Source organism: Neopelma chrysocephalum, unplaced genomic scaffold, assembly GCF_003984885.1.
Source record: "Neopelma chrysocephalum unplaced genomic scaffold, ASM398488v2 Primary Assembly neopelma1_24, whole genome shotgun sequence".
Taxonomy (NCBI): Eukaryota; Metazoa; Chordata; class Aves; order Passeriformes; family Pipridae; genus Neopelma; species Neopelma chrysocephalum.
The window spans coordinates 48,869,434-49,007,817 of NW_020897693.1; the positions used below are offsets into that span (position 1 = coordinate 48,869,434).

At 43.9% G+C, this 138,384-nt stretch overlaps 3 protein-coding genes across 9 annotated transcripts; all 3 read left to right on the forward strand.

The window, feature by feature from the left end:
• Positions 1–8: 8 nt before the first annotated feature.
• Positions 9–3,457, forward strand: LOC113963187 (maestro heat-like repeat family member 5). Its single transcript, XM_027674092.1, has 10 exons — positions 9–190; positions 279–416; positions 696–810; positions 982–1,119; positions 1,361–1,537; positions 1,662–1,817; positions 1,908–2,009; positions 2,414–2,516; positions 2,792–2,836; positions 3,146–3,457. Exons 1-10 carry the CDS (start codon positions 57–59, stop codon positions 3,235–3,237), a joined length of 1,200 nt encoding a protein of 399 aa, XP_027529893.1. The 5' UTR covers positions 9–56; the 3' UTR covers positions 3,238–3,457.
• Positions 3,458–29,015: 25,558 nt separating this feature from the next.
• On the forward strand, positions 29,016–71,313 carry INF2 (inverted formin, FH2 and WH2 domain containing). Of its 7 annotated transcripts, none has more exons than XM_027674099.1 (24): positions 29,888–30,182; positions 48,644–49,052; positions 50,375–50,490; positions 51,018–51,177; positions 51,979–52,012; positions 53,051–53,192; positions 53,296–53,437; positions 53,958–54,547; positions 54,626–54,848; positions 56,005–56,150; positions 56,237–56,298; positions 56,914–57,016; positions 57,106–57,191; positions 57,743–57,843; positions 59,177–59,247; positions 59,358–59,465; positions 60,400–60,470; positions 61,110–61,230; positions 61,800–61,964; positions 62,659–62,761; positions 63,542–63,700; positions 64,691–65,464; positions 66,950–67,009; positions 70,060–71,313. In XM_027674099.1, the coding sequence occupies exons 2-23, from the start codon at positions 48,659–48,661 to the stop codon at positions 67,006–67,008; spliced, it is 3,930 nt and encodes a 1,309-aa protein (XP_027529900.1). In that variant the 5' UTR covers positions 29,888–30,182; positions 48,644–48,658; the 3' UTR covers position 67,009; positions 70,060–71,313. The 7 variants fall into 7 exon arrangements, with proteins under 7 accessions (XP_027529901.1, XP_027529900.1, XP_027529899.1 ...); XM_027674098.1 differs by having other exon boundaries at positions 53,958–54,415; positions 54,455–54,848; XM_027674100.1 differs by lacking the exon at positions 29,888–30,182 and adding an exon at positions 29,016–29,113 and having other exon boundaries at positions 53,958–54,848.
• Positions 71,314–106,883: 35,570 nt separating this feature from the next.
• Positions 106,884–135,657, forward strand: ADSSL1 (adenylosuccinate synthase like 1). Its single transcript, XM_027674102.1, has 13 exons — positions 106,884–107,114; positions 122,056–122,158; positions 123,566–123,628; positions 124,379–124,429; positions 124,766–124,832; positions 125,232–125,339; positions 125,705–125,786; positions 126,703–126,829; positions 127,773–127,927; positions 129,062–129,186; positions 131,115–131,212; positions 132,361–132,510; positions 133,890–135,657. The coding sequence occupies exons 1-13, from the start codon at positions 106,926–106,928 to the stop codon at positions 133,940–133,942; spliced, it is 1,371 nt and encodes a 456-aa protein (XP_027529903.1). The 5' UTR covers positions 106,884–106,925; the 3' UTR covers positions 133,943–135,657.
• Positions 135,658–138,384: the final 2,727 nt, after the last annotated feature.

Genomic DNA, 138,384 nt, shown 5'->3' on the forward strand with positions numbered 1-138,384 from the left:
AGGCAACCCTGGCACTGCGGCTCATCATCCAGGAGCCCGAGTGCCAAGATGCACTGATGATTTATGCCCCCCACCTCCTCGTGGCTCTGCTTTTCCAAGTCTACATGAGCACAGAGCAGATGCCAGAGGAGGTCAAGATCTTCTGGAGGCAATGCCAGGAGCAACATGAGCTTCCCAACGACCCCAACAGGTGCTCCATCCCAGTCCTCTCCCCCTCCCATGCCCTCGGGGCTGGGCCCAGGGCTCCCAGCATGACCTGGCCTTTGCTCTGCACACAGGTTTGCAGTACAGACCATCAAGGCCCTGCTCTGCTGTCTACACTGGGAGGATGCGGTGGTGGCAATAGAACGTAAACGTGGCTGGGACACCCTCCTCCATCCTGACACCCACCATTATGCAGTTGGGCTGCTGGCCAGGTGAGACATCCTTCTCCCCACTGCCACCATCATCTCTCCCCTGGGCATGGGGCACTCCACACAGTCCCTGTGGCCATGAGCCAGAGGGCCTTGGCACCAAGGGATTGAGGAGCAGTTCAGAAAAAGAAGCGAGAGGAGGGTGCACAGGAGAAGCCACATCTGAAATTGCTTGCGTCCCATCCAGGGCTACTGGGGAATGACCAGGCCTCTGGGCATCACTCCTGGAAGAACTTTGCCCACCCTGCTCAGGGTCGATGGCTCCTGTTTTTTTCTTGACAGGGAGATGCGCAGCGTTTTAGTCCCCTTCTATTCCCTGATCGCAACCCACCTGCTCAGGCTGCTCAGCAGGGAGGAGCCCCGCTGGGAGCTGCCTGCCTTGGCCATCCTTGTTGAGGTGAGCCTGATGGCGAGCGCTGCCTTGCCCACCTGCCTCCCCCTCTCTGCCCTCTCACAGCCGCAGCTGCCCAGGATGGTGCCTACACCCTGTGCTGCTGCCTGGGCACAGCCCTCTGCGTCTCTGGGCTCCTGCAGCCCAGGCACCTCATCACTGCTCTCTGCCTTCCAGCTCCTGGACTATCTGGAGGGGAGAAAGTGTCATGAGAGTGTCCTGCCAATCCTATCAAGGCACCTGCGCAGCCAGTGCCCTGAGAGCCGTCGCCTGGCGCTCAGAGGACTCCTTGTGCTCAGTGTGGATCCCTCCATGGTGAGAAGGGGACACCCGGCTGAAGCCATACTGGCAGTCTGGGGCTGGGGAGCTCAGGGTCTTGGGCTTGGCTGGGCTTTGGCAGCTCTGGCAGCTGCTCCTGGCTCTCCTGCCTCCCTCTTCAGCTGCCTTGGCCCTGAGGGAAAGGCCTTTGGGGCAGCAGGGTGGGGTTGCACCACCAGAGAGCTGTTGGTGGTGCAGCTGTTCAGGGCTTCACAGCACAGCACTGTCTTCCACACAGGCCGAAAGCATCTCCAGCCTGGCTGAGCACCTGGTGGAGCTGCTTCATGATGGAGACGGAGATGTGGTCAGCATGACCCTCTCTGTCTTCCTGAACATGCTCCAGGACAAGGACATCGAAGCATTCAGCTCCACTGCCCCGAAGCTGGCCGAGGCGCTCCAACCACTCTTTGATAACGTAAGGCTCTGGGTGCCTGGCACTGCCTCAAAACTTTGTGCCTTGTGGGTTTTCAGGCCTGTGCCTGTGCCTGCTGGGCCTGGAGCACCCAGTGCTGAGGTCTTTTTCTCTTCTTTTGGACCAGGACAACACCCACGTGCAGCTGCTCTCCATACGCCTCTTCCAAGAGGTGATGGAGTTGCTTGCGGAAGAGGGAAGAAAGACCTTGAATACGCAGGTGCACCAGAGCCTGGTCCCCCTGTTCTTCCATCTGCACGATGAGAACCAGCGCGTGGCAGAGGTGAGCACTTGTGGGCTCTGGTGTCCCTGTGGCAGGGGGCTCAGCCGTCTCCTGCCCTGGTGCCATGTCCTGGTCTCTGCTGCCCTGCAGGCCTCTCGGGAAACACTGCTTTCTGCTGCAAGTTTCCTCAAGAGGAGGGATCTCGAGCAGGTGCTGAGGAGAGAGCAGCCCATCAAGTTCTGCGATTGCCTGGTAAGGATGACCCTGAAGGCCCAGCCCCAGGCTGGACAAGCCCCCAGCCCCCAATGCCCTGGGTTTGGGGTTGGCCCTGTGCCCCTGCCCACTGCTGCACCCACCTGTGGGACACCAGCCTGCACCCCACACGCTGCTGCCTTCCCTCGGCCCTGCAGGCTCTTCTCCAGGCTCCTCTGCTCCCAAGCCAGAGGGCCGCTGGAGCCCTGGCCCAGCTGGGCTGTGGGGCAGGGCAGCTCCGTGGCTCCTCAGGAGCACCCATTCCTCTGCTCCCTCCAAAGCCCAGCACCACCAGGCCACAGGGCCGTGCGGGCAGGGGAGGCCAGTGCTGGGTGAAGGCAGCACCCAGACAAGGGGCAGAACCTCACCCAACCCTTCCCTCCATGCCCTGCTGCTCTCTCCAGATGGACAAGGACGTCAGCCAAAGGGATGAGCACCTCCACCAAGCCCTGCCATACCTGCAGAGCCCACAGCAGCCCCTGCGAGAGGTGGCCGTCAGGTTCATGGGTGAGCCACAAGCCCGCGGTCCCTCCCCGCCCCGCTACAGCTCGACCCCAGCCCTGGCTGCTCCAGCGGCAGCAGGATGCGGCCCAGGGATGTGCTGTGGAGCCCCGAGTGCCCTGGCAGCTGCTGCCACCCTCTGCCAGCCACGCCTTTGGGTGTCCTGATGTGGGAAGGCCCTGGGCTCAGGCTGCCCAGGCCAGGAGGCCGTGTGGCTTGGCTGGCAGCAGCTCTTGGGGGAAGCTGTGCCACTGGGGCCCTGACACGCTCTCTGTTTCCAGGGATCGCTGCCTGGCACATGAAAGACCTGCAGCCCGTCATGAATGGTGAGTGAGGACAGCAGGGTGTCCCTGCAGGTTGGTGGGGAGGAGTACAGATTCTGGGCAAGGAGCTGCAATCCCTGTCCCGCCTGCACTGGGCTCTGCTCCCTGCACGGATGAGGGGTGCTGTGGGCAGAGCAGACACATTTCAGGGGCATGGGGGCGATTGGGGGCCAGCACCTGCCGGCTCATCCTGGTGGCCCCTGCTCCCTCCTGCCCATGGCAAGAGCTGGCTGGGATGGCCCTGGTAGGAGGGGCTCCTCGGCTCCCCACACATCCGGGCTCTGACCGTGGCTCCCTTCCTCTCTCTTCCAGCCCTGGAAGTCATGACCGAAGACAACTGCCCCTCCTACTCCACCATGCGCACTGCAGTCTTGTCTGCTTTTCGACGGGCAGTATCTAAGTAATCTTCTCCACCAAGACAACCAATGTGCCAGGAACAGCACCAGACAACAGCAAAAACACCAATTCTCAGCGGTCCTGGGCTGGACCCAACTGAGCCTGACGGCAAGGCCAGCCAGCTCCTGGCCTCTCCATCCCTATGTACAGCTCCCTCCCTCCCTGCTTATTCCCTTCTCCTGCCCACAGTTCATCCCTCCCCTTCCCCTTAGGTTAAGAAGATTCATTCCTCCCCCTTCCCCTTAGGTTAAGAAGGTTCATCCCTCCCCTTCCCCTTAGCTTAATAAACATTTGCTTTCTCCCCCTTGGCTGCATCTTTGTGGAACTCAATCAGAACAAACCCTGAGCCCCAAAGCACACAGGCTCGCTCCTGCCTTTCTTTTGCCCCTTGCGCAGTGGGCACAGACACAGAGGTACGAGGGCAGTTCAGGCTGCAAAGTTCCCTGTCCTGAAGGTCCAGTTCCACAACATTAAGTGAAGTTAAAGATCTTGCTGGACACACTCAAGGCTGCTGAATTAGAGGGCCTTTACCCACACCCTTAGCACATCTTCTCTATCTGGGCTTTTTCATTCATGGCAACATCAGTTTAGATCAGTCTATTTAAAAAACTCACTCATTTCCCACCACTTCTCTGGGACAGAAGTTTATAAAACACATGTCTAGCCAGCAAGGGTTAGAAACTTTTCCCTCGCCAAAGACCAGATGACTATTTCAGGCCACAGACTGCATCAGCCCTAAAAATCAGCACTGCAGGAAGGATGAAATGAAAGAAACAGTGAATGAAATGAAAGAAACATCCATGCATTTGCACTGGAGCATTATTATGACTGATATTTTAGTCATGTAAATAAGGCCACCACTTCTGCAACAGAGCAGTCCAATCCCACATGTAGCCAGTCTGGGGCAAAGAAAAGCTTGATACTTCAGCATCTACTAGGTGACAGCAGCAATACTTGTCATGAGTTTGCCTGCCTCTGTCCAGGGCAGTGAATTGGGAGTTTCTGCCTAATTTCTCTTCCTGCCCACAGGACATTGAATTAAAAATTTACCCACAACAGGTCCTGGCTCAAAGTAGTTAGCTCAGCCACGTCACTGGAAGATGGATACTCATCTGCGTACTTACTAAGTCATAATGAGGCCAGGTTGTCCTCTCTCAGCATCTTGTTTGCTATATGGAAGTAGCCAATCTGTTGAGCTGGTGCTCTAGCACCTCTGAGCACCTATAATTTATATATCTACCCTGGAAATGTTGAATAATATGCCAGAACTCATGTCCTACATTCTTTGTTTTGCCTATCTGCATTTCCATGGCATCAGCCAGTTCTGCTGTACCCTCCTGGACCCCACAGGAGTCAGGGGCTCAGCACCACTCACCCATGCTCATTTGGATTTTTGAGTATTTTCTTCAGCTACATCTTTCCTGGTCTCAGATATGCACTGTATGGCATTTGGAATAAATACCTGCAGCTGCCTTTTTGATTTTTTTCTCTCTTCTCTTCTTCCTGGTAACATTATGTTCTCCCAGGGAGGAAAAACATTAGCTTGTTGCTTGGGATGATTCAATTACTCAGCAGTAGGTCAGAGAAAAAAACAAACATTGGATTCTGCTTCTTGCATCCTCTAAGCAAAGTCCTTGTTGGAGCACAGATGAACTGGAATTTCAGAGAGCATCTTAGGACCAGCAGTCCAAAACTACTGAAATAGTTTCTTTAAAATGCTTTGTTAAAAAATGATTTATCTACAACCAGTAGCTAAACATTCATCTTCTTAAAAATATCTGGATTCATTACTTATTATCAGGCCTAAATATTTTTCCCTATTACTTGGAAAGAGGTGTGAAATTCAGCTAACACATACAAACCCTGAGTTTCATTAATAATGATGTCTGCTTTTGGAGAGTCCCATTCTCCTATCAGATGTTTGGATAAACTAGAGCCAGATATAGACATCTCCCACAATCTTCTTCAAGAATTTGTTCAAAGGAAGACTATGTGTCAGCATTTGCTACCCCAGCTCTGCACTTTCCCTGGATGTTGGCACACATGAAGCGTTCACACAAGCATTCATGCAAGGAGTACTCATGCTGTCATCCCAGTGATAGGAGATGACAAAGGGGAGGTCCCAAACAAGGGACAAAATAATGCCCAGGCAATCAGTCAGACTAGATAAATAATGAAGAAATGCACTTCTGAGAAGCTTGAAAACATTAGTGTATAGCAAGGACAGGAAGCTGCACCGTGAGCAAGAATGAGGAATTGATGCAACAAAGAATTCAAGCTAAATTTTGGTGCAAAGGGCACAGCTCAAGAAAGCCTTCATTCAGCTATTACCTGACCACAGAAACACCCAGACATTCCTCTTCGGCACTTCTAAGGCACCGGCACTCAACCTCAGTGCCTGGGCTTGCCAGGATTGGGCAACCCAGTGCCTCCTTCAGCTCTGCCAGAGGAGACTGAGCAGCAGAGCTCGTGTACGCAGCCAGGCAGAGCACCTGCCTTCCCAGCCTGTGGGCACAGCTGCCTGAGAGTGGCCACAAATAAAGCTGGGGCATTTTCAACAGCCCAGCACTCACAGTGTGCAGCCAAAGGTGTGAAGGGAACCTCCTCTTCACATCTTAGTGCCAGCATGACCCAGCCATTGTGCTGGTCAACTCCAGCTCCCTGCCCTGAAACACTTCTTCTCTGCTGCAGAAGCCAAGAGGGAGGTCCACTCAGCAAGGCACAGCTGGTGGAGACACAAAAGCAGGGCATCCCCCTGCCATGTTTCTCTGACTGTCTCTGTCATCCTTGGATGAGCTCCTTGGGATGGGGGATCCTGAAGGCTTCGATACAGCCAGGCCTGGGTCTTGGCTGAGGCATGAGAAGGTCACAGGGTGACCTCCAAAATGCACTCTGAGAATAGTCTGAGCAAAATCCCACCTGCCTGAAGTTCCCTCAGAGAAGGTGACTTAGTTGTTCTTATAAGCTCCTGGACCGTTACAGGTAACATCACCTCAAAATATCTCTCACTATTGTCTGAGCTGTAGTAGGTCTTTCCCAAAGTGCTCTTTTCCTGGTTTATGGAGCCCAAGTGATGATGAAACTGTCACAGCTCCAAGTTAAGATCTTCTCCTGTTTTGGCAGGAACAACCCATCCCTTTCCAGTCCAAGGTGGGTTCCTGGTTGAGTTCTCTGCTTGCTTTCTCTTGGTTTTAAGGTGTGCAAATCAGAAAGGCTGTGTTGTAGGGTGTGCAATCAACATGGCTCTGTCAGCTTACGTCCAGGGCAGGAGCAACAGTGCAGTCCCTAAACTGACTTGCCTGTTTACTTTTGTGATAAACCTAATCTACGTTATCTGGGAGGTCCCAGATGGCAGACACTTCCCAGTTTCTTATCAGAGCTGGATGTGGGCATGTGCCAGCCCTTCCCTCCCTTTACCAACACACTCTGCGTCCACAGAAAAATATCACAGAGATAATATATTTTATGAAGATTCTAATTTCTACTTCCTTAGTTTTAGTTTTTGAAGAGTGCTTTCTTAGGAACATACCCATCTGTCATGGTTTGAAAAGGTCCAAAATCCAATTCTGATTCCTAGCCCCCCCTCCCACATCTCAACCCCATGTGAGATGGGTTTTCCAGACAAAAACACTAGACTCAATATGGGGGAAAGGAATATATTACAGGACTATACAGCAAATAAATACTATAATACACTGCATACAATCTTAACTCTATATCTATCTCTACCATGACAATAATATTTACAATGGGCCAAATCTCTTCTCCCTCCAAATAAAAGTCCAGGAGAGAAGAAGAAGAAAAGACCCCTTCCAGTCCCTGAGCAGCAGGTCTCCCTCTCTAGGCAGCAGGCTCTCTTCTTCTCTTCCATCAGAAACAGTTGCTGGCTCTCTGCCAGCACACACGAGGGAGGTTTCCAAGTCTCTCTCGGCCCCCGTCTCCAAACAAGGGGTCTTTCCATGGGCTGCGTAACCCCAGACACGGCCGCTACACCATGGTCATATCACGAAGCACCGGGGTCTTCGTGACGGTCTGGTATCCTCAGGGGAATCCAAGCCCCTTCTCAGAGCTCCCATGCTCTGACTCAAAGATGGCTGCCAGCTTCTCTGAAGCTGCAGCAAGGGGGGGGGGGAAGCCCAAGCTCACCCCCTCCACACACATTCCTTTGGCCGTCCTGGCTTTAGCTCTCAGGACAGTCTGAGCTTCTTGCTCCTCTCTGTAGTGCATACTGCACTCCAAGACTCTTCCAAGTGAGTCCAATCATCCTCCTCTCTCTCAGAGGAATCTCCAGTGAGTTTGGGGGTTTGGGTTATCCAGTTCTTACCCCGAAACTCTGTTCCTGCTGCTGGCTCAGTCCTCTTTCAGGTGCTGCCTTTCTGCTTTCCTTTCTCCTCAGACATCTCTGTGTCTTCCATGCAGCATACCGGCTTCTGCTGCTCCTTTGGTCCTTATCAGTTGGCTCTTTGCCACTGCTCTTCGGACGCTGCTGTGTCTACTGCTGCTCCGTCTGCTCCCAGCGTCTCCCAAGGCTGCCTATCGGGAGAAATTCTCCCAGCTCTTAGCCACAGGCACTCAGCCCAGTTCTGAGTCCCTGCAGCCCCCCAACCGGGGGCTGGGGGGACAGAGCCCCCTAAGGGGCCGGAGCCCCAGCTCCTCGTGGCTCACCACAACATGGCCACCTCTTCTTCTAACAACAAGTACCACTGCTTCTCTTCCAGTGGAGAGATATGTTTATATTTTGCAGGAGCACTGATTGGGTCAAACCCCAAGGGTCACCACCCCCTGGGGGTTACCACTTTTAGCTTCAGGGGGAAAAACCTGGCTCAAACCACTACACCATCTTTTCATGTTTCCTCTCCTCAAGAATCACAGCAGAGAAATGACACATTTAAATTTGACAACTCTGGTGGCTTATTTTCCTGTTGTCACATCTTAAATCAAAGGGGAGAAGAACGCAAAGAACAAGATTGCCTGAGAACTGAGATAAACCTCCTCCTCTGGTTCACTGTGTGCTTGGTAGGATTTGCAGATACAGACTATCTAATCACATAACTGGAGTGGTGTTTACCCACAAGAACACCAAGGAGAACAACACTGAGCAACCCTTTGCTATGGACTTATCAGTTTAGTAGGATTAGTTCAAAAAAAGTTTGGTATATTTTGGGTTTCTAGCCTACAGCTTTTCAAATATCTGTTGTTTGGGCTGAAGTTTTATTCACTGTGTACCCATTTTAGGCTGAATATCTGATTTTAGAAATTTCAGTCTGGACTTCAGAAATCTGTCAGAAATGAATTTATCTCTTTCCAACAAAAAGACTAAAGGGGAGGACACCTTGTTTTGCCCATGCAAAACCCCAAATTTCCTTTCTCTTGTCATTTAGGAACAAAATGTGGAACTAAGAAGTGAAGTAAATTCTAGGTCATGAACATGGGTTTTCCCAAGCCCATGAACACTTGTCCAGATTAGTTGGCTCACAAGTTATCTCCTGACTTTGCTGCTGCTTGAAGAGGGACAAAGACCCTACAGGAGGAAAGGGAATTTCAGCCTAAATTAAGCTCTTAGATTCACAAATTAACCACAGAGTAGCCTGGGTTATTAAGGGAAAGTCATCAATAATAACGATGCTAGGATGACCTTGCAGTGTAATGCCAGTGAAATCTTGTCCTGCCTCTTAGTGGGTTTCTTGCTTCCCTGGAGAAAACCTCAAGGTCATTGGCCTTTTCCCAGTACTGCTCTTTGCTTACTCTAATTGCTTCCTAATCCCTAATTGAAGCTGCAGACATGCTGGTTGGATGAAACCTAAGTTCCTGGGAAAAAAAAAAAAAGACACAAATTGGCAGGAGGTTCTATGGGCATCTGGAAGAAATGAAGGACATTAAAGACTTGAAACTTCTGCGATCTCAATACATTAGGGAGCTATTTCTGTTCAAAATGAGACATGGCAGAGAGCTGGGGAAATGTTATTACAGTGGGCAGAGGGGAGAATCTGAATGAGTTGTTAAGCACTCATGATGAGCTGTTGCCCTCACCTAAAGCAGCTCTGGGAGGTTTGGGGTGCCCAAGAAGCAAAGACACAGGGAGATCTACTAAGTGAGGGTCTGGTCAGAGTGACCAGAGTTTTTTCGTGTCTCCTCTCAGCAAAAAGGCATTTATTTACCCAAATAATCCACATTTCTGAATAGAAAAGTAGAAAATAGCTCTCCAAGCAACTGAAAGCTTAGTTTTCCCAAGCTGGACACCCAAGCCAATGTTTTATTAGGAATCAAAACTAAAAGCTGGGCACACACCCTGTTGCTGCCAAACAAGTCCTGATAGAAAGGATAGAAATGTAAGAAGATCTACACATGTAAAATACTTAAGTATATATATTTGTTGCATTAAGGGTACATGCACCTAAATTGGGGAGAGCACTTCATTTCTGTGCCTGACTCACCAGCAGTACCCATGGCAAGCAGCATATGTCAAGGTGCCAGAAGTCTGGAGGATGTGTGTGGGTAGGACTGGGAGGTCTGATCCATCTCTGATGGTTTTACTTCTTCTTTCTGAGTTCACAGCAGTGCAGAGCAGATTTGAGTCTTGTCTGTTTCAAGTCACTACCCAATGCCTCCAGTGTTGCCTGCACAGGAATAGCAGGTATCACTTCTCTAAAACCATAAAAGGACTAGATACATGATTGTCGGGAAAAAAAACCCAAAACACAAAAACCAAAAACAAACAAACAAACAAAACCCAAAACAAAACAAAAAAGGCAACAAACAAACAAAAATCAGGAACAAAACAAAACACACCAAAAAAAAAAAAAAAAGAAAAAAAACACTAACACCACCAAACCAAACAAAAAACACAAACAAAACCACAAAAACAACCCTTAAAAATCTAAACCCATGGAACCAGAGTTGCAATAGGAAGGTGGCACATTGTCACCAGGCTGATTTACAGCAAAGGCTGGTCACTAGACCACACAGGTCCCAGAGCAGAACCCAGCACAAATCTACTGCCTTCTCTTTCACCTTGGTCTGGTGAAATCCAGCAACAGGATAAAGTGCAAAAAAGGTAGACACAGACAGCAGTGGTCAAACCAAGCAGAGTGATGGAGCACTGCACTGGTCATTATAAGGAGTTTAGAAGGTCTTTCATGGTTGTGTTGAATTCACTGGCACCCAAATGACCTGAGAAGAGGCAGAATAAGAGCTCAAGCCTTGCTCAAAACAAATTTCACTCTCAGTGAGGGATGCAGGCACCAAGTCTGGCACACCACCTAAAGGAAAGCAACATAGGCAGGCAAAGCTTGTCCAACACTAATAAATCAGACCCTGCAAGCCAGGCTAACAATGGTTAGAACCTCATTGCTGCATCTCCTTGGGATTCAAATGAAGCCACAAAGAGGTGGTCAGAGCAGGACAATGCAGTCTCCCAACAGGGTTGTTCCACAGACAGGGTGATCTGGGACAGAGCTGTGCCCACATAGCTCCATTGCATCCTTTCCCTGTAAAATGCAAAGAGCATATGGCAGGCAAAAAGGAAACGCAAGCCAATTATAAACCACAAAATCAAATAGCAGTGCCATCTGGAGTGATCAGTGTTAGTCACTCCCCATTTGCAATCCCAGTGCAAAGGATAGAGATGGTAAAGAGATGTTACAAGATCATCCCATTTGGAAACTGTCACGTTCAGATTTAAGAAGGGAAGAAGTCACACTCATATCCCTTCCAGTACTCTAGGAAAGAGAGAGGATTTGGAGGTGGGGGACACGCTTGGTTCTGTTTTCATCTGAAGTGGTTTGAATGCTCAGCCTATTCAACCTAGGAAGCCCCAAAACCTAAGCAAACACCCTGTGGTCTGAAATTAGCACTATTCCCATCGTAAGAGCAGCCTGCATAACTATCCAGACCCCCATTCATCACTTTAAAAGAGCTGGTTTTAATGCAGCTGTGCCAATTCTGAGGGGCTACACCCTTCCACTGAGCAAACTCGTTGCAAGCAAAACCTGAATGAACCTCTATCTGTTTGACAGATCAGGCACTTACTGTTTAATTATACAGATGAGTAACACCAACGAACGGGTGCTTTTTCTTCGGAGTTTGTTACAGGGGAATGAATACGAATTAGGCTGTAAAACAAAACAACTGTGGTGTAAATAGTGTAATTGCTGCCTTCTCATCTGTGGCAATCAATGATCTGTTAAGGCATTTTACATGGCTGCCACAAGCCACTTCACCATCTTGCAGTCAGTGGCAATAAATAACTCCTTTACAAATGAGAGAAAGGGAGATGTACTCCAGTGTGGTACCCAGAGAGCTGCACTACATCAATGGGCACAAAGGCAGCGTGGAAAATGATGTTGACACTCACTTCTTAACCCCAAGGAGGGGTGGACAAGTTGAGCACTTCATATGGGCAGATCCTCATTTGACAGCTTTACCTAGGAAAGTCTCTGGAAGGGATGTTTATTTGAGGTCAAAATGTGTACCCCAGCTTCCTCATGGAGCCTGTATGTGCCCTAAATAGCAAGTGGGGGGATTTAGGCAGTGATTTCATCATGCCTCTAGTACAGCAGTCATTCTGAGCACTACTGCAAGGCCATCCTCTCCCTCGGTGCAGGCAGCTCAGTGGTGAGTGGGGCCAGGGCTCTCATCCCTCTGGGCACTGCCTGGGTCTCCTCGTGCCTGCACTGCCACATCGTTACAGACATTAGGGAAGAGAGTCAAACCAAAACCCTGCCATGGAGAGAACTGCCCCAGCAGGCCAGAGGCAGAGAAAAGAAGGGCTTCTTCAATTGTTGCCCCAGGGTCAGGAACCTCACTCGGCCCTTTCTCAGATAATGGAGAAATGAAATAGGGCTGTGGCTGGTTTGTCCAATTTTGCCCCAGCATGACAGTGCTGACTCAGACCACAGAGCAGCAACAAGGGCCCCAAGGGCAAGGCTTTCTTCTTCTTTCAGTTGAATGTCTGAGCCTCTCCCTCTCTGTGCAGATAATTCATAGCAAGGAAATATTTTCTCTCAAAAATTTGACACTCGTCATTTTCCTCCTGATAAGAAAGGTTTCACAGAATCACAGAATGATTTGGGTTGGAAGGGACCTTAAAGACCATCCAGTTCTAACCCCCTGCCATGGGCAGGGACACTTTCCACTCCACCAGATTGCTCAAAGTCCCATCCAACCTGGCCTTGAACACCTCCAGGGATGGGGCATCCACAGGTTCTCTGGGCAACCTGTACCAGTGTCTCACCACCCTCACAGTCAAGAATTTCTTCCTAATATCTACTTTAAATCTCTCCTCTTTCAATTTAAAGCCATTAACCCTTGTTCTATCACCATATGCCCTCACAAAAAGTCCATCTCCAGCACTCTTGTAGCCACTTTAGGTACTGGAATGTCCTATAAGGTCTCCCCAAAGCCTTATCTCCTCCAGACTGAACACCTCCAGCTCTCTCAGTCCTTCTTCACAGGAGAGGTGCTCCAGCCCTCTGATCATTCTCATGGTCCTCCCCTGGACTCGTTCCAACAGGTCTATGTGCTTATGTTGCCCCATGCAACATAATTTTTATGAGAAAGCCAAGGCACTTTTCTACCCAGGCCACAAAGAAAGGGCTGTCATGCTGGCAGCATCAAAGGCAAGTGCTCAATCATTCCTGTTCAGGCCTAAGATGCCCCATCCTTCATTCCCATCCTCCGGGAGGAAGAGCTTTCACACAAGAGTGAGAGCCAGGGCTCAAAACCCTTCTCACCAACTGCATAAGCACAGCCTCCTCCTGCAGCTCTGGCTCCAGGTGCCCTTCCTAAACAGCAGCTGGAGCTTGTTAGAGCAGCCATAACCTGCGGCAAGGTCAGCTCTGCATGAGAAATCAAACCAGAGTTGCGAAAATGGGAAGTAGAAAGAAAGCGCTCAGTGTGTGGTCACTGAGAGCAGATGGGTATGAGAGTGAGGAATGAGCACCTGCACGTCTCTGCCTGGAGGTTTCCGAACCTGGAACCAGGTTTATCTGCGCTGAACAAGAGCCCTGAGTGTGCCATGCCAACCTACACCCACACTGCAGGGACTTCACCTTCAGCTCAGTCCCATTCACTCTGAACCCAGCCTCAGGAAAGGCATAACCCTGAGCATCCCCAAGACAGGCACAGTTTGGTGTGAACCACTCAGCCATGGTTCCTTCCAGCAAAGCACCCAAGACTGTGAATGAATTGTGTGCTTCAAAGGAAAGCTGCTCTGCCTTTGCCATCACTGGGCACGTGCACACACACACACACACACACACACACACACACACACACAGGGTAGGTGTGTGCAGGAGCTACTTGGCTTCACAGCATCAGTCAGTAGCTGAGGCAGGTTACCTCAAATCTCTCCTTTAGTCTCTTTGCTCTGGCACAGCAGTGTCCTGCATTCGGATGTTTTGGTCACATTTGATCACATCATGTGGATGTTTGATCACACCTGTTCCTTGCACACTTGGACATAGTCATTGCAGACCAGGTCTCACCACTTCAGCATCCATTTGCAACATGACTGGCCCCTGCAGCACAATCAAAATGAGAAGGAAAGAAGCTGGCAGCCAGTCATGCCACTCTCCCAACAAGCCTGACACAAGCTGGTGCCTCCTAATTTCAGTGCCATTGATTCTCCTCCTGCCTGTCTCTCCTGCAGGCATGGCCCCTGGGGCTGCCCTGCAGATCCCCTGCCTCCCCAGCTGCCCATAGTACTCACAGGACTTCTCAGAGCAGCATCAAGACCTGGAAACAGAGAAGACACGGCTGCCTGTTCACATCCCACCCCACGAAAGAACTAAATCAGCTGGCAAGGCATGTTTTTGTTGTGTTCGTTGAGGACAGCTAGAAGAGGGGCTTTTTTCCTCTAAATCAGTGTGAATTCAAGAAGGGAGTTCACATCCAGTTACAGGCACAATAAATAAGTACATGTGCTTGTGTCTTGGCTAGAAATTACGGCCTAGCTCTTCCCAAGCTCACTTTTCCATTTGTGGCAAGAAATTCCCACCTGGCCTGTGGCAGCATAGCTGGAGTTACTGCTGCTCTTAGATTGATCCTCAGAAGGGAATTTAGTGGAGTCTCTGCTGATCCCACCAACCTCATATCTGACCCGCACAGAGCAGAGACTGAAGGCGTTGCTTAAGTTCTCCCTAGCTAGTATTTACTAAATGTGAGCAAAACCAAAAAAAGACAAATAAATTGTGCAGGCATCCTCTCAGGCCCCCTGATACCACAACTCATAGCTGTTCATTTTGTAACCACCAGCAGCCCTTTTTTTATCTTCCTTCAAGCAATAGTCAGTCATTTGTCCAGACAAAGTGCATCTCCCTCTCTGATCCTTACATTGGTGCCTGGGGCCTGGCTTGGCAGGTATGGATGCCCAGATCCTCCCAGGGCCAGTGATGGCTTGAGCAGAGTGATCACAGTCTGTGAACAGGACCCTTGCACATCCCACAGGGACACTGGCAGGAATCGTAACTCAGAGCTTAACAACTCAGCAGATCTCAAAGCACTTAACACAGGCAAATAGGATGTATCTTTTCAAGGGAAGGGCATAGGGACAAAGATGAACATCTCCAAAGGCCTTCAGGCACCTAAAGGGCTCTGAAACTAGAGTCACACCACTGTCCACAAGTATGGCCAGATGTTGGCCCTCCTGGTTGCCCCCATCATTTCCCCAGTGGGTGCACCGCACCAACACCTACTACATGAAGGAAGTGTGGCAGCACTTCCATCAAACAAGATGAAAACTTTGAACAACCTTCTAAGACTTCTCTGCTTTTGATCACTATCAGCATCTTCCTGCATCCTCTTGGAGAGCACCACAGCTTGCTGGCAGTGGTCCAATTTCAAGAGCATCCTGTCAGACCCATATTTCTGGGTCACCACTGCATTGTGCACCTTTGCATGAGTCCTTGCCTACAGATACTCTATGATTCTCTGTTTTAAATCAGATCCCAAATTTCTTTACCCCTGTAATGATTTGTGGTTCTAAAAATGGCCAAGATTCACAGCTTCCTTTTGACTTCTTGGGAGTGTAGTCTCATCCATTGGAGAGAAATCTAATAAACTTCATTCACCTCACTGCCTTCAGCCAGTTGCAACTCCAAATAGCAACCGGCCACTCATTTCACACCATATTTCAGACACTTCAGTGTACATATTTGCTTCAGCTTCCTTTTTTTTCATAAGACACAAGCTATTTTTCCTATGTCCTGTTCACATCAAAGTCTGAATTTCAGAAAAAAACAAAAAAACAAACAAAACCCAAAACAAACAAACAAACAAACAAAAAAAGTTAACAGAAACTTTTTTTTGGCCTGAAGAAGGCAAGAGGGATAGAGGTTCTCAATCCCACCTCTAAGCTGAAAACTGGAGTCCTCTACAGTTCCCCTGCCCCTGACATGGCAGTGAAGCCTCCCACACTCCCTCCTGCTCCTCCCGGGCAGTCCTGCGGGCTTTATCTGCCCCCTCCCATTCCAAGTGCCTGACTCCTCTGGCATTTCTGCTCACCTCCCACATTACAGGCAACCCAGACCTTTCCATGTTGTCCTCATTTGCTCCCCCCAGTCCCAAGGCTTTGCAAATGTCCAAGCTGTGGAGCTCCAGGGCACACATAACACTGACTGGTTAAAGCCCGTTGACCCTGTACTGGACACTTGGAGCATCCAGAGCACACAGAGCCCTGCTGAGCATCTCTAATTGAAAAGCATTTGCCTTATATCCCTTCTCCCCTATCTGACCATCTGAAGATAAAAAAAAACAACCAAAACCACTCCAAGACCAAACAAGGGTACCTAACTGGAGATCATCCTTGTAAAAGAGAAGTGAGACATCAGCCCAGAGACCTGTGCCAGTTTTAATCCAGCTGTCTGAGGAAGCAGCTCACCCACCAAACCACAGGCTTCATGCAGCCTGTGCTCTGTGGTCCGCACCCCACTGTGTCTTCTCACAGACCAGACACAACACACTAGACCACTGCCAGGTGATAAGAGGTGGCCAGTGTGAACAGGCACATTTGCACACTGCCACACTGGTCTAGGATGGCTCTCCATGGGCCCAAGACAGCCCCCTTGCTGGGGGAAGGCTCCAGCTGCCTGACTTGAGCAGGGGGTCAGGCCACGTCCCCAGTGAACTGCGAACCTGCTGCCTGCAAAAGGCTTCTCTGCACTCAAATACAGATGTTTGTGTATGGAGCATCTTCATAAACCTTCAAAACAGAAGCCAGTGTGGCACTAATAAGCTCTGCGTGGGTATCTCCAGCAGCAGCAGCTATCTGGGAAATATCAGCTATTCCCAGCTAGAGGGCTGGAGGCAGCTATCACTGTCCTGCTTGTTATCAAGCTCCTTCGGTGCAAAGAGGCTGGAGTAGTTGCATGTTGCTGAGCACAGTGCAGCAGCAGATTATGCTTCCTATGAGTAATGCAAGTTTGAACCCAGTTCTCAAAATACGTGTCTCATCAGCCAGGAACTGCTAGACTCTAGTTATTCTTAGCCCCCAAGTCACTGTGATAAGAAACTAAATGAAAATGATTCCCAACAAAAATCACACTGAAATGAAAATATTTATCATGCTGCTTCTGGAAATGAGAAAAGGCTCTTCAGTTTTAGGGCAAACAACATGCTGTTTCTATGAGAAACCACTTCATGAATGATATCTACTCCTCTGGACTTTCTGAAGTGAAAATGAGTGCAAGGTGTTTGTAGGGACCCTGCCTCCATCCTCCCATCCGGGATTGCCTCTACATATTTGATGAGGAATTCACAGACCAAGTGAAGCAGCTGTATTAGACACGTGGGATCCCATTGCAGAGAAGCCACCACAGTGTAATACTGCCCATGAATACACTGCCTCCATAGGGACAGAATGGAAAGATGAAGTCAAATGAGTAAACCCCATGCCCAGCATGTGAGATCACACAAATCTGCTGTTCTGTTTTGGTAGTGTCTTACAACAGCCTAATTATCTCTAGTAGGGTGAGCTCAGTGGAGAAACAGACCCTTTCCTTGCAGAGGTGTTGATACAGGGAGGAGACACGAGCTACCCATTCCCCATTCATTTACAGCTTCATTCATGGAGTTGGAAAACAGAGCTCAGCACCCACACACCTCCCCAGCTTTTATTTCACAAGTTTCTCAGATAATAGTAAGTTGGAGCTTTGGGGCTTGTCTTTCAAAAGCTGATGACAGATTTAAAGACCGGTTTTCCTAAGCCCTGTGCAGATTTCTTAATAAATAAAAGAAAGCTGAAGACAGTATAACAAAAGATCTCTCTCCCTGCATGTCTCACACAGATTACATCCTCAGCTACAGTAATAATTGACAACATGAATATTTAAGGTTCACAACAACTTTCAGCAGCCCTGACAGTATCTGGTCTGACTTCCTTACAGTATGGCCTTTGGGATTCAGGTCTTCCTCTGCTCTGGAGAAGAGTTACAGGTCTGCAGCCAAGAACAGGCACCAGTGCTGTAGTTTGCAGGATCTGTGCTGTGCAACTGGGAGACACGGCATGGACTGCTCATCCTTCAGATTTGCCAGCCTGACATGAGCCACCTTTAGTGTTTGCTCCAGCCACACAAGAAGTCCTGTTGGTGAAAGCAGGCTGCAGTGCTGTCAACCCACCTACAATCCCTCGGCAGGTGTGATTCCTCTGAAACCTGTGTGAATCCCAAGTGCAGAAAGACGACTCTGGAAATGCTTTTCCAGCTTTCCCACTCAGGCCTGCTTCTGCTGCTGGCAAGGCAAGGGCCAAACTCTGCAGCCACACTTCTCCCTCCTGTTTTCACCAGCTTAAGTGCCCTCTGGTCTCTGTCTACCAGACATGCAGGAGACGGGGAGATTTAAAATTTGACAAAGAAGAGATCAAGGGGGCCAGACACATAGGTCTTCCTTGTTCAGTGATGAGTTTCTCAGGGCTTTGGCTTTGCAGCTGCTGACAAAAGCCCCCTGCAATGACCCATCCTTCATTCTGAGCCTGGCCTTGGGAGAGAGAACAGATTTGTCCAGCCTGAACCAATTCACTGCACAACACCAAGGGCATGAAAATGATTTTCACTCTTTATCAAAACAGTCAGGCGAAGGGCAAGGCAATATAGTGCAAATTAAACAAGCACGAGGCAGCACAGCTGATTATAGCAGGGAAACGAGCTAGACAGTGACTTAAAGGCTTTCCATCAAGCAAGGAGTAGGGTTTGTCCTGCCCTACCCTAACATAACCCTCTCAACTCTTTATGACTCATAGGTTCACCGTGAATCACCACTCCCTTTCTGGTTTCCTCCTGCAACTGAAAGAAGCATTTTCTGTTGGCCCATGGCAATGTTAAATAACAGCCTTTCTCATGCTGGCTCAGCTGCCTGGTCCCAAAGACACAGGGTGGGGATGTGGCATGCAGCTCACCTGGCTGCAGGAGGGGTCACATCAGCACATACGCATCCAAGAACACAAGCAGGCAGGTCCCTTGAGCAGGCTACAGGACTAAACACACTGCTTTCTGAGATTAACCCAAATCCCTGGGGCTCAGTGCAGCTCTTGTGTCTCTGGAAGAAGGAAGGGTTTGTTATGGAAGCAGAAGCTTGTACCAGTGAAGTGCACAAAGCTGTTGGTCCTCCTTACCCCATCCTATCGCTAACCCCAGTTCTGAGCCTCTGCCCCTGCTCCACTGTTTGGATATTAATCAAATTCAGCTCAAAATTAGTCTTTTCCTAAAGTAGGTTTCTGATGAGTAACCAAGTCACATCAGTGGCTGAGTCATAGGAAGCAAACCTTTGAGCAGCAAGAGCAAGCTATGGAAACTCCCTGTCAAATCAGCTTTGTGACTGCCTTCAGATGTTTCTGAAAAAGCAGCTTCTCTGTACCACAGCTATCTCAAAATCTGTCATTGGCATGGGATAAATGTTTTGAAAATGCTAGCAAATGATTAAATGGTGCCTTAATTGCAAAGAACAGAAGCAGAAGTGCACAAGGGGAGGTGGGTCGGTTTGCCTTGTTCTATGGTACGTGATCCCGTGAAGACACAGGAGATCTAAGTGCTCTTGCAGACTCTGTTGCCATCTTTGTAACCTTGAAAAAGTCAGAATTTCGAGGTCTAGCACCAGTCTGAAGGCCAGTTTTTAAATGACATTTGGCACCAAATTTACTGAGCTCTTTACAGCTCTGGGGGAAAAGGCAAGGACATTTACTGTGGGACCACACTTGGCCCATGGGTGAGGTATGGGACCATATCCTGCCTTTGGCAGCAGTGAACACTTGGGCAATAAGGACATGACATTTTAATCCAAATATTTTCTAATCCATGAGCATCTTTTGGACTTGCTGATCCACACTAGATCCTTTACAATTAACAGTCTCAATGGACTTTTTCCCTTGAATTTCTCTAACCACTTTTTGAAGCCCTTTATTCTTGAACCTCTACAGTGAATTCTACAGTTTAATGCTAGACTGTGTAAAGAACTGGGTTTTGTTTAAAAATTCTGTTACTGAAAACAAAAAGAGTTAATTTTAGGACCCCAAGTTCTCATTTGGGGAGGAAAAAGGTAGATAATTTTGTTCACTATTCACCTCCTCTATTGCACTTATGACATTGTAGCTTCAAACACAGACCCTTTCAATCAGTCCCCTTCCTAGTCAGTAAAAAGTCTTCTCATGAGAAGAGGTCCTATTCCTGTTATCATTCCTGTTGCCTTTCTCCACATCCTTTCTATTTCAGCTTGGGGTTTTTTTTCAGCAAGGGAGTTAAGAACTGCTCTGGGTATGCAGCCTCCCAACTGTGAGTGCAAAACATTTCTAGAGTAGCTTGTTATGTTTTCTCTTTTTTGTGCACTTTTCCTGTTTGAACAATACTTAATATCTGATTTGCCATTTTCTCTCTGCTGAGCATTGAATTGACATTTTCATAGGGTTATACAGGATGAGTTGAAGCTCTTCTTTCTGAGTGGCAATAGCTAATTTTAGACCTTACCGCTGTGCCTGGTTAGGATTGTTTTGTTTTCCTTAAGTACATGAATTGCATCTGATATTCTACCATTCTGCCAATAACTTTTGTGAGATCCTTCCGTTAATCTTTACTGTCAGTTTTAATTTTTATTATTCTCAGTCAACTCTGCATCAGCAGGAACTGCTGTCACTTTATTTACTTGTGGTATATGGATACTTCCTTAGTTTTGACCTGGTTGCCAGGAAAGAGGCCTAAACCACTACATCACTCCTCTTCCAGATCACTTATGAATTTGCAGAAAAGCAACCCAAGATAAACCACTATAGCAGTCTGTTAGAATTATAGAATATCCTGATTTGGAAAGGACTCAAAAGGATCATCAAGTCCTACTCCTGGTCCTGCACAGGACAACCTGAAGGATCCCACCATGTGCCCGAGAGTATTGTCCAAATGCTTCTTGAGCTCTGTGAGGCTTGGTGCTGTGACCACTGCTCTGGGGAGCCTGTTCAGTGCCCAACCACCCTCTGGGTGGGGAACTTTTTCCGAACTAAACCTCCTCTGACACAGCTTCAGGCCATCCCCTCGAGTTCTGTCACTGGTCACCAGAGAGAAGAGATCAGTGCCTACCCCTACACTTCCCCTCATGAGGAAGTTGTAGACTGCAGGTAGCTGTAGACTGAGGTCTCCCCTTAGTCTCCTCTCCTCAAGGCTGAACCAGCTGTTTGTCCATTCCTTATCAGTTGTGAAAACTTTTCACTTCATCTGCTTTAACCAGGCTTAATCCATGGAAGTGGTTTCACATTTACCCCCCCTACTAACTTAGTACTCTGTCATTCTTTTCTACCAATTTTCCACAGTCTGAAGTTTCCCCATGTAGTTTTCCGGTACTTTTCTGCCCCTTCATCACTATGTGTCTTCACAATATTTGAGGAATGCAAATAGTAAATACTAAAAAAAAAAAAAAAAAAAGGTCAATTTATAGGAATGCCACAAATTCTCAGAGTAAATGCTGATGATAGTCAAGTGCTTATGTATTAGAGGCAACTCCATGTACTGAGTCATACATGTTATCAGCTCTTCTTCTGGAACAGATCTCTGTGTTCTTGGCCTGAATATTAAAACATGTGCAAAGACTTTGACGATATTAGAAAATGTTTATGTGCTGTTATGCCATGTGACATTATGTCATAGGAGACAAATCATTCATGCCAGGCTCTGACAACTATGGCTGCAAAAACTCTTGCCTAATGCCAATCAGTGAACTGAATGGGATCAAAATGTCCAAGCAAAAATTGTTTCATCCAGTAAAACAACTGATGACTATTCAAGAGTCTCACCCTGCTTGTTTTGTTCTCCAGTTACAGACAATTATATTAACAAAAGCTCAAATGTTTACATTGTAAATGCACTGTGGTTTGCTATGTTTCCAGTGCAGCAACCAAAATTTTCCTTGCATTATGAGCATAACCACAAAATGCTCTGAGCAAATATGTTCCATTCCCATAAAACTTTGTGGACAACTTATAAGAACCATCACTAATCTGCATACTACCACTGCTTTACATGCTTGAGCAAGAGACACTCTTCTATTGTTGGACTATCTCAGGCACTTAAGGATAGGCTTTGGCAGTTGTATCTTCCTCCTTTTTACACACAAGGAACAACAGAAGTGGAGAGTTAGTCTGTATATTTACCTCGTGGGCCTCAAGTTGCCTGTAAGACAAAAGTTCTTATTGGGCTACTTATTGGTTGGCCATTAATTCAGCCAAGAAAAGGTCATTAATAAAAAAGAAGTTATAGGAATAGGAGAGAGAAGTAATGAACCAGTTTAGCATCAGTAAAGAAGTTTCCTCTAAAATGGTGGCAAAACTTTTTGTCTTTGTTATTGGGCTTGGAACTGAGACCCTTTGGCCTTGGTGGCAAGATGGACATACCTTGGCCAAGAGAATGTAGAGACACAAAATAAGCATTTCCTTGAAACCAGAATGGTGATGGGGAACAGGCTGACTTTATCCTCAAAGTGGATCCAACCATGGCCCTATTTATTTACGGCCAGGCATGATGTATGCATGTACAATAGCCAAATTATCAAATATTCCAAGCTATTGTGGGGTCAGCCTTTGTTCTGCTGCATGCACCAGCTTTGAAAGAGAGCCTTTGTAGAGGAAAATGGCCTGCTGTTCGTATCAGTTTCCCTCCCCAAAACGAATTCTGCATTTCTCCCAAAGACACACACTAGGTCTAAGTCTGGCTTTCACAAAGGGGCTTTGTCTGGGTGCCTTTGCTTAGAACACAGATTTTATTTATCAAAACTGCGCATGAAATTTGGTGCCATGTTGATACTTAACATGCAGAACATGCTGCTTCTCGGTAAGCTAGGAGAGTGGAAGTAGATCCTAGAGGAGAAGGAGCCATGCCCTGTCCTGCCACAGTACTTCCATCTTTCCACCAGCTCAGGCAACCTGGCTAAGTCAGTGCTAGCTTAGGACCAAGCTGTCTCTGGAAACAAAAAACCCCATGTGTTGCTCAAACCAGAACAAAGACCTTCTGGGGAATCAGTGACAGCTTTTTGTAGATATCATATATTTTTCAATTAAGTTACTTAGCTAAAAGTTTTGCAGGCATTGTTTCAAAGAATGGGTAGTGAACTAGGCTCTACAGGGGGTAGAGGACTATCTCCACCTATGAAGGGCAGGCTAGAAGAAAGCCCAAAATATAAGACAAGCTGTACTAGGCCACACCAAAGTCTCCATCCAACTAGACCTACATTTATTATCTGTAAGTGACCAAACCGGATGCCTCATAATTGTTAGTTCTGTCTAATAATTGATAATACCAAGCTAATAATAAACAATTATGCCATAATTAATTATAGCATATAGTCATACCCATCCGTAACACCTCCTCAGTCTCCAACATTTTGCACCTTAGGGACTTCCAGAGCCAGAATTATTATCTCAGTAGCCCTCAGACTATTTTTCTTTCATTAATTGGTCTTCCCTGATTTTTACTGTCACAACATCCTGCAGAAGGCAGTTTCACAACTTGTGTCATCTAATGTGAGGAATAAGCTCTTGTGGTTTACCTTGAACATGTCTTCTAGTTGGTTGGGGTTTTTGGTTTTTTCTGAAGTTCTAAATCTTTGCTGGAGAAGACACTTAAGAGCTGGATTGTGCTTTGCTGGATCCAGTCCCAGTGCCTAACATATTGTAGGGCCCAAGCATTTGTAAAAATCCTTTCCCAGAAGTGTAACATTGTTTTTGCCATATCTGCACCTCCAATATTCTGGTAAGGGCAAAGAGTAATTTGGCTATGACTTGTAACACACGTCTTGAGCTGGTTGGTGTTTCTTCCTGTGGCTGTGGATTGCCCATCCAAAAGCTGATGGAGGAAGTTTCCATTACACAAGACAGGCAAACCTACAGAGCCCATAACCCTTCACCTTCTGTCTCAAAGCATATGAAACACTCCAGGCATGCAGGATGTGAAGGGAAAAACCTTGTGATGTGAACCACAACCAAGGCAGGAGATGTAGGCTAAGCCTGACATGAGAGGAACAAGGAGGGAGCCAAAGGAGGGGTGACTTACCCAAAAGCACCCTTCATGTTGTGAGAGTGGCTGTCCTTGATCACTACCCAAAATGGGAGGGCAAACTGTATATCACAGCCTTTCTTCATTCCTTCAGGCTATAGACAGATATTTAAGTAAAAGGAAAGGAGAATTTAGGACCAAACCCTTTTGTGGTCACTGAAACCAGCATCTGCAGTTGCAGGCAAACCCCTCTTCAATCACTTTTCATGAAGAAATTAAAGTCCCTTTTAACTCAGCCTAGAATTTTGGCCTTTCATCTCCTAACAGACACATCACTTTTCTGACCGTTAAAACCCTTGTTCTCCTCTCCAGTGTAAATGTGTTTATTTCTTATTAATACCCATTTGTTCTCGTGCCAGTATAATTCACACACTTTAATAGCTGGGGATATTTTGCTCCTGCGTGGCACTGACACCTTTCCTGACATACTCAGAGATGATCACATCTCCTCTCAACCCTCATTTTGTTACGCTTTGTCAGCCAAAGTCTTTTAATCTCACGCTGTAAACCACCACTAGCACCCCCCTTCTCAGCATCTGTTCCACTTTAAATTCACCATTCTGGGAATTATCTAGAATTACACACAGCATTTCAAAGGATGCTCCTAGCTGAGTTATTAGCAATGGGGACCTGAACTCCAGCAAGCCGGACATAAAAGCAGGCGGCTTTCCTGCCAGAACTGGAAACATTTCCAAGCTCTAGAAGACTTAAAGATTTTTACATCATCTGGATAAGAGATAGGAGCGGGGAGGCACACATCACCTGTACCCCCAGTCTAGCTGACAGATGTGCATCCCACCAGTGAATGGGATACCTGCATAAATATTCTCTCCTGATTTTGTAACCAGTGCCCTTATCCATAGCAAGTGACAGCAAGTATGGCTTTGCTGTGCACCTGGAAGAATACCAGGAAGACAAGGAGTAAGAGATTTACAGGAAAGCCAGAGCACTGAATCAATAAAAAATTATGTCCCATTAGTCTGTGCTTTGAGTGAATAATCAGTTCCAGAACTACAGTGCTTTAAAACTCCATAACAGGGGAAACACAATCATTAATCCTAAACTGTGATTAGGTAGAAATCTGGGGGTGAAGGGGACTTCAGCCTCTGTTTTTTAACTGCTGTGGACACTTGTTCTGGAAGCTTTTCATTTCTATGAAATCATGTATGAGATGTAGTCACTGTTGCTGGGGAAATAAACATGAGGCACATGAAGAAAAAAGTGCTCTCAAGTGGGGAGTAGGCAAGAGGAGCAGATGAGCTCTTATGAAACAAAGGACTCTCTCGCTCTCCAAGTGTCGTCTCTAACAAAACAAAATAAGTGGTAAAGTGACTGAAAACATCTTAGAAAAATTGACTGTGCTTAGTTACAATATATAATAGGACATCAGTGAGTCTTTATCTAAATTACACAATCTGAGGCATTTCACCCATTGAGCGTCTCTAGGCTTCTTAAATGGTGGGGGTTTTCTTATCTTCCTCCCATTACAACTGAAAATGTGTGTCTAAATCCTTGTGTATCTATGCTCCATTATTGACTTACAAATACTACATTGCTTCCCAGTGTTCTTTCTTAATCTCCTGTGGTTAGGGAACACTAAAACACAAAGATTATTGTGCGCTTGATATTACAGATAATATCTTTGTCTTTGAGGCTCTCGACTCTCCTGGGACCTCCCCCTCAGGAAAATTCAACTGCTGCCACTGCTCTGCAACTCAAAACCAAAAAGCACTTTTCTTCTGTGCTCTGACCTTCACTGCAAACATTGTGAAGTGCTGAAGGGAAGAAACAAAAGATCAGGAATCCTTCTGTGCAGTACATGTTCTTAACCTCCACTGCTGGAAACGAGGCCCACTTTAATCTGAGCGGGGACAAACACAAAACCAGCTCTCATCATCATACCTTGGGACAACAATTCCTGCAGATGTGCAGTAATGACATTCTCAGCATGGCAGATCTCTATCTAAAACTCAGCCACTTAGTAGGAAAAAGAATGTCTGCACAAACATTCATGTCTTTACATTCCTGAGCTCTACTGCAGCCTTGCCTTAATGTCATAGGTCCCCAAAAAAATGTTTCATCTCCCCTGAGGGGCAAGGCACAACTGCAGGTAAAATATAAGGAACCTGTCATAGAACTCTGGACAGCAAGAAAAAGAGATCAGAAGAAAAAAAACTTTGATCCATTTGGACTAGATGGTTATTGTAGGTCCCTTCCAACTGAAATTATTCCTATTCTATTCTGTTCTATTCTATTCTATTCTATTCTATTCTATATTAGTGCAGGTAGTGAGAACACAGAGCAATACAAGCTAAGAACTATTTGGAAGTAGCTTGTTCCACCGAAAAAGTTGCTTTTTAAGAGCTCAATTCACCCAGGGCAATAATCCCCCTGAACCTCAAAGCCCCATCTTACAGCTGCAGTGATGTTTCTTTCCATCCCTTTCACTGTGGGACCAAACAACCAAGCACAAGGATGTTGTTGAACAAAACTGGATTTGCTATCAGCTCTTTTGCATGCACCAAAGAAAAAAAGTGACCAGCTGGAGGTCACAAGAGAAAAAAGCGGCTTGTGTTGTAACTAAAGAAGAATTTGGACCATGTGGTGGAGTTCTATTTACACATTTCTGACATAACTGACAATGATAGTATCAAATAGAAATGGCAATTCAGACATTCAACAGCACCTTCAGTGATCACAGCCCCTCCGGGCAGGCAGATGGAGAGCCCAGGGAGAGTTCAGCCTCCTTTTCAAGAGTGCAAGGTTTCAAGGTGCAAAGCACGCTGCAGATACAGGTCTGGGGAAGCAAACCAGCTACTGCATCCCCTTGGCCACACCACATACTCTGGACATACATGCACAATGTGGCTTTATCCCAACAAAGGAGCATTTGTGTGTTCACTGTTCACCCCCGCATCATATCTGCTTCGGTCAAAGGGGGTTTTGGCAAAAATGAGGGGGTTTTACACATAGTTTCGTTTTTTCTCCTTGCCCTGTCTTTTCTGAGTTTTGCTCCTCACTCTTACATGATGGTGAGAGCCTTTATAGTACAGCAGTTATAATTTGTCTTCCATGAGCAATTTTTAGGGGCATGTGTACTGTCCTTCTTGTGTCCATGTCAGAAAGCAGGACTGACACATATCAAGCATTTGGGTAAGAATGAGTAAAGCAGTGACAAACAGAGGAAGGAGAAGAGCTCCCTTGCTGTCTCTTATCTGCCCCAAGTACGAGGTCACTGTGAACTGTAGATCTCCTGCATGTAACCCAGCTCCATGGCCCCCTTGCTACCCCATGGTCCTACAAACACTGCTGATAAGTGGCTTAAAGGATCCGCTGGCCAACTGCCCCAGCACACACCATGTGGGACAGAGGCCACAAACCTGATGCTGAAAATACCTGAAATGGGCTTATGACTGAGGCAGCATGAGGGGAAGACCCGGGGGGCACATCACAGCCAAGAGCAAGGTGTTCTGCCTAACTGCCTTCTGCATGGACAGCCCTGACAGGGGTGCCCCAGAATGCAAAGGGAGCAGACAAAAGCAAAGAAGAAGAAAAATGCACTCAGGCAGGAAACATTTGAGTTCCCTGTTATTCTTCACACACCAAAGCAGAAAAACTTGCCGAGAATGGAAAAAAGGCTAAAGCAAGAACAGCAGCAGCAGGCAAAAGCAATTACTATTTCCTAAACAACAAACAGCTCTTTCAAAATCGGGTTTATACCCTTCAGAGAAAGATTGCAGGGGACACATCCATTTTGCCTATTATGTAGATTTGTAAAGCTAAGTACGTACCCACCTGAGTATTGCATAAGATACCAATTAGGAACATTTATTTTGGGTAAAAGAAAAACCGATGAGCCACTCTGGTTAACTGCCATCTCTCAGAGAGGCAGTCTTTTTCCATTTGTCTCCTCTTCCACTAAAAACAGAGGAGTATTTTACGCCAAACAGTAAAACCTCAGGTCCCATTTTCCAATTTGGAGTCTCAGAGATGCACAGCCCTATGTTCTTACCCTGTAACTATCCTCCAGTCTCCTGTAATCACACTCAGTGGTCTAAGCTCAGCTCTCACCAGCTTGCAGCAGCCCTTTTGCAAAACACTTCATCATGATTTTTACATCCCCTTCTCCCTGCTCCTTAATTTTCCCTGCCAGATTTTCTCTGGATGGTGAAGCTGAGTGGCTCTGCCCGAAATCAAAACTGACTCTGGCCCCTCCTGCCTGTAGGAGACAGCACTTCTGACCCACAAAGGGAAACAAACTTTTCCACCAAATTCTCCCCCTTGGCTGATAATATTTCATTTAACTCCACTGTGTCAGTGCTCATCTCTAGACCTGATGTGTTTCACTAAGGGAAAAGGAATCCTTCCCCTCTGGGGGCCTGGTTGGGTGTGCCCATTGATCTGAACTACTATAAGATATTGAACTTGTACTGACTTCAGCTTTAGGCTGTATCTCTCTAGATGTTTACATGATGACACACTCAAAATCTGTGGAAAACCGCTCAAATATCACCTTTACTAACCTGGTGCCAAGTACAAGATTCAAGCATTGGACCAGGCTTCCCAGGGAAGTGGTTGAAGCACCATCCCTGGAGCTATTTAAAAGGTGTGTAGACGTGGCACTTGGAGACATGGTTTAGTGGTGGACCTGGCAGTGCTGGGTTAATGGTTGGACTTTATTGACTTAGAGGTCTTTTCCAACCTAACAGATGCCATGTTTCTACAATTCCATGTCAAAACTGAGGCGCTTAAATTGCAGAGACAAGGGTGCTGGGGTCCCTAGAGGAAGATGCAAGGTCCCTTGGCTCTCTGACCGCCTGGATAGCCTGTCCCCAGCTTTCGTGATTCCCCTCTCACCTCCCAGCCCCCGTGGCTGGACAGAGAGGGTCCCCCCACCGGGGACGGGGCGCACCCGCACACACCGCGGCACAGCACGGCTGTCAGACGGCTCTGGCTGGGGCGGGGGGGCAGCGCTCGCCTCCAGGGCGCCCACGGGCCACAGGAGGAAGGGGCACATTGCGGGGGGCTCAGGACCTCTCTGCGGCGAGGGGAGCGGCGAGGGGGATGTTGGCTCCGGGGAGGGCTCTTCCTCCGGGGATGCTCTGCCAGGGCGATACCAGGAGAGAGGACCGGCGCTGCCGCGGTGACATCCCCGGCAAGACGCGGGGTGGGGGCAGCGCAGCGGGACCCCCCGGCCGGGTGGGAAGAAACTTCCCCAGCGGGGCCGATCCGGACCCCCCGCTCCGCCCGCGCCCCGCCCCGGAACGGGGCGAGGCTGCTGCGGGCGGGCAGAGCCCGAAGGCTGCGGGCGCCGGCGGAGGGTCCGTGCCCGCTGCAGGGTCGGTGCCCGCCGCAGGAAAGCGCCGCGGTAAGGCCGAGCTCCGCGATCGTGGGGTCCTCTCAGCGGGGGGAAGTTGGGCTGAACCCCCCTCCCGGAGCTGCAGCCCGGCTGAGCATCTCCCCCTCCCTCCGCTGGCGTCCCCCCGGTCCCAGCCCCGGTGACCGGGTAGGAAGGAGCTCGGCGGGCCGGAGCTCGGCGGGCGGCTCGGAGCTGCAGGGAGGGATGGCTGAGCGCAGGGGGGATGAAGGCGCGACAGGAGCAGAGAGGTGTAGGTGGGACCCGGTCTGGGCTGCAGGTGTGGCCGCAGGGCGCATCGCTGGGACGTGGTCCCCGCCACCCGTTTGACGGGACGTGGGAGAGGTAGGAGCCGGTCCGGGTTGCAGATGCAACAGAGAGGTGGATAGGTGGGACCTGGACCAGATTGCAGGTGCGACGGTGGAGCATACAGGTGGGAGCTGGTCCGGATTGCAGCTGCAAACATACCGTGTACGGGCTGGATGTGGTTTGGATCGCAGGTGCAGCTACATATGACGTGGTCCAGATTGCACGTGTAGATGCAACGTGGTGCGGGTTGCAGGTGTGATGTGCAGGTGGGATGTGGTCCTGCTGTGCCGGGGGGTGACTGAGCATCTCCTAGCATAGAGTGTATGGCTGCTGTGCCTGTGTCCGGGCTGGGCAACTTTCAGGCTTTTATTTTGAAATATTCTCTTATCCAGCGGTTTTCGGACGTCTCCCAAGTCCTGCCCAGTTTTCCCACATACTTCTCTCCAGCCTCATCCTCCCTTTTGCTCAATAACCCTGCAATGATGAAATGGCTTCTTGCAACATCAGCACGCAGAGCTGAATTCCAGAGCTCGGGGGCGGGGAAGGAGTGCTCAGACGCGCTGATCTTAGGAGGAATACCCCAAAACGGTGTTCGTGGTCATCCCTCCCAGTACCAGATCGACACTGTGAAATGTACATTGCTTTTCTCGGATTTCTGAAGAATTTCTCGGGGTAAACACAGTGGGAAACTACCTGAGGCTCCCTGGTAGATTGCGAGGAAACTTCTGGCCTAAGTCAGTTGAAAAGAAAAGTTGGAGTCAGCAGAGTTACGGTAAGGTTGCCATCGTCCTACTGAACTTGCTCAGAATTTGGGCTGTCTGGCCACTAATCTCATTTCTCTGCCATCCACTTAAACTTGTTTTTCTGCTACACAGAGGCTGCCAAAACTAGGGGGGGGGGGGCAGAGGGGATCATAGAAACCTATGAGAATATGTGATTTTTTTTTTTGTCCTATTATAAGTTAATAATCCCATTTCTAGGCTGTCATCCAAGAATATTGCTCAAAAAATGCAAGCAGTGTACAAGACCCATTGTATAAAAGATAATCTAAATGTAGGACAGGAAGGGACCTGGCAGGTCAGCAAATCTAAACACAGAATGATATTATGCCTTATTGCACACCACTGTAATTCATTTGTTCCTGGTCTCCTGGGAAGGGGAAGTTTCACAACTTTACTGAACTGACACCATAATTTTTTCTCCAATATATGGTTTTCTCTTACTTTGTATTTGCACTGTGACTGCTTAGTTCTCCCAGTATAGATGCTTTTCTCTCTTATCAGTATAGAAATTGGAGTTGCATGCTTTTCATGGTGTCATGCCAGGCAAGATAGAACTTGCTGTCTGCTTTCATGAAGCAGGCTCCAGCTTATGCTGGTCCCTGGCAGTCATGAGCTGGCCTTCTTATTCGCCGACTTCCCTGTGGATGAGCAGAGCTGCCAGGCTCAGAGGTCTGTCCTCTGCCTCTCGTATTTGACATCTCACCTGGAAATAAATCTCTCACCTGGTAGGTACTGCAATTAACCTCCTCCTCAGGTTCCTCCTGTCCTGAGATTGGAGGTGGGAAACTGGGATTTTCTTCCTCAGGTGTCCATCTGACTTGTTTTCTGCTGCCAGCTCTCATCTTACTCCAGGCCTCTTATTAATCCTTTTTTTATTGCATATCCCCATGTTCTGTGCTGGTACAGTATTCCCCCAGCTTTCTCCCACTTGCTCCGTCATGAAGGGAGAGCTTAAGTTTGTAGTGACCCCTGCCAAATTCAGACTGAGCCCTTCCATTTGATTGTCTGTCCAATCCTTTTAGGTCTGTATCCTATTTATTACATTTTTTTATCTTTTGTTTGTTAACTCCTGATTTCACTGAGCTGCACAGCAAGTGGCTGTATGTACTTCAGATATGTTTGAAGCTGAATTTTGCCCCTGTCTTGTGTGCCAGGTATGCTGGGTAGGTTTCCCAAAGTAGCTGAATAGAAAATTTTTCTTACCAAAGCAAGCTAAGTTGCATTTTGTCCTCCTTTCCCCCTGTTTACTTCCATGGCATCAATTATTAGGGTGGTTTTTTTCTGCAACAATTATTCTGTTGATGAGGGATGTTTAATCCCACCATTGTGCTGTAGCCAGCCGTGAGTAGAAGACGGGTGTAATTCAGCAGTGGGTATCAACACAGTGCTGTAGACTGGGCAGTGAACAATATTCATAGAGCTGAAACAGCTGGGGGAACTTCAGACAAACTCAGTGCTCATATCTGAGCTCAGATTTAGCTCCCAGTCGAATATCCTTGCTCTTAATATTTGCAATAAGGTCTATCAATAGTGATTCAGAGGAAATACCACCCACTGAATCAACAAAGTCAGCTCACAAGGCACTGAACAAATCCAGCTCTGCTTGGTCCAAAATACTGCAGCCGGTATGTGCAGATAAACACTTCACAAGGAGTTATCCCTGTTCTGTTCGTTAACATTGGACATGGCTTTTTATATAACCAGGTGAAAAAAACCCAAATATTTTGCAGAAGCTAGATGCAGCTCTGCAGCATGATGCTCCTCATGTTCAGTGCATGATTACCTGCTTCTGACCTGATATATTATAAGCCCTTTAGTATTATCCACCAAACTCAAGTTTATTCCAGTGTTGCTCAGCGCTGCATGTGCAGCAGTTTATCATACAGTGCTCATGAGTGTGCTGCTGCAGAGCCTGCTTTCATTTCCCAGTGGCCAGAAAAAGCACTGAGAGCACCAAGTGCTGCAACAGAGCAGGCAAACAATCTGTATTTTAATTATACAGAGACCTCTTGGGTTCTGTGCTGTCAACTGAAATGCTAAGAACAAATTGGGGGAAGGAAAGAAGCCATGTCAAATTTTGAGCTTTGACTTTCTCCTTCTAATGAAGGCCAGCATTGTACTTGTAGGTCTGGTGTGGGGTTTGTCACAGCATCCCAGTTGTTCCAGTTCTGCAGGCATGCTTTAAGAACTGGAGTGAAGCACAAAACAGGAATGCTTCGAAAAAGGGTTCTCTGCATTTGGGCAACTTCTCCGTGCCTCTCAAGATTCTCGTCAAGGACAAGTATCATCTTTTTTTCCTAGGAAAAAAATTGCTAGTGAGCAACAGCCAAGCCTTATAATTGCTACCAGATAATGTCAGCGGTAGATGAGCTGATTTAATGGAACTGAATGTGGAAACAAATAGGGGTGTGGGGTTCATGCATGAGCCCCTGAGTCATAGCCCGGCATCTACAGGAGTGCCCGCAGTTAAGTAAGTGGTTGTGTGATGTGGCAGGTGAACATTTGTTGCTGTATTGCCAGCCAGCCTCTCACATCTGCAGAAATCATCAGGAGAGCATCTAACAGCATGATGGTTTTTCTGTTTGATATAACGAACACATATTGTTCCCAGATTCAGCTGTTTCTACTGGTTTGATACCTGAGCTGACATTTCAAAGCCCTGGGAATGCTGAAGCCACAGATCAATGAGAATCTTAAGCAAGCAGTAGTGTTTGCAAAACTTCTTTAGCATTCGATGGTGTATTTCAAGGTGCTCTGAAAAAAGAATGAGCTAGGTAAAGGACATCAGGCAAAGCCAGCCAGAAAGGAGGACTGAGAGCCAGTGGATGAAGTCCTCATCCCAGCATTGGAGTCACTCAGCTGATTCCAAAATGTTTACCTACCTAAAAGAAACAGCTCACTTCAGAAGGGACGTTGCTCCAGCACCATGTCCAGTAAAACAAGTACAGGCAAATGAAGAGCTGCCAAATGCTGTAGCTGGTGAGGTGGGATGTTGAACTTGGCAAGGTTGTAGTGGGAATCACCAGATCCTGCTACTTGGCATTGACTTCCCATTTGTTTTTCTTACCACAACCATTATTTCGCCTCAGCTGAGGTGTAAATGGTATTAATTTGGGGGAATGTCTGAGGGCAGAGGAGGGATTTGCTCTTTACATTGCTGCTCCATTAGAGTCTGTTGAGCAGATGTCCTCAGTCACCCCTTGGTGCTGAGAGGAATTGCCCAAAAGGGACACAAAGGAAATTTCAGTTGATGGTTTGCGTAGCTGCTCTCAGAGCAAATCCAACTTGCAAAGCCTTCTGTTGCCTCTCCTGCTCCCAAGCTGTGGTTAATGCCAACACAGGACATCACTAGTGGCAGCTGGCCACCTTGGGACTAAGTGGGTCTCCGCTTTTCCAGCTGGGAGAGCTGAGTCACGTTTTAACAAGCGAGGACAGCAGAGGAATTTGGAGATCACTCCAGGAAAGTGTGGGAAAGGAGTCACCCTGCAGCCGTAAAACCTCTATATTTAGTTGTACTTTAAAATGGAAAATGTTGGTGATTTTGCGGTTGCAGAGGTCAAATGAGTTTGGAGACCCACAGATCTGTTTTGCACGGACCCTCTGCACAGGGAGTAATGGCCACCTGTCCCCCCACTGTGTTTTCCAGAGGTAGGGACATTCCAGCCTTGTCCCTGTCCCAGGGACTGCACGGTGAGCTCATCCCTTGCTGGAGGCAAATTCTCTCCCCAGAGAGATGAAGGGAGGGAAGCAGCAGAGCCCCTTTTCTCTCTCCGGATCAATGAATGAGGTTGGCATCATCTTTCTTTCTTTATTTATAACTTTGGTGAGCGTCTCTGCTTGTGTCAGTGTAGCTAAGGAATAACTTTGTTACCCTCCGCTCTGTCGGTTAAATTGCATTATTTTTAATGAGGCAGCTATCTCCACGCTGCTTCTGTTCTGCTGGTTTCCCCTATCTGGGAAGTGTCTGCTCCTCGTCCATCCTGCTTTTCTGTTAAGTCATTGCCCAGCATTCTCTGGAAGCAGTGAGCTAAGTGTTAGCTTTATTTTCTGACAGAGGCCCCAGGTGGAAACAGAAGTTCCCATTGTACAAGGCAGCAGCTTTTTGTGGGTGATGCTTTTCTTCCCACACCCTGCTGAGAAGTCAAATTGTGGCAAATCAACTCATTCCACCATCTGGCCCAGATCAAGGTACTTCACCTAAATAAAAGGATGGTCCCTGCTGCCAAAGGATTTACTCCAAGGAGTGGGTGCAGCCCCTCACGGGCAGGGTGTGCAACCCAGGGGGATGAAGGAAGAGAGGCAAAGCCACACAACCCTCCCTGGACCATTCCTTGTGCACTGGCCCATTTCTTCCATCAACACTGCAGTGCCCAGCTCCGAGATCTTTCCCTCTGTCCCAGCGGGTCCCTTGGGGGCACCAAGTGGCACCAGGGGGTTTTGGGGTCCAGCTTTGGGGTTTTGCCCCCCTCGCTGCCCACAGCTGTGGACTCTGGGCGGCCGCCTCCGCTGCATCGTCTGTGTGAGTAAGCCTCCCTCCCGCCCCAGAAACAGCCACAATCTTCTCCTTTGTGTGCTTCTAGCTCAGAAAAGGCTGATTCATTCTCTGAAGCAGATTAATTACTTCTGCTATTTAGAAAAAAAAAAAGATAAATCCTTTAGAATTGGTCAGCTTAACTTTCAACTGCGTGCACAATGCAGTAAAGCAAATGTGCTCTGAGCCAGAGCATGAAAGTTCGCAAGGAATAAGGTACTGGGTGTTGCAGTATTTACCTGGTATGTCAGCAGTGGGCTCTGCAATTTAGGAAGTATTTGTGAATGTATCTTCTTCTTGACTTATATGACAAACAGTGCAAATTTGAGCCCACCGTGAAGGTGAACTGGGGAACAAATATTTTTATTCCCTGATACATTTTATAGCTTGTTTCCCTTCTGGTTTACATCATGCTGATGTGGCAGCCGGCTCCCTGAGTAGCTCGCATCTGAAGCCTGGCTGAGCTGCTCCATTTCTCCCTCGAAAGGCAGCTTTCCAGCCTGCCTGGCTCTGCTCACTTGTTTATGCACTGATGGGCTGTAGTTCCCCATTTCAGAACAAGCTGTCCAATATTCATGAGTTATTTTATATTTACCCAGTTCTGAGGCTTCTTTTGTAAGCCTGGGGATAAATTCTGGGTTTTGTTGTTTCCATTACTGGAAATGGACTGAGCCTTCACAAACATTACCAAGCCTTAAATAAGGCCTCTATTTATCTAGAAAGGGAGGGAAAGGACTAACACAAAGCTAAATTGATTTACAAGCCTGTAATTCCCAAACTCCTGTTCTGATAACACTTGTATGCAAGTGTTGGGGCAAGCCATATGTGTAGAGATGAATCACTTATAAAATGATATCCTAATATGAATTGTGTATTAATTTACTAGATAAATACAGTGATTTTCCTCTTGAAGATTAATGACAGCCACAAGTTTAGCTGGTATAAAGCACTGCAGCTCTTTGGACTATGCAAACCTGAGGATATGACTGAACAAGTGATTTCTTTGCAAAGAACAAAACAGTATCACTTATTTCTAAAGTGATTTAAATTATACTGCAGGAAAAACTGAAAGAGATAAAAATGTCAGTATAAGGTACCCTGCATGTACAGTAAAGTCATTTTGCTGCAGCATGAGAAATTCCCAGGATCAACCTACAGTTGGTTGGGCCATATTAAAATCTGTTTGCATTAATTCCAATACTGACTTAGAACTGGAAAGATAATATCAAGGAGGACAACTTTAGATCCTCTCACAACAGCTGGACCAAGTACTGTAGCAAAATGAGGGGTTAAGCCAGTCAATGTTTTAGGATTAACTGCGTTACAAAACAGGCTCTTCAGACTTTTTCACCCAACAGAAGAGCAAATACTCTGAAGGTATCTTTTGAGTGGATTATGTTGAAATCATGCTAAGCTGCCCTTCTTCAAGAATTTATTTTAAACTGCTCAAATGCTTAACTTCTTGAATTAGCAGCTGAGCATGTTTTCTGGTTACTCTTAGCATTCACATTCTCACAATCTCGCAGAAAAGTACCTGGCAGTATCTGAGGCTGTGCTCCTTAATGTGTGCAATATGTGCTTCGCCCAGGCCATTAGGAATCCTGACTATGGTCAGCCTTATCTGAACAAAAACACTCAGAATGTTTGCTTTTGGGCTGTTCACCAGATGAGATACCAGCCACCATGATTCATCAGCAGTTGAATGGAAAAGCTGATTTCTATAGGAGGGAATTATGTTTGCAGCCCTTTTGGAGAACAGCTGGAAAAATGCTTCTCCCTTCTGTACCATTCTGGTGTCTTGCTAGCTTTTTTTCAGAACTGATGTCTGTAAAGGTTGATATGGATCTGTGTAGCTCTTTGGCTTAGTGGTGCCCTCAACCTTTTCTCCTTCGGACCTCTGACATCAAACTGGTTTCTAAGGAAGAGCTGTTCTCTCCCTGAAGGTCTTCATCCTTGTGCAAGTGAGGAGGGCTTGTGTTTGTGCTGCAAGAGTACAGAGGACAGGACCTGCCTACCTCTCTCCCTGTGGGCAAGTCTTGGAAGGTCTTTTTTCTGTAATTACATCTTCTTGCTGCTGCAGCATCAGTGTGTGTACAGGGGAGCAGAGTTCATCTGCCGTGGCAGCCTTCATCCTGGCAATGCCTAAGCGGTTCCCCTGCAGCATTAGTACATGTGCAATATCTGTATGCAGGATAAATAAACTGTATAAATATCAGGCTCCTTCCTCAGCCTGTGCTTAGGTGCACATACATCCTTTAGAAACCCGTGCATGGGTCTGTGCCCTTTGCTCTGGGCAGAACTGCTGGTGCAGTTTGGGGTTTTGGCAGAGATTTTTGCTGTTGCCTGCCCAAAGAAAGCACCAAGTTCTCCACAGTTAATGCTTTCATCTCCCCAGCTGGAGAGAAGCCTCCCCAAAACAGGATGTTTCTTTGTTGCAGAAGCTTCCTACCAAAAGAACTGCAGAGCAAGTTTTGTGGATGTTTTAAGCAGATCGACCCCATTAAATACAAAGTTCCCGGAAATATGCATGTGCTGGCAGTAGCAAAGTCCTTTATTTTTGTTATCTGAAGTATCCCTTAAATAAAGACTACTTCAGAAGGCTTTTTTTTCTTCCTTTTAGCATCCTCTAAAGTGAATGCATTCAGCAGAAAAGCAGTCAGAGAGCTGGTCTGTGACAAGAGGGATGGAGGGATATCAGTCTCTGAGGAGAGTAGGGAAATTCAGTAAGCAGAAGAGCCAGCAGCAGCCAGATTTGCAGTCCCTGTCTTGCTTCTGTGGCTTCCTGAGGATGCTCAGATGTCTCTGCTCCCTAAGGAGGGAGCAAACCAGCTGCTGTCACTGTGCTCTTTCAATACCTGGGAAGGTCAGCGTTGGTTCACCCCATCTGCTTCCCAGCAGTTCTTCTGGCATCTCCTGCTTTCCCCATGGCACAGGGTCGTGTTGCAAAGGCCAGACATCTTGTCGGCGGGGGGGGGAAGATTCGTCTCTCCCCCTAAATTTATATCTCCTCACCTGGCCAAATCCCCTTTCAGTGCCATTTCAGCACTCTCTTTGACACTGGTACTTCTAGTTGCTTAACTCAGAGCTCAGTTCTCAGATGAACAGAGAAGTTGAATTATCCACATTTCTTTCCAGTACCCTAATTTTTCCCCTATAAACGTGCGGTTGTTTTCACTGGCGACACAGGTACCACAATACCCAGTCATCTGGTCCCAGAGATACAGAGGCGAATTACACCTGTAATTCCTGAATACTGCCTATGCTGATGTTTAGTAATTTAGTAGCAAGTGATACTAGGCATTTTAGGCAGGATCACCTAAAAAGAGCCAACTCAGCAGACCTCTGGCTGGCATCTGTCCCTGCCAGCCAGAAATGAGCTGGGTGTCTCCTTTCCAAAACCCTTCACACGTCTTACTTGAAAAGCCACTGGCACGGGAATGGGTTTGTCACAGAAACACAGAACAGTGAGAAGACACTGATTGCTGTAATTAGGAATAATCTAATTCCTAAAGGCAAATGGGCTGTATTTATGTCTGTTTAATTGGATTCCTGCATTTTGTGGACCTGCTGTGTGGGCAGCGAAGCCATTGCACTGTGCTCCAGAGGCAGCAGAGCGATACTTGATGTGCAGAGGATCTCAGCTCTGCCTTACCTAACATGGGACTAAACTCTTAGTTCTTGATATAATCTGTCTGATTTTGGTGTAGTTACTATTCAGAGGACCACCAAATCATCTGCTAGAAAACTGGGGTAAAATTGGGCTGATTTGCTGGGGGAAAACCATTAGCCCTCTCTCTGGGCGATTTGAAAGTAAAGTTGGTAGGATGGAAGCTCAGACATGAGGGAATGGATCCATAAAAGGATTTATGCCCTTAACACACTACATCCTTGTGGTTTGGGGGCAAAGCTTCACTCCCCAGGTTAGCACTCAGCTCTCCTGGAAGATAAGCCTTTGGACTCCCATTGGCACCCCTCTCCAAGCACATCAGCTTGGGGCTGCCGCTGCTTCCTCTAGAGGAAGAGTCAGATGTGCTGAGGAAGCCCTTTCTCCCCAGGCAGTGCCCGAAACATTCCATCAGAGACACAACCCCATGCCTAGATTCTTTCTAGTCATGCAGTGAAAAGCAAACACCTTTGCTGGGGCCAAGTTACAGTCAGGTTGATGGACTTCGACCGGAGCTGAGCTCAGCAGGGTGCAGGAACATCCATCTTTCCACGAGGTGCTCCCACTCAGGCTGGCACTAGAGCATGGTGAGGGTGTGGGCAGCTGTCTGCAGCAGGCAGAGCAGCAAACATCTGGAAGCAGCAAGAGTGATGCTTGGGTTCTTGGGAGCAAGAGCTGGGTTCAAAATGACCTCATTTTTCTCAGGTGCTGCCCACTGCTGCTGCTGTTCATGTCCATGGGGCCCACAGACAGCCACTGCAGCTCTAGAGCTGGTTTTTCTGCTTTTCAGCCCAACTTCTCTGCTTCTGCTTTTTCTTTTTTTTTTTTTTTTAATGTGGGAAATGATGCAGCCTTTCTAAGAAGAGAAGCATTTCTGGCATTTCTCACAGATCCAGGCTTCAGATGAAATCTGATGGGAGCTGACTGATAGCCTTTTACATTTCTTCCATGGTTTTCAGGGACAGGAATGTTGCACCATCACAATTCTTTCTTTGCAGGACTTTTTTTTCCCCTTAATTTTTTTTTTTGTTCCCTAAAACCTGCTGTGAGCCTGGTCCTGCTCCTAGGAACCCGATTAGCAACTAATCTTTTGAGGACTTGGGGATTAAACTTCAGGAGTGAATGCTATGTATAGGGACATTCACTTGCTGTTGTAAAACCCATCGTGAATTAACATTAGTCTTGGATTGTATAGACACACCCCCAGAGTGTTTCCTGTGGCAGGATGGGGAATTATGTGGAGTCATTTCCTTGGACATTAAATTGTTGTGGTGAAACTGTTTTAATTAGAAAGCACGTGGTAGTTGGTCTCTTAAAGGCCAGCTGAATTTGGACTAAAGGGCAGACAGATCAGTGGTTTTCTAATACTGGTGGAGTTGTGCTCATGTACACAAGGGTTGAGTTTCCCACCTAAGGCAGGAAGACTCTTGCTGTGGGCTCCAACTTTTGATCTAGGCGGTTCAATTCAGGGTAGAACCTCACAGAGTAAGAAATAAGCAGCATTTGAAGCCTGCTACCCTGAGCCGGGCAGGAGGCCTATGCTAAAATGGGCCATGTTGAAATATTCACAATTTAATAATGACTGGGTTTCAGTTAACACCTCCCGAGAGGCTGAATGGATGCACTTTGCAGCTGTGGCTCACAAACTAGTTTCCACGTGAAATGTCAACCAGAAAGGCACAGAGATATTTTCTGTTAAAAAGAGCTTTTAATATCTTCAGAGCCTGCTCAGCCCGTAAAAGCTGGGCTTGACTGAAGCTCAGCAGGACTTTAGAGGTGCCCAGTAAGGGCAGGATTCTCGTCATTGAGCCCCTGCCCAGAGGACACTGCCTGAGCCCTCGATCTTTGTTTTGCTGATCCTCTCCCAGCTCCCACGATGGGCATCCTTGGGTTAGACATCCTCAGAATTTTAAACTGTCCTGGCTCTTCCAGTATTGCTAAGAGCCCTGAGATCTTACAGTGTTTAAAGCTCTGGTGTCAAAAAACCAGAAAACCCAGTGCAGCTCATGAAAGATGCAAGGGGCTGTCCCCACCCACCCCCACGCTCTCCATCCCGCCACCCTGGCCATCCTGCATCCTCTTTTTTTCTTTTCTATTTTTTTTCCCTTTCCTTTGCCAGATCATTTCCCTGCTTTGGTCATTTCCCTTCTCTGAGTCACCCCATGGCAGGACTGCTTTCTGATGCTGGCAGATGGACTTGGAGTGGGTGCAAGGCTCCCACCTTCCCAGCCCATGGGGAAGTGTCACCTTCCCAGTGCAGTGTGAATGAGAGGGGTGACAAATGACATGCAAATGCCTTCCCTGGAGGCTACAGAAAAGTCACTTCCTTGCACCTTTCCGAAGGCTTGTATTTGCATACTATTAGACACTGACATCCTGTTGAACTTTCTTAGAGCGTGCGATTTGTAGACGTGCTCGTTTGGGGATTTAGACTTTATTGACTGAAGGTTGCTTGGCAGAGAAGGAGAAAAGGAGCTGGCTGGGGAAGGGAAGGCTTGCACAACTGGTACAGAAGGGTCCTTCGGTGTGAGAGAGACAAGGGGATTATTTGGCTTCAGCCCTGAGGTAGGAATTCTTCTCTCTGACAGTTTTCTCTGTCCTCTTGGCATCCTGTGGAGGTGTTTGAAAACATCAACAACAAAAAAAGCAATAAAAGGGTTTTGCCACTCATAATATCTGCTTGTGTGACAGCTTCCCACAGAGCAGAAGCCGGGAGTCTTAGAAAGTTACCACTGCACTGTCCATGTTGCTGGGTAACAGCTCCTGCTTCTCACATGACCCCCAAATTGGAATAATAAATTGCATCCGGAAATGCTGAATGATGCTGGGATTGCTGGCAGGTGGAGGTGCTGCCTGAGCATGGGGGCACTGGAGTAGGGGGTCCTCTAGACCCACCTTACTCCCAATCAGTGTTTTCCTGGGATCTGGACCTAAGCCCTGTTTCTTTCCAGCTGGGGTCCGAGGCTCCCATGAGTCTGCTGATGAGAGCAGGGGGAAGCCCCAGTGAGGCCAAGATGAAGCATTGGTGGTCCAATTTGCTGCAGCACAGCTGGGTGCTAACACCCTCTGTCTTCATGGGGCAAGTGCCATGTACCACCTCACATCCCTCCAGCACGAAATCCACCGTGCCTCCCAAGGCCTGCAGGAGCGTGTGAGGATGCCCAGGCCTCATACCCACTGTGGAAAACTTCTTATATTGGTTTGTCTGACTGGGCACTCACACAGAGAGGGAGGGCTGGTGCCTTGCTTCTGGCCAGGTCTCCCCAGTGCCAGTGGCCACTTTAAAAACAAAGGTCTGAGATCTGCACCAATCTGGTTTAAGCCTGGCTCACCAGGTCAAGGGATGTGGTTATTGAGGGTCTTCACACAGTGTCATCATAGTAACAATGATTGGTTTTAAATCCATTTAAAGCAAAGCTCGTGGTGGAATCTTTCAGTATATAAATAAGAGTTTAGATGCCACTGAGGATCCTGACGTAAATATCCTTGAGCATCTCACTTAAGCTTGATTTGTGTGTGGTACCTGTAGCAGCCTGATGATTTATTTCTTTGTTTATTTACTGTGAAGAAGAAGGCACTGGTGACTTTTATTTCACAGTGTGGTTAAACCTGGTGTAACCCCACCACTACCAAGACATACTGAATGGACACGTTTACCCCCTGTGTGAGACATCACACAATATTGTAGCCTGTATTTGCCCAGGAGAGAAAAGTTGTGCTGGAATCCAGCATCCTGATAGTGGTGGATGGGACTGAATCAGGACAACGTGTTTTTCCTTTATTTGTGAAAGAATAAGCTATACTGGCAAAATACATACAAATTTATACCAATGTGGCCACTTTTTGTCTATGCACTGAAGTCCTTCTCTGCAAGTTTGCTGCCAGAAGAAGCCATTGCCAGCCCCATGCCAGGCCCAGTCAGCATGTGGATGGCACAGGTCCTGCCCAGCTGCAGCAGGCTGCCTGTCCATGCTCTCTCATTTCCTAAAGACAGAACACTCCCCATAATGGTGTGGCACTGCTGTGGACACAGACGACCCTGCACTGTGTTGTGAGAACTCCTGTGTGCCTCACATGAAGGGTGTGCCACAGCACAGCATAGTGTGCCAGAGACTCCATGAGCTTCTTCAGTATTGTAGAACAAGATTGGGCACTCATTCCAAGACCTTTTCACTTTTTGAGCATAAATCACACATTCTGGCTTCTGATACAGGTGAGGATCAAGAACATGTAAAGCTAAAGGCTACCATGGCTACTGGCCATGGCAGCAGAAGTGTGGAGCAGCACTAGGTTTGCATGCTGAGTCGAGGACTGTTGGGCAAACCATGCCTTTGGCTTGCCCACCTGCGTTTCCCACTGTACCCTTACCCTCAGCTCCCCTGGGAGACTGAGAACACTGCAGCTTCCTACAGAGGCTAACGGGCCCACACCAGGGGCTCAGGTTGGTTTCTAAAATAGAGATTTGTGGTTCCCCCCAACTAGTCTTGGTGCGTGGGAGGATGGTTTTGTTAGTCTGTATGTATGTGAGCTGTTCCGACTCTGCACGGGAAAACACAGCAGTACAAATGAAAGCAAAAGGAGAGGTGGAGAAAACTCGTCACGCTTCTAAAAGTGATTTAGCCAGGATGTTTTTTCTTTTTAGTGACTGAGTAGTCTGACATGTTGCAAAATACAAAGGCTCGGCATATTCCCAGCAGCAGAGTGAAAGCTGGAACTACCCAGAAGCAAAACCTGTCATTAGCAGTCAGCCAGGCAGAACGGGCTCCTGAGTGCCAGGAACAGGCATGGAAGGAAGGAGGGGCTGAGCAGCTTTTCTCAGGGGCCAGCAATGTGCCCCAGCAGCCTTGCAGAGGGAAGCAGAGGGCTGTGAGGGCAGAACGTGGGATAGGGATGCTCCCAGACTTCAAAGGACAGCAAGGAACTACTGTTCCCCCTCACGCACCCCATTCTTTAGCACAGGCAGCGAGTTTGCTCCAAAAAAATCAGAACGGTTTTGACCTGCAGTTTTTCTCCCTGTTGTTTTCACTCAGTTATACTTAGCTGCCTTGAGAAATCTCTTTTTACATGTCCTCTCCAGTCCTTGCTGTGATCCATGTCGTCCTGGAGGCATGCAATAATTTAGACTGAAAGCTGTGCTATGCAGCTCTGTTCTCCACAGCTTCACAGGATGGAGAAAGTATTGACGTGCCCTGATTTATCTCCCACAGATGTCATCTCCCTAGGAGCTGACTTGAAGGACAGAGGGGCACAGAAAACTCAATCTGGGTAGCACCTGATTCAGAAAGAAAGGAGGAGGAAATTTTATGAACTGGGTTGGATGGATGCAGGGAACATTATAGCTTTGCAAACCCAATGGTCCAAGAAGTTTGCACCATGAACCACAGGGTTGCTGTGGCCGGGTGCAGGTGAGCAAGCCTTTAGGATGCCTATATGTTTCCAAAAGGAATCTTCCAAAATAAAGAATATTTTTGCATTGATGCTTCTTCAGTTGTCATTACCCATCAGGCCTGACCAACCTCTGAGGGTGAGAAGAAGATGAGGAGAATGTTGTATTTAAGACATGTAGATGTGGCATGTGGGGGCATGGTTTAGTGGTGGGCTTGGCAATACTGGGTTAATGGTTGGACTCAATGACCTTAAAGGTCTTTTCCAACCTAAACTATTCCACGATTCTTTGTTGTGGCTGTGGGTGTCCCCACAGCAGTAAGCACAGACGCACTGTCAGGATGTGCCCAAGGGAGCAGCACACCCAGCACCAATGCTGAGCATACAGCTGGGGAGGGCAGAGCATGGATGCTGCAGGAATGACTGGACACAGAGTCTGAGGACATTGCTCCCACCATCACATCCTTCTCTGTGGCCTAGGCAGCAAAAAGCAAAGCTCCCCATGCCTGTCAACTGGCAAGAGGTGAGGTGTATTCAGCCATTGAAGTAGAGCATCTTGCCTGGTTGTGTCAGGGGACTGTCCTTCCCTCAGCCAACATAGTCTAAATGGCCTCTGTGAGCCAGCCAGATAGATGTGTTCCATTTTAATCCTTGTCCGTCTCACTCTGCTGAGATCATTTACCTGCTGATAAGCTCCTGTGGTCAGAGATAAAAGGTGAAACTACCAGCCTTTAAGGATGTATCTGAACATCTTTGCAGCACTTTGCTTCATGGAAAATATGGAAAGATGTTTCATTCATAATATATCACTCATATCTATGTTTGTAAACAGATTTGTCACACCATCTGCAGAATCGTACTGCTGTCTCTTCTCCTCCATATTAATTTCCTTTCCATTTATATAGTACAGCTCCTATTTATTTTATTCCCTTTTTACAATTAGATACATTAGACATCTCTTTTTCTTCCCTATAAAAAGTGTGCACTCTCTGTGGGGAAGAATGTTTAATCAATCCAATTTTTTCAGTCTAGTGCATAGAAACACAAGCCAGGACTGTTGGAGAGGTACCTGCCTGGTTCTGTTTCTCATCTCTTCACATCTGTGTGGAGCAGGTGGGAGGGAAGGATAATTCAGAACAAATCCACTGGTAAACAGGATGCTCTGTATTTCCTGTCTCCTGTTGCACTGGTGGAGCTTAATTTTCAGGAATCAGCTAAGCCTCAGGTCAATAATGCTGTTATAATTTCTCTGACTTGCTGCAGCTGATACAATATAATACAATACAAATACAGTATGGTAAAGTATTTATACACCTGGGAGCAAAAAGCCAGCCTGCTTTGTTATCTGATTTGATGAGAAATGTTTAGACATGTTCAAATTTAAAAAGTGATTTGCTGAGTATAAAAAAGAAGTCACACGAGAGAGAGGGAGCTTGCAGTTGGCAGCCACTTCTGCAGCCCCTCTGGCTGACCAGCACCCAGGTCAGATGGTCCTCAGCACTGCCCTCACCAAAGGTCCAGGCTTGACCCCAGGCACTGGAAAGGGGTGGCTGGGCTCAATACACATCATGGAGCAGGATTTGACAGGTCTGTAGGAGCACCTCTCCAGCCCCATGACTGTAAATTCACTGTGGTGAGAGGTTTAGGACACTGCCCCATCACCAGGGCTGTGACTCTGGGGCAGGGCACTCTCGCTTCTCTCCCTCCAGGGACGGAGGATCTTTCTTCTTCTTTGCATCGAGCCTAACCCAAATACCTGAGCTTGGGTACAAGGGAGGGACTGGGGTTGACTAATCCCAATAAGAATTTTACCAAGAGTGAGTAAGGACTCTGGGCTGCAGACAGTGATGACAAATCTTAGAAACTCAAGCCTGTGCTTTGGCAGGAGAGTTTGTTGTTTGGGGTTTGGTTGGTTGGGGTTTTTTTTCTTTTATGGTCTTTTTATCACTTTTCAGCTGTACAGTGTGTTCTCAGATGGTATATCCACAACTTCATGTTTTTCAATTGTGGCCATCATTTTTTCAGCCAACAGAGTAGGGAACAACTGGGCAGTTGGCCAGCTCCTTTCCCATTGAAGTAAAAGGAAACTCTGCAAGAGGGTTTCTCCAAAACTCTCTAAAGGGATTTTCTGTCACCATATCCTGCTAACTCCTCCACTCCTCTGACCTCTCAATGCAGACTTTGATGCTGTGAGCTGAGTGCCCCTGTCAGAGAGTCCCACCATCACCTTCTCTCAGGGAAATTGTTCAAATATCCTGTCCCATCATGCTTTGCATATTTACAAGAGGCATGTTTAGGCCTATAATATCATGCCTAACACAAATCAGCGAGCAAACCCTTTGGCTGTATGTGTGCCAAGGTGTGACTGCCAAAATGGGTTTCTGGGTAAAGAAGAAGCCATGTGGCTCGGCTGTGGGGAAGCAGCCAGGACCTTTCCCAACAGTGCAGTCCCCAGGAAAGATCACAAGGTAGGCTTTAAAATGAGATTACTTCCAGCCAGTGTAAACGGTCCATCCTTTGTCTTGGCTGTCTGGCAAATACAACCCTCCAGAGATTGCTCAGTTTAGATTTTTCCAGCCTTTTCTCTACTCACTGCAGGGCTAGAAACCCTTGTGCTGGAGCTGGGAAGGGAAAACGAGACTCTCCCATAATCCCTTCAGTCCCCTAAATGCTGAGTTTTGGGCACCAGCTGGCCCCCAGGTTATTTTGAGCCCTGTGCAGGCTCAGCAGCCCAGGGGAACAGAGGTCCCGAGGGCATGGCAGGGAGGAGAGGTCGCGTCCATAGATGGCTTTGGGTCCAGCGGGTTTATCCCCTTGTTGGGCAAACTGTCGTCTCTGGGAGCAATTCAGCTTTGAAACAATTGCATGCAGCTTTGAAAAGGACTTGCATTGTATAACTTAATCGCTGTGGGTCTGAAAAATAATAATCCTGCCTAAAACCATAAAATCTGGCATCAAGAGTTACACTTGGCTTTACAGTTTCTCTGTGCTGAATCAGCTCCTGACCCTCCTTGCTGCTATAACAACCTGGCTGAACAGGCCATGCCCTCCAGGGAGATGAGCCATTGCTGCCTGTAGTGGGTTGACTCTGGCCAGATACCAGGTACTCACTAAAGCCACTCTCTCTCACTCTCCCTCTGCAACTGGACAGAGGAGAGACAAAAAAAAAGAGCTAAGAATTCATGAGTAGAGATAAGAGCTGGGAGAGGTCAATGACTGATTACCTTCACGGGCAAAACAAGACTCAAAATGGGGATAGTACTTATTACTAACAGGATAAGAGCCAAAGAGTGAGAAATAAAACACTCTTAAAAACACCTTCCCCACACCCCTCCTTCCTTCCATGTTCTCCCTCCTCCCCCACAGCAGTGCAGGGGGACAGGGAATGGGGGTTACGGTCAGTTGTTGTTTCTGCTGCTGCTCAGAGAGAGGAGTCCTTCCCCTGCTCCTGTGTGGTCCCTCCCAGGGGAGACAGTCCTTGATGGACCTCTCCAGCGTGAGTCCATCCCTCGGGCAGCAGTTCTTCCCAGACTGCTGTCCTGTGGGTCACTCCTCCATGGGGTGCAGTCCTTCACCGATGAGCTGTACTGACGTGGGTTCCCCACAGGGGCCACAAGTCCTACCCTGGAAAAACCTGCTCCAGCACAGGCTTCCCTCTCCATGGGCTGCAGGTCTCTGGCAGGACCCTGCTCCATCTTGGGCCTCCCATGGGGTCACAGCCTCCTTCATGCATCCACCTGCTCCAGCATGGGCTCCTCCATGGGCTGCAGGTGCATCTCTGCACCCCGGTACTCCTCCATGGGCTGCAGGGGCACAGCTGCCTCACCATGGTCTGCACCAGGGGCTGCAGGGGAACCTCAGCTCTGGCACCTGGAGCACCTCCTGCCCCTCCTTCTGCGCTGTCCTTGGGGTCTACTTTGTTATTCCCATATTTTCACTCTGCTCTTCCCTGGCTGGAATTTCTTCTGCGCAACAACCTTCTGTTCTTAGATATGTTATCACAGATATCACAGAGGCGTTACTATCACTCCTAATTGGCTCAGCCTTGGCCAGTGGCAGGAAGTCCGTCCTGGAGCCGGCTGGCATTGGCTCCACGGAACAGGGGAAGCTTCTAGCAGCTTCTAACAGAAGCCACCCCTGTTTCCCTTCCCCCCCCGCTACCAAAACCCAGCCACAGAAACCCACTATACTGCCCATCTCCAGAAAGGTGCTCTGCTGTTTTCTCAGCCTCCCTCTGCTGTCCCTGCACTCACAACCTGTCAGGCTCTCACATTATCAGGCACAAACACCACGTTTGCAAACATATTTGCTATTACAGCAGACAGGAAGTGATTTGAGTGCTATAAAATTAACCTCAACATCAGTCAAAAGAAACAAAAGCAAAAGAGAACAGGGTAATTAGATGTTCTTATGAACAGGATATGCTCAGAATTACTTCTCCATCCCATTACAAATGCTTAGAAACTGCACAGCCTCTTCAGCACAGTGAGATTTTAAAGTGGTTTAATGGGCATTAGGAGTTTAGAGCTGATAATGCCACTTCCAACCTTATCCTTTCACTGCATGAAAATAGGTGGTGGCTATTGACTGGCCTAAATTGGCTACTTTTAAAGCTGTGTTTGCTGGCTTGGATGTGCTAAAAGTCTCTCCATGGAGTTTTCAGAGCCTGAATGTAATGTGTGTGTTTAAGGTGGGGATATATTGAGTTTCTTCAATAGAGGGCTGGTTCCAGTGTGTTCTCTACATGCTGAAGAGCTGGGACCTGCTGTAGTTGGGCTTCACATCCTGATAACTGGAGAAAAAACAGGGCTACCTGTTTTATGCTCAGTCCAGACAAACGTCTCACTTTGTCTCTTCTTTTTTTCTTTCAGAACAAACTGTTCACAATGTCAATCAAAAAGGAAGGTGCCCACAAGAAGTGGGCTGCCCTGAAGGAGAAACTCGGACCCCAGGAGACTGACCAGTCAGAGGCCAACCTGGAAAATGCAGAGCCGGAGCTGTGCATCCGTCTCCTGCAAATGCCATCGGTGGTGAACTACTCCGGGCTGAAGAAGCGTCTGGAGAACAGCGACGATGCCTGGATGGTCCAGTTCCTGGAGCTGTGTGGGCTGGACCTCCTTCTGGAGGCCCTGGACAGGCTGTCTGGGCGAGGAGTGGCCAGGATATCCGATGCCTTGCTTCAGCTCACCTGCATTAGCTGCGTGCGAGCCGTCATGAACTCCCACAAAGGCATCGAATACATTGTGAGCAACGAGGGCTACGTCAGAAAACTCTTCCAAGGTGAGAAGAATCTTCCTGCTTCATCCATCACATGGCATGGTGGGGGGACTTTCTGTTGCTTATCCTTCTGCCCTGTACCAGGCTTGTTGGAAATTGTTGGTTGCAATGGATTAATGAGATTGTTTTCTTCTTTAAAATAATACCACCATGAAATCACATTCCCTTTGCCACCCAGTGCTGTTTCCACACAAATATTGTCATAGTTTACTGAGAAAGCTGGGGATAAACGCAGCCTTAGCCGTGTGCAGGCATGGCCCTTCAGTTGTCAGCAGACATTTGCTATTCAGTCTTCGTGAGCCCCAAGGACAGAGAGAGGGATTGAAAGGGCTTGGAATCTTGTAAAGAGGAAGGAAGGTGGCATGGTTTAGACTCAAGAGAGCCTGTTCTCTGTGCTGCTCTGTCTGTTCCTTCTAGAAGATGGTAGGTAACACCACTTACAATCTCTTGCCATTCACTTGGCTCTTCATTAGGTATGAAACGCATCAGGGCATCTCCCGGAACTTCTTGTACAGCGCTTGATGGTGCTGGTGCCGGAAGGATGACTTCTGTGCTGCTCCACGGAGATCACAGCTGTGCCCAGAAACCCTTATTAATATCTTTTTAAAATGCATTTAGTCTGAAAGCTGTCCTGCTCCCCTCTTCAGTTTTGAAGTCCCCTTCCTTCCTCTTCACCCTGCATTTTCTTAGCCTGTGTGAAATATGGAGATGGCATTTTTATGCTGTGAAAAACAGCGGAGTATCCTGGGCTTTTCAGTGTTCAAGCTTCTTTGTGTACTAATAAAGGAAAAATAAAATGGTCTAATCCACTCCCTCCCAGCTCCTGGGGCTCACAGAGAAAGAGTAGTGGAAAAAGGGAATACATGGGGACTGGTTAGAACAATTGGTCTAATTGATATGCATATTGGTCTCTTCTGCACTAAAAATAAGAGTCATTAATTGAGGAAAATGGTTCATCTGCTGTTCTAGAAAACACCCATATGTGAAAATGGGAACTAAATTGTGTGATTGTGAGTGTTGAGGTCTTGGCTGCTGTTTCAGCATGCCACTGGGACACGGAAGAGACGAACAACTACAGGCTGCACCAAAATGCCAATAGGGTACCTGTAGCATTTACTGTTCCCACTAGAAGTTACTATCACATAATGTTATTGGGATGGGATATCTAGACATTGAGATATTTTTCTTCCCATCTTCCATGTAGTGGGTCCCCTCCTTCTGTCTTTTTTCTACCACTGGTCATAACCCATATAGCAGAAGACACTGAGATTCAGAACATTATTGTGATTTAAATTCTGCTTTGTTTTGTTCTGTTTTTCTTCCAGCACTTGACACAACTAATGTCATGGTCAAAAAGCAAATATTTGAGCTCCTGGCTGCACTGTGCATTTACTCATCAGATGGCCATGCTTTGGCTCTGGATGCCTTGGACCATTACAAGGCAAGTGTTGGGTTGGAGCAGGAGGTATGGATCAGCTCTGATCCCTGCAGAAAAGGGTGGGAATGAAGCTTATTTTGCATCATTTTAGTAAAAGAAGCAGGGATTTATGAAGTCAAAACTGTAGGAAATTTGTCCTGGTCAGCATAAGTCTATGGTGCTGGTCTGTGACTTGTCTGGATGGATGACTGCCAACCACAATGTGCTTTCTGGCAGCAAAAGCACCACCAGATCAGCAAAATAAATGGTGCCACAATCCACAGGTTTCACTTCCCAAGAGCACAGGTGTGTGCATCAGTTATCAGAAAGCATGAAGGGATCCAAGAGATGTTTCACTGACTTTCTCTGCCAACCGGAGCCTGCTCCATAATGGAGGAGTGCTGCTTTTACCTGTATATTCCTGTCCTGTCCACAGTGGGATAAACTGAGGTTTTAAGGTGCTAATTCCATCTGAGAGCCTGTACCACAGCAATAGACATTTACATCTATATAGACTATTCTTGTCATAGTATCACCTGTGTTATTAACAGAGTGTGAAGAACCAGCAGTATCGATTCAGCATCATAATGAACGAGCTCTCCAACACAGACAACGTGCCATACATGGTGACACTGCTGAGTGCTATCAATGCCATCATATTGGGGAAAGAAGAGCTAAGAACAAGGACACAAATCAGAAATGAATTCATAGGTAAGGATGTTTATTGCACCTAACTTTCTCTGGAGAAAGTCAGTTATCAAGCAGTTTTTATTTCAGATATATCCACAAGGTGCCTGAACAGGGCTGGGGAGCAAAACCGCAAATACTAATTTTCCTCTTTCTTTTGACCTCTATTCTCAACAACCTTTCTGTCACCAGATTTTTTTAACTTTGCTGCTTTCCCATAGCTTTGATTTTTTCTGAAATCCCAGCAACGCTGTATCACTTGAGCTTCTTCAGAACATTTCTATAACCAACCATCTTATGTGGCCGCATTTCCATATGTTGCTACCCCTTGTAACAGTTGATGAGGTTTCTTCACTCTGTGTCTACTCAGTTGAGCCACAGAAGCTGTCCCGTCACTCAGAAATTCTTTCCAACTGTTTGAATCCTGGGATCCCAGGTACCATTGTTGGGATTCACCTCACGTAATGGGAGCACCTGAGCTGGTGAGCCTGGGCTCCATTTCTTTCTGTGGAGAGCAAGGGACATTGGACCATGACTGATTTTAGATATCTAATTTGGACTGAGGTCACTCATGTCCCAGAAGTGCCTGTGACCCTCAGTAACTCCATGGGGATTGCGGTTCACACAGTTGCTGCAGATGTGTATTGAGGTGTCTCATCATTAAGCAGATGACCCTACCCACTTTGACAGATCCATATGAAGATATTTTCACTTTTTTCTCTCTGCAAAATGTATTTGTAAGCATAACATTGTATAAAGATCATAATAAATCAGTACCAAATGGGTCATAAAGCAAATATATCTTTTTTTTTGTTGTTCTTCCAGGGCTTCAGCTGTTGGATGTTTTAGACAAGCTAAGGTAAGGATCACTGGTTACATTTATTTTATAAATGACATTCACGGTCAGGTATCTGTGAAAACTTAATACTTATAAACCTTCAGTTGTGTGAAGTGCAGTGCACCTGGGTGGAGTGGACCACTCTTGTGTGCACCCCTTACAGGGGGACCAAAGGCATTCAGCCAGTGTTAAGATGCTCTTGCCAGCCACAGTGTCACAGGGACAGCTGTTGGCACAGATGGCACGGACAGAGGCTCTGGGCACAGATGGAGTAGCAATGTCCTCACTGAGTTTCTGTTTCAGACTGAGCCTGGAGCAATGCTGTAGGCTCACTGAGCAGCTCACTGTATTCAAAACCACTTCACTGCTGCTGTTGGTCCCAGAAGCATCCAGCTAAAACAATTTACTAGTGCATATCTGGGCATAATTTAAAAATTATGTTCTTTCAGAAACATCCATGATAAATTCTAGAATGTATTTTATGTGAGTTGCAGTTATCCATGTAACTCAAATTGCTCCATCCAACACCATAAAAATCAGGGAAGAGAAGACCTTTTAATAGTGCAGCAAGGGTAGAGTTCTTACACAGAGTAGTTTTGAGAGTGTTGAAAAAGTTAGTTTTACAGTATCTGGGGTTTTTTTAATCCAATTTGGAGTAACAGAGAAGGAAGTTTTTCAAACAGAAACATCACTGGAATATTTTCAGTTTGTCTTGACCTTAAAAAAAAAGAAAGAAGGTGGCCCAGTTTCAAAAAGGTGGGAATGCCACTCTATTGTTACAGCTCCAAGGAGAATTCCATAGCAAGCATACACTGGGCCAGGTTATGCCATGAAAAGTCCCATTCATTTGCATATGTTGACTGTAGGAAGAGGTATATTCAATTCAAGAAAGGATGCACTGATGGCATCTGATCCTTTATGTATAAGGCACAGTTGGGTACTTTGAATGCTGACTGGCTGAGTCTGAGAGGCAGAGAGATAAAAACCATTTAAACAAAAACAATCATCTGAAGATTAGCAAAGGGCTCTCCAGTGAAAATGAGTGCTGTAATATTGCAGAGACATCGAAGAGGAGGATCTGCTTATCCAGTGTGATACATTTGAGGAGTTCAAGGTAGAAGATGATGAGGAATTATTAAAGATGTGTGATGGCATAAACATGAATGATCATCATGAGGTCTTTTCATCTCTCTTCAATAAAGTAAGTAGGCCCTCCCGTGGGGTGCAAAGTCACACAATGGCAAAGTTAACCCACTTTGCTTGGAACCAGCCTTGCTGTGATGGAAAGCTGCCTTGTCTTCCAGGTGAGCCGCTCTCCGGTCTCCATCCAGCTGCTGTCCATCCTTCAGAGCCTGCTGCACTTGGAACCATCTCATCAGTCCAGCCTCCTGCTGTGGGAGTCCTTGGATGCTGTAGTGAACAGAGCCCTTTTGCTTGCAAATGACAGTAAGAATGACATATCCATCCAGCTTTGCACATTCCTCTTGTTTTACCTTGTCTCACCCACAGCCCACGAAAGTCATTCCCAAATAATCTGGAAATAATCTGTGGGACTTGGTATGAGCTGAACAGAAGCTGGGACAAAGCTACACCTCCTGTATAGGGTCAAGCCTTGATGTGAAGCTCCATCCATGTGGAATGGCCACGTTTAGGAGTACGCTTGGGATTCACAGTCTTGCTTTCATGGTTAATCCCTGAGCTTTGGGTCATGGGAGTCATTGGGAATCTGTCCTCATTGGCATGCTGCCACTGGCACTGGCTTGTCTTGCTGGCAGGCTTTTTCAAAACAGTGTTTGTGGGCTGGGAGCATGAGAAGGAAATTGCTTGGAAGCCAAAAGTGTAACTGTGTAAAGTAACACCACGGAGTGGGCTCCGTGGCTCCAGATCTGCTGCTTGGTGAGGGTTGAATAGCACAAACCAGCCTTGGAGCCCCTTTCCCTTCTCTGACCCTGACTCCTTTCTCTAGTTCAAGGGAACACAGTTGAAGAAGTCATGGAGAGGCTGCTGTCTACCAAGAAACATCCAAACAAGCAAAAGCGAGCTGAGAACCGGCTGTCTGGGAGTGCAGCTGGAGGTGCCCAGGGTGAGCCAGAACCATGTGCACGTGCAGCTCGGAGTCCAGTGGCATCATCAAACCCCTCCAAGGCACCGACAACGTCCTCAGGGCCACTTGCCAAAGAAAAGAAGATCTCATCCTGCCAGTTTGCAGGCTGCTCTGCTTCGCCAGAGATGTCTAACCCTCCACACAACACTGGTTCCACCCCGGCACCTCCACCCCCACCACCTCCACCCCCACCCTCTGGCACAGCAGCCATGAACCCCACATCCCTGATGACGAATACACCTCCAGCCCCTCCACTCCCCGGCATCCCTCCACCCCCACCCCCACTGCCTGGCGTGGAGGGTATTCCCCCTCCTCCTCCACCATTGCCTGGCATGGGTGGCATCCCTCCCCCACCCCCTCCATTGCCTGGCATGGTGGGCATCCCTCCACCCCCACCCCCACTGCCTGGCATGGGTGGTATCCCACCTCCTCCACCCCCATTGCCTGGCATGGTGGGCATCCCTCCACCCCCACCCCCACTGCCTGGTATGGGTGGTATCCCTCCCCCTCCACCTCCATTGCCCGGCATGGGTGGTATCCCTCCGCCTCCCCCTCCGTTGCCTGGCATGGGTGGCATTCCACCCCCTCCACCCCTCCTGCCTGGCATGGCAGGAGATCACATAGAAGCTGTGGTGGCCTCCCAGTTCAGCTGCCCTCTTGGCATGGGCCGGCCTCCCCGCAAGGCAGTGAAGACGCCAACGCTGAGAATGAAGAAGCTGAACTGGCAGAAGCTGCCCTCCAACGTGGTGAGAGGTGGGTGGCATAAAGTCACAGCTGCTGTAGGGGTGGCCCAGGGGAGGAAACACTATCTTTGAGTTTGTCAAATGTGGTTGACTCCATTTAGATACAGAACTTTCCTGATTTCTTTTACTTTTGACCTGCAGAGCTTAAATAAATAAAAGTAGCGTGAAACTACTAGTATAATACAGTAACCATTCCAACTAAATCAGTACTTTGGGATAGCTTGTTTATAACTAAAACAGTTGGAAATTAAAAGAAAAGAAAGGGAGATGACATGCCTTAGGCCTGAGTCCTCAACAGGCTCTGATCTGAGTTCCCCAAACTTTCATTCCCCGCTTCGTCTATACTTGTATCTTGGAATATTAAAGTCATGAGTAAGAGTGCATTTGAGGATCACATCATGTACCTCTTGATTTTTGGGTTACATTTCCCTCTCCTAGTGGATCCAAAGAGGAGCATGAAATGTGAGAAGAAGCCAGGACAAGCAGTGTCAGCTTTGTCCTAGACAAGCAGTGCATAGAAGTAGGCAAAGGTGAAATCTAAATAAGGCATGTTTTCAATCACAAGAGCAGTAAATTATTGGGATTATTTCAGTAGAGAATTCCAGAGGCATGTTAGGGTGCTGATTGTTTTTTAAATAGATTTTAAGAAAGTACAGTGGAAATTCATTCAAGCAGTCCCATAGCCAGCATTATACAAGAAGGCTCAATTATAAAATGATAAATGGAGAAGGTCAGAGTCAGAAAATGTCCAGGTTGCGCCCAGTCCCTCAGTTAGCATGCAAGGAAGCAAAAATAACATCGGCCAGGGGACTAAAAAAGAAATGTCCAAGCTCTCTCTTATGCTGACCCAGTTTGCCCACCCTGAAGGAAAATGCAGTTGTACAGAGAGGGATGGGGCTGTACAGCCTCTGTGTGCCCAGTGCTGCCTCCCCTTACCAGCACATCTTGGGGTAAAGCACCAAGTTTAATTGCCCTTCAGGCCCTTTGGATCCCACGTGTGGGAATGGCCCCTCCTCAATAATTACCATTTATCCAGGAGTAAATACACCCCTTCTTATTTCATTCATCTTCTGAGGAGTGTCCCTCCTAGCAACTCACTTTGCCCCGAGAGCCAGGAGTTTTCAGCTGTCCCTGTAGCCAGTCTGAACACTTTGTCTCTGTTTCAGAGAGCCACTCGATGTGGGCTTCGGTGAGCAGCAGCAGCGAGGAAACTATAGAGCCCAACTACACCAGCATAGAGCAGCTGTTTTGCTTTCCACAGCCAACCCCCAAGGAGAAGACAGCCACCCCAGTGAAGGCAGAGCCAAAGGAGGTGAGGAGGTCCCACTCGTTCTTTTGAGTAAAGATCACTGCAGACAGCTCATCTAACGCGAGATATCTTCTTTTTCTTTAATGAAGATCACATTTTTGGACTCCAAGAAAAGTCTCAATTTGAACATATTTTTGAAGCAATTTAAATGGTAAGATATGGCCAGTTTTCGTGACCGTTGACAAAACTTTGAGCAGGTTTTGGAGTACCTGGAAGGTCCTCACGAAATCTGTTCTAGCCAATGTGCTTTGGTGGTCTATGTTACTTAATCATCTGAACATTCCCCTGCTGGTCCTACACTATCTTTAAAATACTGAGTTTAGAGGTTTAGTTATGCTTTTACATACAACATCCCCATATGTTAGCAAAGGCATTACATCTCCATGTTACAGATAAAGTTGTGGCACAGATTCTTAGGGTGACTTAGGCTGTGAGATGCATCTGGAAGTCAAATCCCTCCTCAAAACAGGTCCAATGGAAAAGTTAAGAATTAAATTTTCTCTTAAGATAAAAAAGTGCCCAGAGACAGGATCTGAGTTGCAGGATTCATCTCTGGCCTGGAGTCATTTGACCAGGGCCAGAAGCAAAATTTGGGTCATAGCAGGGATCCAGGTCCTGATTCTAATTTAATTGTGGGGAGGTATCTTTCCTTTTGGATTGTTGTGACTCTCACTAGGGAAAGCACAGAGTGCTTGCACAGGTAGAAGTCATGGTAGTGGAAAAGTGGTCTTTGGGTGATGGCTGCCTCTGCTCCTCTTTCCTGCAGCTCCAACGAAGAGGTGACTGCCATGATCCGGAATGGGGACCAGACCAAGTTCGACGTTGAGGTTCTGAAGCAGTTGCTGAAGCTACTTCCTGAAAAGCATGAGGTCAGGAGGAAAATGGTACCCTTACCAAAGGTTCACACAGCTGAACACACAGTGCAGTCCTGCAGCCTTAATTCTTTATTTCCCATTAGATAGAAAACCTGAAGGCCTTCAAAGAAGAGAAATCAAAGCTAGCAAATGCAGATCAGTTTTATCTTCTCCTCCTTCAGATTCCCAGGTATGGATGTTGGTCATGAACTTCAGCCCAATCTTTTTCTTGGTTTACCTCTGGGAAGTTTAATTTTCTTTATAGGAGCCTCACAGACCAACACTGATGGGTATAACTGATGGATTCCCTCTTCCACCTTAGAGCTGTCCCTTTCCCTGTTAGCCTTAGATGGAGGGCTCTTCCTGCTCCACCACCTCCTCTCCCTCTGAAGTAGCAGAAGCTGATCCAGACCCAAGGTCAGATCTGCCCAAGGAGGCTCCATAACTTACTGAAAGGCAGTGCCAAATGCGGTGCCAAGAAGGGGGAGCCCATTTCTCACACAGTGGTCAGTCTTCTCTTTGCTGTTCACAGTGTGTCAGCAGAATCTACATCCCCACTGGCCCTCAGGGCAAGAGGCAGCCCTTTGCCTCCCTCCACAAGCCACAGACGGTGGTTTGATGTGGATGTGGTTGGCAGCAATGCTGTGGGCTGGCATGGACTCGCTGGTGGTGTGGGAAGAGGGCTGCTGTGGTGGCCAAGATCCCAGTTCCTTTACACTATGAATCAACCTCCATCCTCAGCTATCAGCTGCGCATCGAGTGTATGCTGATCTGTGAAGAGACCACCGTCGTGCTGGACATGATTCAGCCCAAAGCTGAAGCCATCCGGAGAGCCTGCGAAGGTAAGTGACCTGAGCTTATTTCTGGATCTGATTTATGACAGGAAGCTTTAATCCCCACTCAAACTCCCCTGGAGCACTGCACTGTTAACCCCAAAACTCCCCTGGAGCTCTGCAATATTACCACCCAATCCCCAAAGAACTCCCCTATGGTCCATTCACTGGTTTGCTGCAGCACGAGGTGCAGCTGTAGGTATCTCCAGTGATGGTCAAAGCCATTAACAGAACCAAAGATCATTTTCCCTTACCCTCAGCCCTCTTTTTCTGCAGCAGATGTATTCCTCTGAAACAATGGTGAAGCACTGGAAACTCATCAGCTCTTTCAAAGGAGCTGAATTTAGACAGCAGAGCAGGCCCCATTGCAGCTAATTCATCCATCCAGCATTATTTGCCAAGTTAAGACCTTCATACAGCAATTTTCTCTGCTGCCAGAAAAGTCCACCCCAAACTTCCCCAGAAAGTAGTGGTGCTTTAATATTTCCCTGCCTACAAATGGAACCAGAAGAATAAGCTTGTTATTTTGGGTTATAAAACTGCTGATGCTCAAATTTGGTGAGTACACGGGGAGATTAGGCAATAGGTTTTGGCTTCCTATGGCAGAAACCTCTGGTCCCACTCCACTGAGAGCAGGATGCTTTTCTTGGCACTGTCAAGTGTTACCTGTCCTACAGAGCCAGTTCCCCCAACTCCTGCTGTGGGTTTCTCCAGCTGGCATCACAGCTGCTTGCTGGGATAAATTGAAGCTCTCCCAAAAACTGTCTTCCCAGCATCCCAGTTGTCCTTTTGGAGCTGTTCTTGACTCAAAACTGAGTGCTTCAGAAAGCACACTGCTGCAGCACCCTGTCATAAGAGCGAGGACAGGGACTGTACCCTTCATGCCCAGATGATAATCACCTCCACCATGTGAGACCAAGAACAGGGTGAGAGTGTCTGGTTTTAGCAGCTGGCAGATAATCACAGGGCTGTCAGAACTGGCTTCACTGCACAGCTGAATGAAGTTGGCAGGATTAAATTTGCAGCCCAGTTACCCTCACCCACACTGGGGCACTTTCAAGGAAGGTGGTGAGTTGAAGCCTGTAAGTGAGGAGGGTCCAACTCCAGCTTATTTGCTGTTAGGAATGAGAGTCCAGATTGAAGACAGAAACGTAAGGCAACAAAAGCTTGTAAAACTTGTGGAATTGAGTCTATTTAAACCAGTTTCTCTGCAGGTTGGGCCATTGGGCTGCAAAGCTGAAATACCAGATTTGATTTGGTGGAATTCAGAATCCCAATTTCAGTTTAGGAAACGTTCTGGTGTAACAGAGGCTTTTACTTAAAAATCCTTTATGTTTTTCAGATCTTCTGACCAGTCATCGCCTGCCGCTCTTTTGTCAACTGATTCTCAAAGTTGGAAACTTCCTGAACTATGTAAGGGCTTCTTTTGCCTTGCCCTCGCCCATTACAGTCTGTGATTGATCTCCTTTAGGGTTGTAATTTGGGTGGACACGAGTTACATGTGCTTTCTTTCTCTCTTGTAGGGAAGTCACACAGGCGATGCCGATGGGTTTAAGATCAGCACTTTGCTCAAACTAACAGAAACAAAAGCAAACCAGACCCGCATTACACTGCTCCACCATATTCTAGAGGTACTACTGCCAAGTCCTGCACAATAGGGAAGAGGGAGGGTTTTATTATGGATGAACCATTTCTCCTACTCCCAGTTAATGTCACATGCTCATACTCATACCCTCCCTGGCTACCCACAGAGTGTCACAAGTCAGGAGTGTTTGAATCACTTTGGCTGGTGGAGGTTGCTTGTTGTCACTACTCAGGAATCTCCTTATTTTAAGACTTGCTCTGCTTCCCTCCATCATCTTTCCCTACAATGTCTGGAACTTCCTTTTTCATATTTGTGCAATCTGCACGTCAGCAGCTGCAAACCACAGAGCGCGTGGCTACCAAAGCTGTCCTGGCTGGTCTGTACCCTTTCAGCCTTTCTGCCTTTCCATGGCCTCTCCCTTTTCCACCAGATTATGCTCGAGCTTTTCATGCTACTTCCTAAGCCCCTGTGGCTTTCTTACTCCCTGCAATGCTGTTTTTACCATTTTTCTGATTGCTCTGCTCTGCCACTTTCATTCATCAAGGTCCCTCTGTTCTGGTTATGCATGTTCAAGCACCACTTTAGCTGGCAGTAGCTTCAGCAAGGACAGCTGAGAAAGTAAAGGATGCAAATAAGATTTAAGGCCTTTTAGTACCCTCCTGAGACTGTAGGAAGTGTCAGACTGCATCAAAGTCCTGCCTCCTCCCATCCTCAAGAGTAGGTGTTTCAAAAAAGGGCAAAAGAGGAGCTTAGCTTTGCTTTGAACTATGAGTATTTCTCAGGGTTCAGTGCTCTTATATGTTTTTATAGCCCAGAGAGATGCCTTTCCTCTCCAAATGTGTAAACTACAGACAGCTGGGCAGCAGCAGGTCATAGCACAGTCATCCTTCCTGGACACTTCTGGCTGTGTTCCTTCCCCCCAGCTTCCCCTCAGCTCCTGCCACACAGCAAATAACTCTTCTTTCTCTCTTCCTCTTCAGGAAGTAGAAAACAGCCACAAGGACCTACTGGAACTGCCAAAGGATCTTGAATATGTTTCAAAAGCAGCAGGGTAAAATTGTGTGTCACTTCCTTTGAATTAAAAACAAAAATAAATCGCATGAACATCAACAATATACCAGAAATTAGGACATACACAGCTGGCATAGCATATTAACAAGATGGCATCTTATATAGTTTGAACCAAAAGATTTGGTTGATGAATGTTGAAAGCCCTTTAATATATAATAATTCTACTACAGCTGGCAACACTTAGGGCTGAAATTTGCAGAGCATTCAGTTAAAGCTGCCTTCCAGACCCTTCCAAAATATGCACTGCCTTTGTGGTGGCAGGAGCTTGTGAAGGCCAGCTACCCAGAAACATTTCTGAAGTGCCTTCGGCCAGGGAAAGTGAGCTAATGCTGAGCACTCCAGGTGGATAACAGTGTTGTGAACAGGTGGACTTTTTTTGGCCTTCATCTATCCAATACACAAAGTTTCAGACAGACCTGACAGCCTTTCCATAAGGTCTGTGGAAGGAAGCTGTTTTCCGCGAGCTTGGACTGTATAGAGAGTTCAGAGCTCAGGTTTCAGTTCAGTGAAGTGGTGGGAAGCAGAGGGACATCCAAACCATGAGCTCAGACTTGCCCACTCTTTGGTCAGCACAAGATGCTGGAGTGTCAACTAATGGTGGGGTTCTGTATGATTTCAGAATTAATCTTGATATTATACGCACGGAGTCCGGTACCAATTTAAAGAAGTTGCTGGAGCTTCAGCGGAAAGTCTTATCATCAAATGATGATGTGAAACAACAGTACGAGAAGCCAATCCAGGTCAGTAATGGAGCTCACTTAGGTCTCCCTCATTACGCGCTCAGAAGCTGTGCGTGGTATATTTGCAGCTGAGGAGGCTCATGAGAGGAGGGAAAATATTGCCACAAGACATGCTCTCAGATGTGGAAATAGGCTGCAATGCCACACAAACCATTGCTGTGCATTTGCTAGCTCCACCCCAAAACTACATACCTTTGGTGAGGCCATTTCTTGAGGTGCATGCCCCAGCTGCTCTGTCCATGCTTTTGTGTAACTCCTCACTTTAAGTGAAGATGTTCACCCGCTGTGGGGATCACCAGAGTAAAGCCCTTTGCTCAGGATTAAGCTCTGCATGGAGCTTTCCATGTCTTGCTCAAGCCACCCCTGTAAACTGGCACAGGACAGTTGCCAGGAGCAAAGATCATCTGCAAATCTTCATTTCTTCCTACCTGCTCCCAACAAGCTCTGCTGCAGTTAAAAGCCAGGACCCAGAGTCCTGCTGTTCAAGCTCTTACATCCTTTCTCTGTAAGTGCACTTCACTCCTTGTCCTCTGGATGGTGTTTTACTGTGTGTATTTAATGCATTTCAGGATAGCATCGATGCCTCCAAAAAGCTGGAAGAAGAATTTGAAACCATTGAAAGGAAGAGAGAAGAACTTGCAAATTATCTCTGTGAAGACCCAAGCAAGTTGTCCTTAGAGGACATATTTAGCATCATGAAGACCTTCAGAGATCTCTTCATCCGAGCCCTGAAGGTTGGCATGATGCTGAGCATCCCTAGTACTGGCACATCCTCCACTCCAATAGGCAGGGATGGGATGGGCACTGGAATCTGGTGGGGGGAAGATGCTGGTTATGAGCTCCTCCTTTTGGCACTTGGCATGAGGCACCCAGTGAAGCGCTGTCTTAACCCTTCTCCACTGCATCCTCGTGCAGTGGTGGTGCTCCTGACCTGGTCCAGACCCTGGTGATTTGGGATTTTGGTGCAACTTTGGCTGCAGAGTCAGGAAGATACTTTCGGGCCAAATGTGAAAATTTTAGAGGAAGGTAAAAAACTTATAAAACTGAACCCTTTGCTTCAACCTGAGCAAACAGACTCAGAAAGGGTATGTGTAGTAAAAAAGCCACTCATTTGGAGAAAACTGTGGATTCAGTATTTTCCTCTTTAGCCTCAGCTAAAGGTGAGGCAGAAGACGAGCACTCTGGTAAGTAGCTGTGTTAGGCATATCACCACTGCCACCTCCAACTGGGATGTGGCAGAGTCCTGGCCAAGCCAGCAGTCCCCTCTCACCCTCTTGGCAAGACAGCCCTTATTCCCAATGCCTGTGATATTTATTGCACAGGATAAGGCCAGAATTTTTCCAACTTCATTTCTAGATCTTCTTTCTCTTCATCAGCTTCTAGCAGACGTTTAGCCAACCTTCTCATGCCCCTGTTACCTCACTGCAGGAAAACAAGGACAGAAAGGAGCAAGCTGCCAAAGCAGAGAAGAGGAAAAAACAGCTGGAAGAGGAAGAGGGGAAGAGACAAAAGGGAGAAAATGGAAAAGTCAGTGAGTATCTGAAATGGCTTCAAAAAAGAGATATGGAGCCAAAGGAGCTCTTTGCTGGTCCTGTTTTAATGGACCAGTAGTGGCAATTTATTTTGTGGGTTTCTGGGTGCCAGCTGACTAAAGGCTTTTAGGTGTCTTAGAGCCATAGCTAAGAATTGACTTTCCACAGTTGCAGCTGGGCAGAGAAGTTAATTTTAGGTTTGCTGACTGAACAGCAGAGGAAAAAAACCCACCACAAATTAAAACATTTCAGTTAACTTTTTCAGTTTCTAAACATAACTTTTGAACATCAAATCTAACAAGAAATTTGTCTTCTCCTCCAAGAACCTTGTACATGCTTGAATAATTTCTCTTTATCACCGACTACTGATTTCCCAAAAATCTTGCATATAATTTATAACTTTCATCTCTGGATGAAAGCAAAAGACTGTAAAATATGATTAGAAGAAGCTGAGAGGACAGAAAAATCAAAAGTATTTTCCCTCAAAAAAAAAAAAAGCCCCCCACCAACATGGATAAGAAACAGGGCATATTTAAAGGTCATGGCACAACCAGGGACACATCTGGGCAGAGCTGGTACCACTGGTGCCAGCCTGTAACACTGAAACTTTGGAGTAAATGCATTTTCTTCAGCTAGTAGACACTGTTGTGGGGTCACAGAGCATGAGCTGCTCCCAGGCCTGATATTGGTGCCTCGCTCTTGCCCAGTGGTTGCTTGTACTGGGACAGGAGCACCCACCCCATGGGCAGATTTAACACTCATCTCTCTCTCTCTCCCAGTAAAGAAGGGTTTGGGGAAGCAGGACGAGGTGTGTGTCATCGATGCACTGCTGGCCGACATCAGGAAAGGGTTCACGCTGAGAAAGACAAAGAACAGGCACGAGTCGGATGCAATTCCTAAACCCTTGTCTGAGGAGAGCCCGGAGGAAAGCCAGTCTGGTAAGGGCACAGACCTGACTGTACTGCTGCTATTCATTCCCATCTGCCTCTGAGCCTGAGCCAAGCACGCACCAGCAAGAAGCCTCTGCGTTTGCATTTGGGGCATTTTATTTAAGAAAGCTTTGCAGCCAGTGCTGAGGAGAAGAGGAGCAGAGAGCCTTGAGCTGTTGCCAGACAGATCTGTTCCAGTATTAGCAGGAAGTTGGAGCAGTATGGCCTTGCACCTGTGCTGATAAACCCTCTGAGATGCTTGACCACATGTCAGCCACAGCACCATGCTGATGGGGCACTGGTGTTATTCCCACACAAGTCCCCTCTGTGCTGTTGAGTCTCAGTAGCACAGTGTGTCACTGCCTTGGAGTCTGCTGCACCCCATCTTAGTCTATGCTTGGGAATCTGAAGAAGCCCTTAAGAAAAGATTAGAAACCCTATTTGCAGAAGCACCCAAGTTCTTCAGGTGCTTGTGAGGAGACAGCCCGTGAGTTTAGCTTTTTCTTTGGTCTCTTGACCTCAGTGTTAGTGCACACTAGGTAAGTCCAAGGACATTGGTCTACCATAGAGCCCATGGCTTTCCTACACCTGTTCTGCAAAGGCAGGTTAATGGGCAGCTCTGAAGTCCTCACACAGCCAAGCCAACAGTCCACCTGGGTTCAGGACCTTGCAGGTTCTCTCTTCCTGCCATAGACCTTCAGGCCTCCTCGCAAGTCCAGGAGGTTCCATGGAAATCAGTCAGTTGGCAGCAAAACACACCTGCTGAAAACAAAGCAGGGGCTTTGCTGAGCTGAAGCCTTGTAGTCCAGCCACGTGGGTATAAGGTGGGGGGAGGTACAGGGAGGATAAACTAGCGCTGCCTCTGCATAGCTGCTTTAGGGTCAGTGCTCCCTCTGCAGGCAGCTGCTCACTTGTAACCTCTCCCAGTGGCAGAAGCATCGTGGTTGATCCCTGGTGCAACTCTGCAGCTGTGGCTGATACCATGTTTTTTGTTTAAAGGAAAGAGCTTTAAGGATCCAGAAGCAGCAGGGAAGCAGATCAATGATGAGACCAAACAAAACAAGGATGGTCATCCCTCAGAAAGCACTCCTCCCTCAGCCACTGCCCTGATGGAGATGGGCGGAGGTGTTACAGATGCTTCAGCTTCAAACCAGGTGTTACCTAAAAACAACGCTGGAGGAAGTTTGCCTTTGGAGTCCCAGACTGAAAGCCCATCTGTGAGCTTGGTGGAAGCTGATGGGGCTGGTCAGCTCATGCCTGGCACTGGGATGGAGCAGACAGACAACTGGGCAAGCCTCCAGCCGAGCACAAAGGGCAGCTCCCTTGCCTTCTCTTTGGCTGACACGGGCTCAAGGATAAGCTTTGTGAGCAGCAGTTCAGCCACTGCTCTGAGAGACCAGCTCAGCTGGACTAATGGGTCCCTCTCAGAAGGCCAGGACAAGGAATGCCCAGCTGATGGCTCAGAGAGCTACAGGCTGGCACAGGAGCCAGAACCCCAGCTGAGCAAGACCAGGACGGACCCCGGCAGCGCTCAGTCTCCTCCCTGCAATGAGGCTCATCAGGCAGAGTCAAAAGAGATGACAAAAGAAAATGAAGACCCCGGTACAGACTCGCTGTTGGACACCTCTCAGGAGAAGTCCTTCTCAGAGGAGCCAGCCACTGACTCCTCTTGTTCAGCAACACTTACCCCAGAGCAAACTCACACCGACAGGGAAAAGCAGAGGCCACCTGGGAAACGGAAGAAGAAGAAGAGGCACAGCAAAAGCTACTCAGGTAGCCTATGTCATAAATAGCCCTTGGGAACTGACTTAAGTGTGGGAGCCCTCCTCATATATTTGTATATAGCTGTTCCTCCCCACTTCAAGGCCCAATGCCACCTGCCTCTAGAGCCACACTGTTTCACAGAGCTTATTATTTTTTAAAACCCGAAAAACCCAAGCATAGTTCATTTGCGTGACATTTATAAGTAGTTTATAAACGGGTAATGATGAATCAATAATTAAAAAGCCCATTACACATACGCAGTAAGGATGGCAATAAGCACATCTGTCAAGTGTGCTAAAGACAGCTACAAGGCATGGTTATGTGCAAACAAGAGCTCCATTAGGCTCCAAAGCAGTGATTAAGAGCAGTTAATACTCGGTACTTAATCAGCGATCACCCCCTCTGAACTACTTATAAACACATAAAAGCAGCAACATCAGTGCTGCCATGGGGTTGTTTGGTTTTTCCCCTGCTAAGCCTCCTTGAAAGAGCACTTTGCCTGACAGCCTGCCCCAGGGGTACCTTAGGTAGTTCCTAAACATCAGGCCCTCAAACCATTACTGCAGGATGAGGGGAAAAAGTCATTAAAAGTCATTTATAAAGAGCATCTTGCTGATGCTTCTGCCCCTGAATTGGGCTGCCCTGCTGGTGTCGGGAGAGGGCTCGGCTGCTGGAGCCACACAGGTCTCCACCTCACAGCAGAAGTCCACAGCCAGTCCAAAAACTGGGAAGAATGTCCCAATCCTTTAGACTCTACCGAGTTGAAGCCACCTTTGGGTGGCTAATTAATCCCAAATTAGAGATGCCTCATAGGGAAGACATGTGGGTCTGTCAGCCTTTAGAAAGATACAATATACTGTCCAAAACCTGTTTTCTGCAAGATCCTGGGGTCAAACAAATGGGCAGGAAAGTGGGAAAGTCTCTTTTTATCAACGTTTAATGTTTTTCCTTCCAAGGAAAATGGAAGAGAAAGGAAAGGAGGGTTTGAGCATCCATTTCTGAGAAATGGGTTGAGCAGTGACCACAGAGGGACTTATCCTTTTAATGCAGCATGCCCCAAGGCTGTAGTTATTTACCTTTCTAAACCTGCCACTTTCCCCTAGTTAAAAACAAGCCACAAAAGAGAAGTGGTTTCCTAGAACAGTGGTTTCCAAACTTGCTTCCCAGGAGGCAGCAGCAGGAGCTGCAGCAATGGGAGCATCCCAACCTCCCAGCCCTGGCTATGTTTTCCTGACACCTGAAATTAGTACTTCTGGCTTAAGAACTGACCCCATCCTGCAAAAGCTACAGGATTCCCTGGGCATCCAGGGATGGCATCAGAGGGGTTGGAACCAGATGATCTTTAAGGTCCCTCACAACACAAACCATTCAGTGATTCCATGTTCCTAGGAACATCTCTGCTATTAGACAGCGTTTTCATCATAAAAAGTTCCCTGTTGTTACCTTTGCCTTGCCATGATCAGATATATTTAGTGTCTCTCTTTTGTTTAAAAGCAGAGGTTGAGAGTGATACTGGAGATAATAAAACAAAAAAAGGTTGTGTGACACAATGAGGTATGTAAACTCACAAAAGTGTTTTTATGTGAACTAACCACAGCATTGGGACTTCACAGACCTAATCAGTATTCAGCATATCAGCTAAGCTTTTTGTCTTTGTGTCTAATCACGAATACATGTGAAATAAATTTGTTACTCTGATTTTTACTCTCCAGGGTGTTGATCTTGCGTTGAGTGGAGTCAGTGCTGACCTCCCTTCAACACAAGATCACAGCTCCCATGTTCATCCTCTGTGTCAGCAGCAGCCAAATTGCCTTTCCCTGCAAATAATTAAAAGTCTAGAATAATTATTCTAACCAAATAATCAAACTTCACGATGAACAAAGTCCTTGCTTTGATCCCATTATTTTCTCAAAAACTGTAAAAATGCAATTTCAGTACCTACCTCCAGCAAAGAATGGTTGGTTTGCTTGTGGGTAACCACTTTCTGTAACACCATTTAAATATGGGTATCTGGAAAAGGGGATAAAACACTGGACTCAGGAACAAGTACTTGTTGGGGCAAGATACCAGTTCCCACTAATAAAAAGCTAAATTCAACTGCAGAGCTGCACACAAGTTCCCTGCATCCTTCACTGATGCTGGCAGCATATGGTTGCCCCTCAAAAGGAGTTTCAGGATGAGACTCTCCTTTGCAAAACTTTGTCTGTTTTTACAGCAAGTGGAAAGAAAAGCAAGAAAAAGAAACAACCGAAACACCCACTGTACTGAAATTGCATAGTTACACATTGCCCTTTCCGTGCTGATGAGCATCTCTTATGAACTAAATCAATATTGTCAAATTGCTCTTTGTCTCATTTCCTCAAAGGAATGTATTTATTCTCCAGCATGCCCAGTTCCCTGGGGCTGGGAGCCCAGCTTGGAGCCCTGCTCCCACACAGCCCATCAGCCCCAGCCCCTGGGATGGCAGAACAGAGGAATCTGTGCAGGATTTCCCCACAGGACTGCTTTTGTTCCTGCACCTGGATTATCATTTCTAGCAGAAGAAAATGGGATATGCGTTGGGTAGTTACAGTCCTGACTACTCCTGCCCTCCTCTCAGCCCTTTCCATGCAGTGCCACAGGATTACATTAAGTGGAAGTAGCTCTGTGGGTTTAAAAATCCTAAGGAAGATTTACTGCAGGAGCAGAAAATAGTAGCAGTGAAGCATAGGTGGGAAGTACATCAGGACCAGTGGTCGTGCTGCACTGGAAGGGCAGCTGGAACTGTGAGTTAAGCTTGTTAATACATATTATAATTAATATATTATATGTATTAATACATAATACAAATTATGTATCTTTTCAAGCTCTGGGGTTCCAGCATGCAGGCTTAAAAATGTAGTTTTTGAAAAATTGAAAAAAAGAGAAAAAAAAGAAAAAAACACAGCTTTGCTTTGTCCTTAAGAAGACATAGGAATGCAACACAGAGAAGGAGGCTTGGACAAACAGTGCCTTTATGAAGTGGCCAAGTGAGGCAGGAGTTTCAATGCATCCTTGGAATGCAGCGCCTGGCATCACACCAGGAGCATCTACATGGGCTTCAATGCCAAGAGGGCAGAGATGAGCTGCACCTTGAAATCTACAAATCTCTTTTTCCACTTCTATCTTTATGTTACACGGCAAGGTCACCAGGAAAAAAATGTTTGCTTCTCTTTGTCTCCCACCACAGTACTTCCTCTCCCAAATGCAGATCAGGTCCATCCCTCTTCATATGACAGACTCAGCAAGCCTAGAGTGCTCCCATTCAATCTTTTTAACTAGGATGTTCCACCTGATTTTTATTTTTTATTTTATTCTATGTTTTGGCACAAGCACACCTGATCTGTTCAGGTCACCACTAGTTCTCTTTCGGTACAGGATATTGCAGATATTGAGTTCTGGCCTCACCTTGACTATATCTTGATACGCAGAAATTTCTGTGGTAATGTTGATGTTCCTTAAATGTCAGCTTTTTCACCCAAAGATTAGTATCCCACATTATCTTCATATTCCTGAAAGAAATGGTTTAGTTGGTTTTCCTCTGAAATCAATGTACAGGTGGGTATACTGTGTTTGTGTGCACACTGGTAACATCTGAACTCATTTCCAACCAAATTCAGAAAAAGCTGGAAGAAGGACCTTTTAACAAAGCTGATAGTAAAACAGAAGAAGGACTGTAACAATGCCTGAACTCAGGAGAGCTGCTCTTTAAATTTCCTTGCCTTAGATTCTAGAGAATTCCTACTGACAAATGCTCGTGTCTGTTTGTGCAGCTTCCCTATTCCTCTCCTCCCATCTGTATGTTACTTGGAAAAGTTAGAGGAGAGAAAAGCCTTGAAAACATAAGTCCATAAGCAACTGGGCTTTGGCAATTTCCCTGCTCACAAATCTACTTGATTTATTCCCTAGAAAATAAAAGAAAAACCAAACTGGGAGAACAGGCCAGCACTCAGAGACCGCAGCTTTGTGAGGAGGGAGGGAAGGGGCAGAAGGACAGCTATGACATGCACATGGCACAGCGGCACATCAACCCTTGCAAAGAGACAGAAGTGTTTGAGAGTCGAGGTTTTTCTTTAATTCTAGAGGAACAAATGCTTCACCTCCCCTTCTGCAGACCCAGTATTGTCTGTGGGCAGTTTTTAAATGGACCACAAGAACATCGTCGAGCTAATGCTCATCTTCCTGTTTGGCCTTTGCCTTCATGTCTGCCATTAGAAATGGTATTTGGTCTGGTTGTGGAGTAAGACAGGCTCTTAAAAGTGTCATTGTGCTGCCCCAGCCTTCTGACAGTCCTGCTAAATCCTCTGGATTTAATAAGTTCAGCAATTTAATATCTAGAAAGATATATGTTGTTGGACTGAACTAGCACCCAGCTTAAAAGCAAAGTTGCCCAAACTCTTGAGCATTAGGATTGGTTCTGGAAACGTATTTATTAAATACATAAAACTCTACCTGTTTTTAGGTTATCTGAAGAACAGATGAAACTGGTTTCCCTAGTAGCGCCCCAACCGTTAGATACACATGCATGCAAAAACATACTTCTGTTCATAGTTCCAAATAATTTGCATTTCCCCCTCCTCCTGCAGGTGTCACAGCAAGGCAGAAGGTATAAGAGGGACCAGGTGAACCACTCTCATGTCCCTGGAGTGCTGCCAGCTTGTCAGAAACGAGGTTCTGCATCGATGAAATGCCACCATGGACACCTTCTGCCCCACCTAGATGCACCACTTCTCCTGCAGCCTTTCCCTACCCTCCCGAGGACCTAAAGAGCCTCCTCAGAGACTTTGGACCCCTCAGCCCATGCCTTACACCAGGCATCTGGGAAATGGGGGACAGTTCTGCAAATGGCAGCAGTGAAAGGGTCAGACCTGTCATCCACCATCCTGGAAGCCGAGTCTTTCAACCTGCTCTTAGGCCAAACTTTTCTTGAAATGACAGCTGAGTGTGGCCTAAGAACAGACTGCAGTGTTTAGCCCTCAGAGAAATGTTAAAAATAGCAGTGCCTCAACTAAATTAAGGGTATAAATTAAGCAGTGGCTGTACCACCACAGGTGGAAGTGTGTTAACTCCCTCCTCTCATCGCCCACTGACGATTTATATTGGATCAGGTCCAAGACCCAGATCAGGCAAATGTATTTTTACTCTCAGTCATTTAAAGCAAGGGAAATCAGTTACAGGGAGAAAAAAAACGTAAAAGAAAAAAGATACGTTTTAGTAGGCATATGGCCATATAAACAGTGTCTGGTTCCTTCATGATGCTTATGTGCAATTAAGTTGAAGCACGTCAGTAGTCTTAAGTAGTCTTGTCACACGCACTGATGTGTCCATCAACTTTTGGAGAACCAGGGGCCTAGTTTCTCTTATTAAAGCAACAGGAAGAGGTTTTCCAGAGTGCTCTGCCAGACACATTTTCAGCTTATCCCTTAGTAAATCTCTGGGTTTGACTTCTGTTGTCAGCTGCTTGCACTCAAGAGTCTATGTCCAAGCTGCAGAACATTTTGAGTCATGTTACTTTGGCTTTAAAACTGGGACTGTGCAGTATTGTGTTTTCAAAATACTGAGCTTTATTTCTCAAGTTTTGTAATAACACTGTATCATAGTTTTGTACATATCTGTCCATTTTAAATGATCTATGTTTGTTGAATCTATAGTGTGATACTGTGCTGAAACATGAATCAAGTGGAAGAGCTCGGTACATTTCAGAACTATTCTTTTATATTGCAACTCACTGTGGCTAGACTAATGTGCAGGCTTTGCTCAATAGGACTTGTAATGTCCTTGTAACACTGGAAACTTAGAAATGAAACCAAGAATTAAATCAGTGATTTGCTTTAACCAAAGCATTGCTATGAGCATATTGAGAATTGGTCAACAAAAGCAGAGATGAATTGGGAGCAGACACATGGGCAGACTCAGTGTAGGAGACCCTGCAGAGCAGCACAGCCCCATTGCAGCAGAAAACCCACTCCTGCTGGCAGAAACAGGCATCCCCCCACCATTCCTTGCAGAACCATGTCACTCACTCCAGGTTTGACTTGCAGGACTGTCCCCATCACATTTACAGGTTTCCCCCTTTTTCCCCTCTTTTCCAGTCTCAGAGCACATCACCCAAGCATCATCCTTTTGCTCTTCAATCTAGCTCCTCTGCTCTCAGACTAGCCCCCAGACTACAAAAATCTGAGTATGAAATGCATTTTCCCAGCAGCTTTGCAACCTCCAGGTTTCCAGCAAGAGCCTGCAGCCCAGGCTAGCAGTACACAGCCAGCCTCCTCCTCACCACCCCACTGGCTTACCAACAGGAACAACATCATTTGGAGATGCAGGACTGGGGAACAAACGGGTTTTTGTGTTACAAACAGGTTTTTTAGTCTGTGTAACAACACAGGTTTTCTGTGTTACCTAGGGAACCTTGCCTGCTGATGACCCACAAGCTGCTTGCTTCAGATGCTGCAGCGTGTGTCCATTTCTCCACCTGGATCTTTCAGCTTCCCCCACCCCTTTCCACCCAGAGAGAGCTACTCATTTCCACAGCCATAGTTTTTATCGATCTTGTTCTTACCTTGGCCTTCAAAGAGAGAGTGTTTGGCATTATTTTCCCACTGCCTTTAAGAGTTTACAGAGAAATGGGTAATTTTCAGCCACTGGAGGCTCTTTGTTCAACAGTCATCTGTGAAAACTATATTAAATTATCTATTCAGTCACATCCCAATAAGCAGACTCAAGCACAGTATTTATAATTTATTACTCCAGAGCAGCTCTGCTTCCATTACAGTGGTTATTTAAGAAAAGCAGGGGAACAGAATCAGAGAAAGCCAAAGACTGATGCTCAACTGAGATGTGCAGTTTTACTCCATTTGTGAGCTTGAAATAAAGCTCATAATCCTGAAGATTTTTCAGTGGTTGCAAGGCCAAATTAATTGCCCATAAAAGAAAAAATCACTCATAGCTACTTTAACAGGACTGTGGTCATTTAAGCCAACAGTGAGTTTGGACCTCAAAAAAGAATTCTTGTGGTATATTACAGCAACTGCACATGGACTCCAGTACATAAACCAGGCTGTGACCACCACAAGCTTCTTGCTGCCAAATAATAAATGCATATTCCTTAATTAAGCATTGGCTATGTGATAAAATGAAAGTATGAGAGGGATCAGCAAAAGTCTTTTCCAAGTATTTGACATCAAAAATGAGATATGTTTAATGAGACGGATTTTCAGTGTTAGTTTTTGGGGACTTTTGGTTGTTTGTTAGGGTTTTTTTAATTCAATACTGAAATATTTCAAAGTTTAGAATAAAATAAGTACTTGATGAGTTTTCTTTCTCTGGTGGGAGTGGAGAAGACCTCTGATTCACAAGAATTTGTACATCTAAGTCTTATATTTCCCACATAGGATACAAAACACCTAACCATGCAGTTCTTCTATATACCTAGTAATAATTATCAATTGTTTTGCTCTTCTGCCAGCTCACTCAGTGCTCTCAGGTGGATCCCATCTGGCCCCATAGACTTGTGAGTGTCTAAGTGGTGCAGCAGGTCACTCACTACTTACTCCTGGATTGCAGGGGTCTGTTCTGCTCTCTGTCCCTGTCTACCTGATTGCCCTGAAGATAACCAGTCTTACTGTTAAAGACTGAGGCAAAGAAAGCATTGAGTACTTCAGCATTTTCCTCATCCATGGAGACAGTGTTCCCCTCCACATCTTATAAAGAGTGGAGGTTTTCCTTGGCCCTTTCTTGTTGTTGATGTATTTATAAAAACACTTTTTTATTATTTTTCACAGCAGTAGCCAGATTGAGTTCTAGCTGAGCTTTTACCTTTCTAATTTTCTCTCTACATGACATCACCATCTCTGGAAGTGTTTAAGAAAGGACTCAGTGTGACACTTAGTGCTATGGTTTAGCTGACACAGTGTTCGGTCAAAGGTTGGACTCGATCTTGGAGGTCTTCTCCAACCTTAATGATTCTGTGAAACAGAGACATATAAATGGAGCTATATCTAGTTCAGGAGCACCACCACAGCATTGCACTGAGAGCATGGCTGAAATCTCAAAGCTATGCCAGTATCTTTTGGGTAGAGCGTACCATTTAGTCCTCTCCTACATTCTGTAGAGCACAGGGGGCTGATAAACACCCTCTGTTCCAGTTAGAAAGAGAGAAGATAAATTTAAATAAAAGAAAAATGCATAAGTTTCATCAAAATTAACCAGTTTTCTTTCTGTCTAAACATAAAGCCTGAATCTATGGCTTCAGACTTCTGGTACACAGTGGTCAACCAAGTACAACATACAAATTTACCAATGCTAAATGTTAGCACTGTACAAACCCTAGTTCGCTCTGTCTGTGTGGTAACAGTCTCGGCCACAAAATATGGGTAAACATGTTAGTCCACATAATGTATCTGAAAGCAAATACAGTCATGAAACAGCTCCATCACAAACCACATTTTGTTTGGTCACCTCACAACCAAGCTGTGGGCAGGATGTGATAAACAGCTTTCCTGTGTCTAGAAGCATAACTACAAAGGGTTAAAAATGGGGCAGAGATAGTGACAGGACCTCTCTAGGTGTTCACGATTACTGCATAGTGACAATCTTGCAAAATAACCACATGATTTGCAGGATTTGGAATGGAAATTAGGTCCATACAGCAAAAGGTCTCCAACTCCTTAGTTCAGAGCAAGTACCAGACCTTAAATAGCAGTGGAGATTTTGATCACTGGAAGTTATTCAACATATTCAGCACTGTGAGTAACCCACCCCTTCATCCGTGCTGGGCTGGCACTTAATTCACATTAGAGACTCTCTAATGCTCACTTTGGTGCAGCATAAACAGCTCCTGCAAGAACTGTGTGTGACAATTCATACAGAGCCAGGTGTCGGTAGGAATTAGCAGGAGCCCTGCGCTTCCTTAATGGAGACTTTAAGCAGGCTCAGCTTGCATTACTCCAAGTCAGAAGACAAGAATCACTCTGTGGCAGTCAGCTCCTATCAAGTCAGTTTAGATACATGCCCAGCCTGTCAAAGTAGGGGTTTTTTTCTAGGATCAGCAGTCTTCACTGATGACACCTACATTACAGTTATGGTTGATTTGCCCTGCTCTGGGCATGCAGAACTTGATGTGTTTGTTTAGTACTTATGCAGCTTCATACAGCATAATCTGCTATGAGTTTACTCATGAACTGGCGACAATTAATTACCAAATCCATCAGTCAGAACAGATGGAGAAAGAGGAGAAGCAGAGGCAGCACATGCAAAAAGGGTAATAGGTCTACAAAGTCTGAATTCTTTCAAACCTTTGAAACCCACTACTCAATTTTATAACTTAAGTGAAACCCCCAATAGCACACAAAGGAATGATCCTTTGAGACCAACAAGGTTTTTTATACATTTTACCACATTTTTTAATCTCTATTCTTTCAGGTTTTCACAGCTCAAGGTTTTCACAGACTGTACCAGCAGTCTACAAACCCATCCTGAATCACAAATGTAGTGGGTTTCTGTGGCTGGGTTTTGGTAGCGGGGGGGAGGGAAACAGGGGTGGCTTCTGTTAGAAGCTGCTAGAAGCTTCCCCTGTTCCGTGGAGCCAATGCCAGCCGGCTCCAGGACGGACTTCCTGCCACTGGCCAAGGCTGAGCCAATCAGGAGTGATAGTAACGCCTCTGTGATATCTGTGATAACATATCTAAGAACAGAAGGTTGTTGCGCAGAAGAAATTCCAGCCAGGGAAGAGCAGAGTGAAAATATGGGAATAACAAAGTAGACCCCAAGGACAGTGCAGAAGGAGGGGCAGGAGGTGCTCCAGGTGCCAGAGCTGAGGTTCCCCTGCAGCCCCTGGTGCAGACCATGGTGAGGCAGCTGTGCCCCTGCAGCCCATGGAGGAGCACCGGGGTGCAGAGACCCACCTGCAGCCCATGGAGGAGCCCATGCTGGAGCAGGTGGATGCATGAAGGAGGCTGTGACTCTGTGGGAGGCCCAGGATGGAGTGGGGTCCTGCTGGAGACCTGCAGCCCATGGAGAGGGAAGCCTGTGCTGGAGCAGGTTTTTCCAGGGTAGGACTTGTGGCCCCTGTGGGGGACCCACGTCAGTACAGCTCATTGGTGAAGGACTGCACCCCATGGAGGAGTGACCCACGGGACAGCAGTTTGGGAAGAACTGCTGCCCGAGGGATGGACTCACGCTGGAGAGGTCCATCAAGGACTGTCTCCTGTGGGAGGGACCCCACAGGAGCAGGGGAAGGACTCCTCTCTCTGAGCAGCAGCAGAAACAACAACTGACCATAACCCCCATTCCCTATCCCCCTGCACTGCTGTGGGGGAGGAGGGAGAACATGGAAGGAAGGAGGGGTGTGGGGAAGGTGTTTTTAAGAGTGTTCTATTTCTCACTCTTTGGCTCTTATCCTGTTAGTAATAAATATAAGTACTATCCCCACTTTGAGTCTGTTTTGCCCGTGAAGGTAATCAGACACTGACCTCTCTCAGCTCTTATCTCTACTCACGAATCCTTAGCTGGTTTTTTTTTTCTCTCTCCTCTGTCCAGTTGCAGAGGGAGAGTGAGAGAGAGCATCTTTAGTTGGTACCTGGTATCTGGCCAGGGTCAACACACTAGTCTTTTTGGTGGCCCATATGGGAAAGTCATGAGGATTTTGAGATAAGGACAGTGATTGGGGGAGGTAACAGGCAAAACAAGTACTGAACAATGTTAGAGAATGAAATGATCGTGGGGAATTTTTGCTGTAATTGAGGTAAAGGTAGAAGGGGTGGATTTTTTGTAAATTGTCCACTGTGTTCTGATGATGTTATTTTGATTTTTGGTGGGGGGAAGTGCAGGAAATGCTGTGAACTTGGGCTACTGAGATCACTCATTTTCTGCCACTGGCTTCCCAAGAGGCTGTGGGCAAGCCATTTTCCCATGCCTTGGTTTCCACATCTGTAAAATGGGGGCAATGGCTTCCTTTGAAACACTTTGACAACAATTGATGTAAAATACCATGTAAGAAATATTGTTAGGTATTAAAAAAAAAATTCTGCTCTTCTTCTATTTTCTGACATCATATCATATGTTTGTAGCCATATTAAAGTCAAAACAAAAGGAAGAGGGGAACTTTCAAGGAATTACTGTTCTCCTAAGGCCTCTCTGAACCCAGCTTGCAGAAAGACCTTGGAAACCCCTAGGAATGTATTTCAGAGGAAGAGATTGAACCTTATAGCAAGAAGATTGCTTGTGCAAGAAAGGGTTAAGATCTCTAATTTCTTCTACTTCTTATTTTTATCCTTGTAAGAATCATAATCATCAAGAATAAATTACACCTGAAAAGTCAACAGTGAGGAACATCACAGTGGGAGCATCTCAATGCAAGCCAGTCCCTGAATCCAAACCATAGCAAGTGGAGGCCACTGAGAGGTAACAACAGCTTTATACTAGTCAGGGAACACCTGTCTGCATAAACAAGTGACTAACTCTCTCCCCGTTTGAGTTATACATCCTGTCACTCACCTCCAGCCATACATCTTCATATGTTCAAAAATATCTTGTATTGCAGATATCGACTCTGTGCTTACACTTCCGATGGTTACCTTGAAAGTGTATGGGGCACAGTTTTTAAACAACAACTTCCCCCTCAAAAAAAAACCCTTTAAGTATTAAGAGCACACAAGAGGAAATATCAGGTCTTCTGGAGCATTCATTGAAATCCCTGTTTCCAGTATAATAATGACCAATAAATGAAATTCCAACTACAAAGAAAATCAAGACTTAAAAAACTAACATAGTTCCATATCAGCCTGCCAGCAACAAAAGAAATGAAAAACTCGGAGTTCTTATGTGACCCAAGACACAGAGGTAAGATAGTTTTTGGATTTGACTTAAAATTCTAAACCCTGTGCCATCAAAATACAGCTTCTCTTTCTAGGCTAATGAGAAGCATGCCTATTTTTAGCATGTCAGTAAGCAGATGGAAATGAAAGCCTGTATTGTGCTGGTCCCCAAACATCAGCAGCTTTCCCAATAAAACAAAAGGTGGAGTAGCAGAGCACTGAAAACAGCTTCACAGTTAATTGCAAGTTAATTGATTCAACTGGATCATCAGAATTGGGCTGCTGTATTCAATCTCTGTTCCCTGCCCTACCTAAATGGTTCCGGCTGCTTACTGAGCCTTTGGAGCTTTCCCCAGCATGATAGTCCTTGTCTGCTTGCATGGAGATGTGTGTGTATCTATGTATGTATTCACCAGAAGGGAGGGTTTGCACTTTCTGAGGAGAAATTCCACACAGAGATTTCTTTTTAAAATATACCCATTTTAAAGCTCATTTAAAAAGTATCAGCAATGTAAGTTACAGCTGCCTTGAAGTTATACCAAAGCTTTAATCTTCCTATGAGCATGGATTTCCCTACACAGTCTCCAAAGTATAATCTTTGGAGATACATTATTATAAGCCTATTTATCATTCAAAGCATATTTGCTGTTTCTTGTGTAGTACTACTTGTTAGTAGGATTTTTAAAAATAAGACTTTCCTTGACACAAACCCTGTAGCAATTTAGATGAGCACTCTGATTTAAAAAAAAAAGCTTCCTAATTAATAGTCTTGCTGATTCTCCCAATAGCTTAATTAAAATAAACAAGCAGCAGAATTTTAACATGAGCATTTCTAATAAGATTTTTTTTTAATCAGCTCCTTTTACTCCTAATATTTCTAGCAGAAAGTGGCTTATTTCTCATTAGGCTTTCTCATTTCTCATTAGGCTTTCTCATAGGGCTGAATCCCTTACTTGTCCTGTTAGGGTAATTACAGACATCTGTACAAGTTTACCACAAAGATTGTGCAGTCCTAAAGGGGATACATTAAGTTGTTTACATAAATTAAATGTAAGCCTGTTTTACCTTTGGGAAAGTGTTAGTGCTTATTTGTGCAAAAAAAAATTATGGAAACCAACAACAAATTGATCCAAGTAAACTGCAAACACAGTTAATATTAATTTTCTATTATAAGCCTTTGAGTTATTTTAACTGGTACTATTTAGCATGTAAATCAAGTGCTATTTTCTAGTCGATTTAATGTTTTTAATGTTAGCCATTCTTACTAAATTAAGACTGAAAACAAAAATCAAAGGTTTTATTTCTTTCTTTTGCGTTAGAGCCATTAGTTCAAAGTTTTACTGAGGCTGTAGTAACAGCTGGAGACTATGAGCAGTATGAACTGGTAGTTTTCAAAGATAAACTGTTCCAAATTAGAGGAGATGCTTTACAGGTATGCTATTGATTAGAGGTGGATGAATTCTCAGTTTTAATGCAGTTCCCTTAAAGAGTTTTGTCTGTGTAAATCATTGCCTAAAATTGCTGTGTCAGGAGGAAAATGGTCATTCAAAAGTATTAATTTAGCCCTTCCTGAACATAAACATGGTGTGTATACCAAATAAATCTCTGATCCTGCAATGAAAATGAAAGTCCCCATCTAGTCAACTCTGTTAAAGCTGCCGATGCCACTAATGTGTGTTTTGTTAAAGACTGGGATGGCAGGGGCTTTGTTTCTGCTTACATACAGTCCCTAAAAAAGCTGCACCTACTGTGTCATTGTTTCTGGAGCATTGAGAGTTGCTCATTGCTCCCCTTTTACCACATGGGGCTTCTGCTGCTGTTGATGGCCATTGCTTCAGAGGTTATGAAGAGAGAAATCACACAGCACCTCCAGCTACTGAGATTTAGTGTCCCAGGACACTGCTCATCCTCAAGAAATGCAATTGTCTGCAAAAGAAAGGTTCACTTCAGTCAAGCAAGCAAAACCAAGTCCTGAGCCAGCAAGTGCTGTACTAACTTTGGTAGCTCTGTCTCCAAGTATAAAACTGAGCATACACACAAGATGGGGACTTCTGCAAAGTCTTCTGCAAAAGGCTCTGAGCGAAACTGTGTAGGCAAATACTTGAGAAACTCAAGGCAAATATAAAGATTTGCTCTAGAAGAAAATTTGAGGGGCATAATAAGACTATCTTACTCATTTTAATTCTTACCAGTCATCTCCTGTGAGGCCACAGATACCTAAGCAGCTCAGCCTGTCCTCCTCCTCAGCTGCAGCTTGTTTAATTCATTAGGCTGTTTTGAAAGTTTCTGTTAGAATCCCCACCCTTCTGCATTCAAGGTAAATTGTGGCAACACAGTTTCTCTGGAATAAGTGACGCTGTCCCTGCTGTTTGAGATAGCCCCTCCACAGACCAACTGTAGCAGAGGCATCCATTTACCCCCTTGAAAGAAAAATCCCACTGAATGGCTAAGCAGCAAGGAGGAAAAAACAACCAGGTAGGGATTAACTCTACTGATAGCATTTTCTCTTCTCTTTTTTTTCACGTGTCACAAGAAGGCGGAAGGGCCAAGAGAAGTCAAAAAGGAGCCTTGTGGCCAGCAGTACTGCTTTGCTCTGGACTTGCACAGCTGCAACCATGGGGAAATGTTCCTTGTAAAGCGCTTGGAAGTATTCCTGTTGTTTACCTTAATAGGAAGGTCACTGTTATTTCTGTGTCTCTGTGGGAGTTAGCAGTAGCCAGCAGTTTTGCTAATCCATGCACCTCCTTGTCTCGTAGAGCAGGAAAATGGGACCGGGGCAAGCCATGGAGAGCCTGCTGTCAAGCATGCAGAGCCCAAATCACTGCAAAACAGTGTCTAGAAGATCTGTTCAAAAGGTGGACAGGTGCACTGAAGTTGATAAGGACTTGGGAAAGGAGAACCCCAGGGCAGACCTGAGCCTTTCTCCAACAACTGGCCTTTCTGGAAAATCACAGCAGTGTCCAGAGAATGTGTCACCTTCCCAGAAAGGTGTTTCCTCGATCTCCCAAGGACGGTCTGTCATACCAGCTCTGCTACCACAGCTGCCAGCCCCTCCACCTCTACCTCCTGGGCACAAGGTGCCTCTTCCACCCCTTTCCATGCCTGGTGTAAACACCCCATCGCTCCCACCTCCCCAGCCATGCAGCAGTCCTGGGTGCAATCATCTTACTTGTGGACGTGGAGGGCAGCATCCCCCTCAGAAGACACCAACACGGAGGATGAAGGTGTTCCACTGGCAGAAGCTCCCCTCTGACGTGGTGAGACGTACGTGCTTGTTTGAAACACTGGGCTGATCAGTTCAGGTGCTTTGCACCCAGAGGAAAACACTGATGTTGGGAGGCTAAGCCTTGACTCATTAAGTCAGGTCACACAGGTGGTCCCATTGCTTGCTCTCAGTCGTGCAAAAAATTAGTAATCATGAATAAATATAGAAGGCTGGGCCTTTGCCAATAAATGGAGGAAATAGTAGTTTGAGAAAAGCTCTGAACTGAGGCTCTGTGGCTGCTAAAATTATATTCTCTTAACCTCTCAATCTCTGTTTGTTGCTTATTAAAAGGCAGTTGTGAGTCTGCACTGATTAAGGTTTGCAAAATGCTCTGAGTGTTGTTGAGTGGAAAGATCCTTTGAACAGTTGTGCTCTGGGGTTCTTCCTAATGAACTCCTGGCACATCACCAGTGAGTAAACTCTCAGCTGAAGCTTTTGCTTTTCTTATTTATTTTTTTAACTTGCACAGCCAGAAGATGCATCAGCCAAGATCTGGGACTGAAAATTCTTGTCAGTAGGGCCTGGGGAACATGTACCCTCAGCATAGCCCTCAACTTCATTTCATACTGACCACAGCCGTGTGATTTGTGGGGGGTTTCCCACCCAACAACACTAAGGTCTGTGCTTACCGTGTGTTCTGCCAAAGGAGCTTGCAAGTCCTGTTCAACTTCCAGCAGGGAGACCGGGAACATATTTCCATTTTTGCAGTGGCTTTTAATACTCAGTTCACACAACACAGATCTCAGTTGCTCTCCCTCACTTATCACCAAGACAGGGGGACATCAAGGGTAAGAACTTGCTGCTGTGATAAAATACATAAACACAGATGTGAAAAAAACTGTTTGAGCCAGAGTCTGCTTTCTTGGGCAGAGATACAAGTTGAGATTCATCCCCAGTGTAGTCAGTGTCACTGCTGCAATCTCTCCTAAAGAAGAAGGAGGTGAGATCCTTTGTTAAAGGTTCCGGTGTTGTACACAAGTTCATGTTTTGAAGTTCTATGTGTTATTTGGATGGCTCCTGATGATTCTGGTAATAATGTGGGGCTTGGGAGTCCTTATCTCTTGCAAAAAGAGATGTTTACCTAATAGGATGCAGCATCCCCTGTTTGGGTACCACAATTCTGTGACGTGTAGCCGGTCAGCATTAGCAAAACCAATTTGGAGCAGCCCATTAAGTTCATCTGCTGCCTTCAGTGCAGCGAATCTAATGTGGCAGCAGTTTTCCAGGTTTAATTAGCCTTCAAACCTTCGGGATGCTCTCTGTGGGAACTGTCATTCTTAAATAATTAACATTTGTCCAGGACTAATGAGCATCATATTTCATTCATCCTCTGAAGTGTTTTCCCTTTCACAAATCACAATGCCTTGGAAGTGCTCCTCAAACTCTGTGGTCCATCTTGAGGTGTTATTCTCTTCCAGAAAGCCGCTCCATGTGGGCTGTGACACCAAGCAGCAGCAAGGAGCTTCTGGAGCCTGACTATGCGAGCTTGGAGCTTCTTTTCTCTGTCCCACCAACACCACCTCAGGAGAAAACGGGGCCAAAAATAAAGAAAGCAAGAGAGGTACTTGGACTGCTCATTTTTTGTAAAGTCTGGCAAAATTCTTGGAAGTGAAAAGCTTAGTCGCTCTTTATTGTTGTCAGTCATTTATAATAAGAAAGTTTGAAATATTTTGAAATCCATTGCCTGAAGTTGCCTTAAAAAAAAAAAAGAAAAGCACAGGAGAGGTTTAGAATTAAGCATGTTAAAGTAACTGCTGAGACAAGTCTTCATCTGAGAGAGGGAGGACATGGGAATTTCAGTATTCATTCTTATAAATTGGAATATTCTAAACAAATCAATTTCCTTCTCTATGCCTTTGCCTCTTTCTCTTTCTAAAATAGATCTAATTCTCTGTATTCTAAATTGCTTGAGGTTTGATCAATGAAGGTTGGTGATAATGTTATTACCAGAGAAGAATGAATCCCACTCAATAAACAAAGAAAAAAAAATCTGTTAAAGTCCAGATAAATGTATTTCTAGCTGACTGATTTTTTTTTCTTTTCACAGATCACATTCATAGCTCCAAGGAAAAGCTTCCTTCTGAGTATATTTCTGAAGCAATTTAAGTGGTAAGATTTGGAGAGTAACATCTGAATTACTGATTTGAGTATGTCTATGTGTTTATTCAGATCTTAAATAAAATTAATTTGGCAGATATACTTTACAACCGCTATCTTTCTCTAACAAGGAGGCAAATTTTTTTTCCCCTTTTTTTAACATAATGAGATGTGGCAGTCTCTTTCCAGACAATTAATACCGTGTCTCACACTGGTATTAATTCTAAAATGGACCCACTAATTCCTAAAGAGACAATATTGAAAAATAACAGCACAATCATGTGGAAACATATTTTTCTTCGGTATTATTGACATAAATATCAAGTTCTGGCAGGAGCTGTTAGTGAAGATTATTGAGTGGAAGTTTCAAGTTAGTTAATTGCTTTTAAAGAGACATCTCCAGTGGTTCAGATCCAAAGTCATATATAGTTTTTATTTGCAGTTTTCCTATAAATAGGAAACAGTTTGTATAATTAAACAAATGGAAATTTACCAAGTCACAGTCCTCACAGGGAGGTGGGGGATGGGGAAGGAAAGGAATCTCTACTAGTTCTTGGGAAAATGTCTTTACTCTTAGATTCCCTGAAGGTACTGCAGGATGAAGATGGATGTTCTGCTCTCTCCCTGCCCTTTGTGTCATGGCCCTGTTGAAAGGGCTTCAAGAAGAAGCTCAGCCTAGGAGTTCCTTTGCGTTAAGGATAAATCAGAATCAGGGAGAGGGATTTTTTTTTTTTAATTATTATTATTCTTTTTCCATTACAAACTGCTTCTCAGCGGGGGAGAACTGTGCATAGCCTAATCCAGATGCTATTTCCTCTCTCTTCATGGTTCCCTGGGCAGTGGTTGAGCTCTCCCGAGAGCAGCTGCTGACCGTGGGATCAAAGAGCTGGGCCTCGCTTGCAATCATGAGGGAGGAGGATGCTCTGCAGCCCGGTGCTGCCTCTGTTAGTGCTGGTGGCTGCAGGGAGCCCAGACCCCCAGAGCCCAAACCACAGCAGTCTGGAATAATTTCAAAGACATGTTGCTTGCCAAAGTTTCTGGTGAGGATTTGGGATAAAACCTTCTGGGAGCCATTGGGTTTATCCTTGTCTTTGCTGCAAGCAGCGGAGGAATTCAAATGTAAACCTCTTCTCAGTGACACTGGACACCCACAGTAAAAGGAGAGCTTTGGGGGTTCATTGTGTAAAGATGAACAAAGCCTGGAATGTACACCTAAATTATAAGGAATATTGCTTTATGCTTAAAAAAAATCCTTTGCATTTTTGTATCTCCACTATGCTTTTGACAACTATGAACCAAAATGTAATGGGAGGCAAGTACAGTATTAATTACTTCACCTACTCCTGCAGTAGCTGAGAGCTTGGGGTCTCATGTTACTCCCCCATTGCTTCACAGCATTTCTCTCTTTCCTGCAGCTCCAATGAAGAGATTGTTGCCATGATTCAAAAAGGGGATAGATCCAAGTTGGATGCTGAGATACTGAAGCAGCTACTTAAACTGCTGCCTGAAGACCAGGAGGTATCAATTAACGTGTCATTCTGATGGAGTTCAGTCTGTTGTGTGCTCAGCTTCAAACATTTGCACTGCTAAAGCAAGAAGCCATGACTGAATCCCACATCCTCCTGCTCCATCTTGGTCAATGATGTTCCAAGGCAGAGCAGTGGGAAGTCCAGTCCAGCAACAGTTTGGCCTCTTTACACAGAGGTTGGGCAAGAGCACATTGGGAGACTGAATACAGGTGTAGATCAAGTGCTGTTCTCTGTCCCATTGTTTTAATTAGGTGGATGAAGCACATTAGCATATGTGGACTTAGGTGAATAGAGAAACTTTCAGAGCAGGTTTCAACGAGGAGAAAGGAAAAGGATCCATCCCTTAAAGGGGTTTCTGTGTGTCTATGCACTATAACTTGCTGAATCCCTGCCTACAGATTAGGAATTCATCTTAGGAGATTCTGTACAAATGCAGAAGATCTTCCAGTCAAAACAAAACCTATATGTTTGCCCTTGAAAACCAGTTCACATGTAGAATTTATTGTCCATCTGCCTCACTCCCATTGCCTGTGCACACAGCAAGTTCAGAGAAGCCAGTTTCATGGCTCTAAGAAGCAACAGGCACCATGAATATATGTATGGTTATTTTAGTCCTTTATTACCTGTTAGATAAAATAGTTGTGTAATTATTTTACTCTTTTATTCCCTGTTAGATAAATAGCCTGAAAACTCGCAAAGAAGAAAAATCACAACTAGCAAATGCAGATCAGTTTTATCTCCATCTTTTGGAAGTTCCCAGGTAAGCAAAACTTCGCTTGTCTTCAACCCTTGGGTGTGGTTCTTATAAGATTCACCCATAAGAATTAAGGTCTCTGCTTCCTGTGCTAGAGGGATGTTCTTGGTATTCAGTCTTCAGGATAAATCATCTGACTGCTATTTGTAGAGCTGGTTTGAGAAATTTTTCCTTCACAGAGGCCAAAGAGACTTTCAGGCACCTTCGGCAAACTACAGTTAAAATAACCTTGGTATGAAAAAACTCTTGACTGTTGAACAGCTACTCCTGTGTGGTATGAAGTTGCAGACTGAATCCTGTCACCAGGCTGCTGATTCACTCCACCCCTGGGCTGCAGATTCCAGTTTGCCAAAGAGAGCCCACAGTCCCCTGAGTGAATCACAGCAGTGCCTGTGCTTTCACCACCTCCCTCGTTTTTACCAAGTCAAATGAGGTGCACACAGAGAAAACCTTCTGCTGTTCATAAAAACATGGTGATATGTCATAATTAATAGCAATATCCTTTCGTAAATCTGATCAGTTGCCATGCCACGACCAGAGACACTTTTTTGAAAATGTGGTGGTGAAAATGTGGCTTTTCATTTTCTCAAACTTCTAGTTAGCTTTAAAAGTACTTTAGAAAATGTTTTCATGGCTCTTAAAAAATATTAATCCATAGCAAGGCATGAATGTCATTAAAGGACATCACTGCCAAAACATTTCAAATTTCTGTTTGTGAAGTTAAAAGGAGGAACTAAAATCCTGGCTAGTGCTGCCCAGAAATTGTAAAAAATTATGGCCTCATTATGCGAGGTAGTCACTGCCAGATGTCAGTCCAGCATTGCTTTCTGAAAGAAGAGATGATAATTGTTTCTAGGAGATCTCTGGAAATATCTGTGTTTGATTTATTTATAATCCAGTTCTCATGTCAGAGCACTAAAGAGAATATAAGAATGCTGGTACTGTGCTTTGCCTAAAATGGGCGATGCTCTTGCTGAACACAAGTCAATTAATCAGGCCTGTGGGGTTTTGTTTTTTGTGGTGCTTGTTGTGGTTTTTTCCACTGATCCCTTTTAGTTACCAGTTGCGGATTGAATGTATGCTGATTTGTGAGGAAACAAAAATTCTGCTGGAGTGTCTGTGGCCAAAAGCACAAGCCATCAGGACAGCCTGTGAAAGTAAGTACATCAGTGCTGCACCAGAGCCCAGGCTCAGCCACTCTCTTGTACTTGATTAGCAGCAGTGGTAGCATATGCTAATCAAAATTAACCTTTTAATTGCTGAATGTGTAGCAAACATCAACATGATCCTGTAGATTTCTGCTCCTGGAATTCATTCTGCAGAACTGTAGTTTGTGCTGTTCTGCTCTGAGGTGGAGCTTCTGTTGGTAAGAATAACATAAAACCTCTCTGTTGTCAGTGGTTCAGCAGAGAAGAAGGAAATTTCCTTAATCATAAAATGGTTTGGCTTGGAAGGGTCCATCCTGGCCTTGAACACTTCCAGGGATCACGGAATCACAGAATTATTTAGATTGGAAATGACCTCTAAGATCATCAAGTCCAACTTTTGACCCATAACCACCTTGTCAATTAGATGTTAGCACTAAGTGCCACATCCAGTAATTTCTTTAACACCTCCAGGAAGGGTGACTCCACCTCCCTGGGCAGTCCATTCCAAAGCTTATGTGCTGGTTTAAAAGTTAACCAGCAAGGCAAAATGAACTCAATTCAAAAGAGAGATTTATAAGTCAGAATAACAATTTATTAAAATAATGCAATAAGTACAATTATACAGACAGACAATTGGTTTTAATCCACAAAACCCAAATGTACAAACCCAGCACCCTGGGGTATGAACAAGAGTGGTGTACCTTGGCCCACCCCCCGAGTCCAAAGCAAAGGGAGAGGGAATAAACCTGCTGGTGGGAGAGCTGCTGCAGTCTGGTCAGAAGTGGTGATTGCAGTCCAGTCGAGGGTGGTGGTCTCAGCCTGGTTGGGAGCAGCGGTGGTCTGCTGTCTTCCTCTGGGTCCCACGAGAGAGAGCCCCAAGGCTCTGAAACTCCCAGTTATATACTCTCCAGTTCAGGCGGGAGTGCTCAGTCCCTCCCTCAGAGTAGGGAATTCCATAAAAGGGCATGTGGATGCTCAGTCCCTCTTATCAGAGCAGGGAATTCCATATAAGGATATCAGAGCGGGGAATTCCATAAAAGGGTACAGGAACATCTTCCCACCTTGCAGGCCTCTACTGACAGCAGTTTTTGGGAAATGGCATGGAGGCTATAGAATACACAGTTTTGGGTTACACCCATCCAGGGATGAATTGGTCCCAGCCGTTCTAACCAGGACAGCTTAACAACCCTTTCTGTGAAGAAATTCCCTGATGTCCAACCTGAACCTTCCCTGGAGAAGCTTGAGGCTATGTCCTCTCATCCTGTCACTTGTTGCCTGGGAGAAGAGGCTGACCCCTACTTTGCTACAACCTCCTTTCAGGTAGTTGTAGAGCATGATAAGGTCTCCCCGAGATGGAGATGTCAATGCCAGAGTCTGTTTGAATATAGGTTAAATTTTTGTGTGCAGTGAAGATTTTTGTCCATAGCAATGAATCAGTTCCAGTTTCTCCTGTAGTGTGCACAGGTTGCAGTCCAGCTCAGCTCTTCAGTGGAGCAGGCCACCATGGCATAACAGAATCAGGTTTGGCTGCCAAAGAGGACATCCCAGATGATGTTCACCAATGTTTCAGGAGACCCTTTCATGCAAAATTAGCCTTAGTTTTAAGTTGGTTCTTTCTTGAAGGTGCTCTTGGATTCCGGCTTCAGTTCAATGGTTTTGGAGAATCACTGATCTCCTGTTGGACGTTTAAAGTGCAAAATCTTCATATTTGCACATAAAACTTGGCTATACCTGGTTGTCTGATGTCAGTGCTGTGGTCACTGTTCACTGGGATGCAATCAACAGCTCTCTGCAGTCCCCCCCTGTCATGCCCATCCCTCCTCCATCCCATTGTGTGAGTCAGCATTTCTGTTCTAGTTCTACCAAAAACTTTATTCTTACCCCAGATTCCCCTGCTAAAATGCACAACTTCTGGTTGCTCTCACTAATGATGATAACAAGGCAAAAATCCCTTTGCTCTTCTTAACCTAGAATATGTGCTGGGAATGGGGGCTATAGACTTTCACAAGTTTATACACTTTCTCATATGCGGTTCTCCATCATAAGGGTTGCAGGGTTGACACATCTGTGCTCTAAACTTAACGTGAAAACTAGTTTTCCATCTACTTGTAAAGAAGAGATCACAATAGAAACTTACTAATTCCACTTCCATTCAGCTGATTTATTTCTGTACTGGTATTTTTCCAAATCCATAACAATGGCTTGACATAATCTTGGATGAAAATTTTGTTACCATCACTATCAAACCTAAGGAAAATCCTATTTCAGATAATTTAATTTAATTTATTGAAAATGTCTCTCTTCTTATTCTTTAGCACTTCTTACCAGTCACCGACTGCCAGTTTTCTGCCAATTGATTCTTAAAGTTGGAAACTTTCTGAACTATGTAAGTAAACTGATTTCTTTTCTTGCTATATTCTAAAGATAACAGAAAATACAAGGCACGACTTGGAAACTGAAAGAAGGAACTTTTTTTCTCTGTCTTCTAGGGGCATCACACTGGAGATGCTGGAGGTTTTAAAATTAGTACCTTGCTCAGACTAACAGAAACAAAAGCAAACCAAAGCCACATCACTCTGCTTCACCATATTTTGGAGGTACAACAAAACTGGCAAATTATTCCTGTGTGCATCATTCTCAAATATTAATTCCCGAGAACCTAAGGGGCTTTCACTTCAGTAGTATCCCTCCATTGGTGTCTGGATGGTGACTCTCTGTGCCTGAAATACAATGAAATCTTTTCCAATTTTCTCTGTGCAGATGAGATCAAACTCATTTGCAATAATGTTTAGAGAGTTAGCACTAGGTTTCCTTTCTCAAGTTCACTTGACGTGTCTGCTTGCTGTTTTCTTTATCCTCTTCTCCAACTGCTCTCTTGCATTGACGTATATCCCAAACGCATCTGTGAAAGGAAATTTATTTTGGTGGTATGAAGACAACATCAGCCCGCGCACTGTGGCAGCTCATGGGATGTAAGCCTGAGCACTTAAAAGAGCCTTTTGCTTTCTTTTTAACTCCCTGTGGGTGCCAACATGAGGAAAAGAACGAACAAGACTGAATTTATCCTACGGTTATAAGAACGAAACTGAGGTGTTAATTTTTCAGTCCTGATGTTGTCCAGCTGAAAAACTTTCATACCCTTGGACTGGCTGTGTAAGCTAATAATTTTTTTCCCTTCAATTTTAGGAGGTCGAAAAAAACCACAGAGATCTGCTGCAGCTTCCCAGAGATCTTGACTTTGTTTCCAAGGCAGCAGGGTAGGACATTATTGTTTGTTTCTGTCATATATGAATTGCCAACCTCTTTAAATCCAACGAGGAGCTGAGTCATTTTATGGTGGTGTAATAAGGTCACAGGACTTCTCTGCTGTGGGAGAGAGTGGTTGCCTGCCAGCACCAAACAATGTTGAGATTTATAAATCAACCTGGTTAACTTTTATGTGGGGCTCAGTGTGATTTTTCTTTTGATTGTTCCAGTACTACCTTAGCAGTAAAACTGTGTAGACAGGAAACTTCCCTCATTTTCAAGGATCAGATTTTTCTTCCACATATTGCAGTAGAGACATATCTTCCCTGAAATTTCTCAGTCATTTTTAGTTGCAAGCCCATCAGGAAGTGCAGAGCAGGGATAAGGAGGGAATGACTGGGGTGATTCATGGCAACTGGTGGACTGCAGGACTCCCTGAGTTGAGTATCAGCACGTTTCTAATATATGTGGGTAGAAAGAAAAAATCTGTTTCCTCAGACTTTCAACTTTCATCCCATGTGCCTGAAAGGCTCATGAGTCTATCAGCAGCTCTTTCTGTTTAGCTCAGATGAATCACATGGAGATATGTTAAATTACGCTAATCAGAATCCACATTTAAAGCACCAGGATTAACATCTTTAATCCTGTTATGAATTCATGGGATTAATAGGAACCTTGAAGTGTTTTAGATTTGTAACTCGAAGCAGGGGTAACTTCTAAATCTGGAGAATGTATTGACATTTATAATGTATCAGCTAAATAATTTTTAAAAAGTATTTTAATTTGGTAGTTGAACAGAAAACACTACAGCCTTTGTGAGTTATCTTTGGAGAATTTAAATTGGATGTTGCTCTAAACCATTAATTTCTTCTTGGATTATGTCATAATAGAAATACTTTTCTTACCCAAAACTAGATCTTGCTCATCAATGATATAAATGTGCTCTTCTTTACAAAATAATTGCCCTCTAGTTCAGTCAAACTCTCAAACTTACAAAATTGATTTGCTAATCAACCTGTGGAGAACTGTGGGTAATGCAAATCCTTTAAGGGACTCTTCTAGTGCTGCTTACATGTGGATGCACCGTGAAAGACCAAGCCAAGTTTTGCTGATTCAGTAGATTTTGTCTGGCACAAAGAGCAGTTCAGAAGTACAGAAGATGTTGGTTTGGCAGTGTTTGGGTTCAGATCTCCACGTGAGCTAAACTAACTCAGAGATGAGATACAATTTTAGACTATAAATAGACTAGGGAGAAAAAGCAAGGAGGGAAAAAAACTAGCTAAATAAGGACACTATTGGCACGGGGAAGATGAGCTTGTGTTGCCTATGAATAAAAATAGGCTGGAAATTTTTTGGAGTTTTTTGAATACTAGGACAGGGAGGTTCTGTGAGATTCTTCCACAGTCTGTCCAGGGAGGTAGTGAGGGCAAAAGCACAGATTTTTCCTTAGATGAAGATTTGAGCACATAAAAAAAGAATTTATATAGAGGAGAACCACCTGCAAAAGCAGGGCTGGACAATTAATTCTATATTCACTTGCAGAGATAATAATGTTTGTAATAACCTTATAGAAAACAAAAGACTTACCTCTTCAATGTATCTTTGTGGACCTTTCAGAATCCACATTGATGTCATGCGGGCTGAGGCAGGTGCCAATTTGAAGAAACTGTTGGAAATAGAGAAACGTTTATTGTTGTCAACAGATGATTTAAAAGAACAGCATGGACAATCTGTTCAAGTAGGTCATGTGAGTGTGGCACATTTCCCATATTTCTTCCTAAACCTCCTCTTCTCAAAGGCACTGTGATTCAGGTTGCAACCAGATGCAGAGCCCTATGGGAAAGGGGTCATAACTACCCTCCTCCTGTGTCCTGATGGAAGGAGCATCCCAGATTTTCCTCCATTTTTGTAACGTGATATTGGGATATGGAAACAGCTGTAATATTGGGATATGGAAATAGCTGAGGACCAGACAGCTGTTTCTGTGGGTAAAAGAAAGGAAGGCCCTAAAAATGAAAATTAGGCTGCAACTATAAATGTGTACGGTACAGTACAGAAACATGTTTTGTCTCACTCTTCTTTGGGGGTTAAAGTGAACAGATTTGCAATATGCCTTTTTTCCTCATACATATTTCCTAACATCCTAGCTTTTCATATTTGCAAAAGAGGTCACTTAACTAAAGCTAAAAGGTAGAAATCCTGGTGCTGTATTTCCCTTGGCCAGAAATCCCAGGTAGTGCCTAATTTCCACAGGGTTGTATGGTGATGTGCAACTTTCATCATGGGATGAGCTGCTTTGGGCCAAATGAAATGAGGGGAAAGGCAGATGGTTCAATTCAGAAGTAAATATCACACATTGTGAACCACCTTATTTGTCAGTTTTTTAAAAACTGACTGCTCTGTGTTAACTGGCTCGAGTCTTCTGGGCAGCTCAGAACATGCTACTTCTTAATTTGCATAAATTGTGTTGCAAAATGTGTGTCAGGACAGCCTTGATGCTTCAGAGGATCTGCAGAAGGAGTTTGCCACCATTGAAAAGAAGAAGGAAGAACTTGCTGATTATCTTTGTGAAGACCGAAGAAAATTGTCTTTGGAAGATGTATTTAGCACAATGAAAACCTTCAGAGAAATCTTCCTCAAGGCCTTACAGGTGGTTTGCATTTGTGAATGTTTAGAAATAGGTTGAGAACTTTTTTTTTTTCCTTAAGCAAGCAAGAATTTTCTTTTTCTTCTATTTCAAGCTGGGCTACCTAACCCTGGCTGCAGAAGTAAATGAAAGTAATTTTATGTGCTTGCAACCTGCAGTGGGAAAGGAACATGTGGACAAATATAAAATGGGATTTTTTTTTTTTTTTTTGCTATGGGGAGCTAAGGACCCTTCAATTTGTTTTTCCCACTGTAAAATTATTAGCCAGTCCTCAGTGCAATAGGAGCTTCATGGCATGTGAAGGAAATGCAACATGACATGCTTTATAGGCTTTGCAGATAGGCAAGAGGTAGATTTTCCAACAGGCAAAGCCTAATTGGAAGATTTGTTTACGTGTCAGTATTTTATTGTACTAGTTAGTTCCAAACAGTATGTTTTGGGTTCCCAAGAAACCCCTGATTCTCCCAAGAGATTATATTTGGCACTTTATTAACTTATAGGATTGTGCTCCTTGCAATGAGGTAAGAAAACAGCAACTTCCCTGTAAAAGTTGTGTAGAGAACCTTCCAAGCAGTAACCTTCCAGTAAGCTTCCTTTTCACAACCCCAGCTACATGATAATGTATGTTCCTCTAGGGTTTTCTTAATGCTAGGGGACAGTGTCTTCACATTTATATATTTTAACAGCAACAATTTCCTGCTCCTGTGCTGAGTCCAGGAGAGGCCCAGCCTGGATTTGCCTTATGTAGAGGCAACCATCCACCTTAGTAGAAGAATTGCAAGAATACAGACAGCTCTGCTGGTCAAGAGAGGCTGGAGGAGTGCTTTAGGGCAGACCATAGCTTCAGATGAAAACTATGGAGTTTCTGAGGAAGTGGTAGAAGATGAAAAATATATCCTGTACTGTTCCCACTACCTGCTTCTCCTGTGGGGCACTGGGCTGTAATGTTCCAAGCAATGCAGATACCCAGGTTCTGAAATAATGTGATACTGCCACAGACAGTCTGGAGAATAAACCCTACAAACCACAGATGTTTTGGCAATATGCTTGATCCTTGAAGTTTATAAAACTCTAAACACAAAGGAAAGAATTAAGAGAGTCAGGAACAGAATGGCTCAGCATCTGTGGAGAGCTATACTGGAAATTTACTGTGAGGGGTAATTCCAGGTACTGTAGTTCTTTTAAGAAACAGTCGTAATAAAGGCTGTGTAGTGTCCTAGTATAGCTGCAGGAGATTTAAACTACATTTCTGGGTGCTGCTTCTTCACAGCCAGGTTGGAGCAACTAGAAAGAAGCTTCTTTTTATATACCCAACACATAAACTCCCTTTCATCCTATTTTCAGTTCCATTTCTCAGCAGCACCTCCCCTTGAAGGTACCGCAGCTGTTAGCCATGTTGTGTGCATCTCTTACCTTCACTGCAGACCTGTAAATAATCTCTTCTTCCTTCTTGCCTTACTTTCTCCCTATGGCTGCAGTTTGAGGTGAAAATCTGAAGGTTTTAATTTTTAAAGCATCTTTTTGTTCTGTGATTTTGATTTTTACTACAATCAGCCACAGCCATCTTCTCTTCCCAGTGCCATTTATTTTAAGCTTTAATGCTAAGGTGTAACTTTTATTTTGAGATCAGTCTTCTGTGTAAAGCAGGTCTCTTAGCACAACCAAAATCATTAGTGCTATCTTTCCATTCCCACATCAAATAAGAAGGGAAATAGTTTTGATAAATAGTGGTTCTTCATGTCTCCTAAGCTTACCTACAGAGATTTTGGTTTTGTTACTTTGTATAAACAAAATCTTTCTCCCTTCCCTGAGGATTCTTTCCGACTTCTTGTCCTCCAGGTAACAAAAACTGAGCTACACAAATGGAATTACTATAATAAGGTTTTGCCATATTTCTCTCCATCTACTTGAAGAGAGTAAAAAAAAAAATAAATCTCCAAAACTGACACAGTGAAAGGGAACTGGTTCATCACCCAGGGCTGATGACTGTTTCACCAGTTCTAAAAAATAAAAGGAGCAGATGGCAGGAGGAAGGAGACAGGGAGAAAATAGCTTCTCAGCTCAAGGACAAAAAAAAGCCAAATTGGAGTTATGCTGAGAACTGAGTGGTAAAATTGTGGGGAAAAGAATCACTGTGTGATTATAGGGGATTGGGGGGAAACATTTGATTTCCCTTAGCATTTGCAGCTGTTTAAAGAAGGGAGCTCCCAACATAGAGATGGTCCAATCTTGGGAAAAAGAGAAAAAAATGTTAACCAAAATCTACTCTAGGAAGTGCTCAGTTGGTGCCAGAGGTTATACAGACAGCTCTGCACAGGGATACTTCCTCGCAGTGCTTCCCTAGGACAACTGAGCTGGAGCAGCTGCTCAGTAGGGTGCCTGTGCTGTTGGAACAGGATGTGCTTTAGACAGTGTGGGGTTAAAGAGTTGTCATGGAGCATCTTTTAATTCAAAGATAAAGCAAGTATCATCCCACAAAGTGCAAATCCAAAGCAACATTGTTTTTCACTGAATCTCATCCCTGCAGCTGCCTTCAGTAATCCAGGAGGGTGGAGAAGGGATTGTGAATATTCATTCCTTTGCCTTGCAACCGCTTTACCTTCTTGGGCTTTCTTGTGTTGAAGAAACTCTGTTAATTTGCATTGAATTGTTATGTGGGGATTTTATTTTTTTTACAATTTTTCTGAACAATTCAGTTCAGGCTTGCTTAATCTATAAATTTATTCTTAATGTGTTTCAGTTTGTTCTAACTACTGTGTGTGCTGCTCAAGTAGCAGGACAATGTATCCATGAATTCATCTCCTTTATTTCTTGTGTCATATTATGAAGAAACCTTCTCCCAGGACCCACAAATCTGCAAGTCTCTCAACAGCCATAATACTTCAAAGACTTCATGGTAAGGCACAGCAGGAATTAATCAGGCAAGCACGTAGGAGGCATATACTGATAGAAGGCTTCTACTAGCCCTCCAAAAGACTTTGCCACCTGTACCTCATTCTTTCAGAAGCATCCTCTATTTAGGGCCAATAGATCCTTTTATTTCTTTTTCAAGAGTACAGTGTTTTTCTTTCCTTTTCTAGGCATCCAGTGAAGGTCCCTATAGCCTTGAGCCTATAATGCTCCTATATTTAAGATAGAATAACTCTGTTGATGTTCACAAGTTTATTTGTTTGGAAAGTTCTTTGGACAAAAGGATCCTAGGCTTTTAATTTCTATAAAGGCTGTAAGAAACTTGTGCATGTTTCCTGGGACTTATTCTGCCCATCTTATGGAAATAGTGGCAGATGATCCATAGAAATCAACCAGGTTTGTCACTATAATGGGAAAATGTATTTTCTGCTTCAAACTCTCTGCAAAGAAGACCAGACATGTCTCATCAAGAATCCTATCTGCACCAAATCATCAATATCTTTCTGGATGTTATTAAGTCTTTTCATATGACACAAATCTCTGTGACAGCAGGCCTTATAACTACTGATCTACCTGCAATGCATAGGTTAGCTACTCCTTGGTTGCAATCAAAAGCAGGGAAGCTTCCAGGTGGGATGGCAATGTTCTGGTGATGACTACAGCTCTGGAACAAGGACTGCATTTAAGAAAATGGCTTTTATCATCTTAATGTTCCGCTACAGGCATCTCAGTTGTTCAGAACTACTTTTTCCTAAAATATGCTACTTATCAAAACCCAGAAATACTCTTCCACTGAGTAAAGCTCTTCTTTTACTAGCAATAATGGTTCGACTTCTTTTTCTTCCTCCACTAATCATATCATTCTGGTACCAGCAGCTCTGTGGAAACCAGTCCTGCCTGTCTGCATAAATCCCAACAGGATTTATGCCATCCTGGCAGTTATGTGAGTGGTACCAACAAACATCCAGCCTGGCCTCTGCCCCTGAACACTAATGCAGAAATACTGCTGGCAAATTTAACGGGAGCCTGAAGAGAAACTGTGAATTGCTGTTTAACACAGTTGAACAGTTCCTGAAAATTCTGGTAGAAATCCCTGAATACAAACAAGGTTGCTACGGGATAAATCTCTAGAATGCTAATTAAGTTAAACTAATGTTCTGTTTTGTGGACAAAGGGACTAATTAAGAAGAATGCATTTCAGTCCATAGTGAAAAGTTGCAGTTAAAGCTGATGAAATAGTTTGCTGGTAACATCATCACATGGAGAAGGCCAAAGGGATTGACCAGGAAGCTCCGTTCTGCTATTTACCCCCAAATCCCGGCAGCTGAGATTTTTAAGTGTGCATAGGTCATGTCAGAGTAGCTATTCATTGCAAACGGAGTTTCTTAACAAGCTTTTCCTTCAGTAACTCTTATTTACTTTTTTATTTGTTATTCTGTTCGAATGCAGGAAAACCAAGAAAGGAAGGAGCAGGTTGCGAAGTCTGAGAAAAGGAAGAAAGAACTTAAAGGAGAAGATGCAAAGAGGCTAAAGACAGAGTATGGAAAGTGCAGTACATTTAACAAAAATTGATTGTGTTTTTATTAGCCAGTCTTTTGTTAATTAGAAGGAATTTATGTGTAAACTGTGGCTGATCTAATACAATGAGAGTGATTTTGCTATGGATGATGTTGTTGTCAAGCAGATAGTGTATTAAGACATCAATTATCAATTTTCAAGTGCAGGTGAATACTTGGAAGAAATCATGATGGGGATGTTGGAAAAAATATCACCCACCACTTTGCTAAGAGGTGAAGGGTATCCTGCTATTGCTCTGCATAGTTGTTTGGAGACTTTTAGGAGTATGGAAAGCTGCACAGACTTGAAATTCATGCAGCATGTGTCTGTTGTTATTGTTACCACAACATTTGCTTTTTTCTGATCAGAGATCTGATTCCTTAAAGCAGTTATGTCTGTGCTTAAAGGAGTCCCTGTGCTCTGCTGAAGCACAGCTGATTGATGCAGTAAAGCGCTTGCTGTGCTGGGCCTCCCTGGGTGTGAAGCACATCTAATGGTAACGTTGGCATGTGTATATTTTAAATTTTTATTTTGGCAAATACTTGGCATCCACTTTTATTGAAGACTTCTGCCAATAACATTTGGTTGTGATTCTTGGTTCTTCAGAGAACTGCTGCAAAAAAGGCATTAGTAAATCTGAGTGGAGTTCATGCACATTTTACACTGGATGATCAACCCTTGGAAGAATGTGGTTTTTCTTGTAGCTGGTGCCTAAATAGATGGCCTTCTTTTAGCTCCTCTTTCACTGTTACCTTTAGAAATACAATTTCAAAATACATAAAATCCATTGAAAACTGACCAAAACAAAGGTTTTAGTATTGTCTTGACAAGTTCTACCACAAATGTTTTGCATACTTCGCAATCATAACACGCTGAAGGTAAAGCTGCAGATAAAAACAATAAACCTTTATGCTATAAATACAGAAAAGTAATTTAGTATATGATAAAATGAAATTAAAAAGCAGAAGTCACCAGCTGTAAGAATTAAAGGGCTGCTTCAAGCCTATAAAGAAAAGGAACACCAGACCCGAAGAACCTTCTGTACTTACAACAGGAAGTTTAGGTGGAACTGTTGTTATTTTTGGTCCTTTGTGAGAAGGCGGATTTAGTTCTTGGGGGTATAAACTTAAACATGAAAGAGCATTTAGAGTCTGAATTATTTTTCAATACTTGTTTTAGAGAACTGTGCGTAGCAGTGGTGATAATGAGAATCAGGAATTTTTAAAATCTATTTTGATCTTGCTCAGGATATGGTGACATAAAATCCTGGCATCGCGGGATGTCGAAGCTCATCTTAACTTTCTTCAGTCTACATAAAACCTTTTGTCTTTCTTTTTTTTTTCTTTAATCATATAATCAGCAAGTTAAGTCTTTATTTTCTGAGGAAGGGAATGAAAAGACAGTAAATGAGATGAACCCCTATCAGCATGTGCTTACAGGATTATCAAGGCCTAGTTTGGTTCCACAAAGAATGAAGCACACCTTTAACTTTGCAGGTATCTCCCTTGGTGCCAGCAATATGCAGCACACAGGGCAATCCTGCGCGTGGATCTTTAAGGTCCCAGTCCTGCAGTCTTTGAATCTCTGACCTTAACCGCAGTCACATGCTCCGTCAGTGTGAATATCTGGTTTATCCAGTTGTCTGAGGATCATTTCCCTGCAGCTGACAGATCTGCCAGGGACAGCACACAGCAGCAATATTCCATAGGGCAGGCAATAGTCTCGCTCTCCTCAGTTCAAACAGGAGAGGTGAAGGCAGAAGCACCCATCGCTGATGTATCATTAACAGATTACAAGGGAGGGCTTGAGGTGCTGAGAACTGCTGAGAACCAAGCTAAGTCAGAGGTTGTTACCCAAATTCAGACGTATGGTAAAATTAAGAGAAGTGAGCAATATTCTATTGGATTCTACATATTAAAAACAGGTTTTCTGTGAATAATATTTAAGATAGGATTTCCAAAATTTGGTGACAGGCTCCTGCTGATTTTAGGGACTCAGACATTTAGATTTTGGGGTTTTTTTAACTTCTCTGAACATGTTTACATATGTATGTACATTAAGATTTTTTTTCCCATGTTTGATAGTGGATTAAGCAACTCTCCTGCTTTATTTTCTTCAGCTTCTGTTGCAGCATCTTCCATTACTGGGCATTTAAATTCTTCTGGAGAATTCTGTCAGATACTTGCAAAGACTATATTCTATATGTTACTTCAAGAAAAACATCATATATTATATATGTGTTATTTCAAGAGAAATAGCAACCAGAGGTTTCTTTAGCGAACCAAGTGGAAAAATGAGCTGCTTCTAATGGAAACTTGGGAGCACAGCTAATGACCAGAGTAAGCAACAGAACAAAAACACTTAAGAATAAAATATGCAAATGTGCAGTTAAGTATCTGGTGAGAATTTATGTGTGTCACTATAATACTGTAACTGCAGCAGAAAATGAAATGGTATTAAAGGATAAAGAGCAAGTAAATTTTGATGAACAGTACAGGAGTTCCAGAGCGTAACTACCATTGTTACACATAGAAACCAACTGCAAAAGCAGATCTCCATTCCAATTTCATATATTGGCATATCCAGGGTAACATACAAGAGCTTTTCTCTGGCAAAATTCTTATTATATGTACTTACACAGGACTTACTCATTTGGCTGTAAGTATCCAGCTGATATATGATAAAATGTCACCAACATAAATTGGTCTTGCAATAGTAAAAGCATCTAGTCTTCAAGAGCTGGGGAAATCAGCTAATATTCTACTGATAAAAGCTTACTGGGTTACTGTTGTATTGCTTGGATTTGTTTTTTTAAAGCATCTAATAATGGTTTAAAAACTTTGTATTAAGGATAAGTGCAACTTTCAGTTTGGAGTTTTCTTACAACAACTATACTATAATATGTGTTTGTAATCCAGGGTGTATTTCACTTTTGTATATCTTCATTTCAGTAAACAGAGCTAAACAAAAGTACCTGAATCTGTGAGTTGAGGGTTTAAATCACACACTAGCAAATAAGACCCTGAGCAAATGCTTTTCCTGTGTTGATTGTGAATATTGTCATGGTATTTTTATTTTATTTATTTTTAAGTGCAAATGAAAGGATAGACTATCTGGCTCTTAATCTCCTAAAGAAGATGGTGAATAAATGAGAAAAAAGCTTCTTAATTGCATCTGGCAATATAAAACTGTTAAGCAGTTAAATTAATTGCACATGAACTCTGGAAAACTGCAAAGATTCTTTTGTTTTTTTAAAGAAACCAAAAAAAAAGACTTGACCTGCACTCCAGAGCTCAATGAGTCTGTCACAGTTCTTTCACTGGGAGCCTGGCAGATTTCAGGCCATGATCTCAGGGCATAAATGACTATAACCATATTGCAGTGTTCCTTTAATCTCTTTTTTAAATATACATCTCTCCACACAATCTCCAGATCTTATACTGGCTGGAGAGGTGATTCAAATTGAGCTCATTTCACTAAAATATGTCTTTAAGTCTTTCCACAGGCTTTATGCAATCTTATTTCTGTACACATTGTTTACTCACACAGCTGAAATAATACGAAGAAGCCTCCAGTTTTGCTATCAGCTTATTTGTTGGGCAGAGAGAGAGAAGTTGTAGATGGCCCATCCCTGGGAGTATTCAAGGCCTGGTTGGATGGGACATTGAGCAACCTGGTCTAGTGGAACCTGTCCCTGCCCATGGCAGGGGGTTGGAATGAGATGGTCTTTAAGGTCCTTCCTGACCTAAACCATTCTATGATTCTATGATTCAACTACTAGAGGGCTTACTCTAGGATTCCACAGACTAAATAAATTCCTATTCATCTCTAGTCAGCAAAAAGAGATCTGAAGCAACAGTGATTGTCACATCCCACCTGAGACCCTTAACTTCTTGGGCAATCTGGGGTGACAATTGAATCATTTCTGCCTGATCTCTTCTCAAAAATGCCCAATGACACAAGAATCCTGAAGTCTGGACAAGCTGCTGCTCTGCTCAAATGCTGTCCTGAGGAGCTGTGTTGGAGCAAAGCTGGTCTTATTCACAGCTTCTGTTTCAAGCTTGCTAAAGCTTTATACACCTGTCCATGTTTATCAGATTAGTTTGTTAGTCTAATGAAAGATGCAAACACTTTTCATTTCATCCTATGCACAACAGAGAAAACACATTACCACTCCCTTTTAATTTGCAGCAGCATTTACATATTTGGTGGACGTTATCATGTCACCCTTGGTCTCATTTTTCCTAGACTAACAATTCTTTCTGTTTTTCAGCCCTGGACTTTCCTAGTTTTTTCATCCTAGGGTTTTCCAGACCTATGTTCATGCAATTGTGGCTCTCTTCCTCTTTTTCTTCAGCTGGATCTCATGTTCCCCACAATGCAATGCTAGGCTTCCAGCTGGGCAGTTCAGAGTGAAGGGACACTTGCCTGCATTTTACAGGTTGTTCTTCCATCTCAGCATGGTGTTTGACTTTTCCTGAAACCATGTTAACATTTTGACTCCTTTTCAGAGAGGCATCCTGGTTTCCAGCACGATAGTTGTCACTTCCAGCTTCATGCCATCTGCACACTCAATAAATGCGCTCCATTGCACACTCCAAGTCTTTCATGGAAACAGAAAAAAACCCTAACCACAAACATAGCCTTTGTGATTTGATGTAGCTTTTGTCCAAATAATTCATTCCTTACTACTCTTCAACCATAGACCTTCATGTGCTTTTGCATAATTTTACTATTTTTATCAGGGCTGTGAACAAACAAGTGTTTGTTAAAAATGCAGTTCTGAAAAGAAACAGTTTAGTGTGGGTTAATTTATTCTGAATTAAATCTAAAGTGCACTGCTTTTAATCATGTGCACATATTTTGTTCCTATCAGTTGCCCTAAAGTAAAAAGCACTGCATTTTTTTATCTGAGAAGGGAAATGCTTGAATTTTTTCTGTGGAATTGCAAAGGTCAAGCGTTGCAGATGAATTGGTTTTAATGGAAGAGCTCTCGGGAAGATGGAGCTCCTCTGAGACACTGATTCTGATCACTGAGCTAACAGCTCATTCCCTTCTCTATCAGTACCCAGCACTAAGTGACTCAGAGGGGATGGGGACACTGCCTGTCCTTACAAATCTCATGGCATTCTGCACGACCCCACTGTTAATGTCTTACTCAATTTTAAAGTCAAACATTTGCTTTTAACAGAGCAAAATCTACCTTGAATATTTGATTTTTTTTCATCTCACACATCAAAATGTATTTAAATCCATTGATGTCCATGGATTTGAGTTTGCTTTTGACTTGGCATAAGAATAATAAATCACTTTGAATAACTAACTGTTTCATATTATTTTCATGCTGAGCTAAATGGTTTGAACTTTTATAAAAAGAGGTGTTCCCCTGGTTGATTAGTTTGCTTGTAAAGTATTTGGTTTTTTTTTCATGTAAAACAGTGTACAGAAATAGAATATTTGACATTGATGGCCCTGGAAAGAAAATACAACTGGAGTTTCTGGCCATCGCAGAATGACAATGGATGCACCTTTCTTTGCACAAAAACATGCATAAATTTCCATCAAGCCAGTCACTTTGAAGATATATGAAAGCTATGAATGTATTCTTTGTGGCTGAGAGCCAGAAAGACCAAATAGCTGAAAACTCTGTCATATCCAGTCAAAAAGACTGCAGTCTGTCCTTAAGTAGGACAATTTATAAGTGGTCATGCCAGGATGATTTGCTTTTAAAAAAACAAGAGCATAACCAAAACCCAAACAAATGCAGGAACAGCAATAACATTACTCTGGAAAAATATTTGAGTTCCTATACTAAGAGATGTAGAGTATCATAAAGAGAGAAAAAAAAAACAAGTATGCAGGAATGATAATACTAAATGCCATAAATATAATAATAAATAAAACTCTGGCATCCTCTCTGACTTCAAATGTAGCTGTAAACAGCTTCTTTTGCAGAGAGGCAGCACCAGGAATATGTATTTCTTGAAGCAAAGGCGATTTTTATATTCTAGCTGTGTGGGGCTGATTCACAAGTCATCAGTTTTGAGGAGAATTAGAGGAGAATTAATAAGGGAACTAAGTGACACCACTGCTACATTTTGCTGTCCTTGGGGCTACTGTTTTCAAATTGTGAAAACAACCATAAACATAATGCCTGACAAATATTTATTCCACAATGAGATGGTACAGCTTTTATTATTTTATGGACAAAATTATTTTGTTACTAAGCAGCAAAAAAGTCTGAAACATGACAGAAGAGTGAGAGAAGCTTTAGAGGAAAATTTGAAATAAAATGAAAGCCTGGAGGTGAATGAAACTGGGATAGAGTACAGAAAGGAAAAGCAAAAATAAAAACAGATTACTCTGGTACTGGTGCCCTTTGACAACTATCAAGATAGACCAAATGCAGTAGACATGGACTTCATTAAGGCACTCAGTGTGGTGCGGAGTATGGGGTGAGAGCAATTACAAGGGAGGCTAAAGGTATCAGGTAAAGAGAAGTCATTAACAATAATTTCTGTTGCACAGCAGGACCAGACTGGCTGCATATGTTCGAGGAGATGACAGATCAGAGCAGAAATTTTTCAGATGAGATCCAAAAGCTGTCAGTGCATGGCTGGGAAGAGAAACATGGACAGCTCTGGGAGTTCCCATGTGAGACAGAACAAGTTCAAGCTCCAGTGGTCTGACGTTGGGCAGCTCTAGACTGGCTGGTACCAGGGCAAGAAGCCCAAAGAGCAAAGCCTATGCCAGCCCTCCTAGAGCTGTAATTTGCCTTGGTAGCTAGAAGGGTGTTGATAACATACCAGTGTTTTGGCTATTGCTGAGCAGTGCTTGCACAGCATCAAGGTTGTCTCTCCAACATTCCCCCCTCCACCAGTAGGCCTGGGGGTGGGTAAGATCTTGGGAGGGGTCATAACTGGGATACCCAACCCAAACTGATCAAAGGCTCTACTCAGCCAAAGCTAAGAGAAAGGAGAAGCATTCATTATTTATTACATTTGTCTTCCAGGGCAACCACTACACATACTGAAGCCCTGCTTCCCACAAAATAGTCCAATATTGCTTGCTGATGGGAAGTAGAGAATTAAATCTTTTGGGTTCTTTCCTTTGCTTACATGCACATGAATTTTGCTTTTGCTTTAGTAAACTGCCCTTATCTTGACCCATGAGTTTTTTCCCATCTTATTTTCTCTGCCCCTGTTCTGCTGAGGAGAGGAGCGATGGAGTGGCTCGGTGGGCAATTGGCTCCAGCCAAGGTCAATCCACCACACATCCTTACAACTGAAGTAATGGTCAAAAATAAAAATAAAGGTTAAAATTCTATAATGCAAAATTCTGAAACCCAAGCTGGAGGCTTGTCTTTCAGTCCATGTTAGATTGCACGTGGCATCTGGGTGTGAATATATACATCAAATGCCAAGTAGCTGAACTGTGCATGTGAAGTGCCAATGGCAGAAAGTGGCAGCGGTATTTCAGTGTGTGAGATACCAGCAGTGCAGTGAAGTGTGGGAAAGGAGCTGACTTTCATCATGCATGTGAAACTTGGCAAGTCCAGGAATGTTTTAGGTGAGATATCTCCATCTGAAAGGAGAAGACATTAATCTCCACATAGAAGGTACTAGGATACTTGGCGTGCACTATTTTAGCTGCCCATATGCAAGAAAAATGAACCAAATTCAGAACAGGTGCAGGGCAGGCAGGTGAGAATGATCAGCAATTTGAGAGTTTGTGTTTAGAGATGAGTGAAAAATCTTGTCTTTTTCTGCAGAGCAAAACAAAGCCAGAGACTGGATGTAATTCCCTCTATAAATAAACACACAGGAAAGGGAAAGGAAGAAGTATTTAAATTAAATGACAACATCAGCACAGAACATATAGATATAAATTGGCCAGAAGTCTTGAAATTAGCAGAGGTTTCTAATAGCTCTGGAACTTATTCATTAGGAACAGCATTATGTTGTATGATTTTGTTGTCTGCAGAAGCCAAGGAAACTAGGCTCAAACATCGGAAGTTCCCTTCCAGTCTTCTCTTCCATATTTATCACCTCCACTGATCAATGCTAAATACCCAGCCAGAGCATAGCGAGTGTTAAATCTTTTCTACCTCCTTTTCTTAGAGGAAATACTGCAAATGCTAGAAATTATGTAAAGCAAGTATTTGCTGTTTGCCACCATGAATCCCTACAAGGTCCTGGAGTCTGGATTATGTCCTATGCTATTTCTATACATGCACACACATAAATTCATACATGTATGTGTACAGGCATGGGTAGATGTTTACATGCGCACATACAGGGCACACATATGCACGACTGAAATGGGCTGGGTTTTTTTATTTCTCAGGAGTTCATTAGGGTAGTCCAGTACTATCTTTTTCTTCCTTATACTAGAGTAATGGATTGTGGAACCACCCTTCTGCATTTTGAACACTGCACAAGCCACGTGTCTGTGTGATCTCATATATATCACAGCGTCTCATCTGAGCCAGAGTGTAAGAGAAGGAATGTGTCACTGGAAAATGCTCAGTTTCTGTCCCTTGCTCTCTTGGTAGGGATCACACACATGCAATTGCCAGGAGGAGCGCGGAAGCAGCAGCTGGTACAGTTCCCCCTGCCTGAAGCTGTGACCTGGTATGTTCTCCTGTTTAGCTTCTGTGCATGTGTGTGTGCATGCGCTGGTATGTATGTGCACATACACACTTCACACTAACACAGGTGAATGTGCCTCAAACTACTCTGTTAACCTTACACATTTCAACTTGCTGCTTTTAAGGACATGGTACCACATGCCTGGAGCTACAGAGTGCATGTTGCAGAGAAAGCCAAGCATAACATATGGCTCATGCATGGAGAAGGAGTTATGGGTGACGGGCATGGTCTGTTCGCCTGTCACACCACAGAAGTGGGTCCCTGTGACACAGCTCCACATGCCTCGCTTGTTTATCTGTCTCGTACTGGTGGCCCTGTGTTTTTTCAGGTCAGTGTGTGAGTGCATGTGTGGGTGTGCATGTGTGCCTCGCCAAAATAGTCTCGGGTATCTCAGGCCATGGGACAGACTATGTATGTGCCTGTCAACAGGGTAATACCAGTTCAGTAACAACAGTCATATGTATTTTAGGCTAAGGTGTGCGTCAGTCAAACTCGAAGCGAGCCTTGCCTGTTTGTTGGGCCAGCGGGTGGATGTTTGTGTCTCATGATCCCTGTGTGCCGGAGCAGCTTGTGTGCTTGTCCCTCTCCCTCTGACTGTTGCATATCACAGGATACTCTGAGTGTATGTGCCAGGCTTCTCCAAGAGCTAAATGTCTAACAGCAACAGTCCCAAATGCCTCAGAGCAACCTCTGTCTTGCAGTGATAGTAGCCCATGTTCCTCAGGCCAGTGTCTGTCTGTCTGTCAGTGACACAGGCTCATGTGCCTGAGAACACTGTGTGTGCCTCACAGTCACACACTGTCACAGCTCAGTGACAGTGACAGTCACGCACCTCAGTGCAGCATGCGTCCGTACATCCCCATGACACAGCCCCACAGGCCTCAGACTGCCGTGACAGCCACATGCCTTGGACCCGTGTGCCATGACTGTCACACAGCCTTGTGCCTCAGCCCCTGACAGAGTGACACAGCCCCACGCCTCAGACCCATGAGTGAGCATGCCTTGCAGTGATGCAGCCCTGCATGACCCAGCTCCACGTCTGTCTGCCTGTCTGTCGGTCTGTGCCAGAGGCCCACCTGCCTCAGACTCGCGTGTCTGCCTGAGGGTGTCATGGGCTCATGTCCCTCTGAGGTGCCCCTGTCACATGCGAGCCCCAGGGCTGTGCACGCCCCAGGGTGCCACAGCCTCCACATCTGGGGGTCGGTGTGTCCGTGTGTGTGAGGGGACTGTGTGTGTGTGTGTGTGTGTATGCGAGGGGACTGCATGTGTGTGAAAGGACTGTATGTGCGTGTGTGAGAGGATTGTGTGTGTACGTGAGGGGACTGTATGCGACCAGTGCTGTGCGTGTGTGAGGGGTCCGTGCGTGTGTGTGTGAGGGGACCTTGCACGTGAGACGTGCTGTGCGTGTGTGTCTGGGACGGGACCATGCGCGTGAGTGGTGCTGTGTGTGCGTGTGTGAGGAGACCGCGCGTGTGTGAGGGGACCGTGTGTGTGTGTGTGTGAGGAGATTGTACGTCTGTATGAGAGGACCGTGCATGTGTGAATGGACCATACCCGTGTGTGAGGGGACCGTGTGTGTGTGTGTGAAGGGACCGTGCGTGCGAGCGCGGGCGGGCAGCCGAGGCCGAGCCCGGGGGGCAGCGGCCCCGCACGTCAGCGCGGAGCGGGGCGGGCGGCGGCAGCGGCGCCCTTAAAGGCGGGCGGCGGCGGCGGCGAGGGCAGCGCGCAGGGCTCGGCGGCGGCGGCGGGGAGCGAAGGCAGCGTGAGGCGGCGGCGGCGGGGAGCGAAGGCAGCGTGAGGCGGCGGCTGCAGCTACAGCCACCCTCCCACACAGCATGTCGGGCACCCGGGCGTCCAACGACCGCAGCAGCCACCCCGCCGCCGGCGGCGGGCTGAAGCGGGCGCGCAGCGAGCCGGGCGGTAACAAAGTGACCGTGGTGCTGGGGGCGCAGTGGGGGGACGAAGGCAAGGGCAAGGTGGTCGACCTGCTGGCCACCGAGTCGGACATTGTGTGCCGGTGCCAGGTGGGTGCCGGGCCGGCTCTTATCAACCGCTCTCTGGGCGCTTTCCCGCCCTGCGTTCCGTGCTCCCTGCGGCTCCCGCTTTCCCCCAGCTCCCCCCGGCCCGGCGCCCTCCTCGCCGTGCGGGTCCCCTCTGCCTTCTGCTGCTCCCCCTTTTCCTCCCTCCAGCCTTGTTTCCCTCCGCCTGCCCGCCGCTCTTCGCTCTTCTGCTGCTCCTCGCTCCCGCTGGTCTCCTCCCTCCCCGCTCCCGGTTCCCCGCTCCCTCTCCCGCAGCCGGCGGCGGGGTGCGAGCCTGTCCCGGTGGGCAGCCGTGTGTCCCCCACACCCCCCCTCCGACCCTCCCCGGCTGCGCCTCCAAATGCCACTCGGAAAGAAAAAGCCCTGAGCTATAAATATAAATAGCTGACCCTTCACGATAAGCGACACTGGATCCCGAGGGGGCGGGGGAGGGGGGGGCCGGGGCCGCCGCCGCCTGCCCGGGGGTGCCCGGGGAGGAGCCTTGGGAAGCCGGGACCCGGGGACCCGGGCGCGGTCCGGGCTTGCGAGGATGTTCTGCCTGTGAAGGGCTGGGTGGGTGTCTCCGGGCGTGCTGCTTCTCCGGGGAAAATCGCTAATGAACCTCAGGAGTCTGCCAAAGTTTTACTGCAGGGGCTGTTTCGGATGGGCGGGTTGCGTTCCCTGCAAAGCGCCTGGAATTGTATTATAAAAAATATTTTAGAGTGGAGCATGAGTAAAATGGGGGGGGGGGGAAACACCCAAGTTATGTAAAAAAAATACAAGATTTAGAGTTGCATGAAACCAGGGAACATCTTGCATGGCTTTGCTTATATCTGTTTTTGAGTTGAATGTGATGCGAGTATTCTCAAAACAATATATTTGCCTAGTACAAACCTAATTAGGCACAAAGGTGATCCCAAACAGAATCTTAAAATGGTTTGGAAGGACCTTAAAGATCACCCAGTTCCAACTACCCTGTCATGGCCTGGGACACTTTCCACTAGACCAGGTTGCTCAAAAGCCCCATCCAGCCTGGCCTTGAACACTTCCAGGGATGGAGTATCAGTAATGGTAATAACTTCTAAAGAACTTTTTTCAAACATTAGTTATGAACATATTAGATCAATACAGCTAATAATCTGTCGTCTCTTTAAACTGTGTGAGCACATTAATAAGTAGTCAGCTTAGTCCAGCTCAGCTGATATGTACCATGAAATTTATTCTGCTTTAAAATGCATGATAGCTACTGAAAAGCTACAGACATCCTTGAATCCAAGATAATAAATCCAAGGACGTTTGTCTAATTAAGTATATTATGTAAATAAATGTTGTCATGAAGGTTAAATATTTAGAAGGTGGAGGAAGTATTTTCATTTGGGACATTAAACCATTAAACTCCCAAGATCTTGAATCATCTTAGGGAGAAGTTTCCCTGCAAAAGGTAGCTAATTAAAATGTATTATCAGGACTATAGCTATTTTTCCATATTTATTTCTTCCCTCCCCCAGTAACGTGTTACTAGGAATTTAAACTCAAGTCTCAGGATTGCTTTGGTGAGAAAGCAAAATCTAAAAGTTTTAGCTGAGGAGGAGCATTTCATACAGGCCACGGTCAAACAGTGCATTCTCATGAGGTTACTGTTACTGCTGCAAGGAATCATGTTGGCTCTTTTTAGATTCAATTTTGAGGGATGCCCTGAGGCTGTTTTCAAGGCGGATTTGCTGTCCTTCCACAGAACTAATTTGCAAGTGTGGCCCCCAGGTGCAGCCTCAGAAAACTCTCTGAAGGATACAGGACTCCGTGTGCCTGAGGGTCAGTGTGTTAGCAACAGGCTGGTGGATTAGATGGGTTAATGTGCTGCTGGGCACATGCAGATTGTCTTTCTGTAGCCTGATGGTGAGACTGGGGTGGATGGAAGGCAGGTGGATCTAGAACAGCTCTGGACTCTTTTCAGAATAATGTTCACTGACATACTTGCACACACACTGTGTGTGTGACTATAATAGGATTACTGATATGCTGGTCAGATGGACCAGGATTGGAGTTTAGGGACTACTATGAAGTATTTGAAAGGTAAAATATGAGTCAGGATTTACTTTTGAGTTGCAAGTATAATAAAACTTTAGTGAGAAGTGGTTTTTTTTTTTTAATACTTGAGTGGGGGTTTGGCACATTTGGTGATTTGAGCATACTTTAAAAAACGTGCCATTTTAATAATTCAATATTTCATACTTTCAAAGCCAATCATGCAAGTAAATAACGGTGTATGATTTTTGCCTCTGTTAGAAGTCAAATGAGACTGTTAAAGCTTAGTAAAGATATGCACATATCTAAGGATGTGAGCGGTACTGATGAGTTCTCCCAGTGTGATAATGGCAGGTCATTAACTTACAGGTGTAATCAGCCTGAGAGGAACTTAATTAATGCTGTGCAGTGCCATCAAAAACCTCACCATCTGAACCGGAATCTTGCTTGCTTCACATTCCTCCTGGAAACTAAGGAAAAACTTCTAGTGCCATAGCACCTATTAGAAGCAATTCCTTAAACAAGAAACACTGAATGTCTCACTTACTAGAGACTTAAGAAAAAAAAGTAAGAAGAAAAATCCCACCAGGACTTTTTTGTGGTTTATAATATGGTGATTGACAAGGTTATTCCCTGATGTCCTGTCCACTTAGTTTTCTGAGACATTGATGGAAATTATGTTCAACAGCTCGCTTTAGTTCTCAGTGAAATGGAAGTAGAGAAAGCTCTAAAAGGAATGTCTTAAAGGGGGATATCTGTCTTTTGAAACCATGTTTCTGCTATGTAGTAGGATACTCTTTGAGCTAACCTTTCAAAAAAAGGTGGGGTTTTCCCCCTCCCTGCAAAGGAATTTAAATCCACAGCCAAATTTGAGTTTGAAGTTTTCTCAAAATAATAGTTCCCTAATGTTTCTATGAAAGGAAATAATTGTCATTAAATGCTCAAGTATTTTAGTGTGTTGATTTCATAAGAAAAATCTGTGACATAGATTGCTGCAGAGGAAATGAAACTGTGTTTTCTGGGATACTAGAAAGAAAGGCAAGCAGGTGAATGGGAATAGGAAGTCCATCACAGGCACAAGGGAAGAAGCTTCAAAATATGTTAAAGAAAATTCTTTATTAAAATCCTACCTCTTTAATTTTCCTGAGTGTTCAGAATTTAATTTCACATGAATTGATGAGTCAGTTTATTGGTCATATTGTTTAGTTTTCCTCAGTATTTAGATTATACACAGTCTGAGCTCAAAAGAGTTAGGTACACACCATTTGGCGACAGTGAAATGTGACATAATTTAAATCTAAGAACTTAGTTCACCTGAAGTAATTGATTTAATTTCCTCTGTATACTTGAAACATTCTTTATGAAAGAGGATGTTTCAGAAAGGGTAAAAGATCTTGGATATTCTTGTAGATGGTGCTGTACAAAATTTTTCACAGGCTACTTTCATTAAAATACCAGATACATGGGCACACAAACCCACATAAACAAGCAGAAAAGGTATTTCTGAATAAATTAATAACAGCAGGCCATTTAGGGCTGTTAAGGAACTGAGTAGGTTTAAGTTCAGGTTATTATGGAGAACATCAAGAACATTTTTCCTCTAAATTGCTCTTTCAGCAAGCAAAGGCACTCAGAAGCAGAACATCAGAGTCCAATATTTCTTTCTTATTGTGGCCTCCTGGGGCATGGAGCTGCCTTATGCTGTGCAATACTTCTAATCCCTGGTATATTTTCACAGAAGGGTATAACCAAGGAGCTCAGCGACAAATAGTTAATTTTGATGCTTCTTTTAAAAACAGGGTTTGTGTTTGTTTAAAGCTTTTAACTAGGAGAATATTGGACATAAAGAGAGGAGTTCACTTTTTACCTGGCCTTCTAGCATGTTGTCATAGAACAAGAAGTCCTTGTATAAGATGAAGTAATTTGGGTACATATAACATACTAAAGAAGAGAGGTTTGGTGTTGTTCAAAACGTGGTTTCGGGTCATGATGTCTTCAGTGGCAGCTCTCATTCCAGCTGTACATTTCTCACATCACCTAATATGCTGTCTTGTGCCTACCTTCAAAGCTGGAACTTGTGGCTGGTATTAGGTACCAGGGTTTTAATTAGATAATTTCTCAGATCTGTTTTGAGCATGATCAACCTGTCACCAGGGCCAAGGTGGAGCGCTTCCAAGGCACTGCTTAAACTAGATCTGTTCCTAAAAAGTCATGTGTAGTATGTCCTCAGTTAACTGAGGCTAGCTGGTGGTCATACAGCTCTAGCTGTTTCCTTAAGCTGAGACTACATAAGGTACACTGTAATAATAACTTTTCACTGAATGTGTTTACTGGACAATTCTGTTTGTGATTGGAAAAGGAAATAGTGTGCATTGTCATATATGGCAAGAGAATTACTTTGCATCTTTGCCAATAGTGGTAAATTACTCATGAGACACTTTCATAATTCAAGTGTGTGCCAAGAATGCCTAGGAATTTCTCTTGTAATGGAGAGTAAACAGTTCTGCCTTTCTTGATGAAATTTTCTTGGGCAATAACATTGTTTTTCAACAAAGCAACCCAAAGCGCTTGTAGGAAAATGCCTCATAAACAATTTGGCAAAAATTTTGAAGAGAAGAGAAGACTTTCCAAAAGCCTAATGTGAAAGATACAAAAACTATCACTAATAAGTGAGTAGAGCCCCCGTGATAATCACCATTACCTGCAGTGGGTCACATCCCAGTTACTGAATAGATGGGTGAAACAGTGGTGGCACAAATGCATCTTTCCTTTGCTTCAGACCAACACTAGTGGCAGTGATTCAGCAGTAGGGACTAGGCCAAGACAGTTTTTAAGATTTTTCAAGATGTCATTTGGCACTGCTGTTCTGGTGTGCCCATGACAATGCTGGATGTGTCAGTACTGTGACACTTCTGCCTTCTGGAAGTCTGGAAACAATCTGCCTGATGTTGTCAGCATTCTCCCAAGAAATGACATTTAAGAGGCAACACCAAATGGTAAGAATGCGATTGCATTAAGAAGAGCTGTTATTAAATTTCTTAAGCTTCTCATTTTAAAGGTTTTGTTTTGTACTAATTATGCAGTCATTTTAAAAACATTTCCTCTGTCCAAATCAGTATCCTTTCAAGTTAAGAATTGCTTTGGTTTCAAAAAAAGGATCTTCTGATCTTTTGAGGCAAATGGACAAAAATTACAGTTAATGCAATACTGAAGAAAAGCTTAGGAGTTTGAAAAAGGTTCAGAAAATCTGACTGTTAAGGTCTTTTGTGGTTGAGTAGTTCACAGTTATTTAGACTGAGAGATTTAACCAGGTCATACACCAAGAGTGTTGAGTGGCCAGTTTTCTTGATGTAGTGGATGCTAACAAATAAGATTAGGAGGGTCTAACCAATAGGAAAAGCCTGGCAATGGTTTGGGATACCATTGCAACATTAGAGAAGGATCTAGGCAAGGGTGAAGGGACGTGCCCAATGCTTCAACAAAAGTAACTCATATTATTCCTGGTTTCCTTATTTCCTTGTTTTAGTGTTTTAATGAGTGCATTGTAAATGCTGTATATTTTTGAAGCAGTACTTTGAGGAATGCAAAGGAAAATACTGTGGGCAAGTGATCGAATGATAAAAACCAAGCGTGGCAGAAATGCCAGACGAGTAGTTTCTCTCGGTGATTTAGGTGGGAAATGGGGAGGTTTCCTTTGTTCCTGTGTTGTGGCTGCTTACTCTGCCCTGTCAGCAGCACGTTGTTGTGACTGTTCCCTATTGATCATGGGCTGCTGGAACTGTTTACAACAGGGATTAAATTAGGGCAGTTTTATGTGATGATTACGTGGAGTTACAGGGGCTTGTTGGCTACTGCTTTTCTCTGTGTGTAGGTATCATGTGTTGCTCTCCTTTCAGTGAGATTTAACCTTGATATTTAGTATTTCTCCCTACAGGATAAAGTAGCATGGAAAGGCTTTAATCTCCTAATGATTTAGTGCTTGATGATCTTCAGTGAAGATATTGATGACCTTGGAGTCATGAGTGTGCAGTGACTGCAGGATTGTTGTTTTTGATTTCTTGAATGTTTGGGAGGGCTGATTTGTGTGTACATTCATACAACTGTATTTCTAAGTAATTTTTTGCAAGATTCTCTGCAAAGAAAGCAAGTAGAAATCATTTTGCTATTCAACAGAGGAAAGGATTTGTTGAGTGTGAGTTTTGTCCTTAGCTACAATAAAGAAGTCCACCTTTCCAAAACTGAAATTTTTTTTGTAGCAACCTGTCACTTATAGGGTATTTTATCCAATTTTCTAATTAATTTTCCTTATACATACTTACATGCCACACTGTATAATTTTAAGCTGTACAACAACATGGTGACATTGCTATTTTAAACTAGTCTCTCCTTTGGGCATCAGCGAGATGATCTCAGGACCACCAGGATTATAAATACTGTGTGAGAAGGTCAGGTTTAAAGTTTCCAAATCTCCATAAGAAAGCAAGCTTAATTTTCAATCCCCTTTATAAAGCCTGATGAATTTATTATCCTCTACAAGCATCAAAAGAAAACAGCTGAAAATTAAGCTGAAATGACATCTGTTCTATTTCATTCCTGTTGATAACTTGTTTACAGATATAAGAAAACTTGTGTTCATATCTTTGGATCGTGTTACTTCCCACAGGGTTATGACTACACTTCTTCAGAAGAGAGGACTAAAGATGAGCAGACACGTCTAGTTTTTTCATGTTTGATTTCCTTTATTTTAGTATTTTACAAACATTGGCCAGAATTTTTTCCACTATAGCATTTTCTATCAATACACCTTGCATTTATTTTCTTTGCATCTCTTGTTGGAGTAAGTGTGTGTTTCGTTCTAGTGGTCTGTCGTGGTATATTGTTTTTATTTGGTTTGATAAAACTTTGAATTCAGTTTGAGAGAAAATAACTGAAGTTTGAGTGTCTAGTTTGCCTGCAATGATTGCTGTTTAAAACCTGAGTTGAATTAGACCTGGCTTTTCCAGTTGCATTTTTCAGATAGTTAGGAAGACCAAAGTATCCACATAAATTAGGGTCATTTCTTTTAGTAAAGGAAAAATACTACATTATTGGTGCAATATATGATATAAGCTTCCTGTTTTATATTTGTGCTAGAAATAGTTTTACATGTTTCTTTAAAGTTCAGAAATCTTGCTTGGTTCTTTGTAGGAGTATTTGTGTTTATAATCATGCTAATTGTCTCATTAGGCTTTAGCAATTCTCCTTCTATGGGAATTCAGGAGTTTTTGAAGAGATCTCTATTTTAATTGGGAAGGTGGGAGCTTGTGGATTTTGTTCATTGTTTGAGACAGCGAGAAGGGGCACACTTGAACAGAGGCAGGAACCAGACACAGCAGTTCTGTGCAGCGTTGTTTGTACTGGAAACCATTATTGGGAATAAGAGCCAGATAAACTAGATTTGGCTGATGGTGGTTGGTGCTGGGAGAGAAACCTGCAGCTCACTCCAGTTCTTTGACACCACCACAGCTTTAAACATCACCTCTCCCTTAGTTCTTCTGGTCTAAGGATACCTCTGACTATTCCCAACCCTGCTCTTTGGAATGGCTTGATTTAAAAAAAAAAATAAATAAATTATGGTCCACTTCTTGAAACTTGAGTTGGGGTGAGTTGAGTGTTATTTGGTGATAGTTAAACTGGGAAAAAAAAATTAGCAAGAAAAATTTCCAATAGGGGAAACTATAAAAAGCACCTGTGGCAACAACCTCCCCACTGGAATGTGCAGCACTTCCAGTCACTGACTAAAGCTTTCACACACAGGTGATTCAGTGACATTGCGTTGAAGGATCTGACTGTTCAAAGCACTTAATGCATTGCATTTGTTTGATTGGATTTTTTTTTTATACCAATGATGTTCAAACCTGATTTTCAATGGTGTAAATAGCGAGACATATCATGAAAGGCAATGGATCTATATTATTATAAAGTTCATGTCAGAGCCTGTTGTGCTGGTAGCAGTAATTAGTTACATTTACTCAAGTTAGTTCTAGGTAGTTTTTGAGGTAAGTTATAAAGCCCATTTTAATGAAATTGTTAGGAGAAGACATTATTTATGTAATAATGCTCCTACTCATTTATTCACATATAAAATGCTAAAAATGAAAGAAAAATACTTAATTCAGGTAAGAAAGCAGAAGTAATTTATAGCCTCTTTTTAGTATGATGAGAGAGGTGTTTGGCCTCCAGATACAGCTGAATTTCAGAAAATGTTTTGCTCCATTGGTGGATGGAATTAGTAGAGCTGGGACACTTATAATGAAGGGAGATAGACAGGAGTCATAGGATTTGTTTTCAGATGCAGACTTCCCAAACTGCTGGTTTGTGGCTGGTATTCCAATTCATAGATTATAAATTCATATATTATAATAATGCCAGAGGGGATCATCGTATAATCTTGTCCTAGTACCAAGGACACAGTATTCTAGTAGCAGTTGCACCACTGCCAAAAGGAGAGGTAATACAATCTTTCTACTCCTACTTAATATTCCCATTTATCCATGTGAGGTTTGCCTTGGGCACATCAGCCAGTACTGAAACTGTGTTCAGATATCTCCACGTGCTTCCTAGCACAGATATCTCCCATCCGAAGTTTGACCTACATTTCTGTTTTGAATTCATTTATTCAAAACCTGGTCATGGCATTTTATACATTCACTGCATGTACAATGGGCTAAGGAGCTGCTGTGTACTCCTGGTGTGTCACTCACACCATGGTGGTGTTGGCTGCAGATCTTCAATAACCAGTTTTTGTTGTTTCCCCATTGCATTGCCAACTGGGAGAGGGTGAGAACTGGTCCTCGTGGGACCCAGCAGAAATAAGCCTGTTTTGTGTTCACACAAATACAGTTTGAAACTATCATCGTGTTCTAAGCTATTTTATATGTGCTCTGATGATTTTTTCGTATCGATCTACTTAATCAGGTTGTGTTTGGGCATTGTGGGAAGCACGGAGCAAATGAAGGATGTGCCAAACAGCAGATCATCTGGAAACATTCCTCCCACATGCGCATAATGCCATCTCCTGCACACTACCTGCCTGGCAAGAGCAGGCAGAAATACCTCTGAGCACAAGGACACATTTCATTCCTATTCAAACATGTGTCTTAAGGCTAGCTGGGAAAATAGAGTTCCTGCTGCCGGTACTGAACAGCCTCACTGCTGCTCTCAAAAGAAATTCTCTTTTTATCTTGGGATGTTTTGGCTGCAATACAGAACAAAACAGGAGCTTTTAAATGGTTGAGCACTTTGGGAAGTGGATTTGTTTCTTCATGTTTTTTTTTAACTTCTACTGTAGAGACAAAGACTGTGTCCTCTGCTAACCTGTTCATAATAATTATTAATTCCCTAAAAGACAGTGTTTATACCAGCATACAGTTGATAACACTGGTAAGATATAGCTTCTCAGTTTAGTGTATTGTTGCAGTTTTGGTGTTCAAGCACTCTGAAATACTAATCAAAGTACATCAGTGCAAGAGTCCAATATCACAAGTAGATCAGCACATAAAAAGCCTGGAAATGCATTTTCTTTTTAAACAAAGTGCTGTTCTGAAAAAAAACGCTTATAGATGTTTTATGAGGTACATTAGTTTCTCTAGCTCTTTCTGGTACTGGGACAATCTGTAACTTTACACTTGGATTATAATATTTATGAAAATATAGATTTTTATCTGAGTACAACTTCATAATTTTTTTTTAAAATAATGTAAAAAAATACCCCAGACCTCATTGCTCTTAATAGAGTCTCCAACTTCTACTGCTTTCCAAGTTAATAAAAACTGATTTGTTGAGCAATGTAGGTACTTTAAAAAGGCTGTATACTAATTTTTCACTGCGGGCTGTTGTGGTGGGTTGACCCTGGCTGGATGCCAGGTGCCCACCAAAGGCACTCTGTCACTCCTGTCCGCAGATGGGCAGGGGAGAGAAAATATAACAAAAGGCATGTTGGGACAAGGACAGAGAGAGATCACTCACCACTTACAGTCATGGACAGAACAGACTGGGGTAGGGGAAAACTCAGCTTATTACCAGAGTAGGATAGTGAGAAATAAAACCAAGTCTTAAAAAGACCTTCCCCCGACCCCTCCCTTTTTCCCAGGCTCAACTTCTCTCCCAAATTATCTTTCCCCCGAGTGGCCTGGGGGACAGGGGTCGGGGGCTGTGTTCAGTTTATCACACATTGTCTCTGCTGCTCCTTCCTCCCCAAGGGATGACTCCTCACACTCTTTTCCTGTTCCGGTGGGAGGTCCCTCCCACAGGAGGCAGTCCTCCATGAACTTTTCCAACATGAGCCTTTCCCAAGGGCTGCAGTTCTTCATTAACTGCTCCAGCATTGGTCAGTTCCATGGGTTGCAGTCCTTCAGGAACAGGCTGCTCCAGTGGGGGTCCCCTGCTGGCAAACTCTCTTCTCCATGGGTCTGCAGGTTCCTGCCAGGAGTCTGCCCTGTCATGGACTTCCCATGGTGTCATAGACTCCTTTGGGCATCCTGCTCGTCTGGCCAATGTCTACAGGTGGATCTCTGCTCCTCCATGGGCTCCAGGGGCACAGCTGCCTCACCAGGATCAGTACCACAGGCTGTGGAGGAATCTCTGCTCCAGCACCTGGAGCACCTTCTCCCCTCCTTCTGCACTGACCTTGGAGTCTGCAGAGCTGTTTCTCTCTCACATTCTTGCTTCTCTCTCTGGTTGTAGTTGCTGGGTTTTGTTTTGGTTTTTTTGGTAGGTTTTTTTCCCCTTCTTAAGTGCATTATCCCAGAGGCACCATCCCAGTTGCTGCTGGGTTTGGTCTTGGCCAGCGGTGGGTGACTCTTGGAGCCAGCTGACATTGGCTTTATTGGACATGGTGGAAGCTTCCAACATCTTCTCACAGAAGCCACCCCTGTGGCCCCTGCCCCCACCCCACTAGTAAAACCTCACCATGCAAAGCCAATAAAGCTATGAATTACTTCAATGAAGTAATTATTTTTTACTTAAGTGCCTGATTTAAATGGGAACAACTTTAACACCTACCAAATACAGCCAGAAACAAGCATTTGTGTGCTCTGAAACTTGAATGTAGCTGATATGAAGAACACCAGCTGTGGCTGCACAGTCAAAAATCATTACTGCATTTAGGTAGTGCCTCAAAGGATGTGCTTTTGTGTGCTCTCTTGAGACGAGCTTCTGAAATCATATATAGGTCTCTTTATTACTATAGTAGTAATCTCTATCCCGTTGCCTGTGGTGCGTGTAATACTTCCCATTTCTCAAGTCCCGCTTCACTGCTGCAGTTTGCTGTAATCGATAGCCCCAGTCACCTGCACCTGGAGGGTTTCCTGCATGTGGCACAGTCTTAATTGAGTCACTAGAGATTAAACTGGCTGAACAGAAGATATACAAGTGCTGCTGATCATGTTGGAATCACTGCAGGACCAGTAAAGAAGGTTTTGGATTGAAGGGGTTGCTAATGTTCAAGTCACTGCTGTCATCCCAGTTGGCACTCTGAGCCTTTTGGTGCCTTCTTGAGAACAGAAATTCCCACACCAGAGTAGTTTAATGGGGTCCCCAGGCTTCCAAGACTTTGGAGGTGAATGCTAATTGTTATTTCTGGTCATACCATCATTTCACAATGCAGATCATGCCAGAGTGACACTGGTGATTAATCTGTCAGGAGTTGTTGCCTTACCATTCCCTTTGTTAGAGATGTGTTTGAAGAACTGCGGAAGAAGGCAGATATCATCTCTAGTGACCTGGGAAATTGCAAACAGTAAAAGATAAATAAACTTCAGGTGGGCTCAGTGGTGCATGCCAGAGTCTGGATATTAAATGGAAGCTCATTATGCAGAAATGTGTTTGAAGCAAGGGCCAAGCAGAGGCACCAAAAGTTTCTTGGTCCAACAGGAAGCATCCTGAGGGTCCAGAGAACACTGTCACTTGCTGCTTTAGTGTTCACAGCACTTTATTGAAATACCATTTGAGGGAAAGAAGGGAGCTTACACAGTTGTGGTGTACCAGGAGGTTTTCTGTGCTTTTAAACATATAATCTTCAAATTAAGCCTGTACAAGCTTTTCGGTTCCCTTATATTTCAAGCAATGGCTCATAGAGGCCCTATATTGACTCTCAGAACTTGAGTAAAAAAACTTTAGTAAATGTCTTCAATATCTGAGCTATTAGACTGCCCATATGCTGTTAGAGTAGCTGTGTAACTGAACATGAGAAACTACTGAGATGACCAGATAATAAAAAGAAAATACCTCATCAGACCAGTGTTACATTTTGCAGGTGTGGTCATGTCTGTTGGGCAATTCAATGCTCTGCTACCACTTTTAATTGTATTTATAAAAATGTAATTAACTGAGCTGTAAGAATATGCTTGGAAGACACTTGTTCAGAAAACGCAGACCAGCATGAGCACTGCAAAAAGCAGTACCAGAGCTGTCAATACTAGCTTTAATTCAGAAAAATGCTGTTTTATAAGGTCTGTCACTGAATTCTTGATTCATGTTATCTATACAGAGAGACTGAAAGTGTATTCAGATATTTTGGGCATTGAAGGATGTATCAGATCTGCTGGTGTTTCTGTGCTTCAGAATTTTTTTATGTATGCCAGCTTTCACAGCTGCTTGATTAAAGTCCCTTTTGAGCATTTGCTAAAGAAAGAGACACCGTTTGTCTGGGTATCAGTTGTTCAGCAAATTTTCCAAAAGCATAAACCGTCTTTCGTAAATATTCTCATACTGGTGTATCCCAACTTCTGAAGTTTCAGGAAACGAGCAAACACCTTTGACTATAATTTAGGAGTGCTGTTATCTCAGAATGTGAGTCTTCAAGCCTGACTTCATTTGTTCGTATTCATGTTGATTAAGTAGAGTGTAAGTATAGTGTTAGTGTGAAGCAGCCTGGTTCCCCATTTTCTGAGGAAACATGAAAATTGTTGTTTGTTGTAGAAATTAAATAAATGTTAAATGAGGGAATAATTCTTTTAAAATTTCCATCTTGCCGTCATCAGTGGGTGAGCAGAAAGGGAACACTGGGAGTCACAGCAGAAGTTCTAGCCTCTTTCTCAGCCTGATACCAGTATAACAAAATAAACCAGTGTTTCAACCAGCTCAATCCATCCTGTGTCAGACCTCTTAAATACCATGTAAAGGACTCTCCTACCTGATTTATTAACCTTTAAGGTAGTTTAATACTCTTAACTAGATCCAGGTTCCTACAACTGCTTTATTATATCTGGGAGGCAAACAAAATACCCAGGGTGGTTCAACTTCCTTCAGGATTCTCTGGACAAGTTATAATTCTGTGTTAGCAAGATACTTGGGAATCCTTCCCATCCCAAGGATGACTTACCCAGAAGTTTTTAAATTAAATGAAATTTGTATGTGCACTACTTTTTCTGTTATAACTCCTACTCAGCTCTCCCTTAGCAGGTTATCAGTTTAAAATTCATTGTTGAGCTCACATCTTCTAAAGCGTGAAATTTAGTTTTGTCATATTTGAAGACATATTTCCTAGTTTTCCTCTAACACACTGCTAAAAAAAAAAATTCTTTTTTTTGTAAGCCATAGCTTTTCTTTTCTTATTTTTGTGTTTCAGTATTTATCCACATTTTGAAAGGATTGCCAGTTGCCATTTTCCTGTGCTTTACATACAAACAAACGGGCAAATCAGTAAATGAAGGGTAAATGAAACTCTGGGATAACATGTTATAGTATTCATTTTTATAAATGACTGTCCTTTCTCAGAATTTTCGTATAACTGCACTCATTCAGCCAACACTCTTCATTGTCTGCAAATTACCAATGACAGTCTCAGTTCTCCTCCCAGCAGATGCCCTCATTCTAGACAGTTTTACATCATTCAGACATCACTTCAAATCCACAAAGATTTGTAATTGTTTTGGAAAGCTGAAGGCCTGTAGCACCAGAGCAGACAAGTAGTCGGATTTCCCAACATTATCAGTAGGAGATTAAGTTATATCAAGACAGAACGGCAACAAACATTAAGCCTGCTGAGAAAACTGGACCTTTAATTTTTAAAACTCTTTAAGTTGCTGGTCAAATCAACTCATGACCTTGATTTACTCACCTCTTTCCAAGTTTGTGTGCTGTTACATCACTCTCTTTTAAAACCGTTTGTGAAAAAGCAGTTTATTGAGGAAAATACCAGCTCCTATTCTAAATCCTGGTAGATAGTCATGTAAGTCATGGATTGTAGCAAACTCTATAAAGTGGTGGTGGTGACAACTGGGAAGATCATCCCTTGACCATTTCTTGGGTGGTCCCGTGCCGAGCCAGGAGTTGGACCTTGATGATCCTCGTGGGTCCCTTCCAACTCGGGATATTCTATGATTGACAAGGACGTTCAGTGAAGCTGCCAAGACTACACATGCTCCTGCCTTTAAAAAGACCTTCTGTCTTGAACACCAAGAGAAGCAGTAGCTGTTTGTAGGTGGGCAGCAGGAAGAGCTTCCATTCAAAAGGAAGCACTGGGCATTGTAAGCTTAAACCCAAGGAAATGACCATGTACAGAAAATGCCTAAAAAGGATGGGCTTGTGCAGGCATGTCATAGACAAGACTCCAAGGGTGGTAATTAATTCCAGTTTTGTTCCCAGAAAGCTTCAGTTCTCTTCTAGCTTCTGCCACCACTCCTGCATTTACTCCTGCTCTGCCCCAGCCCTGCCTTGACTCCATGGTATTGTTCTGCTTCATAATTCTACACAGTCTTGCTGAAATCCTTCAGCCTCCTCATTGTCCTATCTGAGACCTTTTCACAAGAAACTACAAGGTGGAGAAAGCAGTGACCAAAGACATGTAAAAATAAAAAAAGATGGTCTTGTCAAATCATCTATTGAGAGTTTCAGATGATGATACAAGACAGTTAATCTTCAGGTATTTCTTCTGTTGCAGGGTGGGAACAACGCAGGCCATACTGTCGTTGTTGATGGGAAAGAATATGATTTTCACCTATTTCCTAGTGGCATCATTAATCCAAAGGCAATTTCTTTTATTGGTAAGACAATTATGCAATTTATTATATAAAATAACATTGTATAGTGGATAGCTGCAACTGTATTTTTTAGTAACAAGTAAAGAAAATCATATAAGTGACAGTCAGATTTGCTTCAGCTGTATGACTTCTATTCCACTGCTGCTTTAACATGAAGAATTACTCTACTTTTAATGTCAATTTAGTTTATGCTTTTAGAAAGCTGACAGCAAGAACACCCTCTTCCTGTCATTTTACTCCTTCTTATACCTTATGGTGCAAGTTTGGATTCCAGTTGTACACTCCTTTTATACTTTCAGAAATCTGTGTGCTATTCTTTGAGGACACAAACCCCAGTACTTAGGCTAAATAAATAGTGTAATTTATCTCTGACATCTCTTTACTGACTTTTCAGAAGCAGGCCCCGAAATACCAGACTCTGCTTGGAAGGTTGTCATCCAGTCTCCTTTTTGTTCACGTCACCAGCTGTTTAGGGTGCTGTTGTATTTTGCTATAAAGATATTCGGTGCAGATGGCATCATAAAAAGGTTTGCATTGCCTACTGGACATTAAACTCATATTTAAATGATAGGCAAATTTAAGGCCCAAACTTATGATTCTTTCTGACAGAAATTGTGTACAGTCTGTGCAAGAAATGAGTCTAATTTTAGTGAGTCATGGACTTTCAGTTTTTTTCCATTTGATAATTTCCAAATAAATGATTGAAATATATTAAACATATTTTTCCTCTCAGCTAAATATGCTGTGTTATCTTGCTTTCTGATTTACTCCCTTGTCAATTAGTAATGACTGTTACTTCAGTTTTGCTAAATTTAGGCTGAGACAGGCTCTTGCATATATTTCTGATGTTCCCAAGAAGGCAGCAGCTGTTTCCAGCCCACTGCATCACTAATCCTCCACGTCTCGCCAGCACTGCCCTGTATTGCTTGTGGATTCTATGTTGTACTCAAAAGCAGGAGGGAAGCATTGCTAATGCATTACAGCACAAGTTCGAGCTGAGTTTAAAACAAATACCTGAGTATTGAAGAAAATTTATGTATTTTCACGCAGGCTTGTCAGTGTGGTAAGGCCACGGACTTCTTTGAGCTTCTCCCTGTGAACAATTGAGGCTGAAGTCGTGGGGCAAAGTCCACCACAAACAAAGACAAGAATCTGCTTACCTCAGCTGGCTGTGCAGCAGCCTGGCGTTCACGCCTGAAACAAGCCAGCTCTGGTTTTCCTGATTTTAGCAGGCTGGTAGCTGCTTTCCCGAAATCAAGATTTGTCCAAAAAGTTCTCAAGACCACTTTGTGAGAAATTTAGTTTTGCTTTTTAAATAAAACTTTAGACAGCAAGTGTTTACAATGCCTTACTTCCTAAGAGCGAGTATTTTATTCCTTGCTTTAAAATAAGTCATTTATGTTCCCAAAGGTAATGGAGTGGTTATACATTTACCAGGCCTGTTTGAAGAAGCTGAAAAGAATGAAAAGAAAGGTTTGTATCAAGTAATTTTTAACCTACCTTTATATCAGCAGCCAGGTTGAGGGTTTTTGTAAGCTGTTGTTTCTGGCCATAAGTACTCGGTGCAATAACAGTCTGGATTTTAAAAACGGTATTTAAAATGTTTAATTGTGTTGTAGTCTTCAGACGTATTTTCAAAATCAGTCTTTTCATGTGTTTTGGGGAGTTTTATGGCGTTTGATACCACATTAGATGGAAAATAAATCCTAAAGTGTGTGGTAAGCTCCCTTTGACCTCAAAATGAGATGATTTAACCCAGAGTTTCTGTGCCCAAATATAAACTCAGTTGATTCTGCTTTGAGTGAGGCTTTGGACCCTATGACCTTCCAAGGTCCCTTACTTCCTAGATTGTTTCATGTTTCTATATAGAAATCCTCTATTTTCTGAGGCACAAATGGAGTTTAAGTGATGTATTGTATAGCGAGTTAAACAAGATTTCCTTGAAGTAAGAATTGTGTGTAAGCCACAGCATTATGGCATTAAGAAGTGAGTATCTTTTTCCATGCCAAAATGAGAAAGGTGATAAGTTAAAAATGAGAAAAGTTTGTTAACAGAAACATTGCTATATTTGGTGTTTGCTTATGGTTTATCCATTTTGTCTGGAGTCTTCTTAACAAGAAGTTATATAAACTTGAAGAAAAGCATAGAAAAACTGAAAGTCAATGTCAAAGTTGGACCAATCAGCACAGCTGAAATCCTACCTTTCTTTATATCTTCTGACAGGTTTAAAAGATTGGGAGAAAAGACTGATTATATCAGATAGAGCACATATAGGTAAGCGACGATTGAAGGGGGAAAAAAACCTTGCACATGATTGCTTAGCTCATGATGCTAAACTTATCCCACAGAGCAGTGATGTATTTGATCTAACACAGCTTCTTTGTATGTTGTGTATCTGAAGGATAATAATGGAATTTGTATCCACTGAAGAGGGATGTTTTACATGTTTTCACAACCTTTAAGGAATACTCACTCTGTTTTCTCTTGAGGAGGCCTGTGCACTGTCAGTGACAGTAAAGGCACTTTGTCTTGAAATTGTGGATGTCTGTGATGTAAAGAATGTTTTTCTCCTTTGGTCTTCCACTAAATCCATTTGATTTTCCATTGCAGTGTTTGACTTTCACCAGGCAGTAGATGGGCTCCAGGAAGTGCAGCGTCAAGCACAAGAAGGCAAAAAGTAAATATTTTCAACTCCCTCATTTCATTAATAGTTATGCAAATTTGAAAAAAATGGTGTAATTTTGGAAAACAGAAGTACAATGTATCTCTAAAGAGTCTTGTTGATATTACTAATTCTGTGACTCAGTTCTGCTTCTCTTATGTTAGTGAACAAACTAACAAACTGTCAGCCAGACTCAAGGCTTCATGCTTTACTGCATACCACAAATATTAGCAATATTTATGCAAAGCCTGAAAGTTGGTATATATTTGGTATTATAGAACTTTAATATCTTTTTATGTCTCAGACCTCCTTCCCAATATGTGATATAGTGAAGAGCTTTAACAAAATTACTTGGCATAAAGTGTATTTTTGCATATATTTATACATGTTGGGGTGGGTGTTATTTCCACTTAGTATTGGCACAACGAAGAAGGGGATTGGACCAACATATTCTTCCAAAGCTGCACGAACAGGCCTTCGGATTTGTGACCTCCTTTCTGACTTTGATGAATTTTCTTCAAGGTACAACCATTTTCATTTCTAAATATTATGTTAAAGAGTGATATATTTTGGCTGACAGATTTGCTTTTAAGGGGATGTTTTTAAATATATGTCTGAATTTTGTATATAAATTGTCTAGAAGGAGAAGAAAACTGGAAAGAATGTGTGTGTGTGTGTGTGTGTATTTCATGTACTTCACAGATTTTCTCATAATTTAAAATGTAATTTTGTACATTGGGAAATGCACTGGTTGAGAAATCAAAGTCCTGGGTATTTTCTGCCTGTAGCTCTCAGTATATGCTGCAAATAATATAAACTGATTTCTTGCCAAGGGTTCTGTGAACAGTGACTATGTTCCTCAGAGATACAATTTCAATATTTTTCAGATTTAAAAATCTGGCACAGCAATACAAGTCAATGTTTCCCTCATTGGAAATAGATACAGAAGGACAACTGAAAAAGCTAAAGGTAAGGATTTAACACTTGTAATATTTATTTTCATTTAAAAAATACAACCAAAGTGTACTAGAACTACCACTGATTGAACTAATTAACTAATTTATATGAAAAATGCATGTGTTCATTGTTATAAAAGCTTTAATAAGCAGTAACTATGCTTTGTAATAGAATGTTTTCTCTTATTGTAGGTATTAATTTAAACTTTGTGGATGATTTAATTCTCCTGTAATATTTTACTTTTTTGAATGTTGTTTAAAATGACTGTTGTATTAAAGTAGTCAAGAGAATGCAGGGTGAGAATTTCAGTTAGTGTTCTCCAGTCTCTCTGATGGACTTCCATGATTACTGAAGAAACGTTCGTGGAAACGTTTTTCAGGATCCTGGTATTACAAGAATATTGTCTTTTTATAAATAAGTTCAGAAGAGACACTGATAAAACAGCTTCTTTCATGAATATGTGAGAAAAGAGGATGCTAAAAATATCTCTTACCTTTCCCAAGTTTTGTCTCACACTTGTTCAGAGCTGACACCCTAAAGATATTTTTAATATGCAAAAGGAGTGGTTTTTTTTTCTTCTGGTGCTTGCACTATTTCTATGTCCCGTTCTCAGTGTGTCTAGACTATCAACACACTATCTAGAGACTACAGCAACAAAATTTGATAAGTATACCACACCTCTGTGAACAGAAATTATACAGAAATTATGGCATTCTAATGCCATAATAGGTCATGTGTTCTTATGTGGTTCAATAGATTGATTTGTTTTCAATAGATTATAAGCTAGTGGTTGTATTTTTCAGGAAAACACAGTTATTGAGGCTGGAAGCTTAGAATTATCTGTATGTTTCGTCCTTCAAAAGTGAACAGAGTGTTCCCTGCTTCCAGCCATTGTCTGGGGAAGCTGACATTTGTTCTCAATTTGCAGGGATATGCTGAAAAAATAAGACCCATGGTTCGAGATGGTGTGTATTTTATGTATGAAGCTCTTCATGGCTCTCCAAAGAAGATCCTTGTTGAAGGAGCCAATGCAGCATTACTTGATATTGACTTTGGTAAGTTATATTCTAAACTCAGTTTAACTCCTAAGAGATCAGTTTTATTTTGATTAGTTTTATTTTGATTTCAGTTTATATTCACTTGGCAAACAGCAGGAAAATAGGGAAACAAAATAGTCTTTCCTTAATAGGAACAGATCTCCCTGAAGTAAAGCACAAATAAGACAGGAATTGTATCATTAACAGGATTAAATGCTTAGGGTTTAAAAATTGATTTTTTGTGAAGTTTATTCCAGTGGAGTTGAAATTTCACCCCAGACATTCTTGTCTTTATTACTTTTAAATATGAGTGTACACATTTCCAGACAATCCAGGCACTCGTTGCAGTGCTGCTGAGATAATTCCTCTGCAGTGGAGGGAGGATTAAACTCATGCAGTAACCTGTAAGTCTTGCTGCTTCAGTTTGTCTCTGCTCTGCTTTCTTACCAAAAGTCTAATTAAACAACCTAGTTCTCAATGAAAATGAAATGAAGAACTGAGAGATTCTCCAATCCGGAGTCACAGTGTAGAGATTATGAGTAACCTCTTAAGACTTAGACAATTTGTGGCAGATACTCAGAGCCACTTGTGTAGAGCATTTGGAATGTCAGACAGTGACCTTTACACCAGGCTCTCCATGGATGTAGTGGAAATACTTTCTGTGATACACAAGACATTGAAAAAAAGCTTTACACAGCAGCAGCATCTTATAATAGATCCCATGCCTAATGGATGTAGTATTAAGATGCTTTTCAGCTTCTCCCTTGTGGGCCATTCTCAGTGAAAGTTACCAAGAATGAATGACATGTAGCAAGAAGAATTTCCCTGCTCTTTGGCTGCTGTTTCAGTTTAGCTTTAAAGCCAAACATAGAGGTGAAAATATCCTTTGAAGTGATAAAGGAGAAACAGTCTTTGTTTCTTACCATTGCTGAAGGAGGGTTGTGCTGTTGTGTTTTGACAGGCACGTATCCCTTCGTGACCTCATCGAACTGCACCGTGGGCGGTGTGTGCACCGGGCTTGGTGTCCCTCCCCAGCACGTGGGTGATGTGTATGGAGTGGTGAAGGCCTACACCACTCGTGTGGGAATTGGAGCCTTCCCCACCGAGCAGATTAATGTAGGTTTAACGTTACAAAATGTGATGTATACAGTTGCCAACAAATAGCAGTCGATGGAATGGGATAAGGGTATACCAGGAATAAATAAGCGCTGTAATAATAATGCCGAGCAATCTCGCTCGTGAAGAGGAGAATCACATTACAGACTTAAGGTATTTTTCATCAGTTTGATGATGTTATATTGCAGGGACCATGCTTCTGTTGTAGTGAATTATGTGAAAACAGATTTCATCGTCTTATATAAGATCTTTAGGTGTATTTCAGTGGCAAGAGTGTGTTGTAGACTGGAACTGTCAGTGCGTCAAAGGAGAGTGTAAATTACAAGATAAAACTTCTGAGCTTAACAGCCTGTGTTCTGTGTGATTTATGGAGTAAATGTGGCATGTGCATCAGCCAGTCATGCACAAATTGATCAATAAAAAGAAGGAGAGAGATTTTGATTCTTTTAAACTGTCTACTGTATTTTCATTATCAAGAAACTAGAAAACTTAGGTATTGATTATGAGCTATGCACATGGCAATCTCTAGGTCAGTGTTCTGAATCTAATTTAAGGATTTAGTCACTAAAATCCTTTCTCTAATAACTCAAATGAGTTAGTGGTATCCTTTAGGTTTATGGATAATGAACATGAAGTTTCTTCCTTCTTCATTTTTAGCCCATTATAGACACTGCCAGTCCAAAAGGAACAGTTTCATACTGTGGTAAAACCAGGGATTACTTGACATGGACATGGAGTCTACCTAGATATTGTACAAGCATTGGTCTTGTCCCAAGCATTTACAGTCTTGTCTGTAAAAACAATAGATGCCAAAAGACCAGATGAAGCAAACACAATTTTAAAGATGGCTGAATTGCCAAGGAAATCTTCCTTTTAGATGAAGAAGGAAGAAAAGTGTCTCCTTGGAACATGAAATAGTCATATTAAATAAGTGGTTTGAAATGCTAATGATTGCAATACAAAAATCCTGTTCATGAGGGACTTTGTTCTCTGCCTTAGTCCCATCCTAGTAAAACTTAACTTTTTTTTTCATTTTTGCTTAAAAAGAAAAGTCTTGAAATTGAACATATTTTTCTTGCTGTTCATGCGGTTTTTCAGTGAGATACCATCAGCATTCTTTCTGTCTTATTTTAGGAAATTGGAGATCTTTTACAGTCCCGTGGCCACGAGTGGGGAGTAACTACAGGCAGAAAGAGACGCTGTGGCTGGTTAGATCTTGTCATTTTGAAATATGCTCATATGATCAACGGATTCACTGCGTAAGCATCAAAGATTTTGCGCTACATTTGGAAGTGATAATTTTGTGCTTCGCAGAATAAATATGTAGGTAACATTAATATAAGTCCAGTAAAGTGTTACATTTTAAGCAATACATTAATTCACAGTGGGCAACTGAGAATTGTCTTAATGCTAATAATATAATCTAATTCCCTTTTTTTTTTTAATTAAGCAACTTCATGACATCATAGCAGTGATTTTTTTGGTGTATGTTTTCACTTTGCTTACCTCAGATGGCCAGTGTAGGTTGGATCAATGTATCGGTTTTCTAACAGTTTGCTCTAGTGTTCTTGATCCAGTGCTTTCATACTGTCTTGTGCTGGGTTTGAGCTTTGGTTGCCTCTAGTGGATCCTACTTGTAGGACCAATTCTGCATCATTTGGAACTACTGCCTCTATAAGTGAAATAAATGGGATGACCCAAAGTATACAGTGGCTGGCACAGTTTTCATTCCAAGTTCATTTATTTACAAATGTTGCATTATAAATTCTGCTTTTAATGGGCTGACTTTTTTTTTCATTGGGATGAAGTGACTTACTTGGTTGATAAAATATTTTATAATTCAAAATACATACAAAATTGGCATTTTACAGGAAAAGTGGATGTTTAAAGGAGCTGTTCATGACCATAATGCCCTCAAGCTAGCTTGTGCCTAGTGCTAAAATACTAGTAGCTATCACAAGCCATTAATTTGTAACTAGCTACCAATCTGTATCTTCAGAAAAAGTTGCAAAAGTTTCATAACAGTTTTGTTCATATGAAGTGTAGACTTACTGATGCATTCAGGCAAACTTGTTCATATATGCAAATACATGACTCTGGGAATTTTAATGTATTATAAACCAAGACAATTTAATGTTGTTTATGCTACTACTAATATTGCAAAGGAACAATGGTCTTGTTCATTAATTTATCAGAAGGGTTTTTAGGTTTTGGTTTGGTATTTTTTTTACTTGGATGTATATTTTGCTTTAACTTAAGCATCTCTATGTGGAAATAGCTTTAAGAAGTCATTAAGTTGCCTTTTATTTCAGTTCTATACAATTACTGCCCTCCTATCAATAAAACTATGTCATCTCTGATAGCTGTGACAGTGAAAAAACATGGGCAGATAAAAACATTTAAAAAGTTGAAGAACTGTCTGTAGGTGCTTCTTTCCCAGAAAGTCTTTTCCTTTAATCTTTGAATTCATCACATACTTACTGAGCACATACAGCATGGACTATTATGCACATACCTGTCTCTAAATCCTTAACTACTCAGATTTTTACCAAGCAAGGTCTAGGATATTGTTTCTGGAGAATTTGACTAGTGCTAAAATGCAGTTTTATTCTGATCAGTGAATACTACAGTGTCTTCTCAAGGTTCCATTTTTGTGTACCAATTGGTTCATTCACAAGATGAAAAAGGTTCATTAAACTGACAGCACAGCTCGGGCACTGAAAGTCAGGCTGGGATCCTTCCTACTGAACTGCAGACGTGGTTTTAGTAACCAGACCATGCTTACTCTGTTATAAAAGTGTAACTTAGTAAATAAATCTGTCATAGAATTGTTGTGAATCAGTAGGAGTACTAAAAAGTCGCCATCAATGATGTCAAGTGCTGTACCCCTCCCAAACCAGGACCCCCAAGTGCCACTTCACCTGGTGTGCATTTTCATGCACTGAGCTGAACACTGTGCACCTGTGTGAGCAGCCAAGAGTTGGGAAATGTGTTGTAGTAACTCAGTCATGTATTCATTCCAGAGGCATGAATTCAATTAACAGTGTTCATAGTTTAATGCATTTATGTATTTCTGCTGGCTGGGCTGCCTGAGCTGGACTTCGGAAAGGGGAAAAAAAAAAAGGTGGAAAGTGTTGAAGAGGAGATTCATTATATGTGTAATTTTAACTGATGTTTTTCTGTGCAGTTTGGCATTAACAAAACTGGATATTCTCGATGTCCTTGATGAAATTAAAATTGGTGTTGCCTACAAATTGGGTGGAAAAAGAATTCCATATTTTCCAGGTAAGTTGTTAAACATCTATGTTCATTTTTATCTTTTCTGCCAGTTAAGTCACCCCTGTTGGGAAAGACTGTTTGCTTTTTAAAATCAGGCTTGATTTCTTGTTCGCTGGACCTTCTGTAGCAATTTGTGGAGCTGCAGTATCTGTGTAAAGGCAGCTGTACCAGTACACTGACATTTTCCATTTACCTTGAGTCTGTGTACAATGGCAAGATCTTCAGAGCAAATAAAATCTTGTGTTAGGGCCTCTATGTCTCGTCCCATTAGATTTTTTGCTGGCAACACCAGGGATCTGAAAGTCAGCAAGACTCGAGTCAGTGACTCCGTATCATTGGCAATAGCCTTTAGTGAAGTAAAGTTATAATAAAAGCAGTGCTTAAGCTGTGCAAATATGAGATGGATACAAGCAGAATAGAGCTGTTTCTGGAATTAACAGCAACAACACTGTGGTTAGTAAAAGTATATATTGCCCCTTGATAACGATTCATGTTAAAACTTTTAAGATGTAATAATATGTAATTTTTTTTACATTAATTATGTTTTCAAGATCCCTGTGACAGTCTGTGCCAAGATGAGGGGCTGGTTCTGTTGAGATGGGGGATTCTGGAGGCTTGGGGTGGACTGGCAGCAGCCAGCTTTTCCACCACTGCTTGTACTTTCTTGCTGTGGACACAGTGAAAATTCCAGGGGGGAAAAGCTTGCAAACATCTGAGTTTTTCGCAAGCCTGACTTAACCCTATTCCATAAAGATAAAAACCTTTGAGACAGTAGTGCCTTGTCTACTGTTTTATTATGTGCTAGTCTAAACCAAAAAGTGGAACTACTGTAAACCTCAAAAAATCTTATTTCCTCAAAAATAAAACTGTAGTGTTTTTGTTGACTCTATGTTGACAGAATAGAGTGCATCCTACAGTTTTTAGAAGAGGAAGCTGGATTTCTGGATCTTCTTAAATCAGACTAATCTTCCTAAATGTTGTAAATAAATCTAAATTAAGAATGAGTGAATTAGTGAAAAAACAGTAAAAATACTGTTTCTTCGTATATCAGATTTTAAATGTTGTTGAAAGACTTTTTTAGTCAAGAACCATAGGTATGTTCTGTTAAGGTGGAGCAGCTAAAATCAACTGTGACAAAAATTGCTCTCCCACAGCCAATCAGGAGATACTACAGAAAGTGGAAGTAGAATATGAAACAATGCCTGGGTGGAAGACAGACACAACTGGAGCACGAAAATGGGAGGACCTCCCACCCAAGGCCCAGAATTACATCCGTTGTGTGGAAAACCATGTTGGCGTGCCAGGTAAACCTTTCTGCAGGGGTCCATATGAGGATGCCACAGGAGGCAGGCACAGCTCCATGGAACTGCTCAGTCTGTTAGTCGGAAGTCGCTCGGTTTGGGCAGGAGGCAACAGAAGTACCAGTGGATGGGCTGATGGTGGTAAAAGACAGCTCGCCAGGAAGCAGCAAAGGGTGTTCAGCAGGCAGGTCTGCAGTGCTGCAGAGAGCCCCAAGCTGCTGCTGGCAAGGATTTAACCAGGGGAAAGATAAATGTGTGTTGTTCTTGGCAAACTGCCACCTTCTGTCAGTGAAAACTTTGGGGTCTGTGCACCATGCTTCAGTGTGTGCTTGGGCTAACATCCTCATCTCTTCCTTTCCCTCTGCGTCCTGCACTGCATCCCTCTCTGAACAGAGAACTTTTTTTCCATTCTTACTCATATAAGGAGAGGTATTGCATAACAGAGATGAGACTGTTTAGCCCGGTTCTGCCACTTTGGAAAAATTGAGAATCTGAACACATCAATCTTCAAAGGTCAAGCCATTTCTACTAGATCTCCAGAGGTGCCAAGAGCTAGGTGTGGCATAAATGGTGGAGTTTGCAGGGGAATTTCCACAACAGCAAGCTTGGAAAGGTGGTAGGTGTGCTTTTGTTTTCCATAAAGCACCTCAAAGGTCGCCTCAGAGCAGCACGGGCTGGTTACAACTGCGGCGATTCCAGTATTGTTCATGGATCAGGAAGCATCTGATAGCAGAGCTTGAAACTCTGTGTGTGGTCAAGGACACAGATGTGGGTGAAGGGATATGTAAATAAAGCTCCCCTTACTTTATTTCTCTGGTTCTCTGTGTGAAAGCAGGCTGCCTTGGTGGGTTTGATAAAGGAGACTTACCTACAGTCAATTCTTTAGTAACTATGGGCAGTAAAACTGTAGTGGAACCGTCACAGTATGGAATTTACTGCTCACACTGGATAACGTTTATAATTGCAGCCTCATATTTATCAATATTATAGCACATGGGTATCACTACCTCCTGCTCCACATCACAAAAACTTCAGAGTCTGGCAGAACTCTTGCTTCCTCTCTGCAGGGATGTAGCTAAACATCCTGTCACTCAAGACAAGGACAGTTAAATCTGCAACAAATGTGCCTGACCTTCTATTAGGCCCTCTACCTGCAATGCTTTGTGTTTATGATATAATTATTTCATGCTTTCAACCTTCAGCATCCTGCACTTTCTAGTCTGGTAATGCAGCTGGAGTAAAGGGATTTTTGACAACAAAACTTCCTTCCTAAATTTGTGCAGTTTGTAGTGAAGCATGATGAAAGGTGAAAATTATTCCAGTTCATTGATTGCAATATTTACTCTTGGTAATTGTTCTAACAGATGTGTTTTCTTCCCTAGTTAAATGGGTTGGAGTTGGGAAATCAAGAGAGTCGATGATCCAGCTGTTCTAAACAAATGAAGAACTCCAGTGATGAGAAGCACAACGAGGCGTTCATCAGTCCCTTACTGCTTCCCTCTTTAAATGGAAATGCTATTTAAAACAAACATATTCTTCTAGGAATTGAATAGAAACACAATATATATTCTGTATTGTAACATTTTATTTATCTTTAAGTTCTCAGTAAATTCAGTGTAAAATTTCCTTGTTGGCCATCTTTTAAAAAAGTCCAAAAAGTATTCCTAACAAAATAAGGAAATTTTTTTTTATTTGATCCTTGTTACTATTTGGAAGTACTTTACACCTATATAGAGTTACTTCTTGCTGAAACCAGTATTAAGCCTTTTCCAGTAGCTACTGGGTAACTTTAGAATTGTGAAACTTGGATTTGTTCTTCAACTCCAAATGTTAAAACATCTGTATATCTGGGTTGGCAGTACTAAGACAGGTACCATGCACTGAAATTGGTTGAATTATAAAGATTTTCAGTTTCTAAAATACAGCAAAGTTAGGTAGGTATTGTTGACTGCACAAAGGAAAGCAAACACAATTATCTATAATTTTTGTATAATTACTTTTAATAGCCTACTGAAATGAATGGAAAGCAGCTAAAATATATTTCTTATAAAGCCTATTGTAGGAACTGAGATAACATCTGTAGCGGGGCCAGACTGGAGAAAGCTGACCTGTCTAATAATGCTTTGAACTATCCTGTGTACTAACAGCCTGGAGACTGTCAGGTGTGCAGCCTTTATTTTAAGCAGTAGGGAAAGGAGTGAGTGAAGGTAGAAGGAAGCGAGTCCTCAAGTTACAAAACACACAGGGAGAGTGGAGCTGAGACAGCACACTGCGTTTTCTCCATGAACCTGAGACATTTCTTCCTGCTAGTGCTGTGACTGTAGTTTCCAGAGTTTTACTGTAGTACTCTGTTGAGGAACTTGTGACTTGCAGTTCTGTAAGGCACTCACTTCCACAGCTCCTGGGTTTCCAAGAATAAATCAAGGCATGACTCAATGATGACTGCTGCAGTATTTACACCCCTCACTCATTTTGACCTTCCTCAGCAAAATGTAATGACTATTTATAGACGGGGATGACATGTGACAGCAAGGGTTGGGACATGTAGAAACCATGGAGAGATCCCAGAATCTTCAAGAATACACTTGGATTTCTTTGTGGATCTTCTAATTTATAATGGTTATGCATCAAGAGCTCTCAAAAAACTCCTCTTGTAGAGGAAAAAGAATACACTAGAGAGGGGGTTATTCCTTATCTGTGAAATTTTCCACGTAAATGTTCCGTTTCTATATATGCGTCAGAGAGCTATGACAATATTTTTGTATCATTTCCAAGGGCTGTGGAAATGGCATCACAACCTCAGTAATGCCATTATGCAGTGTGTGAAAATATCCCTTTTCTGAGATGGTAACTCCAGGGGTGCAAACGATGACACTCTTGGCATTCCAGATGGGGGAAAAGGAAAACCTGTCCAGAGAATCTTGTGTCCTACTCATCCCATATGTCATTTCTCACTCAATATTGAATAGCAGATAATGTTCAAAGCCATTTGTGTCAAGCAGGACTTATAAAAGTACCAGTACAAAGCACTAAATGTAACTGTGTATGGTTGTATTGCTGCTTGTAAGGCAGAACTCTGACACCCTCCAGCTGCGGTGCAGTCTCTTCGTGCCCCAGTTCATCACGGACTCTGGCCCTTTTTCTCCAACATAAACCAACCAAACAAAGAACCAAAACCAGAGCCCAAAACTGTGAATCTTTAATTCAGTTTCAGCTTCCTTGATCACCCTTGACAAATTGTTTGATCTCACTGCTGCTGGTTTTGCAATCTGTAAAATGGCAATTAGAAAAACATCCTCACTGCCTTTTGGAGGTCCCTGGGTTGAGCCCTGAAGTTCTTCCTCTGAATTGATGAGGAAGCTCTCCCCATCATATTTATGGGTATTCTAATGAAAGAGCAATGAGATTTCTGACCTTATTTAATGTTTGCAAAGCACTTCTGAAAGGTGCTTGGTAAGTGCTAATTATTACAAGCACTGTGAAGTGTACCTCATTTATATGAGGTCATTTAAGCATAAAGATGCTTGGAGGTATAGTAATTAAGTTTTGTTTTCACATGGCTTAACCTTGTGACATTTGCCTTCTGAATGATCTAGAGCTGTTCCTTTTCTTGGCCCCATCTTCATCAGTGCATTTGTGCTGGAAGGTTTCCGCTGTATTTAAGCTTTGGTTGATTTATAGGCAAAGTCCACAATGACTAAGAAGCCACTACATGTGCTGAATAACTGGATTAAATGATCAACTCTAAACTGAGTATTTGGCATATTGAAGATAATAGGTTTTATAGTTTAATTTTCACAGGATTACTTTCTCCCGTTCACCTAATCTTTTTATTTTCCATTTTCCATTAAGTATGTCTTAGATCCACATGGCCTGTCTTTGCTTTCAAGGATTCATCAAAAACCCAGTGAGGTTGTCAGTGGGCATGATGTAATAGGCAATTATCCCATTACTCTGTTAATGTAAAAATAATATACATTTCATTTCATAGCATGGATATTTTAAATGAAAGTTCTACTCCTATTAAATTTCATATGTGTTGTCATTGAGTTAAATATGAATAAGTTCAGGCTTTTATCTAAAAGCTCTTTAGTCTACTGAGTGACACAATGCTTAATAAGAACATCTTAATGTAGATTTCCCTTTATTTTGGCTGTTTCCCATGTATATTATTTTGTACTGTTTGGAATTTCATTTCATAACAATCACTGTGTTGAATTTAACTACTTCTTTCTCCCCAGCCAAATGCAATAATAATGGCTAAAACTGGTTGATGCATCATCCTGTTCAGTATCTGGATGGAAGAATAAGGGTAAACGTTTACCAAAATGCCATAATTTGTGATAAAGGTTATAGTTTTTTAAAAGTAGCAATTACTGATCCACACCTGCACAATAATGTGTTTGACATATTTTCTCACACTTTCCCTTACAATATGGCCTTCTAGTCAGGTGTACACTTCCTAACACATGCAGGATAGGATTTTGAAGATTTTGTAATTTTTTAATTTGGCTATATATGGTCTTACAGTTCTGGCATAATGCACTTTATAAAAAGAAAGGAAATTAAGCATTTCCATAGTAACTGTGCAATCTATACTTACACTTTATGCAGATTTTTTTCAGATGATTTTTGATCCACACCTGTTTATTTTCTCCTTAAAAATGTATTAAAACAAATTTAAATTAACAGTGCTTGGTCTCCATTTCTCTTTTATTTTTTAACAAAATACTCTTCATACAAAAACCTGGTTTAGTATTTCATAAATTTTAGAAAATAACTAGCAGCATTAGTGAATGAATGGATATTTTCTTTCAGTCTACAGATTTTCATCATTTGGCCTTTTTTTACATGTTCTATAAACTTTGTCACCCTTTCCCATTTACAAACTGAGTAGGGATCCACCTTTAACACTGAGATTCATGGTTATCTTCAGTTAGCTGGCCTGAGTGACCAATGGTTTTATGAAGGAAAAAGATTGTTTTCTAATTAATGCAAAAATATTCTTGCTAGAACAGCTGGCTCAGAACTGATGTGAACTCCATGTAGCTTTTTATCAGCGTCACTGTGATAGAAAAGAAAGGCAGATGCTGGCTCAGATAAATAAATATCACCTCTAAAATGTGAGTCAGCTTCAGACAAGTGCTGTTAGGGCTTCCAGAAGCCTTTACAGAATCACTCTTTTTCTCATCTGTTTTAGAAGAAGCCAGAAACAGCAGGTAAGGGACCTGTCCCGTAAATGACAGCAGGTAAATCCACAATTCAGGGCAATGCCTGAGAGCTGTGTGAGAATTGATCTGCTAATTAACTGCGGTCTCTTCATTTCCTTTGCATCAGTTTGGTATGTATAATTGCACATAGAATGGTCTTTGGTAGCTGAAGCACCTGAAGCCGTTTCATCGAACTCCACATAGGGCTGGAACTGCCCAACGCAAAAAAAAACCCACCATCACATCACCACCCACAAAACCCCCAAATAAACAAAACAAAATAATAAAATAAACAAAACCAACCAAAAAACTCTGGGGGAGTTTCTCTGCCAAAATTGTCCATTTGGAAAGTTCTTTGATTTGTTACTGGTGTGTTTGTTGTCTGTCACCTGGAGAGCTGAGTCTGATGACTGGGAGGCAGGAAAAAATATAGACTTCCCTGCCCCTAACCTCTTCTAGTAATACTTTACATGTGGTCAGGCTCAAAATGGCCCAGCTTCCTGTGCAGCAACTTTTCTGTCCATCAGAGAGCTGGTTTCAAGTGCTGGATGTTTGCAAAAAGGATGAGCTGACATCACCCTTTTAAATGGGAATCAGGCAAGGAAGAAAATCCAGCTCCAATCATCTTATCTTTAGAAGTCCCTGTTCGTGGTACAGGCACTCCATC

Bases quoted from the DNA above. Each gene is read 5' to 3' on its own strand.
- INF2 (XM_027674100.1), top strand. From the start codon at position 48,659: ATGTCAATCAAAAAGGAAGGTGCCCACAAGAAGTGGGCTGCCCTGAAG. The intron at 51,178-51,978 runs GTAAGGATGTTT...TTGTTCTTCCAG, and splicing joins AATCAGAAATGAATTCATAG to GGCTTCAGCTGTTGGATGTT. The intron at 57,192-57,742 runs GTATGGATGTTG...CTCCATCCTCAG, and splicing joins CTCCTCCTTCAGATTCCCAG to CTATCAGCTGCGCATCGAGT.
- LOC113963187 (XM_027674092.1), top strand. From the start codon at position 57: ATGATTTATGCCCCCCACCTCCTCGTGGCTCTGCTTTTCCAAGTCTAC. The intron at 2,010-2,413 runs GTAAGGATGACC...TGCTCTCTCCAG, and splicing joins TCAAGTTCTGCGATTGCCTG to ATGGACAAGGACGTCAGCCA. The intron at 2,837-3,145 runs GTGAGTGAGGAC...TCTCTCTTCCAG, and splicing joins CCTGCAGCCCGTCATGAATG to CCCTGGAAGTCATGACCGAA.
- ADSSL1 (XM_027674102.1), top strand. From the start codon at position 106,926: ATGTCGGGCACCCGGGCGTCCAACGACCGCAGCAGCCACCCCGCCGCC. The intron at 107,115-122,055 runs GTGGGTGCCGGG...CTTCTGTTGCAG, and splicing joins ACATTGTGTGCCGGTGCCAG to GGTGGGAACAACGCAGGCCA. The intron at 123,629-124,378 runs GTTTGTATCAAG...ATCTTCTGACAG, and splicing joins TGAAAAGAATGAAAAGAAAG to GTTTAAAAGATTGGGAGAAA.